Source organism: Dermacentor variabilis, chromosome 8 (assembly GCF_050947875.1).
Source record: "Dermacentor variabilis isolate Ectoservices chromosome 8, ASM5094787v1, whole genome shotgun sequence".
In the NCBI taxonomy this organism is placed as follows: Eukaryota; Metazoa; Arthropoda; class Arachnida; order Ixodida; family Ixodidae; genus Dermacentor; species Dermacentor variabilis.
The window spans coordinates 143986889-144111009 of record NC_134575.1 but is presented as its reverse complement, the minus strand read 5'-3'; the positions used below and the strand labels follow the sequence as shown (position 1 = coordinate 144111009).

Sequence of the window (124121 nt, the reverse complement as noted above, 5' to 3'; positions counted from 1 at the left end):
GGAGTACGTGAAACGTCGTGCGCGTGCCGTAAAGGGTATACGTGCACTATAGGCTAGAGTAATGACAACCAAATACGTAAATCATATTAATTCTACCAATAAAAGCTTACACGCATAACTTGTGTTACAGCTAGTGCGGGTCTTATCGTCTAATTTTGCAATCGTACTCGATCGTTACCCATAGTGAACCCGTTTGTTTGGCAGAAGGTGTTTCGACACCACGTAACAAGCACTGGTTCTGTCGTACTCATTTCTCTGCCTCTCCTGGTTTTAGTCGCGCTGTTTGAGTGTAATTACCTAGATGAACCAACTAGCACTATCAAAGATATTCCTATTGTATATAGCTGGGGCTCCTCGGCTTGCCTAGTTCTCCTGCGCTTGCATTCGCAATGTAGACGGACCCGTCCCGCCATGGTCAGCGAGTTTGCATATCCCTGTCTTTCTGTGCTAGTCTCTTCCCTCCGTTTCTGGGCCCTAAGTGTCGACGTAGGGGTGCCATAGCCGAATAAGCGTGAAATGTCTGCAGCGAATGCCGCATGTGCAAGCCTTATAACACCTGATGAACGCCAATTACACTTCAACGAGTTTCACCTATATACTATGGCATAGGGAGCTCTCTCAAACGCGCCCACTCCTATTCGGATCGACGAACGTACTGCGGAGCTACACATCTCTGAATGTCATGCGTGATACTAAATGTAGTTTCGATTGCGTGTTGCCTGCCGCACCGACGGCGCCATCTGCCCGCGCGACACATGCACGATAAATTAATGGTTTGTTTACTCCGCAGAACCATACCAATATAGGGCACAATTCATTCACGTATTAGAAAGCTTACACACATAGCTTGTGAAAGAACTAGGGGGTGTCGTATACGGTGTAATCTTGCAATCGTGCTCGCTCCTTATTTGTAGTGGACGCGCTGTGGTCAAAAGAGACAGGCGTGAATTGGCATCCCTCTGTCTTGCTGGCCGAGTTTCTTCATATCATTTCTTTACCCTACATGTCGAAGGCAGGGGTCTTAGATCTTTCTTCAGCTCAAGAAATTTAGAGTAACATTTTAGTTTCGGTGTTGGGAAAATTTTTAAAATTTTATTTTTAACAGAGAAACACAATGACCGCACCACGCTGCGCAAAGTATTCCAGTGGTTTCGCAAGTATGGCGTGTGCTTAAATGCAGACACGTGCAAGCTCAGTCAAGCATTGGTAAATTTCCTGGGACATCGGATTAGGGCTCACGGACGTGAACCGAAGTAGGAAAACGTGGATGCCATTCTTCAGGTGCAAATGCCGTGGAATCTGAGGGGCCCTACAACGTAAAACTATTCCAATGTGTTTCTATTTCAATTTCCTGACGTCAAATTTGCGTAACCACCGACGCAAGCACCGGGCGGTCACCCGCAGCGTTGTCTGAACAGACCAATAAAACGCTCTCTTCGTTCATAGGAGGTAACTTTTGTTTGCTTGAAAAACGAATGACATTGCCTACACTGAGCGGCTTGTCGTATCTAATTGGCTGACAAGAGGGGAGGAGAACGCTCAAGTGCAAAGGGATTCACTGGGGCAGAGCCAGTGCACTGAAAATCGATAACCGGATGAAGAGGGTGGTGCCGGCGTCTGCAATTGATCGGCTTTCCCTTACTTAGCTTCTGGTGGCTGGTCGAAAATCGCGGCGACATGCAACGGAAGCTTAAGAATGACTCTAAAACTGACCCCCAGCAAAGAATAGTTGGCAGAATGAGGTAGTAAACGTGCCGAAAGTGCTTGAAAACGTTACACGGTCACGCAAGAAGTTTTATTATATGCAAATACACCCATGCTCTCCGGCAGGTGCGAGTAGCCAGCGTCTCAGCGATCAGCGACAGCCATCTTTTATTCCTTTCGGAACGGGGCAGCCTGCGGCTATTCCGAAAAAAATTCAGTTTTGTCCGTCATATTAATGCATCTTTATCGCGTACACGTCACTTTGACGCGGTGAGTTTGTGCGGTTTTGTGACGTCGCGTGACAGGCAGGTGAAGTGGGTGCAGCCTGAAAACTTTTTACCAGTAGCCAAGCGCTAATGGCGAAAAAGGGTCGAATCAGAACTAACTGTTTTTCTTTTTTCTGTCGAATCATGCATAATCAGTGTGTGCACATCATATCAAGTGGGGAGGTATTGCGGTTTTCGTGACGTCGCGTGACGGACAGGTGAAGTGGGGATGGTCGAAAAATGTTTTCGACCAATTGCGGAGGACTGATAGCAGAATCGGAATACAAAAGTTTGGAATAGTTGTACGTCATAGCGCCCCAGGTCGCATCTGGGCATGGTAACATACTACCGCAAGTTTCTTCCCAACTCATCTACGGCCATGGCGCGTCGGTATCGACTGCTCCGCAAGGAATCTAAGCGAAAGGAAGTTCCCAGTCAACAACGGTCGTTCAGCAAGGCGAACAACCTCCCCAAGTCCGCTGATTTTTTGGCGCAGTGTGACCCACGCAAGGCTCTTCTCCTGGAATGCGATGCCTCCCCGGAGGGGATCGATGCAGTGCTTTCTCACGACGTCGGGGACAGGGTGCGTCGGCCTATTGGGTTTCGTTTGTAGCGTAAAGGTTAGAGCGTCAGGATAACGTGCTTGGTGGCCGAGGTCTGATGCTACCATCGGGCCCAAATATTTAAGCCAAAAAGCCTTCTTTTGCGTTCGGTGTGCATGGTTGGGCGCCGGCGCATGCGTGTTTCGTCGGAGGGACTGAGAAGCGTTCGAACATGTACGAAGGAAAAAGTTAGGAGGGATCATCGCGCAATACGATTGAAGCCAAACCTGTCGGCCCAACACGTGATCGCACGTCAAAGTGCATGGTTGGTTTTAGTGTTTCCGCTGTGCTGGCAGAGCGTGGCAGGGTAGCCGAACAAGCGCGCACCGAATAAAAGCTACTGACATAGCTACTGGGAACCGAACGCCTCAGCGAATCTTAATTCTTCCTCCGTGATCTCGACGCAAACGGTGACGCGCTGGGCCATCATTGAACAAAGGGCTTCACGGAGCGTTCGCTTGTCAAGGTTGTCGCGTGGCGTAATGCTCTTTCCTAACTTTTTCCTTCCTCCATGAGTGCGAATGCGTTAAGTCGGAGGAGGAAAGAGTAGATGCTGATTGGTCCTCGTAAGAACCTCTGTCGTGGTTGAACGCATTCTCTGTAAAGCAGGCGCCGGCATTAAGAGAGGGCAGCTAGGGGGAGAAGGAAGATTCCGTGTTCGTCACCGAAGGCCAATCTCCTCTTTGAGACGCACGTGCACAAGAGCTTCGAGGCGTTCAGTTTCAGACTCCATTGCTCAGTGGTGGTCCCCGTTTCTGTGGCGTAAGATTTACTGCAATATTTTTGGGTAATAAACTCCTATCAGGACCAATAATTTGTTAACATGACCCGTGAATCCTAAAGGCTAATAATAGGCGCGCAAGAAACATAAAAGCCATGGGCATGGTTGGATCCATCACCACACATTTTCAAGGGGGACGTTCATAGTATCCATCCGTCTACTTGAACAAACATCCGCCGCTTGAACTGGTGGTTGCGGAGCGAATTTGTAATCGTATCCGCTGGATGACTTTTGGCGAGACGCGTCCTTACTGCTTGCCGGCTCGCAACAGCTTAGCTTAGACCGACTCCTACACTGTGTTGGATCCGTGATTTTAAAGCGACCTACCGCAGGAGTATGTCGCCTCCGTGGAGCAATGCAATGGAGGGGAATGCGCAGCTGCTGCCATGCTTTGGTCGTCACAGAGCGCCCCTGTTTTCAACAGCGTCCCTTCTGTGGTAAAATACGGTGAAAAAAATTCGCATGGTGTACTGACTATTGCACTGTGTGTGACTAGTGTTCTCTATCTAGTTATTCTCACATGCCTGCATCTTCTGACTAGAAAAGGTCGAAACAAAGTGGCTCATGTGTATGTATTATTGAAAGGCGGCCCAGTGCAATATTCCAGGGGCAGGACCTGCGTGTCACGCAATTGCTGGAAATGCGTTCCTCATTTTGCTTGTACAAGCAAAAGATCACTTTTGCATTAAAAAAGGAAATTAAAAGTCCAATTCCAAATATGTTGAGTTTTATTACGCACTTAAATGGATACACTCTGCTCCTCTGAATCAAGTAGTGTGTTGCTGGAGAATGAAAGCTTGTCTGTCTTATAAAATGCCACAATTTCAGTTCAGTAAAACACGTCTTGTAAAAGGAAACGCTTACTTGGTTCGTGCAACAGCCAGAAAGCTTTTCAATTTTCCTTTGCTCAGTAATTTTGTCATGTCAGGCAGCCGTCATTCGCTTGTAGTCAGGCTAATGTTCCAGGCTATCATCCTCAGGCTATCGTAATTGAATTGCTGTCACTCCATGATCATTACCGTCGTCATCTTCACGCCCTCATGCCATCTACTAAAGAGCTAAATTTTGCAATAGTTTATGACGCCGTCATAAAACACGGTTACCGACATCAAAATACATTTCAGGACTATTGCTAGAGTGCCCATATGATATCTGCAGTCCACAGAAGCTGTTCGCTTACTTTGACATGGTTTCTACACATTATACAAAACGAAGCCTTCTTCGCCAATAGATGATAAGCTGTGAGAAGTTTTCGCAGCTGAAACTAGATGCCGTCATTAGTTTTCTTTGCGTAGAGTTACTGTATATGATACCAAAAGTATATGCTGCTTTTAGGTCACTGGAACTTCTTTAAGTGACTTTAGCACAAAGCTATAGCTACTGTATACGCTGCCAAAGGGCTATGCTACGTTTGGTAGAACATACAGTAACTCCAGCTTTGCGCTTAAGTCATTTACGCAAATTCCAGTGACCGAAGGGCCTCTCCTCGAGTCTGGGCATTCTGAGCTGACAAGCGCGTTGCTTTGGATACGCGCTAGCGATCGTGTCTGCAAAGTATTTCACCACTACGCCCTGCGAAAAGGGATGAAATGTGAAGCCAAACGCCATGCGCCCGCTTACTCGTGGACGCCGCGCTCCCAGATAGAGAGCCGGCATCAGTCGCACTAGAGCGTATATGCAAATGGCAGTGCTATGACGTCAGTCACAGTGACACACCACTTCGATAATTGTTGAAGGCAACATCAGTTATTTGTTTGATCCGCTGCTTCAATAGAGAAATTAAAGTTCAGCGAAATAATAAAAAGTACAAAACAAAGGTCTGCGTATCCTTGTTTTACCTTGCACGTAGCAAGAGAAATGTACTTCCGTTTCCTCTGTTTGTTCCCACATCGTGCACTCGCGCGCACACAGCGAAAGTTGTATAATTTTCTACCGCATCCAAGCGCGCGATCATGCGCTTGTACTCACTCGTGTCCGCCTCAGTGTTTATGTGGCACTCACGTATACCGCTATAGTTAGGGGCATCGTGCCTGACGGCGGTTCCAGTTCTACAACGCCGCGGTGTATCGCGGTAAGGTTCCATAGAAAAGGGCCAGCCCTTACAGACGTGCGCACACTGAGGGATCTATTTGCAGAAGCAGGCAGACAACAACGCAGCTTTTCTCGTGCACAGCTCGCAAGATCGTGCACAGAGCGAAACGAAAAAAACGCAAACGCTCGCGACCTCGCGTGCGAGGCCGTCAACACAATGGCGCCTCACAACAAAAAGCAAAAAAAAAACTCCATAGCCTTCCGCTCTGTGAAGAAGGATGACCAGCGAAGCTGTGTAGGTGGGCCCCTTAATAGAGAACTGCACCCCTGCCACGGGTCGGCCCGGCATTGCACTATCATCGGCAGCGGTCCACCTATGGGGAGTGCTTAAAGGGACACTAAAGCGAAACAATAAATCAGTTTAGACTACTGAAGCATTGTTTAAGAACCCTGCAGGCAGTCATTTCAAAAAAATAGTTTGATTATTAGATGAGAAAATGAAGGTCGAAGTATCAGTATTTGAATTTCGCGCCGAAACCCCAGCGCCGGTACGTCAGCGTGACGTCAGCGATTCCAAGTATGTTTTCGAATTTGGCCCGCGTTGGCTGAGTAAAGGTTCCCGAAACTTGCCATGTTTGATATTTAGTTCCTTTAGAACACAATGTAGTCAATGTGTACCGCTATACATAATTAGTAAGCCCTAGAACATGCCATCAAAATCCAAGACGTCACAGCTTCCAGGTGCGGGAACTTAAGTAGGCGTCGCCACCCGTATTTCGTTCTTGCGCTTTTTCTGGCTTACCAAACGTCTTATCGCTGTAAGATTTGTGTTTTTGGTGTTGTAGAACGGTAATTTACTGATGCAGAAGAAATCATTTTTCACTTTCACCTCCGCCGCGGGACGGCACGGCATTGCACTACTTCGAGATAGGCCCACCTATGGGGGGTTCAGGATTTCGTAAAGGCTACTGAACAATAGACCATATTGTTACGTCCAAGTGCGTAAAAGGGACGCGGGGATCAAGGAGAGAAGGGAAGAGGAGAACGAAGACTGTGCAGCGGCCATTCCTGTTGTTCGTAGCCTGCCGTTCCTGCTCTCGCACGCCTAAATAAACCCCTTTTCCCCGTGCTTGTAACCATATTCACGCTATCAATCCGGTGATAGACAACTGTGCGGGAAATAACCAACCCTTATATATAGCTTTCATTGATTACGAGAAAGCGTTTGATTCAGTCGAAAACTTAGCAGTCATGGAGGCATTACGGAATCAGGGTGTAGACGAGCTGTATGTAAAAATACTGAAATATATCTCTATCGGCTCCACAGCCACCGTAGTCCTCCATAAAGAACGCGACAAAATCCCAATTAAGAAAGGCGTCAGGCAGGGAGGTACGATCTCTGCAATTTTTTCACAGCGTGTTTACAGGAGCTATTCAAAGACCCGGATGGGGAAGAACTGGGGATAAGATTTAACGGAGCATACCTTAGTAGCTTGCGATTCGCTGATGATATTGCCTTGCTTAGTAACTCAGGGGACCAATTGCAATGCATGCTCACTGACCTGGAGAGGGAAAGCAGAAGTTTGGGTCTAAAAATTAATCTGCAGAAAACTAAGGTAACGTTTAACAGTCTCGGACGAGAACAGCAGTATACAATAGATAGCGATGCGCTGGAATTCGTAGGGGAGTACATCTACTTAGGGCAGGTAGTGACCGCGGATCCGGATCGAGACTGAAATAATCAGAATAAGAATGGGCTGGGGTTCGTTTGGCAGGCATTCTCAGATCATGAACAGCAGGTTGCAATTATCCCTCAAGAGAAAAGTGTATAACAGGTGGGTCTTACCAGCACTCACGTACGGGGCAGAAAGCTGGAGGCTTACGAAAAGGGTTCTACTTAAATTGAGGACGCCGCAACGAGCTATGGAAAGAAGAATGATGGGCGTAACGTTGAGGGATAAGAGCAGATTGGATGTGGGAACAAAAGCGAGTTAATTACATTTTAGTTAAAATCGAGAAAAAAGGGAATGGGAAGGACATGTAATGAGGAGGGAAGATAACCGATGGTCATTCAGGGTTACGGACTGGACTCTAAGGGAAGGGTAGCATGGGGCGGCAGGAAGTTAGGAGGGCGAATGAGATTAAGAAGTTTGCAGGGGCAACTTGGCCACAATTAGTACATGACCGGTGTAGAGAATAAAGGGAAAGATCTGACATCCACCTGTTCGTAGGATTTACTACAAAGGAAACCCATACGGGTTCCTAGAAAGAAAACCTCATAGTTGAAGAAAAATTCGTCCTGGTCCAGGATTAGAACCCATCGCCTTTCCGGGGCAGCCGCTCTACCATCTGAGCTAACCAGGCGGCTAGTCGATGGCAGGGCGAAGTCGAATTTGTCGACAACACGAAGCAAAGGCAAGTATTTGACGTAGTAGTTCGGCGGAAAGCCCCAAGGTGGAGAGAAGTAATGAATAAAGGGAAAGATCAGACATCCACCTGTTCGTAGCATTTGGAGAGAAGTAATGAATAAAGGGAAAGATCAGACATCCACCCGTTCGTAGCATTTGCTACAAGCAAATGCTATAATACACAGCTTCGCTGGTGATTCTTTTTCACAGAGCGGAAGGGCACTGAGTTTTTTTTTTTTCAAATCTTGCTGAACGGTTCTCGAACGACTAGATCATTTGATTATGTAGGGGAATGTCTTGTGTATGATGTGGTTCATCTTATATATGAGACAAATCAGCTAAGCTATGAATTCAAATACGACAACTGACCCCCTCCTCCTATCTCTCCGATACACAGAAGTTATCCTTGTAGCGGAAGAGGACTGATGGCCTAACCACGTAAGTGTTGTAATCGTATAGTGCACCACCTTTTTTCACTAGCACATTGACTAGCGTTAGCTGGAACATACTGTACACGGTACGTTGCTTCAGACGTTGCCTCTCGCAAGCGCAAGCACCACATTTGCGTTTAGAATTTTAGTCCAACTACCGGGAGAACGGTAAGAAGTGGAGAAGCAGAAGTGAATGACCTATACAGATTTAGTCAGCAGGCATTGCCTGCGCCCGTGAAGCAGCTCAATCCCGCAGGTGCCACTAATGGAGACGCATAAACACTAATGCTGGCATTCCTGTGATGAATGTATAGGCGGTTTTTTGTTTGTTGTGTCTAAGCAAACACATTTCTTACAACTTACTGCATAGGCGGGAGTGAAATTAGGCTAAAAGTTTTCGGTAGCCAAAGTAAAATCGACAAATTTCATACAATGCACACGTCACTTCGGCAACTTGACAGCACGGCTGTCGAGGTAACTCATTCAAAGAATCTACCAAGTTGACCTTTTCAAATTTTCTGTGTTTTGCAGGTTTTCCCTGAGTGCCTTTATAAAATTCCCTGGGTGACGCAGAACTATGTTGTATGTCAAGATGGGCTGAAACAATTCGTCCGATGCTGTCGCTCTCTAATAAGCATGTGAAAAAAATTAAAAACGACGACTTAAGCCAGTTTGAACACTAAGGAGTAGTGTTTATCTTATTCAAAAAGAGAATAGAAGGGAGGGGTTGGTAAAATGCACAGCAAATAAAATGTATCCGAAAAAAAATGCAAATCGAGTTGGACATTCTCAAATACGAGTAAAAGAATAAAAAGAAGATGCATACACAAAAAAAATATTTTCGAATATGAGCTATTTCTATATGAGCTATATGAGTGTTCCCAGACGCAATGAAGCCAGCCCGTGTGGCCGTAATACATAAAGGTGGTTCCGTTAAAGACAAGAACAATTACAGACCAATATCAGTGCTTCCTCTCTTTGCAAAGATAGCGGAGAACATAATACATAAAAGACTTTGTGGCTTTCTGACGGCAAACAATATAATAGTAAGCGAACAGTTCGGGTTTAGGAAAAACAAGTCTGAAAGCGCACTTCTTGAAATAAAGGAGCACATTGTATAAATATAAACTGGCCCTAGAAATATTGCATCAGCGCCGAACAACACCTGTCCAAACTAAATATCAAGTGAGACCTGGTCCCTACTGCCTACGAAATAATTTAATAGCCAGGCCACGTTCTCGTACAAAATATGGCGATCAAAAACTAAGTTTTATGATACCAGACCTTCTCAACGAATATCCGCAAATAGCTGAAGCACTCGCTACAGCTACCACAGTGCACATTTTCAGAAAAATGCTCAGAAATGTTTTTCTTAACACAGACTAAAAATCGTGCACGACTGATCCCAGTTGGTTTCCGCTTACTCGGTGTCTTGACTTTTGATTCTGAAAGTCCAATATATTTTCTGTACCCGGACGACTGTTGTTTCGGCATACCTGTACAATGTATTCGATTGTATGTGTATTTATGTTATTGATGTAATAATAAAAAGGAAGAACACTTATTGATGTTTAAGTTTTACCGTGTTTCAAATTGCGGCTATGGTATTCTATACTTTTTGTTATTAATTTATATGCTTGTGTGACCGCAGCTGCCAAGGGTGGCGAGGCCAAGTCAGGCACCTTCAGTGCCTTTTCTCGCGTTCCCCAAGACATTTCTGTAAGGAATGTCGTGTATAAATGAATAAAGAAAGAAATCAAGAAAGAAAGAAAGAACTGACAGCAAGATAAGTTGTATGAGGCTCGAACTTTGTCACAATTGAAATTTTCTCTTTACAGCTTGTAAGTCAGCCTCAGCTGTCCTGACATACTCTCAGACCACGCACGGCACCTTACTGTTGTGCTTCACTGCTTTCAAGTTTATTTTCGTTAGCATGATGAACACCTGCACCTCGGCATCAGCCAACACTTTGTGTTTTTTTTTAGCTCAAGCTCCCTCAAAACGGCGGCAGCACGCTATCTTTCTCGTTCATTCCTCAATGCGTAGGTCATTTCTGTTCTCGTCCTCCTTCCGCGGCTCGTTCGCCCCACAGACAATTTGAAGCACCTTCTTGGTCAGTTGTATAGTCAACGTCTGGTCTGATTTTTCGAACTGCCTAGGGGCCGCAAAAACGGCCGAAAAATCAGCCAGTTTGGAAAAAAAATGAATACATGTCTTTTACTGCCCTCAAGTGCTCAACCGCCACAGGCACATTCGAAAAAGTTCTGAAGACCTGTCAGTACACGTATTCGGCATATAGGTGTTCGTGCTGTGACAGGAGATATCGGGTGCACGCGTGTGTAATTAAAGAATCCATACTGTGTCCTGTGGCAACAGCCCCCTCCCACGCTTGTTATGCTTTACCGCAATACAGTTGCGTATGCTCCCCCAAGTAACACTTCTGTACAAAGGCGAAGCTAACTTTCGGGAACCGGCATTATGCAACGCATTGTGCTTTCCGAGCTTCGAAGCCAATCATCATCATCATTTATTGTCCCTTAAAGGCCCCTGTCGGGGTATTACATAAGGGGGGAGCATATACAAGGTAGATAATAAGAACAAAGGTAAAAAAAATATAGAACAGTTCAACACAGGGACATAAAAAGAAGCAAGGAACGCGATAGTTAACACGGTGCTTGCCAATATTGCCTTGAAGCCACAAGCGCCACACATGTCGGCGAAATGTTAGGGCAGCAAGGCGAGTACACAATGGTTACAGGGAAAAAAAACTCAATACAGGAAAAGGGATAAAATTTCATGAACATAAATCGGAGCAAAAAGAAACATGTCAACCCAGATGATTTAACAACATCACCTTAAACCTTGTCGCGTCGTGCTCATTAGTTAGTGAATCGGACAGCAGGTTCCATTCTTCAATTGCGGTCGGAAAGAAGGACTTGTTAGAAGCATTAGCGGAGCCATGAAGTCGTTGGACGCTATTTAAATTGAATAGGCGGCGCGATGTACGAATGGGAGGAGATATAAGGGAACCACGCAGATAGGGGAAATTGAAATATAACTTATGGAATAAACACAAGCGTGCAACTTTTCATCTGAGAGCTAAGGTAGTGAGGCCAAGTGATAGTTTAATGGAGCTTACGCTGGAATGAAAGTCGTATGTCGACGATATGAAGCGTGCTGCACGGTTCTGGACGGATTCAAGTATGTTAATTATGTAGGACTGATGAGGACTCCAGATCGCGGATGCATGTTCAAGCCTACTGCGGACAAAAGTTTCATATGCCAGTTTTCGTATGTTAGCGGGGGAAGTGGGAAGTGATCTTCTGATAAAAACAAGTGTACGTGAAGCGTCGGCCGTGATTTTCGTGATATGATCAACCCAAGTTAATTTGCTAATGATTGTGATGCCAAGGTAACGATAACATTCTACCTGCAATAGGTCCTCAGAAAATAAAAAGTAAGGATATGTTAAATTAGAGCGCTTCCGGGAAATTTGCATAAAACTGCACTTCCTAGTGTTTAATTCCATCGCGAAAACCACAAAGGCGGAATCGGTGCCGTTGCTGAAAGCGGCGAATTCTTCCAATGAAAAACATGGCACCCAACGGCAAGAAGCTTAAGAGCGAACGTCGAAGCAGCTAGGCCTAGTGTTACCGCAGTGGTGGCTACAGCTGCCAGCGGATTGCGTGCGACAGCGCAGGTTCGAGGCGGTGAGGCAATCAAAACGATAGCGGTAGTGGCTTTAATGCCGTTTCGGACATGTAGTCACGGGAAAAAGTCCAGAAAATCGGACGGCGAAGGGTTCTTGCGTCTGAAATTTCAGACGCTCTGCTACCTTCACTTTATAGAGTACATGATGGTGCCGCGAAGCCTTACGAATTATCGGGCATCCGGAAAGTCGGTCGTCCACTGTACACTGGCAACTCCTCCCGCCGACGACAGTGTGTCAAAGACAATTCGTTAAGCTTCCTGTCTGTTACTCAAGCCAGTATCACCGCTACTTTCGTTCGCCTTCAATAAAATTACAGCTAATTTTCCCTGACAGAAGCACAAATTCCCTGAGTATTTTCTTAGTTTTTCCAGAATATTCAAAATCTTTGAGAATTCCCGGTTTTGCCGGTTTTATCGATTGGTAGACACGCTGTTCATTGTTCTTATTTGCCTTTCGTCTAAATTGAACATGTGTTTGAATCATCCTGTACGAGTTACCGAATGCTACACATTCCGAGAGGCTGAAGCTTTGCATAAAGAATATTTTTTTTTATTCGCTGCCTAACACCGGGTACTGGGGAAAATTTTGTTTTTCAGGTGGATTTACATTATGTGAGTCAACCATTGTCAGCATATCGAGGAATTATTTCCGTGAAAACACGATAATGCTGCCTCCACATAGTTCTGGTTACAGCCATTTAGGCAGTAGGGCGTTTCGAATTTGTATTTATGGATAGACTTGTACTAATCTTAAAAAAAAAACAAAAAGAAACGATTTCACCACCAAACACTGCCAAGAAGGCTGCAGATTCTTGATACAAGGCCGCTGGTATGATAAGCTCTCGGGTGTGTGCTCAGCAGAAGCACCGCGAATGCAGGCAGAGCGTGAACTTGGGAATTTCTTAAGCTTGATATCCGGAAAGTTATTCCAAATTTGCCAATAATGTAGATTGTGCTGGTTATTAGTTTGCATTTTGGACACATGTTCAACCCATGTAACGCTATGGGTAAGGTATGTTTGCTCTGCTCGTAGTAACGATATAGATATAGTTTTTTTTCTCTCTCTATAATCTCTTCACATTACTTACGTTGCGCCCTTTCTCAACTGGTACAAAGCTGAAAACACTAAACTGGACATCATCATCAGAGGAGCTTATAAGCAGGCCTACCCAACCACACCGGCACGGAACTTCTACTATAGTTAGATATCTACAACACGCTAGAAGAGTTAATCGAAGCACAACCTCGATCCCAACTGGAGCAGCTTACCCTCACGGAAAGGGGCCGCATCATTCTAACGAATCCTGATATCACCTACCACCGTGAACATGGAGACAAACACCCAATACCACGCGACATTCAGCAATGGACACACGCCGACCCTATTCCCCAAAACATGCATCCAAACCACAACAAAGTACGCAGGAAGGAACGAGCTACCTCCCTCATCAAAGCTTATGCCAACACCGCGGGCGTCACCTTCGTCGATGCAGCTGAATACCAAGATGGACGTCGCTTTGCGGCGGTTACCACAGAAGGCGGCTTGGTCCGACATGCTGCCAGCATTGTTACCCAAAATGCCGAGACGACCGAGGAAGTGGCCATCGCCCTGGCCACTCTTGCCTGCCACACCATACTGAGCGATTCTCGCACCGCAATCAACTACATCAAAGGTCGTATTTCTCAACAATCACTCCATATCTTACAACAAGCCCGGCATTCGTCTGAAAATCAAATCACCCTCGTCTGGATCCCAGCACACACTGACGATGTTCACCCGCACTTCACCAACCTCAACGAGGTTACACACTCCGTAGTACGAGGACTAGTAAACCGTGCCGGAGACGGTGCAGGTGCATTCGCAGGACGCGTCCGCCTTACAAGATACGACTTTGTGAAGTCGTTTTACCTCGAGAGAAGAACTTTCCCAACCACTCACCGCAAGTTAAACAAAGCACAGGCAACCACCCTTCGCCTGTTATAGACCAACACATACCCCTCCCTCACACGCTACCACATCATATACCCCGACATATACCCAAGCCACACGTGCAAGATCTGTAAAACTCAATCAGCAACGCTCCCCCACATGCTATGGAAGTGCAGACATCAATGCCCAGACCTTAATCCCGTGACTCTCTGGTTGAGATGGCAGGCCGCCCTGCGCAGCTCCCATCTCGACGACCAACTCTGGGCGACCCAGCAGGCCTACGAAGCGGCGAAGAGGCAAGACCTCGACGTCCCATCGTGGGAGGCCTAGGCCCAGCCGACTAAACTGCTGGTTCTCATTAAATTTCACTCTCTCTCACACACACGCACAGCATTTGTACTGAACTTTTATTACGATTCGTTTTCTTAAAAAGTCTTCGTTTGTAACCACATTGCATGCACTATTCCTAATGCCACTTTTGTACGTTCCTGTGGTTATGTTCTTCGTAGCTCTTCGTAGAGTTTCGCATGTTTCGTAAAGTGGCACCATATAAACCACCTTCAAATAGAATGCTGTTTTCGGGACCCCATGACTTGCTTCAATGTAAAGTGACACAGGGTAAGCCTAGCCAAGGTACTGATTGCAGAAACGCAGCTGTTAATATCAATAACGCGCGAAATTGTTTAAAAGCAATGGCTCAGTCAACACACATTCTTATAAGTACATGAGTGTCTGTGTACTCTCAGCCATCCTAGGTAATCACATTAGCAGTAATAAACATCGCATCCCACAAGCTCAGAAACACATGCCATCTGGTATGGCATATGGTTCAATTACGAAGGTAGCGTTATAGCAAAAATTGACTTTCAAGCACTGTGTCATAGGTTCGTCCAACGGTAATAACGCGGCCTGTACATTCATTGAGTTTTCACACTTGGCGTGCACACGAGCGCAGATGAGGTATTGCATATGATCAGTCTTCTTTAGGGTCACAAGCGAAGACAGCAATTAGTGCAGTGTATTACCCTGTCACCTAGTCCAGGAACAAGGGCTTGATGTAACAATGTCCTGGCCGTTCATGCTGCGGCTCGAAGCTGATGACGGCCACAATCGCTGCACTGAGTCCTCGACATGGTGATCAGAACCAGGTACACAGCGAGTCGTCCTCGCAGGGCTGGTTTGTGTGAGGCTGGAAGTCTACTCTAAGCAGACAACCTGACCCAGTGAAGTTTTCACATTGGAAAAACACAAGTAAGCCCAGCCATTTCAGCCCGCCACTGCCGCAACCAGACGAATAAGAAAAGTCGTTTACTTTGACGAAAGCTGCTGTACGTGAACAACTCAAAGTTCAGCCAGTTCGTAGGAATTCGCAGTTGACGTTTGGCATTGTGCGTATCGTTCCACGAATCTACATTTTGCACGTACAGATGTCTTTCAGTAACACGAGTCCTGTCTATGCTTTCTTTGTCGACAAGACTAATTCCCGGAAAACTGCAGCGCGATGAAGCGTCGCATTTTCCTTACGAAGCAGCACAGGATGGCGGTCTCACAAAACGAAGACGTAACGGTGTCGGCCTTGCGGTGCAAGCTGCCTTCTTTCCTCCAGCACTAGTCGGAACCCTTTTTTATATTTGGCCGGACAGCATCACATCCGAGACGCACTGCGAGGTTACCACAAGTTGCACAATGGCGTCCCCTGGGCAAACACAGCGTGTCCTGCGTGTCCTGCAGCTAATGCGCCAAACTTATGTGCATATTAGCAATGCTCCTCTGGCTACGTCATGTGGCAGCGGCAGCAACAGACGCAGGTTGGGAGGGACTCCACGTGGGCGCGAAGAATTGGATAGCAGGCTTTTGCGCGGACTGCAGCCATCCAGCCAACGCCCTACGGTCGACCAGGCTTAGGTGGCTGGGATCAGGTTTCAGCGGGTTGTCGTTGTGGCCCACGTCGACACCGTCCACGCACTGAGGCGAGGACGCGTACTCCCAGAAGCGGGAACGCGAAGGCTCGTTACGATGGCGCCTGCGGGAATACAAGGCCATTGCTATGGTCAGTGCTTGTGTTGTAATAAAAAAGAAAATAAAGGAAGCCTTCCAGTTCTTTTTAATCACATAAATAGAGAGATATTCCGGGGTGTTACGGGCCAATACCACGGCCGGATTATGAGGCTCCCCGTAGTGGGGGGACTCCGGAATAATTTTTACCATCTTGGTGTCTTTAACGCACATCCAACGCACGGTACACGAGCGTTATGTATGTGGCTTTAGCGGATTTCGCTTGAACCTGCGGTCTCGTAGCTGATACAACAGAGAAATTGCGTCTGGTGGCACATGCGTTATTTGTTTTTTCATTTGTGCGCTCTCTAGCCTAATAAGCTTTGAGATACCTCTATAAGAACACCTAGACGAGGGGAGTTTCATAGGGAGAAAACAAACCGAGAAAGTCGAATGTTTACAGTGAGACAATACTTTATCTAAAAATTTTTTGTAAGGAAGATGTCTTAAGACTTGTGGAAAACAGCTACACTTCGTCGAGTTAGCACGCTAGCAGTTTATAGAAGATGTAACGGATGTCTAGAGTGACGTACGTGTGTCTGCACACGCGGTTCCGTATTGCAGAAGAAGAAACAGCCACTCACTTGCATATCTTGGGCTCAGGAACTCCGAACATGTTCAAGGACTGGCAACCTATCGTCTCTGTGAGTTTGATGGCGTGCCACAGGGTTGACGGCTCTGCTCCGGAAAGTTGGTACCTGGAAACAGCAAACTCTGTCTCGCTCTCGGTTGCGCAGTGGAAAGACCACACGTTTACAGTCAGTTGACTCATTAACGTTACTTTGGCAGCATATATTTGCGGATGGTTTAGGGAGTGTAACATTTGGCGAATGTTCTGCATGTTTGTCTACTGGGGTAGCCCAGCAACAACGGAAAAAAGCTGACCCTGTACAGGCAGAACACGATATACATTTAAAGGAAATCCGACCAAATACTTGATTCTACGTCACGAAAGCAGCTTGCCTAACTATTCTAAAACAATTCTTTGACTTGATGTGCTTGACGATGTAGCATGCAGAGCTGTTCCTACTTCTATAGTAAATAGTGAGAGTTTAGACATTCATTTAGGGCCATCAGGAGAGGAACCCGTGCATAGATCACGGAAAAATGACGTGTCTCGAAACGTCTATGCCGCAATGGCTAAATGCAAAAAGAATGCAGGTCAATCGTTGGAGTAACAGAAAACTTAATGAAGATGGAAGAATAAACGTTAACGACTTCGTGCAGTCCACGCGATTCACAGATCGAATTTCTTGTTATTTTCTCGTGCCACATAAGATCAAGGGCTGCACAATGACTACAGAGAACAGTCAAGAGTGGCTGGAAGTGACCCGTAGATATGCTTCCAGCTATCAGATGCAACATTTCAACGTGCAGGAAACTATATGATCCCCCAGTGCCCCGCCTGTTGCCTTTACTACATTTACTACAAGAAATATAGATACACTGCCTATTTACATTCATATTCAAAGCCAGTACTTTTTAAATGTGTTCGATTAGAGTAGCACTGCTCGCAATTGGAGCAACCTCTTCTGTGCACAAGCAAAGTGAAGTGCACCTAAATAAGAGAGAGAGAGAGAGAGAGAATGCTTTTAATTAAAATACAGAGAATTCTGCCGGCGTATTTGCGGGCGCCTACATGCTACTCTGCATAGACATGGGATCGGGGGCATAAAGGCCCTAGGAGTAGGAAGGCGGGAAATGGAAGAAAAGCAAGAAACTAGGGGATCACGGTATGTGTCGTTGAGACAGAAGTGACTGCTGATGTAAACAGGCTAGTGCATGGGGAATTAGCAGTGTTCAGTATTAAACCAATGTACTCATGATGATGATGATGTGTGGTGTTTTATGGCGCAAGGGCCAGGTTTGACCAAAGAGCGCCATGACATGTGGTAATGTTGACGATGTATTGTGGATGACATGCTCAATGAACTCATCATGGTAGATGTGATATGGCTGTAAAAGGGCCTAAAAAACTTACGCTGTAAGTGGAGTGGAATATATAGATGGTAAAATAATGACGGTGACTAGGATGTGATGTGGGCTATTGCAATGGGCTTTCGTTAAAAGATGATGTAATAAAACCATAACACTGACTCCAGAGCTTAAAGAGAGCCCTTGAATGCAGGGCTGTTAGTCGTGTGCTTAAAAGTTGCCTGGCCAAATGATTTTCAGGGTGTCCGTTGCGGCTAAAAACTCTAAGACTGTTTGGAGATTAAAAAGAGGTTCATCGCTAAGAAAAAATGCAGGGTGAAGGGGTAAATTCTCGCGATATGCAGCAGGGAAATACTTTTTCCTCTCTGTTTCTATTTCAGGGCACTGAATAAGAGCATGGAGGACAGTGAGATTATTACCGCACTTAACACAGGTTGGAGGATCGCCCCCAGTCAAGAGATGAGAGTGGGTGCCGTATGTGTGGCCTATCCTTAATCGGCAAAGAAGTACCTCCTTGTACCTTGCTATTTTCCCATTTATCCAGTTCCCCAGTTTTGGTTTTATTATGTGAAGCTTATTCATTGCTTGTTTATCCCATTCGCCTTGCCAATGATTCCGCAATTTACTGCGTAGAAAAGGCTTTAGGTCTGTGGCAGGGATGGGGATATTTGAATCTGCATCGCTAAAAGTTACTGACCCAGCGCTTTCGTCAGCAGCTTCGTTGCCTTTTATACCTTTGTGACCAGGTACCCAGCATATCACTGTCACTTGATTGCACATATATAGGGAGCACAACAGACTGTACAGCTCACTAAAAACTGAGTTTATATATTTTCTTGGTCTAAGTAGGGCTCTGACTACACTTAATGAGTCTGTAAATACAATAGCCCTAGCAAGTTTTGTGAGCTTTATGTTTTGAACAGCCGAGAGTATAGCGTAGGCTTCAGCTGTAAATATACTTGCGTGTGGATTTAGTGCTCCAGATACTGAAAATGAAGGTCCCAGAGCTGCATAGGAAACTCCTTTAGAGGACTTGGAAGCGTCTGTATAATATTCTGTACAGGAGTACTTCTCCTGAAGTTCACGAAAATGGAATTGTATATGTGCTTCTGGTGCCCTCTTAGATATTTCTACAAAAGAGACGTCGCATTCAATGATCTGCCATTCCCATGGTGGGAGCAGGCGAGTGGGTGCCATTAGGACATTCTCTGGGACTAAGACGCCTGTTTCTTCTGCCAGTGTTGTCAAACGAAGGCTCAACGGAGGTGTAATAGCTGGGCGGTTACGAAATAATCTGGCTATAGACACTTCATGAATAGATGAGTGAGATGGATGCTGAACGTCTGATTTGACCTTGAGAGCATAGGAAAAAGTTCAATATGTCCTTTGGAGATGTAATGACCATTCATTACACTCCACATACAGGCTTTCTACGGGACTTGTCCTAAAAGCGCCTGTAGCCAGGCGTATACCCATGTGGTGAATGCGATCTAGCATCTTTAAAGCACTAGGTGCAGCAGAGTTATATACTATTGCTCCATAGTCGAGGCGGGACCGTATAAGGCTTTTGTAGAGGCTCAAAAGGCACCTCCGGTCACTTCCCCAAGATGTGCGGGATAAGAGCTTTAGTAAATTCATTGTCTTCAGACATCTCGCTCTCAGATACCTAAGGTGAGGGACAAATGTTAGTTTCGTGTCTAAGATGATTCCTAAAAATTTATGTTCGTGGCTGACAGGTAGCCGTTGTCCATTAAGATAGATAGCAGGATCAGGTAATATACCTCTCTTTTTAGAAAATAGAAGGCATGTGCTTTTTTGGGGGTTTAACTTGAAACCATTCTCGTCAGCCCACTTAGATATCTTGTTTAGACCAAGCTGTATATGTCGCTCACAGATAGAAATATTGCATGATTTAAATCCTATCTGTACGTCATCCACATACACTGAATAAAACATTGTTCGTGGTATGACGCCATAGAGGGAATTCATTTTTACGATGAAGAGCGTGCAGCTCAGTACACCTCCTTGTGGCACACCTGTTTCCTGCTTAAATTGACGAGATAGCACTTTACCAACCCTCACACGGAACGTACGATTAGAGAGGTAGCTTTGGATCAGATTCAAGAGATTGCCTCTGACACCCATACAAGCCAGATCACGAAGAATTCCATAACGCCAGGTTGTGTCGTATGCCTTTTCCATATCTAAAAATACGGCTAATAGAAACTGCTTGTGCACGAAGGCATCTCGGATATTCGCCTCCATACGGACAAGGTGATCTGTCGTACATCTACCCTCCCTAAAACCACACTGCAAGGGGTCTAGTATTTTGTTGCTCTCAAGATAATGAATTAGGCGTCTGTTTACCATTTTCTCAAAGAGTTTGCATAGGCAGCTTGTCAGGGCTATAGGCCTGTAGCTGCAGACCAAAGTTGGATCCTTGCCCTCTTTGAGAATAGGAATGACGACTGCTTGCTTCCAGGCAGATGGAATGTAACTGGCAGAGAATATGGAATTAAAGAGTGCTAGTAGTGTTTTGTGTGTTTCGGCGTGTAGGTGTTCTATCATCTCATAAACTATTCGATCGCCTCCAGGAGCTGATTTATTGCAACAGTCCAATGCTGCGTGCAATTCGACCATGTTAAATGGCCGGTTGTAAGGTTCATTTTTATTTCCTTTCCGGTTCAGAGGCTGGCGTTCCGCTTGTCGCTGATATCTTAGAAATGTATCTGAGTAATGGGATGAGCTCGAGATGTACTGGAAATGTGCCCCTAGCGAATCAGCTTGGTCCTCAATAGTGTCTCCTTGTGTGTTTACTAAAGGTAGAGGGTGAGTTTCACGGCCTTTTATTTTGTTGACCCTATTCCAGGCTTTCCGTTCGTCTGTATATGAACTTATGCTAGTGATGTATTTTTGCCAACTTTCCCGTTTGGCCCGGCGGCGCGTTCTTCTACCTAGTGACTTTATTTTCTTGAAATTGATAAGATTCTCGGCAGTTGGAGATTCGCGAAGGTGACTCCAAGCCTTATTTTGATTTTTACGAGCTTCTTTGCACTCCGCATTCCACCAGGGAACACGTCGCCTAGTGGATGATCCATTTGATTCGGGGATACACAGTGACGCCGCATCAACTATAAATGCTGTCAGATATGCCACGGCGTCATCAATAGAAAGTGCAGAGATGTCTTCCCAGGTCATGCGGGTAAGTTCTTTATAATGTTTCCAGTCGGCTGACTCGACTATCCAGTGGGGGATGCATGGGGAGCATTGATCATGTTTTGTTGATTTTATGATAATTGGAAAATGGTCGCTCCCATATGGGTTTTTAAGCACGTTCCACTCTAGATACGGAACCAGTGTACCAGATGCAAGGCTCAAATCGATCGATGAAAATGTTTTGTTTGCCACGCTATAGAATGTAGGCTCTTTATTATTTAGCAAACATGCACCTGTAGTGAAGAGGAGGCTTTCTACTAGGCGTCCCCTGGCATCACAACGACAACCTCCCCAAAGGGTGTGGTGTGCATTGAAATCTCCGACGACAATATAAGGTTCGACCAGTTCATTAATAAAGCTTTGGAATTCTGTTTTTGAAAGATGGCAATTCGGAGGGATGTATACTGAGGAAATCGTTACTAATTTATTAAACAGTATCGCACGAACTGCTACTGCCTCTAGGGGTGTTTTAAGTTGTAATTGTCGGCAAGCAACACCCTTATCTACAATTATTGCCACACCGCCAGACGAGGCAAACGCGTCGTTGCGGTCTTTTCGGTATATGGCATACTGCCGGAGAAAGTTCGTGTGTGAAGGATTAAGATGTGTTTCTTGCACACACAGCATCTTTGGATTATACTTATTTAAGAGTTCCTTAATGTCGTCCAGGTTGTGGAGTAAACCCCTGACGTTCCATTGTATTATCTGCGTATCCATAATGTATGTGTTTTGTGCTGTGTGTCTAAGAAATATAGATTATATAAGCTCACGAGACCTTTTCAGGCCCCTTGATACGAGCTCGCTCTTTCTTCCCGGCGCGCTCGAGGGAGCTGCGCCGTTCCTTGGGCGTCTAAGACGCCGCATTTGTGCTTGTATCCATCACCTTGTCTGAGGTGGTGGATACTGCCCGCGGAGCAGGCACTTTCGCGAGAGTGGTGGGCCGATCTGTACGAGCAGTGGCCCTGGGTACAACAGGCCCGGAGACCTGCTGGCCCTCATTTGCGGGAGACGGAACAGCGTTGGCTGTTCCAGTCAGGGGGGCGGATGGCGTGACCGCCGTCACTCTCCGAGTGACTTGGGCGGCCGCCGAACGATGTGGCGTTGCCCCCCGGCGTGCCACATCGGTGTAAGAAGGACTGGTCTGATTGTTGGAATGGAAACGCTTGCGTGCCTCTGGGAAAGTCAGATTTAGTTTTACCTTGAGTTCTATTATTTGTTTTTCTTTTTTCCACGAAGGGCAGGATCGCGAGTAAGCTGGGTGGTCTCCTTCACAGTTGGCACAGTGGGTTGCTGAACTGCAAACGTCAGAAGAGTGTTCGATGGAGCTACACTTGGCGCAAGTAGCACGCCCTCTGCAGGTTTGGGACCCGTGGCCAAAACGTTGACACTTAAAACATCGACGTGGGTTTGGAATGTATGGCCTGACACGTAGCTTGCAGTAACCGGTCTCGATTGATTCAGGAAGAATGCTGGTTCCAAAAGTTATGATAATATGCCTAGTTGGTATTTCTTTGTCATCTCGTCTTATTTTAATCCTTTGCACCTTGACAACGTTCTGTTCTTGCCATCCTTCTAGTAATTCACTTTCACTAAGTTCCAGAAGGTCATCTTCCGAGATGACCCCGCGCACTGTATTCATTGTCCTGTGTGGGCCTACTGAGACGGGAATGTCCCCAAACGCTACAAGTTTTGAGAGTCTGTCGTACTGTGGCTTGTCGCGAACTTCGAGAAGAAGGTCACCGCTTCCCATCTTTGTTACTTTATACCCTGGGCCTATTGCTTCAGTGAGGGATTTCGCTACCAGAAAAGGTGATATCATTCGGACTGTCTTAGTTTCGTGTTGGCTGTGAACGACGTGGTATTTCGGGAAGGACTCTTTTGGATGCATAAAAAAGCTGAAAGGTTCATCGGTGCGCCCCCTCTTCAGGGAGCGATCAGGTAATAGGGGAAAAGCTTCAGCCATAAAAATTGGAAAATTCGGCGGCGATGGTGGCCACCCACCACCGAGCCCAACAAGGGGACGCTACAAGGTCGGGAAAATACCTGCAGACGCCAGCCATGCATCGCCGCTATAACCTAATATACGATACCCAAGGTTGGATAACTACACCAGGTTAACCCTCGCCACCTGGAAGTCTGGAAGTAATAAGAAGCGAAGAGAAGACAGGAAAGATTTAAAGTAAGAGAGAAAGACGAAGATTGAAGAGAAGGACAGGAAAAGGTGACTGCCGATTTCCTCCAGGTGGGTCAGCCTGCAGGTGCCGTCTATGTGAAGCCGAGGCCGAAGAGGTGTGTTGCCTCCACCGGGGGGCCTTAAAGGTCCAAACACCCAGCATCGGCTCAACCTCCAGGATCCCCTTTTCCCCAGACACGGCTAAGCCGCGCACGGCTACGCGCGGGAGGGTCCAACCCTCGTGTGCTCGGGTACATGGTGTCGCAACACACCAAACGCTTGCTCACGCAGACGCCCCTGCGGGGAAACCAATGTACTCAAGGAATACGAAGAGAAATTTTAAAAGTCGACATTGCTTCGAAGGAAAATGCGTAACACCTAGTATTATTCCTAGATGTAGTGGTTCTTGGGGTGAACAGGCAATTTTACCGAAACAACAGGACATTTTGCTGGAATGTCAAGGAGACGAGCGGAGAGAGTTAAAAGCTCACCCTAGTGTGCTTGCGTGCTCGGCGAGGCTCTTCGCGGCAGCATGCTCTGCGCTTCGGCGAAGGCTGAGCAAGCGTGGTCCACCGGTGCTCTCCAGTCGTGCTCGTAGTGAGGCAGGAGTGGCCTTCTTTGGCGTGCCGAACACCACTAGCTGATCGGATGTCAGCGGGCCGCTGGACAGGCGCTTCTCTCGCTGGGGTCCCTTCAGTAGTTCGAGGAGTCTGCAGCAGTGCGCAAAGCTTTGTAGAAATCCCCCCGCAACATCCACAGCCTTGGGTACGTATGTAATGTACATTGATCGAATACTACATAAGAAAGAGGCCTCTCGAGTTTATAGCATTAGACAAATCTCATAAGCACAGTAGGTTTATCAGAGTAATTGTCGTAAAAAAGGTTTGTTTGGTATTATACGCTGTTTTAACAGAAATACCGCGCCGGCTTCTGACTACCAGTACCGACCGTAGAGAGTGACAGGGCGAAAAGCGTGCACAATCAAGGCTTCCTCTGCAGGCCGATACGCTGCATCGCTTGCAACAAAATGACACTGCATGTCACCCTATAAGCTGTGAAAAAGTCTATAGAACACAACCTTACAAGGATGATCGTCGATAAGGTGGCGAATCATTTAAACAACGACGCAAACTGTAGGGAGAGTAAATGGTAAAATGGCATTGAACGCTGCCCCAATAACGCTTTACTAATTAATCTTAGTAATCAGCACTTTGGCACTGCGCATTGAGAAGATTCTCTGAAGTAGTAGTATTGATATAAGTAGTAGTCGTAATATTATAATTATTATCACTATTGTTATATTTATTGCTTCACGTCCTATATTACACTGACGACAACCACTGCAAGTTTTCAGAAGGATAGCTTGACAGTGCTACGAGCTCCCATTCACTGTATGCAACGCGACAGGAGCAAATTAACATTTTTTTGTACAATGTAATCCCGAAAAGAACGCAGTAATTAAATGCAGTTAGAAAAGCAAGAGACAGCAGTTGCGGGATACAGTTGCGGGATACATCATTTCAGTATACGACAAAACATAGTAAAACGATTATGTACAGATTTACGCCTTGCAAGTAAGGCAAAGCATTTGGCTCCGCGACCAAGTGAGCAATATTTTTGGAGCAAGGCACTGTGCGGTGACAGAATCGCGTGTGTTGGGCAGAAGCACGAACTCACGTGTCAGCGTGCATCAGGCGGAACGTAGCCCTGCTGCCCACGTCCTGGTCGTAGCCTCGACTGGGTGATCGGCCCAGGCGGATAACGCACTCCGAGGCGTCGACCGAGTCTCCGAGACCAGAGCCAAGGAGGTGACCTGTATTCACCCACCCAGAAAAGATTTACCGTGTGAAATATCCATCAGAAGATACGCGAATATGCAGTACGTGAACGTGCATTTGATGTAAAAGCGACAGTCGTAATAGTCTTAGTATAATGAAAATTCGAACAATATTTGAGGCGGCAATCCGCGTGTCTAGTTTTTGTTTACGCTTATTGTTGTGTAGAATTATTTTATAATGTTGAAAAGCTCCTAATGCATTTTTAAATTGCGTTTTGTACACGCTATAAAAATCGCGTTAACTAGCTGCACTAAAAATGGATAGCTAGAGTATCCCTTCAATACGTAAGATAATATAGCTTTGTTAAATAACGGACCTGTCAATGAAGAATATTTTACCTTTTTGCTGTGGATACTTCCTTAGTATGAGAACATGTATCAGCGAAGAAAAGTGCAAACATACGTGCGAACAGAAACCGTGACGTTGAAAGCTCGAATCAATGAAGCAGACACAATTTTGAGGTTACGGAAGCCACGAAAATAGTGTTTTACAATGTACTGCTATTGCAAAGAAAACTGCTGTCAGTTTAATAATCACTATAAGGAACGCGAGGATGCTGTGTGAAAGCTGACCACAAAAACAAACAAAGAACCTCTACTCTTGTGGGCTTCTCCATATTCTGTGATTGCAAATCGCAATTCCTAATTCGGAACGAATTCAATTCAAACTTTTATGACGAAAAGTGCTAAGATCTAAAATATGAAGACATGCGTCGAGACTACGGCGTCGTGTGTGCAGGCTTCATGACACCTAGAGAGAGAGAAAGAAAGAGAGAGAGTAATGTAGGAAGGCAGGGATGTTAACCAGTCAATAGTCTGGTTGACTACCCTACACTGAGGGAAGGGACAAGGGGAAGCGAGATAACGGAGAGAGAAAGTGTAGATACGATGACACCTAAAAGAGTACTTTCTTGTTATCGGTGACTATTCGTTAGCACGGAATCAGATATCATGTAGTTGCGGTGGTTCCAGTACAATACTTTGTTTCACTGGGATTCGTGTTGCCCTGATGCGGAAAATGTTGAAATAAAAGAAAGCTCCTATTATGCTGCTTATATGCAGCACGAGGCTGTATACATAAGCTGAGGGCCTGTGTATTTACGCCTATTTATGATGTGGCATAAATGACAGCCGGTGATAGACTGAACATCACATTTGTATATCTCTGAAAATTGACCGAACATTGTCAAGTGCGCTCACATAAGATTACTACCTTTAGGATAACTTCTGAATGACTAACGAATGTAAAAATGAATGGCACATTCTTAAAGAAAGACCACAATTGCCTTAATAGCTTTAGAAACCATGGGCTTTGTTCAGTCGTAAGCTTTGTCAAACAACACGTGGAAACGTCATAAAAATCAAAAGTGCTTCGATCAAGGCATGTGATCGCAGGAAAAACATAAAATATGCACATAAGAATAGAAACAGAAGTATAAACGCGAAGAAGACGTGTAAAGAAACTTGTTTTCTGATTTGAGATGCCTAAAATGCAGGATCAATTATAGTTTAGGTGTGCAAGTTCGTGACTGGAGAATCGCAGAGAACTGCGCTCATGATTCGTACTTGTGATTACTAAGAAAATGTGTGAAAAGACAGAATAAGTATACGCACCGGAGTAACCGACAAGAGCGCAGCTGCCGCAGCTAAAGTTGAGCTGAGCGTCCTCGTTTGCATACCCCAGGAAGTGCGAGGCCCCGCCTTGGGAGGAAGTAGCGCCTGCAGTTGGGAGAAGGCATGACGAATTCCGCGCGTTTAGAGATTGCGTTCCTCATGTGTCTGAATCAGTCTTGTGGATTCGAGCGGCGCCCGTCGTTTATTAAAACCAGCCTCTACACTGTTATACTGACACACAAGTGATATAAGGAACGACAGTGTAGCCTCTGGCACTCAGCTGTAGCATACAAACTATCCCCTCGCAGACCTGACGTACATTGCAGGAAATTTGTAAAAGAGCTAACTCACATAAAGAACACGCGGTACAATGCGTGTGCTAATGTATTTTTATCCAGCATTAGTTGCAGGTACTTATATTTATTATTAAATATGTGGGTTAATTATTTTTAATAAGAAAAACTCACTGCCTAGCTCGAAATATATTTGTGCATGATGTGGTGCAAAAAGAAAAATTCTTGTTTTAGTTATCGAGATCATCTCATTTGTATCGCAAGAAATCAATAGAACAAGAGAAAGACAGCTGTATGTTTTGAGCAAAATGGGCAGTGTGCAGGAAAAGTAGCGTTCATGGTATTCATTATCAAAATATGCCGACTTGGGCCTCTTTAAGAGAAAAAGAAAATGCGTGAATAAAACCGAACTAATGAATTTCAGAAACGGTCACCTTTTGACAGATGCCGGCAAACTCATCGGACGACTGACTCGGAATGGGAGCCACGGATGAGTCTGGGTTTGCCCCGGTAAGTTTGAATGTGGGCGAGTCATAATGAGATGAAGCGCGTCAGTGTGAGTTGAGCTTACGTATGAGTGAGCCGAGTTGAGTTGAAATAGGCACGTATCGAAGTATTAGTGAACAGTCAACCATAGCTTCTGTGAGCATGAGTGAGTTCAACTAATTCTCTTTCAACATTATTCTAACTGCCTTTGAGTCCACGAGACTTGAATGCAAGAGTTAGTCCACGTGGTCCGGAGTGAATCTATGTGTGTTGACAAGTGAAGTTTGTCTGAAATAAATGAAGTTTACAAATCTAAGGTCCAATGGCATACATGCACGAAATGGTACATTATGCAAAATTGTTCATCGTACTAGATAAGAAATATCAGGTAAAGTTTATGTTTTTTAACACTATTTAACGTTTTGACGTGAGTACTTGTCACAAAGGGCGTGCCCGCGTCCATCTCAACATGGCCACCGTTGCCGCCGCAGCACCGCTTACACGGTGGTAGGGGGGCAAGCTTCCTATTGTTCCTCAGCTCGCCGGACCGGTTGGTCACGTGCGTCGCGGACCGTGACAAGGAGGCTCGGCGAGCGAGGAGAGTGGTTTGCAAGACGGAGCAGCGTGGTCGTGCTCCGAGTGACAGCTGAAGATGTGGTCGGCAAACTGAGACCTCCAGGCCGAAGCCTCCGCCGGTAGATCGACCGACAGTGCAACATCTTCGGCAGCGAGGTACCAGCAGACCGACGCTCTTCAGATCGGCATCTCGGCGAGCACGCTACAGAGAAGCCTCGTGTGCCAACCTGCTTTCGGAACTTTCCACCAGACTCTTTCTTTAATCGCGTTCCATCGCTAATTTAAATATTCATTGTGTGTTGATTTTGTATGTTGTCTTAGTGTTTGCCGCGTTTATTTTCGTGTGTATTTTTCATTTGCGTCACGTATTTTTTGTTTATTTCGCGAGTGTTAGAAATTCCAACGTGCTGGGCTTTTTTTCAGGCGTCGCGTCAGAGTTGGTGTTCTGCGTGACCCGCACGCCTTCCGCGAGGCTTTGCGACATCTGCTTTCAGTTTGCGTATTATTTTTTTTTTCATCATGTCTCTGGCCTGATTCATTTTATTAAACTGTGTGTTTGTTTGTACGTCCTGTCTCATGCCTCTGGTTCACGGTCGATCAGGCATGGACCTTATCGACGGTCAGCAGTCGGGGATTTAGGGATGGCCCCAAATGCACGCGGTTTGGATTTGTTGTCGCCCCATCCCCTCCGGTTCGGAGAGTGCGACCGCTTAACCACCAGTCTTTGACATTTGTATGGTTACTCAATCGGGGTACTGTTACTCTACACTTGTGCTTCTGTGTTGACGTGATTAATTAGTTATAGTCAGTGTCAGTTGAACCCGAGCCTGATAATCTTGGCGAGTCTGGGCCCCCGATTCTATAAAAGGGCAATAGGCCCCTTTTAAGATAAACCCGGTTAAGCCAAGTTGTCGGATATGAGGAGCAGTGTGAGAACATTTGGTTGGTTGCGCATAAAACCAAACAAAAAACGGCTTAACGCGAATGACAAATTTCGTTAAGGGTAACTGGCTCAGCCCCGATTTCCGCCTACTTCTCGGTTTTGCGAGGAACCCGGATCAACAACACCTGAGGAGGTGGCTCTGCTAGCTACATAAGAAGGAAGTGGTGTTCTTCTGGGCATAAACAGCTGCTTCAGCGTCGACGATTTTAGCGAATAAAATAGTGCATAAAACAAGTTCTGTCATGCGAATCCTATAAAAGTCCATTTTTACATGTGCCTCTTTATGATTATTGCTGCGTAATTTAACATGTTGTGTTGCGGATTTGTGGTTGCACCATGAATAGATGATTTTAAATTCGGCTGATAACTTCTGTTACGACTAATTTCTGATAAGAACTCATTTTCACCGTAGTTGATGCTCGCTTCGACGTCTGTGAGGTGTTGAAGGTGTTGTGGATGTCGCAAATTCACATTTAAGTAGGCAAGGCCGTGACACTGATTGCAATGGGCTAGCGGTTTATGAAGACGGAATATCCAAGCAATCGAATAAAAATATTTGCACATACCTCCAAAGGCTACGTGTTACAATGATGCTGCAATTTCGGTCGCCTCTCAATGTTAGCCGAATCTCCGCCAAATCCCCTTGAAAAGCATCCCCGACATCACCGTCGCCCCATCGTTCGTCCAACCACATCGCAGTGCGGGCAGTTGTGCGCACAACGGGGCTCCAGGGTGGCACTATTCGGAGTTCCAATGTCTCCAGGCCGTTCCCATAACTCCTTTGCGGTGCAATGAATATGTTCTCTAACAACCTCGCACTACACAGTCCAACCAAAGAAAACACTCGCACACACATTGGAGCATCTGGCCCTTTCGCGGAATGTCTCGGCATGGGTGCGGTCCGGCGGCGTTGGGTTGACTTCAAAGCCACGCCACCTCTTCCTTGGACGAATGAGGGAAGCCCCGACTCAGAGTCAACCCGCTTGCGCGCTTTCCATAAACCGCCCCCCCACCTCCCCTCGAGCCGCGCGTCTTGTTTATGCTCGGTCCTTACATGCAGCCGCCCGCGCAAACAACGCTAAGGTTCCGTTTCCGTCCTTTCGAATTGATCTTAAATGAAGTCTACTGTACTGAGTCTGCCATAACGTGATACATTATAACGTCGGATCTCTCGATTATTCACATTTAATTTAACGAGAGTGAGCTTCCCTGAATCTCATCTCGATAACTCTGAGTAAGCATGATCGGGTGCCATTTGTCCCAGTCGGTGTGCGAGTATAAGGCTGAGTAGATTTGATTTTAGTAATTTTGCGTATAAGTGAGCCCCATACATAGGCAGTTTGCAAGTGACTTCTGTTATTGTTTTTATTTCCGACCTATATTTTTGGCGGTGCTTGAACGGCCTTCAATTTGTGTGGTCACATTTCTCCTACACACAATCCAAACTCCTAATAGTGATCTTACACTCGCTCAGCGAAATCCGCAGAAACAAAACAAAATGTTGGCTCTCCCGTAATCGAAAGTGGACTTAAACATGATATGGCAACCAGTAAAGCAGATTGGCTGGAGATGCTATAAACCACAATCTTGAAATGAATGTAGTACGTGTTTGCAACGGCACAACGCACCACACACCAGCACACCATGCCATACTGTGCACTGGTCCATATGGACCTTGCCCAGCTAGAAGAAAACCGGCTGAACGTCGCACGACAGGCAGCGAAAGCCGCCAAGGAGACAGAGCGCACTGTCTAGCCAGAAGAATGATTTGAATTCTGGGGTTTTACCAACCAGAACCACGATTTGATTATGAGGCACGCCGTAGTGGGGGACGATTAAATTTGGCCACCAGGGGATCTTTAACGTGCTCCCAATGCACGGTGTACCGGCGTTTTTGCATTTCGCCTCCATCGAAATGACGTCCCCTTGGCCGGAATTCGATCCCGTGACCTCGTGCTTAGCAGCGGAACACCATAACCGCTAAGACACCTACCGCGGCGTGTAGAAGCGCCTGAAGGAGGAGCCATAAAACCCCTCAATTTTTTAAACGTAGCGCCATTCTTAGATCTTTCCGCCACCCCGCTCACCCTGGATCTTCCTCCTCCACGCCCTCCTGTCTCCCCAGCCTCCTCCGCTCCCCCATTGGCCAATCTGTGTCACGTGGAAGCAGTCGCAGCGCTTTTGTATATTTTTTTTCTTTCCAGAGCGGAGCAGGCGCCGCGCTTTTGTATAATTGTTTTTCTTTCCAGCGCGCTCCGACCTCCATTGTTGGGTCTGCGCGACGGAAGTACGGCAAGCGGACTGACGGAATGCGCTAGCGTAATAGAATGTGTTCGGGCCGAGAACTTAATTGCGATTCCGTGCTGCTGCGCCTTCGGTTGCTAAAACAGACACAGCGAGGGCAAGAAGCTTTAAGCTTTAACATCCGGCGGGCGCAACGCGAAAAGTGTGGATTCACAGGATCGGGCGGTTGACTTCGAGGAAGTGGCAAAGAACGCACGGCTTCGTGAAGTAAGTGCCACGGCCCCTCACAACCTCTTCTTTTGAGCCTAGTTGACACCTTCCGCTTCGGGAAAGCATGTGTTCATGCTCTGCGTGGTTTTTAGCGCGTTGAAGTTGACTTTTTTTTTTTTTTTTCGAATGTGTTCTCTTTGTTTCATGTAGTTTCGTCTTGCGGTGAAAGTGCACGCATCTGCAGCTGGCCTGTGACATAGAAGCGACTTTATTCTGGGTGTACTTTGAGCTCCAGCAGAAGTGAGCACATTCTCGACGCTTATGCAAAGCTGACTATGACTTATGGATGCAGTGTTTTAGCTTCGAATGTACCCCCGCATGTATTGATTGGGTTTGTGGTGATTAACGTTTTTAACGTCCCGAAGCGACTAAAGCTATGGTGGAGGTCGTAGTAGATGGCTCCGGATAACTTTATCTAGGTCACCAGGGGATGTTTAACGTGCACTTTGATCATAGAGTCGTAAGTGGGCCGTTAAATTCCTCGTTGGCGTTTCATAATTCTCGCGCGGGAGCGCTGGCGCTGCTTTAGAAGTTGGCGCCTCGGCGCGATTGTATTTCTTCAGTACATTTTATTTACTAGTTGTAGCAACGGTGTCATTATTTCGTACAATTGACGGCGCCCCCAGGGCACGAAAGCTGCAGCGGGAGCACCAAAGCTAGAACCAGGGCTGGATGGGGCTCGCCGAAGCGTGTGCATGCCAAGGGAGTATAGATAGGCTGTTCGCTATAGCGGACAGCCAATTTTTTTATGCGGGGACTCACTGCGCCGCCTGCTCTATTGTAAGGTCGCGTGCTCTTCAGATGCCTCCGTCAGCCGTTACATGTGCACTCCTGGAGCAGTACTAACGATAGCAGTACGACATTATATATATATATATATATATATATATATATATATATATATATATATATATATATATATATATATATATGTATATATATATATATATCGTCACGATTACCAAAGCACCCCGCAATGAACAAAAGCGGCCCTGTTGCCAGGTGTTGCTGACCGCAGACAGTCGGAATCTCTCACGCGCCGGCCGAACAAAAGTATCCTGCAAGTACGTAAGTGAACTTACGAAACCCCGTACACATACTTTCACGCTGTCAAAACCTGAAACTTTAGTAATTACGCGCGTGTTTTAGCACACCGCGTGCTTGCGTCGTGTTTCAGCAACACGAACTCTCAACGTGCGCGCACTTTACGCCTTAAATACGCCTTGAATGATAGTCCTTTTCTCTCTTTCACAATTCCAACACGACATTTTTAAGGCCAGTTAACAACTGACGAAGCATGATCTCTATTGAAAAGACTGCTCCGCAAGCTTTTCCGCGGATTTCCTCCCGTAGCGTGTTAGCCGTCGTCTGCTACGGTAGGCCCAGCACCGGCGGCGCCACCATCAAGGCCGCGCCGAGCGGAGGAGGAGGGAAGTGAATGGCGCTACTTTGGGAGATTGAGGGGTTTTAAGGAGCCACGCAGTGTGGCGCCATCTCTCGAGGTGATGCAAAACCCGCGCCGCGGAGCTCGCGGGCCGCTGATGTTCAGCACTCAGTGCCAAAAGATAAAGTGTAGAGTGCGCTGTATGTGTGCCTTTTGAATGTTGCTTTTGGAAAAGACAATTAAAAGTTCCGCGTACTACAAAATACAGCTTCACTGATATTCTGAACAAACGTTAGGAAAAACTCGGAAGCAATATTTTTTGTGACTTGTTTCGGCGCTTACTAGCGTTTGTAATGCAGTCCTATATGAAGGGTTGGGGGCCAGAGACCGAATTTATACGTTTTGATCGGTTGCGGCGATGATCTCGTATTGTTCTCGTTGGAGTCAGCTTCCCGACCTGGGCATCGTGGCTACTGCATTACACGTCAGATGGACCCATGTCGCTCCTAACTCGGATATGCTCCTGACTCGAAGCTTTACCTCGTTTTTCCTTAGCACCCGACTCGCTTGTTTTCGCAGAGCATATTTTCACACTGTGTTCCTCGTTCAGGTACCCCGTCCACCATTTATGCGGCGGCTGCCAACTCTTTGATAAGCCTCCGCACGGTTCGCCACGACATCGACGTAGTTTCAACTCCACTCCAAGAATTAGTAGACATCCTTACCCCAGGCCTCCCTCCGCATTGCCAAATGTATGACCTGTCCATTCACAGGCCAAACTGGAAGCTCATCACGGCCAGTTTCCTCGACGCTAGGCGAGCCAATTTCATGTATCGTCTGGCGCGAGGGTGCCTGCCGTTGGGCTACAGGCCCTTCACAGCCGTCCCGGCTAGTGGAGTGTGTCCGTTCTGTGGCGCTCGTGAGGACTCGGTTCATGTATTTACGCAGTGTTTGCTTCCTGCAGCTCTTCTCTGTAGGATTGCTAGTCTTTTTAATCTCCCAGGCATTCCTTATCAGACAGTTCGATTTTTGCACCCTTTGCCTAATCAGGCGGTCAACCAGTTCGTGCTTCTCCTCGCTGAGTGCTCCTGCCAAGTGTGGTTGGCACGCCACGACGCAGTTTTCGGGGGGAGGGCACCGGGCCTTCACGAAGTGCTTGCGAAAGCACGGAAGGAAGTCTGGTTCCATCTCACCCGGGAGCGGCACCGCTTGGGCGAGAAAAGTTTCTCGAAGTGTGGGCCCGTCCTGCGGTGATTTTTGATGAGTTAGGTGGAAAGCTATCCATTAAGTTATGATGCATGCTCCTAAGGTCGCTCAACTCGGCCGTGTGCGCCAGTCGATCTACGGGGTTTTGTCTGGTTCAGAGGAACCCAGAGCTGGAACCGGTGGTGGTGCACCCTTGGTTGGTCGCGCTGCTCCGCGGACGGCTTTGGTGCCCTCCATGGTTGTATGCCTTGGATTCTTTTGCGCCGAGGCAGTCCGAGGGTAAGTCAGGCTTGAGTCCTGTAAGACCGATATGGCTGTTTGTGTGTTGAGTGCGGTAACTCTGTGTTGCTGCACCACAACAGCCCCCTTGTCCGGGAAGGACCGTTGGCCCGAACCCAGTCAGCCCGGGTTGAGGGAGAGAACCGGGGTCAATGTATCGGATGATGCTGGGTTGATGAGTACATGAACGCTCATGGACGCGGTGCCTTCATAGGTGCCAAGTCCTCTTCCCATCTGACAACGGTTCAATGTGTGGATTTATTGACCGGCTTGCTTTCAACTAAAGCGATCACGTTCTCGTGACGCCTGTGGCATAAAGGATGTTGCACGTCCGCCGTCAATGTCTGTGAGTGGTGGTGCTAACTGACACACCTAGGGCTCTACTAGGAAACATAAATACCCAAGAATTGGATGGGGAAACGGTGCCGTGGTAGCTCAATTGGTAGAGCATCGCACGCGAAATGCGAAGGTTGTGGGACCGTTCCTCACCCGCGGCAAGTTGTTCTTTCCTCCACTTATTTCCAGTAATTTGTCGTTTGTTTATTTCATTTACTAGGCACAAGTAATTTCCCCCATGTTGTCCTTGGTGTCAGTGTTTGTTGGCTTCCTATGATAGAGCCTCAATAATTATTTTATTAAAGAACGAAAATTGGGTAATAAACCGCCCCACGACTTGCAGAGACGCTTCCATCTATAAACACATGCTGACAAGAGCACTTGTCAAAGCCGTTTCTTCATCCAATAGGTTCCGAACTCTGGTACTACATGTCGCTGCGGAAGAATGTGCGTTCGCAGGTTGCAAAGTCTCGGCTGTGTTTCACGGAACTACTCAGACTATTCTACATTTAGCGCTTCCATACTCACTGAATATCTGCCTGCGGGCCACCAGGTGTGGTCGGACAAGCCTGTTGAGTCGAAGCCTTTCCGAGTGCAGCTCGCGGTGTCGGGCGTCCAGCGGTTCGGCCCTGTGCCGTTGGTAGGTGCGGCCGCGCACCTCGGGCTCGCCCCCCACGTGCCGGGGTCGCAGCCTGCGGTGCGTCTGGGACGGCTCGCCCTTCAAGGAAGCCTCCTCCGCGTGGCCGACGAAGGCGGCCAGCATCTGAAGCGTGCACAGCAGGCACGCCAGCCAGAGCGTGGCCGGAACCAAGAAGCGGCGGTACAGGCGAACCATTTCTCAGCACTGCGAGAAGCATACGGTTGGACGTGCAGTTTGCTGTCAGGGTTCGGTTGATTGGGGTTCAAGGTACTGAACCAAATCTGAACCGCATACGAGGGACGCCGTAGTGGTGGGCTCTGCACTAATTGTGACCACATGGTGTTCGGTAACGTGCACGTAAATCTAAAAGCACGAGCGTTCTTGCATTTCTCTCCTATAATAATGCGGCCGCCGGAGCGGGCAGTCGAACTCATAACCTCGGGCTTAGCGCCAGAACACCACAGACGTTGTGGCAACGTGGCGGCTTTCAGGGCATAGTGACGGAAAGGCGCGTGCTGGCGCCATGCTACATTTTGGGACCCTGTGACGAAGGCTCAGGCATAATGCAGCTTCACAGCATGTAAAAAAAAGCACGAAAAAATGCGCACTCCCAACAAAATTTTGTTCGAAGAAGAGACTTTTATATACCACACATGCTCTCCTTGCTGTGAGGCGTGGCACTGGGTGAATAGCAGTGGAAGGTCGGAGCCAACGGCGTCGCGAACCTAAGTCTGAGAATCTTAGAGATAAGAAAACAAGCTCAGTGAATATTCAGGTGACCTCTTTGTACGTATGTTATTTCCGCTACTGTGTGTCACTCAACTTGTTAAAAAGCAATAAAGGATAATTGAAGGTGTTTGGGCGTAGGCGACAGACAAGCGCGGTGCCTAGGTCCCGCGAGGGCAATCGTGTATGAAAAGCATCAGAACGCTCCAAGACGCGAAAATTCTTTACAGATGGAGCAAAAGCCCGAGCCTCCTTCGCCTCAAAGAAGACCGGCTTTTTTCCGGAGAACCAAGGTCACACGCATAAATGCCTCAACGTCAGACTCGCTACATGCAGTAAGCGACTATGGCAGGGTACTTCGGTATCTAATACAATCAGACTTGTGCACGTTAGAAAAAAATTAACCGATTACAATTACTTCATTGAAAAATGTAATTGATTACAGTTACCACATCAAAGTAATTGAAGAATTACTCAATAGTAATCGATTACGACACAACGAGCTATGGAAAGAAGAATGATAGGTGTAACGTTAAGGGATAAGAAAAGAGCAGATTGGGTGAGGGAACAAACGCGAGTTAATGACATCTTAGTTGAAATCAAGAAAAAGAAATGGGCATGGGCAGGACATGTAATGAGGAGGGAAGATAACCGATGGTCAATTAGGGTTACGGACTGGATCCCAAGGGAAGGGAAGCGTAGCAGGGGGCGGCAGAAAGTTAGGTGGGCGGATGAGATTAAGAAGTTTGCAGGCACGGCATGGCCACAATTAGTACATGACCGGGGTTGTTGGAGAAGTATGGGAGAGGCCTTTGCCCTGCAGTGGGCGTAGCCAGGCTGATGATGATGACGATGAATCGATTACATTAACGTTATTTCAGCCAGAAGTTTTATTTGCGTTACACACATACAGTGAATAGAATTAGCTGCCCAGGCCTTTCAGTGCATCTTCTGTAGGCCTTCATTCATTGCTTAGCTGCATTAACAATTGCTCTTTCAAAATTTCGTCGGTCATCGTCTCTAGTCTTTTTCCTGTAATGACGTCAGCTGCGTCACTCAAAACAAATAGCTCGAGGAGGAATAAGAGAGGGAAAGCGAAGAAGGTTGGCAAATTTTGTCGGCGTGCGCGCTGAGGAGGCAGGGTGCATTTGTAACGTATGCGGGTCTTGTGCACAATATTGTGGTTGCTCAGCCTCTGGATCCTGTATGAAACGCCACGCTTCATATTTGCTGGGACTTGGAGAAGACGCTCCCAGTTGGGCCAATAAAATGCTGAAAGAAATGGCCCGAATGGGATTTTCTGTCGCGAACGCTCTATAAGTGCCATTCACCATCGAAACATACAACCACTTGTTGAATTCATCGGTCAGCCTCTGGTAGACGGGGAACAAATACAAAACACGCGCATTCACTACGCTGCTGGCTGCTATATACGTGGCACGATCTCTGGGGCTTCTACTGTAGTTTCCGCGAGATTCAGTTTCTCAAATTTGCGTCACTTGTTACAGCTTGCGTCATTCTTTAAGGTAACTGGTTGCACGTGATTAGTTACGGAAACAAGTAATCGAACTACACTGAGCGTCACCGCGTAAACACGGTAGTCGTTATGTTAGGGAATGACTAAGGAATGTAACTGGTTACAAATTAATTAATTACATGTAATTCCTTACGTACAAGTCTCCATCCAATCGAGAACGCATAAAACCGCTGCTATAGATGCACTGCACCGCAAACAAAGAAGAAACAGAAAAGATCGCGGGGGCTCCCACGACGTAAGCTTCCCATGGTCGCACGGCTACGCTATGGGAAACGCAGGGCAGGAGCGTCGCTTGTGGAGGCGACTCCTCCCCACCGCTCCTTGACCAACTCCCTATAGATCCTCTGGAGACGCCTCCAGACCCACTCTCTCCCATCGCCTCAGCTGCTATCCCACTACTGTGGCATCTCCCCTACATGCTCCCTATGCGGGGACCCCCACGCCACACTCTCCCACATCCCCCGCAGAGACAGCCCGCCATCTCAAGCTGGGAGGACTGGGAGGTCTTGCTCTCGTCTACGGACCCAACATCGCAGCTTACTGCGGTGGCTCGGGCTGCCGACGTCATGAACAAAAGGAACATGAAATCTCGACGTAGTGTGGGACCAGGGACCCAGAGGAGCCCAAACTCACTTGCTACGAATAGTTTTTCTCTCTGTCTGTCAGTGGAAGCGACTCGAAGCAAAGGGAGGGAGTAAGAGGTTATCGGTGTTGGCCGTGAAACTCGCCTCCTTGCAGCATGGCGACGCGACGTTTCAATATCTCCCTTCTCCACGAATGATGGACAAATTCAATAAATATAGCGTTGAAGCGCTTATTATACACGATGCCTTACACCTTTCAGTTGGTGAGGGAATCAAAGCGGGTGGGGGGGATGAGATTGATAGGGTTTGAATCGCTACAAGATTATAGGTAACTCTACAAGGTCGATTTAGAGCCTTTAAGGAAGATACAAACATCGAGAAAGACACGCGCAAAAAGGCTAGAACTGATAAGCGTGTATAGATTACCATATTAGCTAAAACAAGCTATATGTCTATTTGTTACCGCCTCATTTAGTAGAGGATGCTGATAAATCACCATCAAGCACAATCATATTTGCAGGATTTCTTTTTTAGCTGCACCAAGTATTTAAAATATTGTCAGAGGTAGATAGCAAAATTTAAGAGCATTCAGAGGCCATTCAGAGCATTCACAGAAAACAGAAGAGGACTGGATATTGAGATAACATGGAAAAGACTTTATGGCATTATATGGCAATTGTACAGTAATTGTGGCCATGACTTCCAAATGTGACGACCTGTTAAAGCCAGCGACAGGCCCGAAGCATCTACAATCGACACGTGACCACTTTAATTCGAAGAGTGCATATTACGACCCCATTCCCTCTTCCCACACTCAGGATCTGCCAGTGCCATGGCAGTGTGGAACTTTTGCGGATGGAGCAAAGATTATAAGCGAAAACCCTTCGTGCACGACCACATTATACAAATGCTATAGTTAGGGTATATATGCAACAAAGAATTTGGCTGTGGCTCCAGTATACTCAACTGCAAAGCTGTATTCGACGTAATATTGTTGCTTGCGCGTTTATCGGACCCAGGCTCGATCGACCCCGGGCTCAATTACGTCTCGTTCGGCTGTGTACGCGACGCCCACTCATGATTTGCCAGAAAGAAAGAACGTGGCTGGTTGTGCTGCACGAACGTTTGGCGCGGAAGTCTTGGCAGAGAGCCGCTGACGTAAGTGCCGATCGGAAGCAGAGGTGTTGACATATGTGCGATCGCAAGGGCCTTCATCTGGCTGCTCTTTTATAGGGTGATACGCCGCCCCCGCTTTATGGCGAAGTGATAGAAGCGTTTGGCAGGCATTCTCAGATCATGAACAAGATTGCCATTATCCCTCAAAAGAAAAGTGCAGAACAGCTGTGTCTTACCATTACTCACCGACCTCCAAAAACTAGGGAGGGTATCGCAGGAGTGAAGCGGCCGAATTACTCTCCAAAGCGTTGTTTTACTCTCACAAAATGTCGAGAGAAGTCAAATGCATTGTTCACTACGTCGTCACCTAGGAGAGAGTGAAATGTGCTTTTCACTCTTCCCATCTGTGAGAGAGTAAAACGCCCGTTCTACTCTTGCGGCAACAGAGAACAAAACGTAGCGTAATCTTCTGCTTCAACTGTAGCAGGCTCGCCCCGAACATGGCGATGTATCACTCAAGCACGCTGAGCAAAGAACGCACCGTTTTGCTTCTAAGAGAATAGGCAGCCACAGTTCAAAGGAACGCGGAGCGAGCGCTCTACGTTTTCACTCGGAGTTGCTCCACCACGCGCGCGCTCAACATCACGAAACAGCACAGCACCGGAGAAAGGTAATCCGTTCAGCGAGCAGCGAGGGCGATCCAAGGGAGATCGTGTGTCAGCCATCTCGCGTCGCCAAGAAAACACGACAGTCGTTTGTCATTCGTTGGATATGACAACAAATCCTCCACGGTAAGTGAATTCTAACTTAGGTGCACATTCTGCGTATACGACATGCCATCCCCAGGAAGTCGGCGCGGCGCTTAGCCGACGCGATTTACAACGGAATAGGCAAGCGCGCTGTGTCTCTCGATGTCAATCGAAAAAGCCAGTCGTCGGTATAACTGCATGTGATTTTATCACTTGCTGCTATCCCTAAGAGCTTTGAAAATCTCAAATGCTGCCAGAACTATGGCATGTTCAATAATACGTGAGGAGACACGACGCTTAAAATGGTTTGTTCACCAGCCCATGATTCCGAGCCTATGCGTAGCGTGCGTTTTGTGTGTTTGAATTTATTCACTTTGGTAGTCTACTGTGTACGGGACGCTGTTGAAATAAGGATTCAAATAACTGAAGGCGTCATTTCGGTGGCGGCATGCTTTCGTTATAGATAAGCAGCGCGCTTGACGCTTTCTTTCGCCAATGGGTAATCGCGACCACTGATGTTACGTGCAGCGCCAGTGCTGGTTAGAAGCCTTGCCGCAGGCATTTAGCTGCAGGCTGCAAGAGGTCAGTTGAGGGCGTTATTTTGAACTTACTGAAAGCGCATGAGGAAATCATGTTTTATACTGAATAAAGTATAAACCCCATATAAGCGATCTTGCGCGCAAAAGCGACAAGCGATGCGATGGAAGTGGCTGTGGCGTTCGCTCGTCGCCTACAAGTCGTACTCCGTGTGAGCGACGATTTTGAGCGACGCCTCCCCGGTGTTGCAGGTGCGAGGGGTGAAAATACGCGTTCAAACTAGCGCGATGCGTGCTTTAGTAATTTAAGTTGACATATTTTACCGTAAAAAGTAGCATAAAATATTTCCGAAGATCTTGCAGTACGTTCTTATCCTTGCATGTATAAAAATTGAATCATTTGCTCGTTCCGCGCGACAATCGATAGTATTTGAGCGATGTACATCCAGTTCCGGCTTCGCGCTATTGGCTAGTCGCTCATAGCACTTCCGGGCGACGAGCGACGATTTCTAGATTTCCAGAACCGAGCCATCTGTTCAAGCGACGGCCCGTTTTGTCGCTCGAAGCCGTCGCTCGTCGCCATCACGTACTGAATCGCTCTCACAGTGTTTATCCCTAAGACTGAACTGTTTTTGCTCATGTATTGAAATGGTGTGATTACAGGTCTGGTCTTGTCTCCTCTTACGGTTTTCGAGCACGGTGCGAGACTGAAAGCATGCTTATGTCTAAGATCTCGGTGAATTGTCGAGCAGCTAGTTATGCATCGGCATCGAATATGCCAGCTGCTGTGTGGAATTATAATTGCAGGGGCGCCTTGCATACGCTTATAGTTTTGGACATGCCTGCGCATTTGCTAATATGAGTTGGCGTTTCAGAGTTATATCATATGAACAGCTAAATCACCCTTCCTCTGAAGGTTACAGGCGTAATGTGTGCATCTTGCTACTGCATGGCAAATCAATATGTGTTTATTGCTTTAATATTTTTAGTGTAGAAATAAAGTATCAAAATAAAACCTGGCTTTAATTGCGTGTTACCAGTTGTCTGTCGTACACAAAACAAAGAGTTGGTCTAATAAACTAATGACTGCGGTCTAACTGCAACTTTTACGTGCCTTCAAGAATGTAAAATACTAGATTTCTAACTGCAGCAGTAGTCGAGCCTGTAAAAAATGAACTCCATTGCGCACCTCATAAATGAAAATAAGCTCATGCCTTTTAGTAAGCTTAGATGCAGGGGCAGTGAACTTTCTTGTTATTATTGAAATGTGGGTAAGGTTGCCATAACAAGCCTTGTTGCCCTTTCTTACAGGCACATCCAGTCATATCCATTGAACTGGAAGACCATATTTTCATTCCTACTCAGCATCATGTTCGCAGATATGATCCTCAATTTATGGCTTGAGCAGTGGCACAACCAGAAATGGTGCGGGGGGGCACACTGGGCACGTGCTTAGGATGTGTCACAAGTGATGTTTGCGACACACCAGACTAATGACAGACTTATGACATCTGACAATGTCCAACATTCTATTTATTAGCAGGAGTATTTTAACATTGGTGCTGAACGAGGATGAACTGTCGGTTGTTTGCTTTTTGTTGAAATCTAAACATTCAAGTTGGTTTAACAGTTGACGGTTGAAGTCATTTGGATGTTTCACATGCATTTCTGTAGGAAGACTAAGAGCTAAGAATTTACTTTAATGCCATGACCTTGACTGTCTTGATGTTTTACACTATGTCCTCGTGTTGACTATTGCATACGATATTTTTCAGGCACCCTCTTTTATAACGCAAGATGGCAGCTGCAAGAACACAAGCATGTTAAAGAGCTCCCCAGCCCCGCGTGACTTCACGTACTACAGAGGACCGCACGCCAAGGAAGCAAAATACATTGCCATGTAATTTGGACAAAAAAACTAGAATGTGGGTATGTTGGGTGCACCATTTGACTAAATGTCAACAAAATCAAAATGCAGTATGTCCCACCAAGATAAGAATTCTCACGTGCTCAGGGCAGTCATCTTAACATGGTATATTTATGTAATTTCTCTGATGGAAAAGTCGAAATGAAGTATGCTCTCTGAAGACAAACACATAGGAGCAAGTGTCATTGAAAAGTTAGAAATGTGTTTTAAAAATAAAGCTGATTAGTTTTATGAGAGTGACTGCTTTTTGTCTTGCCTCTCAACAGATATATCCATGTGGTAAAAGAATAGTGGTACCATGAAATTGCATATTTGCTTAGTGACATGATACATATTTGCAATGAGCGCGGTGCCTATGTTCACTACGAAAAGCAACAGCTCATCCTTGGTTAGGTGCTTACATACATTTAACCGCTTTAATAGCTTACATTTAACAGCACGTGAATGCAAAGGTGCAAACACAAACCACACCCGCGGTGGTTGCTCAGTGGCTATGGTGTTAGGCTGCTGAGCACAAGGTCGCGGGATCGAATCCCGGCCACGGCGGCCGCATTTCGATGGGGGCGAAATGCGTAAACACCCGTGTACTTAGATTTAGGTGCACGTTAAAGAACCCCAGGTGGTCGAAATTTCCGGAGTCCTCCACTACGGCGTGCCTCATAATCAGAAAGTGTTTTTGGCACGTAAAACCCAATAATTTAAACACAAACCACTGTGATTGTGTATTTTAAATACTGACATGAAGCAGATTTTCATGGCTACCCTTTTGTCTACTTTTTACACCTAATTTTAGAAGTAAGGCTTCCTTTTAGGTTACAGAAAGCGGAAGCATTGGGGGAAGAGAATCCCATTTTTAAGACGTCACTATCGTTTACGTGCATGCTCGCTACACCAGAACCGCTCGTGCCTCCTGAAGCGAAAGCAAGGAGCAATTAGGTTCTTTAACTGTGTAAACCGTGGTGCACACCAGACGTCTTTGAAGCCGGAGAGTCACTTGGAATTGAAAATTATTTTTGAAATGTAAAATTGTGGTTTCTCCTTCTGTGAAATCGTCATATAATAGCTTCTGGCAGGTATTTGATATTTTGATTAGGGTGACTCAATCTACTTACTAAGTATGCTAGTGTAGGTAGAGATGCGTTCAACGCAAAGAACTGAGAGCATCTGAGTAGAACACTTGTTCATCAATTGGCGGATGTGAACATATAGTGTTAAGCAAAAGCCCCTTAGTGGCTTTTGTAGACATAATTTTTATAAGGCAAATAAAATGAAATCATTTTTGCACATGGTAAATTTCTGGACTTAAGACAGAGTGCACAGTGAGGCAATCAATGTATTATTCTTCCCAGACACATGTGCTTGTTTTGAGGCGAAGATTCTGCGAAGAGCGATCATTTTTCTTACTTTAGCGCATCTTAACCACTTCAGTAAGAAAAAAGAAAGCCTTGGTTTCAGGTAGTTGGTCCATTGTGCGAGTTTATGCATAGTCGCATGCAAAATCTACGTGCACGGGACGCACATGTGAAACAGGGTGGTGCCATTCTTAATTTATGTTTTGCTTCTTTGTTTGTCTTTTCCTTGAACTTCCTTGCCTGTACTTATGCTTATGTCGCCTTTGATGCGTCATATTCATCACATCTGATTTTTGGTTCACATATGAAGCCATTCTCTATACTTCAGTTAGATTGCATATTCAACGAGCCACAATAATTGATCATGTAATTATGCAAGCTGCTCCTCAGAAGTACAACATTCTTACCTTAATGAGAATGAAAAGCTATCATATATAACAAGAAATTTGATGCGCGAGATTTTAATGCCAATGCTCCTTGCAGCTTTAAACTCATTTGCTACACACTAGATAATATTGTAAATTTAATTGTAATTATTTGCGAGAAAGTGTAACGGATCAATGCCAACACATCAGGAAGCTACTTTCGTGAAAGGCCAACCGAATAGGACATATGATACACCTCTGTACCGCTTTGAGACCGGGCAGGATATTGCTGCAGAAGCACAAGACACACTTAGAAATAATGGGGTGCAGTCCATACATGAATAACTTTATGTGAGATATAAGCAAAGCTAGCTTGATCTGTGGCCTCACGTGAGAATATGCAACACATTTCTAAATGCACTGTACTCTCAGTCAGGAACATCCATACGCTGTACAGGACGTTATCAAATGAGCTGCTGTCTTAGAATATGGCACACACACAAAAAAGTTTCTTGCACAATTTATCTACATTACCAGCCCCATGCTTAGCGGCTCATCTGGTAACATATGCCATATAAGTGCGGACATTTTGTGTCAGAAATGCGTTTCCTTGCCAGTAATGTGGAGCATAATTCTCTTCGATCATAACGTCAATACTTCGTGAGTTTGCGCACATGTGTCCTATGTTTAATACTCCAATGTATAATTCCTTTTTGAAAAGAAGGAACCAGTTGAAATTAAAGGATATTTCTGCACTGTAATACTGACGAAACTTGAGAGAATATACTTATGTTTTATTACAAGATGTAATAAAACATAACGTTCATGGGTATAATTGTAATCTGATTATATGTGTTTCTCAGTATGTTTCTCAAATTATTATAGACTTTGTCTTATGACTGATCAATAAAGATTTTGACCTTGTAGGAGAGCAAATGTTTCATTTGAGTAACTCGGCGGCTACAGATTACATCTCATTCAAAAGGCATAGGTGCAGAAGCTGCTTATGAAGGAATAAAATATTCCCCACATGTAAGTATTGCGAATCCCTTCTAACGTTACCATGGATCTACATTGTGCTTTCACACTATTGGGAAGACTACTAGCACTCTGTTTTGAAGGAGTACAAGCACTCTCTTTGGGGGAGTAGAAACACTTGGCTTGGAGTACTATTACCCCTGTGGGGAGAGTATTGGCACTTTACGGAAGAGTACTAGCACTCCCTTGCGGTGGAGTAACAAAACTCTGTCAGGAGGAGTTGACCTCTCTCAATGAGGGTCGATCTATAGTACTCTCGAAAAGATAGTGAAACATGGGACAAGCAGCTACTCTCTCAAAGAGAGTGCCCGGAGCTCTCTTTGTTTTTAGAATGTACGGGGCAGAAACCTGGATGCTTACAAAAAAGTTCTACTGAAATTGAGGACGATGCAACTAGCTATGGAAAGGAGATTGATGGGATAAGGGATAACAAGAGAGCAGATTGCGTGAGGGAACAAACGCAGTTAATGACGTATTAGTTGTAATGAAAACTAAATGGACATGGTAGGGCATGTAATGAGGAGGGAAGATAACCGATGGTCATTAAGGGTTACGCACTGGATTCCAAGAGAAGGGAAGCGTAGCAGGGGGCGGCAGAAAGTTAGGCGGGCGCATTAGATGAAGAAGATGCAGGGACTACATGGCCACAATTGGTACATCACCGGGGTATTTGGAGAAGTATGGGAGAGGCCTTTGCCCTGCACTGGGCAAAGGCTGATGATGGTGACGATAGAAGCAAGGAACGCGCTCTACGAGAAGACGGCACAAGGAGGCAAGCTGCCCCACCCGTAGGCCCACAGCAGAGCGTCTCTCCCATCGCCTTGCAAGAACCGCACGTGGCAATACTATAGAGAAAGACGGAAATCAAAGAGAGCAGTTAAGTCATGCCTTTTTACGTGCCAAAAGCACGATCTCATTATCAGGCACGCCATAGCAGAGTGCTCCGAATCACGTTTGACCAGGCGAGGTATATCGTGTATATCAGTACAGGAGCGTTTCCACAAAGCCCCATCGAGACGCGGCCACCGTTGCCATGTGCGAATGCCCAACCTTGAGCGCAACCGCGGAACGCTATAGCCACTGGCGCGCGTGGCCCACCGCATGCTCTGCTGCGTCTAAAGCCAGCTGCGACTGGTTGGCCTATTCGGCAAGGGAACAGCCAGGCGGCAGCTCCCACGGTCACGAAACAAGACGAGGTTCGCAAAATAGAGTGGTTATGCTATGCCGGGGCCGTATTGAATGGGAAGGTGTTACACTCAAACTGCCCGTAAGAGCAGGTGCCTGCCAAGCTATCATAGACAAATAGGATAGGCGAAAGCGGCCAACCAATGGCAAATAGCACTTGCAAATGGAAAGCTCTGGGAATGGCCTATTTGCAAAAGCATTCTGCGCTTGCGCGATAATGATTTTTTCCAACCAAAATTACAATTCTGGACGTTCTGCTATTATGCAAGAAACGGTAGGAGTTGTTGCAGATTCGCAGCAACGCACATGCCTGTTTTGTTTTTTCTTATAATAGCATAAGCGACTGACCAATGACGAAGAACGCGCCTACCAGGCTTCGTTATCGCAATCTCGTGAAACTTAACTGACTCAACCTAACTCAGCCCGCCCAGAGGCGATCAGATATCGCCGATAGTAAGATTGGGGTGATGCATTGTTTTCCAACCAGATTCTGTCGTTCGGTAGGTGGCCGAAGGAGTGCGCGTACTATTTTGCAAGTCATCCATTCAGTACCAGTTGAGCCGTCGTTGAGTTATCTGTTTAAAGTGGTACAAAAAGACTAAATCCCAAAAGCGGCTCATATGCCGTAATGTAATGTAAACCCATGCGAATCAAAAACTGGGATTCTATCCTATGAATTAAGCGATCACCTCCCTGTATTTTTTGCTTTATTTGCTCCAGAAAAAAAAACAGCCAACCAATTAAACAGGTGACAACTGAGCAACTAAACAATGACAAAACGAGGGAAACGTTTTTTCATATAGTTAAATAAGTTGATTGGCACGATGTCTATTGCAAAGAAAATGTATACGATGCGTATGATACATTCATAAAGTTGCTTCGCGCTTGCTATGGTGCTGCGCTCCCAGTAAAAATATTTTATAGAAATAAAAAAAAAAGAAAAAGAAGGCATGGGTAACCTCAGATTTATATTATCGTATCAAAGTAAAGAATAAGTTATACTTTCACTTTGTGAGCACGCGGGCGCCGGACAAATTTGAACTATACAAAAAATACCGAAACGCCCTCAGGTCTGATCTGTAAAAAGCAAAGCACCAATACTACACTCTGAAAACTAGGAAGGGTATCGCAGGAGTGAAGCAGCCGATTTACTCTTCAGAGCGTTGTTTCACTCTCGCAAAATGTCGTGGAGAGTGAAATGCATTGTTCACTCTGCCACCAAGGAGAAAGTGAAATGTGCCTTTCACTCTCCCCTTCAGAGGGAGAGTAGAATGCCCGTTCTACTCTTGCGGCAAAAGAGAACAAAACGTAGCGTAATCTTCTGCTTCAACTGTAGGTGGCTGGCCCCGAACATGACAATGTAGCATTCATGCACGCCGAGCAAAGAACACATCGTTTTGCTTCTAAGAGAACAGGCCGCCGCAGTTCACATAACGCGTAGCGAGCGCTCTACTTTTTCACTCGGAGTTGCGCCACCACGCGCGCGCTCAACATCACGGAACAGCACAACACCGGAGAAAGGTAATCCGTTCAGCGAGCAGCGAGGGCGATCCAAGAGAGATCGTGTGTCAGCCATCTCGCGTCGCCATGAAAACACGACAGTCGTTTGTCATTCGTTGGATATAACAACAAATCCTCCACGGTAAGTGATTTCTAACTGAGGTGCACATTATCCGTATATGTCATGCTATCGCCAGGAAGTCGTCGCTGCGCTTAGCCGACGCGATTGACAACGGACTAGGCTTACGCGCTGTATCTCTCGATGCCAATCGCAAAAGCCAGTCGTCGCGATAACTGCATGTGATTTTATCACTTTGCCGTTGTCCGTAAGAGCTTTGAAAATCGCAAACGCTACCAGAACTATAGTATGTTCAATAAGACGCCAGGCAAGAGGACGCTTAATATGGTTTGTTCACCAGCCCGTGATTCCGAGCCTATATATATTGTCACGCGGTGGTGACGTTGAAGAACACAGTAGCAATACTGTGAAAGACAAAACTAACTTTTATTGGGCGAACCTGTGCCCACAAAAACAGGCTACACTTATAGCACAAGGATAGCGGCGAACACGGTCGGCGATCGTCGAAAATCTGATCAGCGGGTCAAGCGCGTCGGCTTTTATACAGCAGTCGTCGAATGTTCCAGACTAATCGTTGGAACCCGCATGCCTTCCACAAAGTTCTACACCATTCGAGTCACGCGATGAAATCAGATAACACAAGCTTCGGCGACAACAGACAGTGGATAGAAGCATCGATAACTTTCCAGAAACTTCGGATACATGCAGGCGCGTCCCGCACTGCGCGATAACATTTGTTAGGCGGCCAAACGTGGTCGCCCGATAAAGATAAGTACACGTGTCATTACCCCCCTCTTAAAAAGCATCGACCCGATGCTGCAAACAAACGAAAGTAATAAAAAAAAGAAGCACTCGTAGCAAAAAAAAAAACAAGAGTTCGTCAGCGTCCATAAAAGGGTTTAAGGCGCATCACGTGGACCACTTCAGATCGTGCGCGGCGCCGCTGTGAATGCGAAATGCCGTCTGGCACGACCTCATAGTCCAGTACGCCAATACGTCGGATGACCTTGTAGGGTCCGAAATAGCGTCGCAGTAGTGTCTCACTCAGTCCTCGTCGGTGTATTGGGGTCCATACCCAAACACGGTCGCCGGGCTGGTACTCGACGAAGCGTCGTCGGAGGTTGTAGTGCCGGCTGTCGGTACTCTGCTGGTTCTTGATACGTAGGCGGGCGAGCTGTCGGGCTTCTTCGGCGCGCTGGAGATAGGTAGCGAAGTGCGGCAGCATGGCGTCGAGCGTCGTCGCCGGGTTCCTGCCGTAAACCAACTTGAACGGCGTGTTCTGTGTTGTTTCTTGCACCGCCGTGTTGTAGGCGAATGTTACGTACGGCAGGACAGCATCCCAGGTCTTGTGTTCGACGTCGACGTACATTGCTAGCGTGTCGGCGAGGGTCTTGTTCAGGCGCTGCGTGAGACCATTTGTCTGCGGGTGGTAGGCAGTTGTCCTCCTGTGGCTTGTCTGACTGTATTGCAGAATGGCTTGGGTGAGCTCTGCTGTAAAAGCCGTTCCTCTGTCGGTGATGAGGACTTCTGGAGCACCATGTCGCAGCAGGATGTTCTCGACGAAAAATTTCGCCACTTCGGCTGCGCTTTCTTTCGGTAGAGCTTTAGTTTCAGCGAAGCGGGTAAGATAGTCCGTCGCCACGACGATCCACTTATTTCCGGAAATTGATGTCGGAAACGGTCCTAGCAAGTCCATCCCGATCTGCTGAAAAGGTCGGTGAGGAGGCTTGATCGGCTGTAGTAATCCAGCTGGCCTTGTCGGTGGTGTCTTGCGTCGTTGACAGTCTCGACATGTCTTGACGTAACGGGCGACATCATCGGTTAGGCGCGGCGAGTAATACGTTCTTGTATCCTCGATAGCGTCCGGGAGAAACCGAGGTGCCCAGCTGTCGGATCGTCATGTAGGGCGTGCAGTACTTCTGGACGCAGCGCCGACGGAACAACAAGAAGGTAGTCGGCGCGGACTGGTGAGAAGTTCTTCTTCACGAGTAGGTTGTTTTCAAGCGTGAACGAAGACAGTCCACGCTTAAATGCCCTAGGGACAGCGTCGGTGTGCCCATCCAAATAATCGACGAGGCCTTTAAGCTCCGGGTCCACTCGTTGTTGTTCGGCGAAGTCTTCTGCGCTTATTATTCCAAGGAAGGCGTCGTCATCCTCGTCATCTTGCGGCGGCGGGTTAATGGGGGCGCGTGATAGGCAATCGGCATCTGAGTGTTTTCGTCCGGACTTGTATGTTACATTGATGTCGTATTCTTGTAGTCTGAGGCTCCACCCTGCCAGCCGTCCTGAGGGATCCTTTAAATTCGCTAGGCAACACAAGGCGTGATGGTCGCTGACGACTTTGAATGGCCTGCCATATAGGTAAGGGCGAAATTTCGCTGTAGCCCAAACGATGGCGAGGCATTCCTTTTCGGTTGTAGAATAATTGCCTTTCGCTTTTGACAACGACCGGCTAGCGTAAGCTATCACGTGTTCATGCCGATCTTTTCTCTGGACTAGGACGGCACCGAGGCCTAGGCTACTGGCGTCAGTGTGGATTTCGGTATCGGCGTGCTCGTCGAAGTGCGCAAGTACGGGCGGCGACTGCATGCGTCGTTTGAGTTCTTGAAATGCATCGGCCTGCGGCGTTTCCCACTTGAACTCGACGTCACATTTAGTTAGCTGTGTCAGCGGCTCAGCGATGCGTGAAAAGTCCTTGACAAATCGCCTGTAGTAGGCACACATGCCAAGAAATCTACGCACTGCCTTGGGCTGCGGGAACTTTGCTATGGCAGCTGTCTTCTGCGGGCCGGGGCGGACTCCAGATTTGCTGATGACGTGGCCTAAAAATATAAGCTCCTCGTAAGCGAAGCGGCACTTTTCCGGCTTCAGAGTAAGTCCTGGTGACCTGATGGCCTCTAGTACTGTTGCAAGCCGCCTAAGGTGATCGTCGAAATTTCCGGCGAAGACGAAGACGTCATCCAAGTATACGAGACAGGTCTGCCACTTCAATCCTGCTAAAACCGTGTCCATCACGCGCTGGAACGTTGCAGGCGCCGAGCACAGTCCGAATGGCATAACGAACTCGTAGAGGCCGTCTGGGGTGATGAAGGCGGTCTTTTCGCGATCTCATTCGTCGACTTCTATTTGCCAATAGCCAGACTTGAGGTCCATCGACGAGAAGTATTTAGCGTTGCAGAGCCGATCCAATGCGTCGTCTATCCGTGGGAGGGGGTATACGTCCATCTTCGTAATCTTGTTCAGACGAGGATAATCGACGCAGAAACGTAGGGTTCCGTCCTTTTTCTTTACCAGGACAACAGGGGATGCCCACGGGCTTTTCGACGGCTGGATGATGTCGTTGCGCAGCATTTCGTCGACTTGTTCTCTTATAGCTTCACGTTCTCGCTGCGAAACTCGGTAAGGGCTCTGGCGGAGTGGTCGAGCGCACTCCTCGGTGATTATGCGATGCTTGGCGACTGGTGTTTGTCGAATCCTCGATGACGTCGAAAAGCAGCCTTTGTATCGTCGGAGCAGACTTCTGAGCTGCTGTTGCTTAATCATAGGGAGATTTGGATTAATGTCGTAGTCTGGTTCGGGAACCATGGTCGTCGGGGTAGATTCGGCGGAATCCGAGAGGACAAACGCATTACTTGTTTCCAGAATTTCCTCGATGTACGCGATCGTCATGCCCTTGTTGATGTGCTTGAACTCCTGGCTGAAGTTTGTCAGCAACACTTCAGTTTTCCCTCCAGGCAGTCGAGCGATCCCTCTTGCGACGCAAATTTCACGGTCCAGCAGTAGACGTTAGTCGCCTTCGATGACGCCTTCTACGTCAGCGGGTGTTTCGGTGCCGACCAAAATAACAATGCTGCAGCGAGGCGGTATGCTCACTTGATCTTCGAGCACACTCAAGGCGTGGTGACTACGAGGGCTCTCCGGCGGTATCGCTTTATCTTCCGACAACGTTATTGACTTCGACTTGAGGTCGATGATTGCGCCGTGTTGGTTCAGGAAGTCCATACCGAGAATGACGTCTCGTGAACACTGTTGGAGGATAACGAAGGTGGCAGGGTAAGTCCGGTCATGAATGGTTATTCTTGCCGTGCAGATTCCAGTCGGCGTTATGAGGTGTCCTCCAGCGCTTCGAATTTGAGGGCCTTCCTATGCGGTCTTAACTTTCTTCAACTGGGTGGCGATGTGTCCACTCATGACGGAGTAATCAGCCCCTGTGTCCACTAAGGCGGTAACTGCGTGGCCGTCTAGAAGCACGCCGAGGTCGGTGGTTCTTTGTCTGGCGTTGCAGTTAGGTCTTGGCTTCGGATCACGGCTGCGTCGTGCTGAACTGAAGCTAGAACGCCGCGTGGTCAAGTCGTCTTTCGTCGGCGCAGTCTTGGCTTCCTGACTTCGTCGGGACGGCGGCGTGTCCTTATGTCATCGAGTTGTTCTCTTCGTCGTCTTCGTCGGCGGCGGAGGATCTTCGTCAGTTCGACGAACAGCAAGCGCACCTCCATCGGTTGCTGCTTTTAGTTTTCCGGATAGGGGCTCGCAGAGCGGCGTCGGGCTGGGCCGGTGTATGGTCGGCGCTGCGGCGACAGGTAGCGGCCTGGTGACGGCGAACGGGACGGTCGACGAGGGCTCCGCTGAGTGGGGGCCAGGTAGTCGGCGATATCGCGAGGTCGTTCGCCAATCTGTGGTCGTGGCGCGTTAACGGCGAACCCTCGGAGTCCCATCTCCCGCTATGGGCATCGGCGGTAGATGTGCCCGGCTTCTCCGCAGTGATAGCAAAGCGGGCGGTGGTCGGGGGCGCGCCAAACGTCAGTCTTCCTTGGAACGCCGCGTGAGGTGACGGCTTGGCGAGCTGGCGGCGGGGGTGGTGGTGGACGACGGAACTGTGTCGTCACTGGACCCTGCCGTGGGCGCGGAGGGGGAACGTGACGGCGGGCTACAGCGGCGTAAGTCATTGCTTGCGGCTGAGGCTGTGGCGATTCAGGGAGTAATACGAGTTGTTGCTGGAGCTCCTCACGTACGGCGTCGGCAATCGAAGCCACTTGAGGCTGCGATGAAGGCAACAGCTTCTGTAGTTCCTCCCGCACGACCACTCGGATAGTCTCGCGCAGGTCGTCGGTGGCCAGTGACGCAACTCCGGCGAAGTTTGTCGAGTTCGTGCGGCGGTTGAATTGCCGGTTCCGCATTTCCAGTGTCTTCTCGATACTAGTGGCCTCATGAAGAAACTCGTCTACGGTCTTCGGTGGGCTTCTTACCATTCCGGCGAAATGTTCCTCCTTTACACCACGCATCAGTAGACGGACTTTCTTCTCCTCGGACATTTCCGGGTTGGCGTGGCGGAATAGGCGGCTCATTTCTTCTGTAAAGATCGCCGTTGTTTGATTAGGTAGCTGCACCCGGGTTTTTAACAGCGCTTGGGCTCATTCTGGGCGTACGACGCTTGCGAATGTCTGCAAGAAGCCGCTTCGGAACAGCTCCCAGGTCGTTAAGGTGGCTTCTCCGTTCTCGAACCATGTCCTGGCAGCGTCTTCCAATGCGAAGAAGACATGTCGCAGTTTGTCGTCGCTGTTCCAGTTGTTAAAAGCAGCGACCGTCTCGTATGTCTCAAGCCAGCTTTCCGGGTCCTCGAACGTTGAACCGCGGAACATCGGAGGCTCCCTGGGCTGCTGCAGCACGATGGGGGACGCCGGGGCTGCCATTGGGGTCGACTTGCTGGCGATCTTCTTGGTCGTCTCAGGCAAAAGTCCGTGCTCCGGGGCAGTCCTTGCAGCCTGCGGCTACCTCGCTTGTTCTTGGCGGCGTTGGTGTTGTCTTTGCGGTCCGGGCTTGGATCACGGCTTGTCGGGGGCGTCCGGTACATGAACGAAAAGCACCTCCACCAGATGTCACGTAATAGTGACGGTGAAGAAGGCAGCCGTACTGTGATTATAGAAACTGGCGTTAATGACACGTGTACTTATCTTTATCGGGCGACCACGTTTGGCCGCCTAACAAATGTTATCGCGCAGCGCGGGACGCGCCTGCATGTATCCGAAGTTTCTGGAAAGTTATCGATGCTTCTATCCACTCTCTGTTATGCTAGGAGAATGCCAGCAAACTTGAGAGTAGGAAAAAATCGAGAGGCAGACATAGACAAAGAGACAGGAAGGTGGCTGGACTAACAACTGAACTTTATTCATGAAAACGACGTCCCCCAAGTCCGTACTGAACATGCGCAGGCACAACCAAACAAAAACACGGTCAACACCATATCTATACACGTCTACAGTTATCAAGAAATAATAGCTCTTTCTTGGTTAGGAACACAGATGGCGCGCTTACACACTTCTCGGGGCCAAGTTTATAAATGCGATAGGCTTCAATCAGTTCTCTTTCCTGCTGAGTCTTAGCCTTCGCCAAGATTGAAACGTCATTGAAGATAGGATTACAACCGCACTCCTTACAATTCAGCGGAAGATTCCCTCCTGTGCCTGTGGGTATTAGATTTGCATGCTCACGCATGCGATCATTGACACAGCGGCCGGTTTGTCCTATATAATCTCTACCACATGTCAAAGGAATACTGTACACTACACATGTGTCGCACGTGCGGTGCTTCACAACATGCTTGGTATTGCACGTACTCTTTCGCGAACTGTGCTGCGAGACCCTACTGCAAAGTTTTGCAAGCTTACAAGGCGCAGAACAAACCAAACTTTGCAGTAGGGTCTCGCAGCACAGTTCGCGAAAGAGTACGTGCAATACCAAGCATGTTGTGAAGCACCGCACGTGCGACACATGTGTAGTGTACAGTATTCCTTTGACATGTGGTAGAGATTATATAGGACAAACCGGCCGCTGTGTCAATGATCGCATGCGTGAGCATGCAAATCTAATACCCACAGGCACAGGAGGGAATCTTCCGCTGCATTGTAAGGAGTGCGGTTGTAATCCTATCTTCAATGACGTTTCAATCTTGGCGAAGGCTAAGACTCAGCAGGAAAGAGAACTGATTGAAGCCTATCGCATTTATAAACTTGGCCCCGAGAAGTGTGTAAGCGCGCCATCTGTGTTCCTAACCAAGAAAGAGCTATTATTTCTTGATAACTGTAGACGTGTGTAGATATGGTGTTGACCGTGTTTTTGTTTGGTTGTGCCTGCGCATGTTCAGTACGGACTTGGGGGACGTCGTTTTCATGAATAAAGTTCAGTTGTTAGTCCAGCCACCTTCCTGTCTCTTTGTCTATGTCTGCCTCTCGATTTTTTCCTACTCTCAAGTTTGCTGGCATTCTCCTAGCATAACCATGTACCAACTAGCCCAACAGGCCACTCTCATGCACTCTCTGTTGTCGCCGAAGCTTGTGTTATCTGATTTCATCGCATGACTCGAATGGTGTAGAACTTTGTGGAAGGCATGCGGGTCCCAACGATTAGTCTGGAACATTCGACGACTGCTGTATAAAAGCCGACGCGCTTGACCCGCTGATCAGATTTTCGACGATCGCCGACCGTGTTCACCCGATAAAGATAAGTACACGTGTCAATATGCTGAGCGTGATTAGCGTGCGTTTTGTGTGTTCGAATTTATTCAGTTTGGCAGTCTACTGTGAACGGAACGCTGTTGAACTAAGGAATCACATAACAGAAGGCGTCATTTTGCTGGCAGCATGCTTTTGTTATAAATAAGCCGCGCGCTTGACGGTGTGTTGCCCAGGTGGAATCTGCGACTACTGGAGTTACGTGCAGCACCAGTGCTACTTAGAAACTTTGCCGCAGGCGTTCAGCTGCATGCTGCAAGAGGTCAATTGGGCGCGTTATCTTGGACTTACTGAAAACGTATGAGGAATCCTTGTTTTATGCTGAAAAAAGTATAAACCCCATATAAGCGATATTGCGCGCGGCAGCTACAAGCGACGCGATGGAGATGGCTGTCGCGTTCGCTCGTCGCCTACAAGTCGTACTCCGTGCGAGCGACGATTTTGAGCGACGCCTCCTCGGTATTGCCGGTATGAGGGCTGTATCACGCGTAGCGCGTGCTTTAGTAATTCACGTTGATGTATATTACTACAAAAAATAGCATAAAATGTTTCCGGAGGTCTTGCAGTAGGTTCTTGTCTTTGCACGTATAAAAATTGAATCATTTTCTCGTTCCGCGCGACAATCGGTAGTATTTGAGCGATGTACATCCAGTTCCGGCTTCGCGCTATTGGCTTGTCGCTCATAGCACTTCCGGGCGACGAGCGACGATTTCTAGATTTCCAGAACCGAGCGATCTGTTCAAGCGACGGCCCGTTTTGTCGCTCGTCGCCGTCGCGCACTAAATCTCTCTCACTGTGTTTATCCCTAAGACTGAACTGTTTTTGCTCATGTATTGAAATGGTGTGATAACAAGTCTGGTCTTGTCTCCTCTTACGGTTTTCGAGCGCGGTGGGAGACTGAAAGGATGCTTATGTCTATGATCTCGGTGAATTGTCGAGCAGCTAGTTATGCATCGGCATCGAATATGCCGGCTGCTGTGTGGAATTACAATTGCAGGGGCGCCTTGCATACGCTTATTGTTTTGGACATGCCTGTGCATTTGCTAATATGAGTTGGCGTGTCAGAGCTATGTCATATGAACAGCTAAACCAGCCTTCCTCTGGGGGTTACAAGCGTAATGTGTGCATTTTGCTATTGCATGGCAGATCAAAATGTGTTTATCGCTTGAATATTTTTAGTAGAGAAATAAAATATCAAAATAAAATGTTGCTTTAATTCCGTGTTACCAGTCGTCTGTCGTACACAGAACAATAAGTTGGTCTAATAAACTAACAACTGCAGTTGAACTGCAACTTTTACATGCCTTCAAGAATCTAAAATGCTAGATTTCAAACTGCAGGAGTAGTCGAGTCTGTCAAAAATGAACTCCATTGCGCACCTCATACATGAAAATAAGTTCATGCCTTTTAGTAAGCTTAGATGCAGGCCGCAGTGAACTTTCTTGTTAATATTGAAATGTGGGTAAGCTTGCCATAACAAGCCTTGTTGCCCTTTTTTATAGGCACATCCATATATGCATTGAACTGAAGGACAGTATTTTCATCCCTACTGAGCACATTGTTTGCAGCTATAATCCTCAAATTATGGCTTCAGCAGCGGCACAACCAGGGATGGTGCGGGGGGCACACTGGGCACGTGCTTAGGATGTGTCACAAGTGGTGTTTGCGATAAACCAGACTTATGACAGACCTGTGACGTCTGAAAATGACCAATATTCTATTTATTAGCAGGAGTATTCTAACATTGGTGACAAACAAGGATGAACTGTTCGTTATTTGTTTTTTGTTTAAATCTAAAAATTGAAGTTAGGTTAGCAGTTGACTGTTGCAGTCATTTGGATGTTTTGCATGCATTTCACTAGGAAGACTAAGAGCTAAGACTTTCTTTTATTGCCATGGCCTTGACTGTCTTGCTGTTTTGCACCATGCCCTTGTGTTGAAATTTGCATACGATATTTTTCAGGCACCCGCTTTATATAACGCAAGAAGGCAGCTGCAAGGACACGAGGATGTCAAAGAGCCAGTGCAGCGTGACTTCACGTAGTTCAGAGGAGCGAATACCAAAAAATCAAAATACATTGGCATGCAATTTGAACACAAAAACTAGTATGTGGGTATGTTGGGTGTGCCATTTGACCAAATGTCAACAAAATCAAGATACAGTATGTTACACCAAGATGAAAATTCTCACGTGCTCTAGGCAGTCATCTTAACATGGTATATTTATGTAATGTCTCTGATTGGAAAGTCAAATCAAGTATGCTCTCTGGATACAAACACATAGCAGCAAGTGTCATTGAAAAGTTAGAAATGTGTTTAAAAAAAGCTGAGAAGTGACTGCTTTTTGTCTTGCCTCTCAACAGATACATGCATGTGATAAAAAAATAGTGGTACAATGAAATTGCATATTTGATTAGCGGCATGATACATACTTGCAATGAGCACGGTGCCTGTGTTTACTATAGAAAGCAACAGCCCATGCTTGGTTAGGTTAGGCCCACTATAACATGCAGGCATGGGTGATTGGCGCTTTTTTAGAGCGCAGCTCTTTGGCGTCCGTTCCTGGGTTTCGCGTCGTCGTCGTCGTCGGCGTCGTCGTCGGCCTCGTAACCAGCTCCGCCCCCCTTTCATCCCCCCAGCGCTAGCAGCGACCGACTGATACCGCTGGATGCCGCTGACGCCGCTAGAGAGTCAAGATAACGTGACTGCATAGAACACCGTCGCCGCCATGCAGAAAGAGGAGGAAAGGGTCCCCCCCCCCTGTTCTTGTGTGGCGGATAGCTGGGGTTGACTCACTATCGCCGTCAGCGGCATCAGTCAGTCGCTGCTATCTCTTCCCTCCTCCCTTTATCGTGTTGTCCGCTTGCTGCGCGCGCTTCTGCCCCCATCGTTTGCCGCTGGGTGTACACGCCGCCCCCCTCCGCTTCCGCTTACTGCTGGTTGCTCTCGACGGCGGCGATGAGCCTCCGCTTCGGCGGCGCGAACTGCAGGGTCTTCTCGGCGGCGGCGATGAGCTTCTGCTTCAGCCTCGCTTACTGCTGGTTGCTCTCGACGGCGGCGATGAGCCTCCGCTTCGGCGGCGCGAACGGCAGGATCTTCTCGGCGGCGGCGCTTAGCCTCTGCTTCCCCCACGGCTGTGACAACCTCGCGAGGCACTTGTATAGATCTCGTCTTTGAGAATCAAGCATTGGTGTACCAAGTCGAACATATATCAGTCTATTTCTCCGACCACAAAGCTTCCTTCATGACTGTCAAGAACTGTTAGTGGAGTCTTTGTTAAAGGAATACGTGTGAAAAATAAAAAAAAATTATGTGATAGCGCATACATGTGTTACTCGATTTCTTTGCCTCAATCTATCCAAAAGGTGAAACAGCTTATTTGCTGCGCTCAAATTTCGCATTAGGAAGTAACGTAATCGTCGGTAATTCTTTATTTCTGTGTCGTGAGGTTCATTGTCGTGCGTATAGGTGCAGTAGCACGCAGTATGACTAGTACGAAAAGGGCGGGGGCAGATATATGTAGCTCACTGTACACGACACAGGGCAAAGGAAATCCATGTTCAGCAACTATGTTAAATGCCATGTACGTAAATTTTACAGCACTACTCATTTGAAGCGCGCACAAGTGCATCTTGAAGAAAACTTTTCCAGGGTACATAATTTAGTGCGTAATTTACACTAATTTCGCCCTAACCACGAGACATAATAATTTGAATATATTATATTGCGCCCTACACGACCTCAACGGTAGGTCAGCACCCGGCCCGGATCACATTAACAACAAGGCTCTCAGAAACCTGGAGGACGCATCGATCGAGTTTCTTACAGATGAGAGAAATCGGATTTGGGAGCAGGGAATTGTACCGGAAGAATGGAAGTTGGCGAAGGTCATACTAATCCCAAAGCCCGGTAAACCGCCGAGCCTGGACAACCTCCGGCCAATCTCACTGACGTCATGTGTAGGGAAGGTGGCCGAGCACGCAATCCATAACAGAATTGCCGAGTATATCGAGACCAACGACCTTTTCCCTCACAACATGATAGGTTTCAGGCCAGGCCTCTCCACCCAGGACGCCATGAAGCTTATCAAGATCCAAATCTTGGAACGCTGCACTCGGGACACGAGAGCCATCCTTGGTTTGGACCTGGAGAAGGCCTTTGATAACATCCGTCACGAGTTCGTTCTCGACGCCATCTCCAAACTCAACCTGGGCTCGTCCTTCCATGCCTTCGTCAGGTCTTTCTTGAACAAACGATGCGCCATCCTCAAGGCTGGAGATTTGGAATCGGAGACAATGGAGCTGAGCAGAAGAGGCACCCCCCAGGGGTCAGTCATCTCACCACTCCTCTTCAACATCGCAATGGTCGACCTCTCAAGGTATCTAGGCAAGGTCCAGGGCATCGGTCACACGATCTACGCGGACGACATCACTGTCTGGTGCGCGGGTGGCAGTGACGGTCAAGTCGAAGCCGCTCTCCAAGAAGCTGTCGACACTACAGAGCGTTTTCTAACCGACACGGGACTCCGGTGCTCCCCGAAGAAATCGGAGCTCCTACTCTACAGCCCAAGTAGAAAGGGCCGCAAGCCACAGAACTGGAAACCCCCCTCTGAAATTGACATTAATCTCTACACCAATTGCGGAGATCCCATTCCCAAAGTCGCGTCCATTCGAATCTTGGGAATGACACTCGAAGGGGCGGGCTCGAATAACATCACCATTCAAAAACTAGCAAAAAAGACGGACAGCGTCATCGGTCTAATCAGGCGGGTAGCTAACAGAAGGAGAGGCCTGAGCGAAGAGAATCTGTTAAGGCTAGTCCACGCTTTCTTGTTGTGCCATTTTACGTACGTAGCGGCCATGCACGTCTGGAAGAGGGCCGAGCGAGACAAGCTAAATGCCATGATAAGGAGGGGGATCAAGAGCGCGCTCGGACTACCCAACTACACACGCACCGACCGACTCCTGCAGTTGGGTATTCATAATACCCTGGAAGAGATTGCAGAAGCACAAGAAAGGGCACAGATTCTCAGGCTCTCGGGCACCAGGGCGGGCAGACGACTCCTAACTGAGATGGGCGTCCCCCCGGCCACTGTCGAAGATGCCTACCAGGGCCTTCCGAAAGAGCAGAGAGATAACATCATCATATCGCCCGCCCCGCGCAATATGCATCCCCAGCGCAACGTGGAAAGAAGGAAGGCCAGAGCGGTAGCGCTCCTACGCCGCGCAACCGAACTCCCTGGCGGCAGCTGCTTCGTTGACGCGGCCCAGTATGCAAACAGCAACAATTTCACGGTAGTTTCAATCAACCACAGAGGTTCGACCGTTAACGCCGCTTCGGTACGAAGCACGTCGTCGCATGCGGCCGAGCAAGTGGCCATTGCCTTGGCCCTCCTGGACGACGGACATGCCAATATCTTTAGCGACTCCAGGGCAGCCATCCGCGCCTTCAGCGTTGGCGCCGTGTGTAAGGAAGCCTGTCGCATCCTCGAAGGCAAAAGCTTCGCCACCCACACTCTCACGTGGTTCCCCGCTCACATGGGATCCATCATGGGAGGCCCCACAAACCTCAACGAGCTGGCCCACTCCAAGGCGCGAGGTCTCGCTTTCCGCGACCATGGAGAACTCCAACGCCGGCCCGCAGTGGTGGAGAATAGAGATCAACCGACCACATACAACGAAATTGCGCAGCACTTTTATCTCGGCAGGAGAGACTTTCCCCTTCCCCACAAGAAGTTAAATAGAGCGCAGGCATTGACCCTCAGATTATTGCAAACAGGTTCATATCCCAACCCGGCTTTATTCCACAAAATTTATCCCGACACCTATGCCACTAGTTCTTGCAGGCACTGCAATGACATCGCTAGCCTAGACCTTATGCTCTGGCGTTGCCCCTCGTTACGAGGCACGGAACAAATCAATGTGGACAAGTGGCTCTCCGCTATCAAGAGCCCCGATGCCGGGGCGCAACTATGGGCTGTCCAGAGGGCCCACGATGCGGCGGTCGGGCAAGGCCTGACTGTCCCAACGTGGGAGCGGCCCGCAGCGCGCTGAGTCGCGTACCTCAGGACCTTATTAAAGTTTTGCATCCATCCATCCATCCATATTGCACGGAAAAACCTAGAGCGAATTAAATTGTTTGTCGGCTTCGTGTGTATACATGTAGTCTTTCCTATGCATTAGGTTTTTCGAGTAATGCATTACCAGTTGACAGCCTATCTTATCATGTGTACTCTGTTTACATTACACTTGTTTATAAGTTTACTCATTTGTTTTGCGACTTATGAAATGCCGGAGTATATATATTTTCAACATTTGACATAACCCTGTATGTTTTGTAGGAACAACCCAGGACGTGCATTTCTCAGCACCCATTCAGCTGCCAGAAGTGACTCAAACACAGGCCACCAGTAAGTGGACATCAGTTGCAATTTCACATTATGCAGTTTGCTGCTGCCTTGTACTGAGGCTTTTTTTTAATGAGATGGTGGTGTCGTTCTAATGCACATTTTGACCACAAAGGTGCGATCATGTCTCACAGAGGCATATATGGTTGCTGTTCTCTGCGAGGGACGTGTTCTCGTGTTCGTGAAGCATTTGTGTTTGGCAGTATCGTCGCCCAATGAGTCAGAGATAAACACTGTAACTTGCCACCGCCGGCAAGTAATTGCGAGAAACGCAATATATTATGACGCTGTAAAGTTATTTCATTAATTCGAAGGAAAGTTTTGCAGCAGGAAAAAAGGTTGCTATTCCAGGTAAACATGTCTTTTTCTCACAATTTATTTAGCCAAAATGTGGATGCGTGAAATTCGTGACTTATGAATAGATTTTAATTCATCCTTTAGTAATGCTTCTAAAAGAGGCTAGATATAGCATGTGACTACCTCTCTAATCAGCAGATCATACACTTACAGTCATAAGTGGTACTTCTATGCAGTCTCGCACTCTATATAACCTTTCCTTTCGGCAGCATTGGAATTGGTGGCTGCGTTTTCAGAAGGACAAGTGCACTTGGCATTGTATATGTATGTGTGAATTCGGTTTTCTTTGTATGTGTCGGCTGACTGACAGAAACAGTGCAAAAATCTGTTCTACCATGAGGCTGACGACGCCTTCTGCTGCTAGAAATGCGGCACTTCATATTTTATAGTACAGCATGGCATTTAAATCAAAGCTAGCACATAAAATGATCAAGAAACGTAACCGCTGTTATAGCTGTTTTCCTCAAAGAAAGCTTGTCCTTTATGGGCTGTGTTAATCTTAGCTTTCCACCGATGTTTCAGTAGTAGTAGATTGGGGGCAATTAATCGTGTTAGTGTTTAAATGGTGTCCTAATTATGTGCATTTGTTCCAACAAAGTTGTCTAGATTACTTTATTGTGTAGTGTAAAGCTTATGAAACCATCAGCAACTACTGAGTTGCTAACATGCATATGCATTTGTCACTATACAGGTGGCACTCGGCTGTACCACTGCAGTGCTGCGGAAATTGCCAACACCAGCAGCTTTGCAACAGCTGTTTCACAACATGTCGGTATGTGCTAATTTATAGTTATGTTGGGATGGGCTAGTATTATGGACCACTGCTACTCTGTATAGTGTCAGATCCATATGATAACTGATGTAATGGGCACAGCGAAAACCTTTGAATATTTTACTATGGTACATAAAAAGCCTCTCCTTTTCGTCAGTGGAGCAGGGGAGAAGAGCATGCAGGCACTCCTGAATGTACATATATTTCAAAACATGAGAGAGACATATATATATATATATATATATATATATATATATATATATATATATATATATATATATATATATATATATATATATATATATATATATATATTGTAGTGGGTAACATGCATGTGGCGCTGTGCGAACTGCCACCGCTGCGGCGCGAGACCCGAGCTCGGGCTGCTGATGCGAACGGCTAGGACTCGCGATCAAGAGCTACTTGCGATCCCTCGTACGAGCTGCAATAAACCCCCTTTCGTTTGGTGGAGCTGCGGGGTAGACCTCGGAAACTGGAACTCCGAAGCCGGACGCTACCGACTGCTGCGACCATGCCTGACGAAACCACCCAGGAAGATGCACCACAGCCTCTGGCGGTCATCGTTTCCGGTGTGTTGCGCCAGCGTGATCCTGCCATCTTTAGCGGCACCGATGATCATGACGTGGAGGATTGGTTGTCATCTTACGAACGGGTGAGCCAGCATAACAAGTGGGACGACGTCACCAAGTTGCACAACGTGTTGTTTTACTTAACCGGCGTCGCGAACCTCTGGTTCCAAAACCACGAACACGATTTCGCAACATGGAGCACATTCAAAACAAGTTTCGCTGAAGTGTTCGGGCGCCCCGCTGTGCGCAAGCTTCGCGCAGAGCAACGCTTACGGGGGCGTGCGCAACATCACGGTGAAACTTTCACAAGTTACATCGAAGTTGTCATTGACCTGTGTAAGCGCGTGAATCCGTCAATGTCAGAACAGGACAAGATAAAACACATTATGAAAGGCATTGATGAGGACGCCTTTCAGATGTTGTTAGCGAAGGATCCGCGTACCGTGGCCGAAGTTATCAATTTGTGCCAAAGTTTTGACGAGCTACGGAAACAACGCATCTTAGCTCGGGGCCCACCGCCTACGGAAGATTCGTTAGCAGCACTAATTATTGGCGACAACCACACAACTTTGCTGACGCAAATAAAGGAATTTGTGCGCGAGGAGGTCGCACGACAGCTCTCGATTTTGCCGACCACGGAGAAGCCTTCTCAATGTTTGGCTCCAGCGCTCCGACAGATAATTCAAGAGCAAGTGACCGAAGCTCTTCCACCTCCGTGTCAGCCGGCTCCCGTGGCCGCGCCTCTGACGTATGCTGAAGCCGTTGCACGGGCGCCTCGTCTACAGGGGTTCTCTCCTCCGCCTTCAGCGTCTCGCCCGCCGGTGTTCTCTCCTCCGCCTTGGCCTCGCCAGCCGGCGGATCCCTTTTTCAGTGCACAGCAGCAGGGTCCAAATCCTTGGCGCACTGCTGACAACCGCCCAATATGCTATGCCTGCGGTACCCCGGGTCATGTAGTGCGCTTCTGCCGCCGGCGCTTGCCGGCCCTCGTGGGCACCCCGCGACGACCCAGCTCCGACTTCCGACCTTTCCGTATGCCTTCACGACCACCACCGGAAGTCTACGCTGCTGATGACATACCGGCACCGCAGTCACAGCTCTACGGCACTCGTCGCTCGCCTTCCCCTCGTCGGCGCTCACTCTCACCCATGCGTCGTAGACCCAGTGCCAGTACTACTGAGGCGGAAAACTGATTTCCGCAGTTCCTGAGGCACGAACTGCGTCATCGTCGGAACATCAAAGTCCTCGTTTTTCCCCCGCTAACGTCATTGAAGTGTGCGTTGATGGCATCAAATCCCTTGCGCTCGTCGATACAGGTGCTGCTGTATCCGTGATTAGTGAGAAGCTTTGTCGTGCATTGCGGAAAGTGACCATGAAGCCTTCGGTTCCATTGCTTAGAACAGCCAGTGCGCAACAAGTACAGCCAGTCGCTACGTGCACTGCCAGAGTGCTGATTCGAGACATTTTGTATTCCATTGATTTCTTTGTGTTAACTTGTTGCTCCCACGATGTCATTCTCGGTTGGGATTTTCTGTCGCGCCATCATGCCGTCATCGACTGTGCACGTGCTGAGGTTCAGTTCTCCGTTCTGTGCGATTTGCCATCTCGCGACTTTCAAGTTCACGATCTTAGCAGGATCTGTGTAGCTTCAGATACTGACCTTCCTCCTCACAGTGCTGTATTTGTCCCTCTTTCATGCGCATCGCTTGCGGAAGCGACGGTCATGTTTACACCCGCTGCCGTCTTCATTCGCCGCCAGCCTATATTGTTGCCTTTCGCCCTCCTCACGGTTCACCATAGTGCTGCAGAAATACTGATTTCAAACCCAAATTCGTGCACTTTGGCTTTGCACTGTGGCGAGACTATTGGCACCATCGAGTCTGTGGACGCTGACGCTATTGTGCACTTCCCCATGGCCGACGACGTCGATACTGCCAACGTAACAGCACTGGCACCCCATGTGCCATCTAACCGAGTCCCACCGGATGTTTTTTTGTCGCTGCATTGCCGATGACCTCGAGCCGACACAACGTGAGCGGCTAATTACTCTTTTAAATGAGTTTCACGCATCTTTTGACTGGAACCAAGCATCGTTAGGCCGCACAAGTGCCGTCTCTCACCACATTGTTACGGGACACCGCGCACCATTACGCCAGCGTCCGCACCGCGTGTCATCCACCGAGCGTCGTGTCATCACCAAGCAAGTTGAAGACATGCTTGACCGTGGTGTTATCAAGCCATCCTGCAGCCGTTGGTCATCGCCCGTAGTACTCGTTAAGAAAAAAGATGGCTCGATTCGTTTCTGTGTGGACTATCGTCGCCTCAACAAGATTACACGAAAAGATGTCTATCCTCTACCGCGCATAGATGACGCCCTGCATTGCCTACATGGTGCTGAATTCTTTTCTTGTTTGGACTTGCGATCGGGCTATTGGCAAGTGCCAGTGGCTGAATCCGAACGCTCGAAAACAGCTTTCATTACGCCTGATGACCTGTATGAGTTTACAGTAATGCCATTCGGCCTCTGCAATGCGCCCGCGACATTCGAAAGAATGATGGACAATATTCTGCGAGGCCTCAAATGGAAGACGTGCCTGTGTTATTTAGACGACGTGGTAGTTTTCTCCCCTGATTTCACCACTCATCTCTCTCGTCTACGCGAAGTCCTTACTTGTCTTGCCACCGCCGGCCTTCAACTTAACTTGAAAAAGTGCCGCTTCGGCGCCCGCCAGCTGACCATACTTGGCCATGTCGTTTCCAAAGACGGCGTCCTTCCCGACCCTGACAAACTTCGTGCTGTCGCAGAATTTCCGCGGCCGACTACACTGAAAGAGCTCCGAAGTTTTATCGGCCTTTGCTCGTATTTTCGACGCTTTGTACGCAATTTTGCCTGCATCATCGCTCCTCTGACGAAGCTCCTGGCTGGCCCAGGTGACCTTCGCGATTGGACTCCGGCATGTGACCAAGCCTTCACCACTTTGCGTCGTCTGCTTACCTCACCACCTGTTCTACGCCACTATGACCCGACTGCACCGACCGAAGTTCATACGGACGCCAGTGGCGTTGGTCTTGGAGCCGTCCTTGCGCAACGCAAGCGTGGCTTTCCGGAATATGTGGTTGCATATGCGAGTCGGGCCCTCACGAAGGCAGAAACCAATTATTCTGTCACAGAACAAGAATGTTTGGCTATAGTTTGGGCGTTACACAAATTTCGCCCTTACTTGTATGGCCATCCGTTCGATGTTGTGACAGACCACCACGCGCTCTGCTGGCTTGCGTCACTGAAGGACCCGTCAGGCCGTCTTGGACGTTGGGCTCTTCGGCTCCAAGAATTTGAAATTCGCGTCATCTGTCGATCCGGGCGCCAACATTCTGATGCCGATGCACTCTCCCGATCGCCCATGAGATCCGACGAAACGCCTCCCTCACCCGTAGAGTGCCCGGTTGCTACACTTGCTGTTACTGACATGCCGTCTGAACAGAGGCAAGATCCGTGGATTGTGTCTCTCATTGACATTCTTCCCAGTTCTTCGACGGCTACATGCCCTCGAGCCCTTCGTCGCGAAGCCACCCATTTTGTGCTACAGGACGCCATCTTGTACCGCCGAAACTATCAGCCGGATGGTCGCAAATGGCTGCTAGTCATCCCTCGCCATTTGCGCTGCGACATATGCACGTATTTCCACGCCGACCCCCAACAAGCTCATGCTGGCGTCCTGAAAACCTACGAGCGGCTCCGTCAGCGCTACTACTGGCAAATACATTCGGTCATGTGTAGCCTGTCAGCGACGCAAGACATCTCCTCATACGACTGGCCATCTCCAACCTTTGCCGTGTCCTGCATGTCCTTTTGATCGGATTGGGATTGACCTCTATGGGCCTCTTCCATCCACTGCTAAAGGAAATCGTTGGATAATTGTTGCAGTAGACCAGCTCACAAGATATGCCGAAACTGCTGGACTTGCTTCGACTGCTGCTCGCGACGTCGCCGCATTCATGTTACGGCATTTCATCTTACGGCATGGCGCACCGCGAGAACTGCTCAGCGACCGAGGCCGTGTCTTCTTATCCGAAGTTATTAATGAGCTACTCGCTGCTTGCCGCACTATTCACCGCACCACTACGGCGTATCACCCACAGACTAACGGTCTCACGGAACGGTTCAACCGCACTCTGGGTGACATGCTCACCATGTATGTTGCGTCTGATCATTCCAATTGGGACGATGTCCTCCCTTTTGTGACGTACGCGTATAACACCGCCGTTCAGACTACCACAGGCTTCTCCCCATTTTTCCTTCTTTATGGACGTGAACCATCCACTACCCTCGACACCGTGCTACCAAATAATCCGAATGCCTCTGAATTCACCCCTCTTTCCGAAGTTGCTCGCCATGCTGAAGAGTGCCGCCAACTGGCTCGCTCGCTTACGTCGGATACCCAAGGAATTCACAAAGATCGACGCGACAACGGGCAGCCCACACAGTCCTTCGCCGTGGACTCTCACGTCTGGCTTCGGCTGCCCTTCCAAGCTCCAGGCCTTAGCCCAAAGCTTGCTCCGAAATATCAGGGTCCGTACCGGATCGTCGCGTGTACATCGCCGGTGAATTATGTGGTCGAACCGGTGACGCCATCTTCGGACAAACGCCGCCGTGGCCGCGAGACGGTTCACGTCAGTCGCCTGAAGCCGTACCACGACCCCCTTATCGTGTCATCACCTTAGGTCGCCAGGATGGCTCCTCTTCGCCGTGGGGGCAATTGTAGTGGGTAACATGCATGTGGCGCAGTGCGAACTGCCACCGCTGCGGCGCGAGACCCGAGCTCGGGCTGCTGATGCGAACGGCTAGGACTCGCGAGCAAGAGCTACTTGCGATCCCTCGTACGAGCTGCAATAAACCCCCTTTCAATATATATATATATATATATATATATATATATATATATATATATATATATATATACGTACAATTAAACTAAGCGCAGGGATGTTCCGTCTTTCGTCTTGAATTGACTTGTACAGTGCAAAAATACAACACAGACCACAGAGAAGCACACATGTTAACAGGTTTGATACACACAATAATTCAACAGATTTGATACTTCAGGTGTGCTATTTTACGCAAGGGGGAAGGGAAAGGGGAGAAAACCAGAAAAAAGAGTGGAGTGGAAAAGAAAGGAATCGTGCCAAAAAGCACGAGAAACATCGTGCAGCCAGGATTGCCAGCAGGACATCTAAAAAGCACTCTGATAAAATTACATACAGGACAACCTTACGTATTGTTTGTTTCAATCAACTCAGATCACATGAAGCCATTACTGCAATCAAGTTGATTCCTTATGTCATGAGGGAATGATGTGGGCCCAAAAAACTGTTTAGAGGTGAAGGATTAGGTTCCATGCTAGCCTCTTTGCCTGCTTTTTATCATATTGTTATCAGCTGCTTATGTTAGGGACAAAAGTAAGAGTACGAGCTTTTTCCTGATTCGCCATTCCACACAACATGTCTTTGTGACTATATGTACATGCAGATGATCCATAGATGAAAAATATTCAGTACAGTAGAATCTCATTACAAGATACACTTGGTTGTAAGAGACATCTGAAAATGGTTTGGTTGGTTGTCCGATGTTTGCCACGTTAACAACACTGTACACAAGAGACACCTTTGTTACTAAGCATGACTTTTTAAGTATTCATTACTTCGAAGGAACACAACCCAGACACATTCACTTCGTGCACCTTGTGTGCTCCGAAGGGCGTAAAGATCACGCAATCCTCACACAAGTCAATTGCGCATGTCTCTTTAAGCATGCACTAGAAAAGGAGGGCAACGAGGACAGTGCAGGGCAGAAAGTGTTGGCAGTTGAAGCTGACGAGCGTCTAAGAGCACCTCAAAGGTACTGCGAGCAACAAGGCTTGCAAAGTGAAGTGTTTAACTTCCAGAAGTTGGGAAGGAAGCTAACACAATCTACAGCCACTAAAAAGCTGTGTATGTCTTCTTTAAAGGGCCCCTAAACCACCGAGGTTGAAATTTAGTTGCGGTGTTGCAGTTGTACATGATAAGGCAACAAACACTTAGCCACGAGAATTTTTCGAAACGGTGCAGTAATAGTAGAGCTACGTGTGATTGATTATCGAAAAGTAGTCTCCGCTCATTTTACTCTTTCATCTGGTACACGCCATCTGGACAGTATCGTCTTTTCCTCTCCTAGCACACCTCCAAATGTTACGGGACAGGCCATCACCAACGAGCTATGTTGCTGCCGCGCTGGCCCGTCGTCCTGCGAGGGGTGGCGCTAATGACCTCGCCAATACAATGGAACTCTATGATGACTCTAGTTGAAGAGCCTCATAGGGAGACCCTTCTGTTGGTGTTTCTGTTCTTTGCCCCCATTGGTTGCCCACAATTGCATCGCGAGCAACGCGACGAGGAAGAAGGAGTGTGTGTATTTGCTTGCAGGCCTTGCCGGCAGTCGTACACTTTCGTTCGACCAATCGACAGCACCGGAAACTGGTGACATCATCAGAGACAGCCTGGCGACGTCAGGACAAACTGGGGGATGCAGGATAGGTCCAGGGAGGCACACGGGGTCGTTTTCTTCATATTGTGGTGCTCCCACAGTGCTACGCACTGTGGTGTTTGGCATCGTCAATTGTGACGGCATTCTGATTTCGATACGCGTCTTTACTTGAAATGTTCAAAAAATGTCGAGAAGTGGTTTAGGGGCCCTTTAAGCCACCCTGAGCAATTATTCCTTCAGATATATCTAAACATGCTTTAGTGATGATGCATAATAAAGTGATCTAGTCTGGCTCCTCAGTGTTTTCTAATTTTTGATTTCGAGAGACATGTTTCCCGTGCCTCTTGAGTATCTCTTTAATGAGGCTTTACTGTAATGTACACACACAATTGTGTAACTCCTCCTGCAAGTATTATTCGTTAAGCGTGGTCACTGATGTGCAAAGCTTGTGGTTAAGTCTTGATGTCCGTACTTTTTAGAGCTATGTTTATTAATTCAGGCTGTTCTTATTGGTTCTTCGATGCAGGATACAATGCCTGCGAAATTATTGACCCTGATGACGAGAGCCCTCAAGGGGCAAACGACATCTCTGTTGCAGAAGTGAGCCCGATACCACCTGAAGTTGCCATGACAGATGACACGGCAGCAATAGATACAGACTGCCATGTCTACTGCAGCTGCAACAGTGTACGAGGCAAGCAGCAGCGCGTCAGCATGAGCAGCAGTGTCAGAAGGAACCGCACCAGGCCTGGTATAGCAACATGTGTGCTATCACTGTGACTTTTTTTGTAGTGCATACAACTCATTTGCTCAACATACAAAAGCTTTTTACCACGACTGTGAGCCAGTGTTCTTGTGCAGCAAGTGCAAGACTAAGTTAGGTGTTATAACACAGTACAAGCATCACTTTAAGATATGCAAATGAAAACATATTACAGTTGTTGCCTCCCCAGCCAGCCAAAATAGCGACAACAATGTGGAACACACTTCTCCCCCATTAGAAGATAGTAGAGATTGTCAGTGTTGTTGCTAAATTGACTGGTCTTTGTAGGCAACTAGAAGGACAACACAGGTGTCATAAGATTGTGGTTGATGTTGTTGTTGAAGAGATAAAAAAGAAGTTTGATGCAGCTGAAGTGCCAACTGATATTGAGCAAATCAAAAACAACCACCTGAGAAAGCAACACTATCGAAATTTGGGTATCTATGTGCCGCCAACTCTGGTAAGGATGACATAGGACAGAAGTGTGATGAAAATCACACAGACACTGTTGTTGCATCACTGGCCACAGTGAGCAGCGACTTGCAGGGCAAGAGAGTCAACTGAAACGAACATAATGACATATTGTCATGCTCCCATATGACCACTTTCCATGTTATTTTGCATGATACAGCTCAACCTCCGGAAACGAGACGGCAACTTTTCTGTAAAAAAGCTTTCACAAAAAATTATTCATAACACTATTAACATAGCAGTATCTTTTTTTTGTGTGTGGGTTCGAGGTTTCCGGGTGTCCATTAATGCAAAAATTGAGGAAAGAAAGAACGTGTAGTACTTACACCTTTTTAACAAGTACGACGGGGACAACTTTTCTAGTCATGCATCTTCATCATACTATCAAATTTTTTAATTCCTTGTCTAATTAGTATTACCAGTTATATCTGAGTGCATTCTATGCATGTAGCAGCTGTAAAATCAGGTCAGTTGGATCAGATGCCTTATCTGCAAGAGAGCCCTATATTCAAGAAATTTGAATTAAAACAGGTACGTTAGAGACGCAGTCTTTCAGCACTTTATTGGTTTAAGCATTGCTCAATACTTTTGTGGATGGCAGTTTCAACCAGCACAGCACTGCGCTTTGCCACAGTCACATGTGTCTTCAAAGCGGTGTTTACCATTTGTGTTGATCTGTTTGTGTATGCATAGCGCAAGTTCTTAATTTATTTTTTCCCGCATTCTTGTGCTTGCAAGCTTGTATATGGCAGTTACAAAGTGTGCGTCACTATAAAGAACTGTTCTGTTGAGCTTACACTTGCAAATAATAGTGTTCAGATGGCCGCATTTCTATGTAGGTGCACCGTAGCTTTGTGTATGTTCTCATGTTTGTATAAAGCTTATATAAGCTAGTTGCAAAATGTATGCCACTAAGCATGGTGATATTCTTTAAAGAATAGCTTGGTTGGTTTTACACTTGTGAATTAGTATTGAGGCGCTGGTATTCCCATGTAGACCCACTGCTAGCTTTCTGTGTCCTCACGTATTTGTATTAAGTTTTTACAAGGGAGTTACAGCATGTACGTCACTAAGCGCTGTGATATTTTTTAAAGAACTGCTTTGTTGGTTTTACACCTCTGAGTAATAGTACTCGGGTGGCACTACTCGTGTAGGTACACAGAGACCATTTGTATACATTATGCTCATGTAAAGCAGTTACAAAGTGTATGTCCCTAATCACTGTGATATTTGTTGAAGAATTGCTGTGATGGTTTTACACATGGTGAATAATAGTGGTCAGGACACAGTACTTGTGATGTGTAGTTGAATTTATAGAGTGCCAAGATATGGACTGTATACATATCAAAAGAAATGTATGTCATTATATGTTGTTGTGATTATCACTGTTTGGATTTTATTAAACTGTAATAAAATTGTTTCTTGTATCTATTGAGGTATGGCAAATTGTCATGCAACCAAACTGAGGACCTGAACTTGTGCATACAAATAAACAGCTAATTTAAAAGTATACTGCTCATATTCTGCTAAACCAGTTTAACAAATCTTGTACTACAATGCTGGAAAAATGACAGAACTGACTGGGATGTACAGAAAGAGTTCTGCAGTGGCTGAAGGACTGCCCCACACTGGATTTGGTAATGTTGCGTTTATTGGAGTAGAACAGAAAGTGCACTTCTATTAAAAATGCGACAGTCGGTGCAGAAACATAAGGCAGACGAGCAGATGTGGCGCATTTTTTTCAGGGCCCTCCATGCCTACTACTGCATTTCTAGTCTTCCTGTGCTCTGCGCATAAGCCCCTGTTCAGCCAATGTTTTTACTCCATGACAGTTGTTTACTGGGTTCGTAGCAATATTGAAGAAAAAAAATTCAATGGTTTTCAAGGACTCGAGGCCCCGGCACAGTAACTTCAAGGACCTGGTGCGATGTGTTTAGTAGTTTGGACAGGCAATAACTTGTTCAACATCGTTAACTTTGATGCAAACAAAAGAAAACAAAAATCGCATTTCGCTGATTTCAAACATTGGAAAGACTGCTAATTTGCCTTTCACCGCCCATCACTAAATCCACACAAGGAAGCATTTCAAGAAAGCGCTCAAAGTTTTTCTGCAATAGCACAATTAACTACTTGGAGCTGCAACATTTGCAGTTTTTGAATACTGTTTGGTTTGACAGTGTATGTGATGTCATCTGTTGCCTCAGCTTTTCACCATCAAATAAGCAATAGTCATTTCTAGTTTCTTTTTATTGTGTCTGTAGCTCTCGATTTACTCTTCACGGCTTCTCTTCGAATGCCTCAACTGTTGAGCTTCCTGCTTCTGCTCCTCCGAGTACATTTGCCGCCGGTTTCATGTGCATAAAACTGGTATCTGCAGCTCCTTTGTAATTTCAACTTTATGGATGTCGCTTTCCTTCTATTACCTCCACAGACAATACTCTGTGACATGCGAGAGTGTCACAGAAGGGAAAAAAACGCTTGGCAATGTCTGCTAAGTCTAATCAAGTGTACAAGTTTAAGGACTTTCCAGTACTTCTAAAAATTCAAGGGTTTTCAATGCCTTGAAAATGGCATTTTAGAAATAAAGGATTTTCAAGGATAGCTACAAACCCTGGATTCTATCACCTAAATAATTTTACAAGCTTATTTTGGCATGCAGTTCGGAAATTCATGCTTTTTAGCTAACGCTGCACTATCTCTGTACATTGAAGCCACGAGAGCGCAACCATTTTGGAGTAAAGAAAAATACTGAAATCTTTTAATACCACTCTTTTTCTATGGAGCTTCGTATTGCCTAGTTAAGTTTACGAATGTGCTTGGTTTTGGTGGACGTTTCTTCGACATTTTCTGTGAGAAGCAGATGACTAACCCCCGTATTCGGAAATGTATCTTAATACAAAGCTCATGCTTGATATAAACGACGCCTGGTGCGAACATCCCCCAAGACGCTCACTGCCTTTCTTTTAGTGCGTTCACGACTTGCGTCATTTAGATCAAGTCAAGCATGGACTTCAAGTTATGATGCATTTCTGCATATGGGGGTAAGCGTGCACATTTCCGGGCAACGCACTGTGCCATCGACACTGAGAGGAAACGGGGAAAACAAAGTTAACGCCCTATGCTCCTAAACTTTCGCGTACCTGTGGTGTGCATGTATCGTGGAAGAAGAAACAGCGCAAACACAAGGACGAAAAAAAGCATCAACCACACCAGCGCTTTGTGGTGTGGTCCATGTTTTTGCGTCGTCCTTGTGTTGCGCTGTTTTTTCTAAAATGCTCGACCACCTAGTCGGCAAGTCCATCCTGTGCATATATATTGAACACACACATGAGTGTAGATGGTCTTCGGAGCTTTTAGAACGAGCACTGCCACAGGATACGAGCAGTGAACGCGTAACAAGTGGACACATTAGTCATTTAAACATGCGTGTCAATGCATGTGACGCGACTATCGGCATAAGCAGTCTCCGAATGCTGGAATGCATGCGCTTCAAAACGCTAACGATCCGCTGCTAATGCAGGACAACAGCTGACAGCGGACTGAACCAAACTCTAAACTAATGCACTTGAAAAGAACGCCTACACGGCAGCGTGGGGCACGTCGAAATGCCTGGTACTGGCGTCGAAGTTGACCATATACGAATAGAACTGGCGGAAAAAATAAGCAGATATGCTCACCAGTATACGCGCGAATTAAATTCACATACGTGGATGGTTGGCGCGATACTTTGTATCCGCGTATTTTCGGAGAACATATAATGCATGGACTGGACGGCGCATTTGTCATTTTCCTGCGGTGACGACAAGCCGTGAATAGTTCTCACGTTGTAGTCTACGTTGTCTTCCTTCGTTAGTCGTAGCAAGGAATGGAAATGATGCAGACGCAAACGCATTCCAGTGCACAACAGCACAGTACACTGCAGAGAAACCCCACCCACCGCAGCCGATTCCTCAAATACATTTGGTATATATATAACATCTAAAACAACACGACTGGACGTGGTGGCGCTGTGGTGTAATGGTTAGGATGTGTGCTTTGAATTCTATAGATGCGAGTGTACGCGGGTTCGAATCCACGTGATGTATAGAGCATTGTGATTCTTCGTAAGTACGTGGTTACCTTGTCAATTGTGTTCTAATTAGATTATGTGACTCCTGATCGTGAAATTTGCCAAGATAATTGCTGGTTAATTAGCTTTTTCTTCTCCGCAGTGGCGTTCGGGAAGCATACGCCGCTTCAGAGCAGTCACGCCTTATGGTAGGCAGCCAGGAAAACTGACTTTAAAATCCTGCGTAACTTTGCTCACGCCTATTCTGATGGCCGCTTGGAATTGGGCCACTGTCTCTGAGGAGCCGCCTAGGGAACAGTATATCAGCGGCCCTAATTTGATCTGATTTCCTGTCATGCATGCGTGGCCAGGACTTAGCTATGAAGGTATTGGGAAGAGTACTAGCACTCTGTTCTGAAGGAATACAGGCATTCTGTTTGGGGGAGTAGAAGTACTCGGTCTGGCGGGGAGAGTATTTGCACTCTGCGGAAGAGTACTAGCAATCCCTTGCGGTGGAGTAACAAAACTCTGTCAGGAGGAGTTGACCTACTCTCCCTCAAAGAGGGTCGATCTACTCTCGAAAAGAGAGTGAAATATGGGACAAGCAGCTACTCCCTCAAAGAGAGTGCCCGGAACTCTCTTTTTTTAGAGTGTACGAGAAAACGTTTGAAAGAATTTACAACGACCAAAGAAAGATATGGGCCGTGGTCAACTCGCTCACTTCCAGGAAAAAAGTTACTAATGTCTGTGAGCAGCTTACCATAGATGGAGAAACGCTGCAGGGGGAAAGATTGGCTGATGCTATGAATACTCACGTTATTAACGCCCGTTCCTATGTGTCTTCTTGTGAAACAGAATGCGATCATGGAGCTCTCAATGCAACTACAATCTTTCAATCTATCTACATGCAGCATACGGACCCGCTAGAAATATCAAATATAATAAAACAATTTAAGAATAACGTAGCGCCAGGGATCGATGAAATATGTCCAGCTGAAATAAAATTGGTTGCGCCGTTAATTTGTGGGGTACTTAGTCACATCGTTAATTTTTGTCTGGAAAAAGGCATTTTTCCGAGGCAGTTAAAGACGGCGAAAGTTACTGCAATCTATAAAGGCGGTGGTGCAAACAACTTATCGAACTATCGTCCCATAGCTGTACTTCCCACAATACAGAAAATTTTTGAAGCTGTTATTTATGAAAGACTCCTGGTATTCTTTGAAAAACATCAACTAATAACAGAAAATCAATATGGTTTCCGCAAGCACAAATCAACTGAGCAGGCTCTAGTAAATATCAAAGACAAAATAATCGAAAATATGGAAAATAGGAAATATAGGCTTGGTCTGTTTCTAGACCTCAGGAAAGCCTTTGACTCTATACAATTCGATTTATTACTAAACAAATTATCCCGGTATGGAGTCCGAGGCGTTGCTCTTGATCTTCTCAGAAGCTACTTATCAGATCGTTTTCAACTTGTAAAGAATAACGCAGCCTTTTCAACGGAAATGAGAATAAAACAAGGCGTCCCTCAGGGCTCCATACTCGGGCCACAATTATTCATCATCTTTATAAATGAGATTGTATCTATCCCTGGTACCTCTGACGTCATCATGTACGCAGATGACACAAATATATTTTTTTCTTCCCATAACCTTGAAACAGTTGAACGTGATGCCAATGCATATCTTTTTCATCTATCCAGATGGCTAAAACAGAACAAGCTGACATTAAACGCCTCCAAAACTACATACATGATATTTCGTCCTACCAACAAACCATTGTACAGAAACACAGCGCTAAAATTTGAAGAAAGCGTAATTAAACATGTTGAAAAACAAAAATTTCTCGGGGTATGGTTTCAAGACAAATTAAGTTGGACTACACATATAAATTATCTCCTTTCAGATTTAGCACGTGCAGTTGGATGTTTGTACAGAATAACCCACCTTATACCACTCTGGCTAAAGCGAACTCTTTATTATTCTCTTTTCTATTCCAAACTTACATATTGTTTACTTGTCTGGGGTACCACCACAAAAACAAATCCCAACAAGCTTGTTATACTCCAAAAAAGGATTTTACGGTTTTTCGAAAATTATTATAGTGAAATGCAAGATTTAAGAACGGCTCCCTTATTTATAAAACATGGTATACTGCGGGCAGACCAGTTATACTATTTCTAGCGATTGCAATTAATACACAAAAACAAACTCTACACAAAAGATGAAAAAATCCCTAGCTATTGTCTAAGATTCCAAAAACGACGCACTCCTAAAATACGAACTGAACACGGACGACAGAAAACGGAATATATAGTAGCTGATGTATTATATAAGGTCAAAGAAAAAATTGGATTTCAGTACCACTATAAGTATTTTCAAAAATAACAAAAATGTAATAATCATTTCAGAATTAAACTACTCGCAGAAATAATGTTCGCTGTGGTTGTTTATCCACTTACTATTTGATATATTTTGGTGTGGTGTAAATATGCAAAGGCGTGCGATATGTATGTGTGTATACAAACATCTTCGTATGTTGTATGAATATAGCTGCATAACTAAAAAGAAGACGCACGTGACATGTATGTTCAATGTATATATGTACTTCATACATTATGTATGTAATACAGACATGCATAGACATAGATACTGTTCTTATAAAAATGTAAAATGGTTATATTCTGCGTGTTTTTCCGTGTTTTTTGTTTGTTTGTGATGAAAGCATGACTGTTATCTTTGCCTAAAACCGCTTGCCAAACTTTAAAAGGTCAGAGGCCTTTGTAAGGCATTTTAAGCCTTTAGCCTCTGCCCCTCTAGCAGGCTCTGTATTAGGTCTGTTGAAAAATAAAGCATTCATTCATTCATTCATTCATTCATTCATTCATTCATTCATTCATTCATTCATTCTTCGCCTGCACCACTGTTACTGCAGCAGACTAATTTGACCGGTTGAACATCGGCTACAAGTAGAGAGATGTTTTGAGCGCAGAAATGTCAAGCACAACGATAACAGACTGCCCGCACAATATGCGACGAAGTGCCACTTCCATAGAAACCTCATGTTCCGAGAAACACTTGAGGGGCGAAAATTCACAATAAAAAAACACGTTTGTTTCTCGGTAAAAACAACAACACCAACAAAATAGATTACTGAGTTGTCGATATTTTGAAAGAATTTAGATGAGCGTTGCAGACATGAGCAAACATCAGACAAAAATTTTAGTGCTCTGATTCCACGCACTGGCACTCCTTGCATAATGCGTGTACATTCTATCAAATCCAACCCGAAACTTCAGAGTATCGTTATCGAGATACGTGAAAAAAGTGTACGCGTCACTGACTTGGCAGTAAATCACGGCGCTACCAAAAGCTAAAAACCACATAGCGGTGTTTCTCCGTTAAAGAGAGCAAAATATTGTGGTGTGATAAGCAATCGATGTCACATATTTATTTATTTATTTACAGTACTCTCAAGGCCCTGAAGGACGCTACAGAGGGGGTGGGTACAATAATCAATAAAAATACAACACGTTCAAATAATTATTAGTCTTTAGAGTGATAAACTCAATATATAATCAGGTATTCCAATTTTGAAAGATAATGCCTCCTCGATGCAGGCGATAGAGGGGAGAAGGAGGTTCCAGTTGGCACTGGTTCTTGGCAGAAATGAATCGGAGAAAACATTGGTGCGACAGAAAGGAATGAACACGTCTAATAGACGATGAAGACGCGACGGCATGTACGAAGGTTCTGAAATGAATTTTCTTGAACTCATCTGAACTCATCTAAACGCACATGAACTCATCTCCACCGACCCCTAAGCGTTTGTCGTCAGGTGCAAGAGGCATAGTACACGTACCGAGACTAAAGCCCTATCACACACCTTCAACCACGGATGTGTAGCTCAGCACCGGGACGGTGCTTCTACTGCTGGCCGGGGTTGATGATACCAAACCACCGCCACAGTGTGGCTGCACTGGAGAGGAGGAAGACGTGTTCCTAATTGCTACATGGTCGCCATGTTGGCTACCGTTGGCCTAAGTGTAAATATATGGTAAATAGCCTAGTGCATAAGGTACGCGTAACAATATAACAACGTCGTGCAGTTATTATCACAAAATGCAGAATAACAACAGCTGCGCTCTTCAACATAGGCGCAGCGTGTGTTTGCGTAGTCGACATCATACAGCAGCCACCCTGTGTTTATAAGGACAGCGCACCTTTTACAGATGGATACTTGCTTGAGCGAGAGGACGTTCGACACGCATAGCTTGCAAGCATCGGATAGAAGCCAGACTGCAATAAACCGGCCGCTTACCTGTGTAGCTGAAAACATCTTAATAACACCTTGTAACAGCACAGCGCAACTCCCCACCGAGAGTTCGGCGAGGACTGCGGAGCCGTCCGGGCAGACGCGAGACGCACGCGGAAGACGCATGCGTGCACGTGACTTCGCTCGCCGGAGCTGCCAGGGGCGATGCTATCATCACGCGCCTCGACAGGGCGTCCCCGGCCTTGAGGAGAAGCGTCGTCCGTCCACGCGCACTGCTCGTTGGCACGGGGCCAAGACGTCTGCGCATTGGCGCTGCTTGTTTTTACTGTGAGCGCGAGACGTCCACGGGTGTTGCGCATGCGCTGTTAGCGCCTGCGCACAGGTACCGAGTTTTCTTTTTTTTTTGTGTGTGAGATGGCACCTGGAATCACTATTGTGGCCATTGTCGCATTCCGCCATGTTGTTCAATGTGGTAATGGCGGCATCTTGAGCCAATCAGAGGCTATTGTGGGCCTCTTTCATTGACCCAAAACGTCGCCATTGCCATGCTCCACAATATGGCGGCATTCCACGATGTCCAGAATGGTAGCCCGGGCTTAGTTAACATGCTCGGTGAATACAGCAGCTCATCTCTGAGACTCCGTTAGACAATTTTTATTTCGCGTCCTTGTGAAGCGACCGAGTTCGTCACACCCGTCAGCCTTCGTGTGCTGTTTTGCTCCTGGTGAAGGGAAGCTTTCTTGCGCGAATGCATGGAAGCATGCGAGCGCGCAAGCTTCCACGAGGCATGGACGCAGGAATGAAACGGGAAGAATAATGGCACACCTGTATCTCGCTTCGTACTAAGTGCACACCTGTCCTCGCTCTTCCCTCGACAAAAGTCATCTTCGTCCTCGTGACATCACTGCGCCCACGTCCCGAAATATGCATTCGCGTGAACTGCTGTTTGCACCTCTCGTTAGAATGTGAACGGTGTAGCAGAAAACATAAACACTGCGTGACATTAAATTCGCGACCCGTACGGTGAATTATAAATGTCACGTGATATTACGCATTAGCCGTGTCCTAAAACATACGACATACATATTAACTTGACAGAACATGGATGAATTATGGTATTGAAAAGCTCACATCTAATGTTAAACTGTAAGTCAAAATTCTTGAACTCGCACGCGAAAACTACAGCGCACATTTTTACGAATTGTGCGCACGACACTGAATTCAATAGCCTTATTTTCTAACATATCTTGTCCACGTCTTTTTTTTTTTACTTAACTGCTACATTCAAGTTTTATTTCAGGTATTACCTGTGCGTTACTATATATTGGATTGCTTTTTGGCGCCGGTTTTCTATGCTACATTGTAGTCAGGTGTAATATTGCAGTTGCAGCAGCTGTCATTGCTGCGAAATGTCGATTTGCCGTTTTTTTTTAATTCTGAATTTTTCCTATAGCAAGGGCACGTCTCAGATGGTCTATCACCTTTTGTATGAATTCGTTGGTTTGAACTCAATAAAGTAAAATGTACTTATTACTATTACTATACGTAACACTTCGCGTAAGCTTCGTGTCACAGAGATTCCAACATACGCATTGGATCTGTATAAGGTTCAGAATGTATCGCGAATCAGCCCGTTGACGCAACTTTTTTCCTTAATGCAGTTCCTGCGTGTGCTACGTTGAATGATCGAAATAGAAACAAGCTATGCGCTAAGGCTGCGCTGCTTTCAGCAATACTGGCCGCAACTGCACAAGCCAATAATACTTCAGTGACCTGTGCGTGCTTGTGGTTGATAAAGGTGAGAACACTATTAAATCTGATTGCATTAGTACTGAGGATATGCGTGAAGCTGAATTCGTTGAACTTCCACATGTGTGAACTTGCAGAAAACATAACCTGGGAAATAAAGGAACGACTTCAGACGCTTGACTTCTACCGACCAAGGCTGGCCTCAGAAGAGGCCAGGAACAAAGCAACATTTCACTTTCCTTCTTCAGATTAGTGGCAATAATTCCAGTGTAATCGACCTTCGTCCGTGCACTACTATGCGAAATTCGGTTCTGAAGAAATACGATCACTTAGGAGAGTTGGCGTAGAGAATGCAGAGGGAAAGCGCATGCGAGTATTTTACAAAATGTGCGTAAGATGTTCTCCACGCTGGTTATGATTTTGCGCAAAGTGGTTGAATTTTGCCTGGTGCCGGAGAATACACCATCTCTGGAATTTCAGAGGACACCTACAACTAGTCAGGACGCCAGACGGGGAAAGATTAGAATTGATGGTTAAAGGCGAATTGCTCAGAAGGCGCTAACATTTTGCGCCTAAACAGCATTACGGATAACTTCAGTATGCGATTTAGGACAGCAACCCGTAGGGTGCTGTGTTTTCGGATTGTGTGCGGCGAAATAAAGTGCCATATGGTGGGGTCGAAAGTAAACATGATGTTGTGATTGGTTGTACACTTCGCGAAGCGCTGAGAGATTGTTTATGTAGCCAACCACTAACTGAATAGATTAGCGTTAAAATGTCAGTTATGTGCGAACTGGGTCTTGTTCAAAGGACTTGGTGCAGAATTTCTGTAGGTAATTTTTTTTCTAGGTTTTAATGTCAAACACAACATTATTATGCGTTGCCAAAGCAGATGGCCCCTTAAACAGGAGGTTATCTGCAATGACCAGTGTTATATCGGCGGTTTCGGGTTCAAACAGTAACTGGCTCGCCCTCAGGGAGCGCTGACGTATCGACGCGGAGGCGCCGCAATGACCATAAACGGACTCTGCCTCGGTCCCCGTCTGCGCCTCCGTGTCGTCAGGCCACCGTCCCGGTGTGCCCAACGTGCCCGGCATGGCGTTCATGGCGGTCATGCGGACGTAGCTTTTTGGAGACGAGGCTAAACCCTTTGTGCGTACTACGATGCCTTCAAGATTCCTTAGAAACCGTTTTGCTGCCATGGACGCCGGATTCTGCCAGGACGCTACTAGCCTTGGCACCTGGGCTATGTCCTGCTGAGCAGCGCGTTCCGTCGCCTTTCCGACGTAACACTTTGGCGACGAGGATGATCCAAGTACATCGCGCCTGCCAGCAAGTTGCGCTTGCCGACTGCATTCTTACGGCATCTTTCCCGTCGTCTGCTCCTATTTCAAGCAGTATTTCTGCGCTTTCTGCAACTTCTTGATCCCTACTTACTACTTCTGCAACCCCAGTATATAGTTTTGCTGCACTCCTTACAAGCAGGATTTTTGCACTGTGCATTCGAAGGCGGTGCCTTCGGCGTCATCTGTCCCACCCCGACGCTACTACGGCGTCGTCTCTGCATCTGTCCTTGCTCTTCGGCCATGTCTGTTACTGCTCGCCATGAATGCGGCAATGCCGCCTCCCTCCCCTTCTTGTACAGCCCCGGCGTACCAGCCATCCCTTGGTTAAAATAGCGACATGTGTTGCAGGCTTATGCCCCAACCACTGGCACGCGCCGAAAGCTTTGGCGCGCGCTGGCAAGCGAACGCGTCGCTTCGCTTCGGCTGGAGGGAAAGGGCGCGCAACCACTGGAGACAAGCTCCGACGCGCGCCGAAGCTCGCTCCTCGGCTGCGGCGCATTGTTGCTGGTCTATTCCGTCTTCATCCGTCAAAGTCCGGCCTAAAACAGCCTGCTGTAAACTAAGCTTGAAACAATAAGTTAGTGATCTGTATGTGCTTTTAGATATAAAAAACACGTTTGAATAATGAATATACACCTGCCGCAACAGTTTTTTTTATTTTTGAAGTAACAATAGTGTACAAAATATCGACATCAGCGCTCGCGCGTCGTCTGTCTGCAAGATCGCTTTGCAAACACCTGCACGACGATGCCATATATCCAAAACTGTTGCACCATTTCATTTTTGGTAGCTTATTGCACAGCCAACTATGTAAGAATTAGGCGTGCAATGTATAACTGAAAAAATCTGTGTTGGAAATATTGCCACGTAGTAGTGACGGTAAATGAATAGTGCCGGCTCAATCGCAACGATAGCGGCGAGCAATGTCGGCAATCGTAGAAAATGTCATCTGCGGGTCAAGCGCGTCGGTTTGCATACGGCAGTCGTCGAAAGTTACAGCCTATTCGCTGGTGCCCGCGCGCCTTCCAGAAACTGCAACACAATTCTTGTCGCGTATACAATCAGATTAGCAAGGTTCGTCGACAACAGACAGAACCATCGATAACATTCGCGAAACTTCCGATACGTTCAGGCGCATCCTGCACCGAGCGATAACGTTTTAACATTTTTTAGCCGGTGAAATACGGTAACCGGATACAGATAAAGCATCCGTGTCAATATAATTATGCTTGTTGATGCATGAAATAAACGTGAAAAAGTGGGTTCTGAGAAAATCAGCAAAACAGAATTGAAACACCTGTAGCACTCACAAAAAAAAGAAACTAGAATAGCTAATATGTATGTAATTCGTATCTTGTCTCCCCCCAATTGTTGATTCTGCCAAATCTAGCCCATGGAGCACCTCTATTATTCTAGGTTGTTTTGATGCATCAACACCGCATCTGGAGGCCTTCACATTGAGTGTATTGCTACAAAACATTTTCACAGTGTAAGGACCATGTTCTATTGTAACTGGTTTCCACATATCAAGTTTGCCTTTCTTTACATTAATGAAATGACATACCGTCAGATAATACAAGCTTGAGGATTAGAGGGTTTTAATAGGAGTCTTTCGTTGCCCTTTGCCAAGTCGTACTATTGAAGCACTTATTCGAATGTATGGGAGCAGCTCATTTGCATAGTATAGGAAATATATAAACAGGTTATTTTCACAATTTATACACTTCGTCACCACAAAAAGAAAAATTGCAGTTTATTGTTTTCAGCCTGCTATTATGTTTTGACTGAGAAAGATATATTCAATTTGTTCTGCGAGGCACGCAATAATTGCTGTGGCATATTATTTTATTGCACAACACTGCATACAGTAGCCAGCCATTATTAAAACTCAGAACAAATTAACAGCACAATGCATATGATCAGGCACATGGCATATTATTGCACTTTCTTAATTCATGCCAGAACGACGACCACAGGCGTCCTTCTCCAACAAGGTCAGCATCCATCGTGCCTCCTTACCATCGGGCTTCACACCCTCAGCACGTTCAACCTCAGCTTTGTGGTGTTTAAAACAACCTCAAGTGCGTCTTACGGTTCCAGGGATAAGAAAGAAGACCGTCCTGCCTACCTTGGCCTTGAAGCAAGCAGCTCTGGATTGTTTGCACACTTTCTACTTTGATCGAGTCCACATATATACGGATGGTTCTTCCACTCAGACCAGCTCCACCAGCGCAGTGGTTATACCATCACGATCACTAAGCACCCAATACAAGATTTCTCACTTGACAACATCGACCGGTTCGGAGCTTGTTGCCCTCCGAGGTGCCGTTGATTATATTAATAACCAACCGGCTAATCGGTGCGCAATATTCTGCGATTCAAAGGTGGCCTTACAATGTCTTCTGTCATCTCTTCGTCGCGGGTCATGTGAACAACTCGGGTCGGAGATACGAGAAATGCACCATCACATGATCATGAAAGGACACGACGTCGTGTTTCAGTGGCTGCCTGGTCATTGCGGTATCTCCGGCAACGTCCTCGCTGACGAAGCTGCAAGGAAAGCCCACGAAGAAGCAACCCTTGTTTCTATACCTTTATCGCGGTCCGACGCAGCCCAACACTTAGGCAAGCTAGCGCACTCTTTTGACATTGGAAAAGTGGCACACACCTGAATTCACTCAACATCGATTGCATTCCCTCGATCCCTCTACGCAACTGCGGCTGTTACGAAGTCTTCCGCAAAATGAGGAAACAGTGCTGTGCCGCTTACGTTTGGGCGTCACATTCACCAGTGCATATTCATTTTTGATTGGAATGGCTGATAGCGCCGAGTGCAATGCCTGCGGTGTCGAGGAAACCATATAACACCTAATGTGCTACTGCCCATCTTTTGAAGATGAAAGACAAGACCTCTGCAGAGCTCTCAACAGCTAGATGGAAAGCCGTTCACCTTGAACAAGATCTTGGGACCATGGCCTCGCAGATCGCAGCTACAAAAGGCCACAAAAGCGCTGCTGCAATATTTGAAAGATACCGGATTGAGTCAGCGTCTGTGATCCGGACTGAGTGACCGACTGATATCCCCAGTGGACTTTCCCTTCTTTTAATCTTTCTGTCACCCTTTCCCCAGTGTAGGGTAGCCAACCGGGCTCAGTCCTGGTTAACCTCCCTACCTTTCATTTATCATTTTCTCTCTCTCTTCTTAATTCATGCCTTTTTTTATTGCACAAAAGCTACTGCACTAAAATAGTATACTAGTACATACTTAAAAAGCACAATTTTATACTACGATAATAATCAATCATTCAAATTTTCATTGTAGTGCCCAGGAACAGCTAAAGAGCTTTTGTACTGGTGCACTTAACGAGCTTTAAGGAATGTATAATGTCATGGACCACCTTATACAGGAACAAAAGGTGCGATTAATTAAGACTTGAATCTAGAGGTGCGAGTTGAAGTATATTTGAGAAGGCTCAACTGGTTGCCAGAATGGCAAAAGTGGTGCTTGAAGATAGACATCAATTTATTCTGGATGCGTTCAATGAGGTCAGAATTAGATTTGCTCATTGCACCCCCCTCCTACAGAGGCATACTCTAGTAGTTGGAGGCACACAGCAGAATTTCAGAAATACAACAGGTGAGTGGAAATCATGCAATATACGGCATGCAATTCCAAGAGCGTGAAGGGCATCTTGTGTAATTATCTATGTGAAGAGAACCTTAGCATTTTGTCGAAGTACACACCAAGATCTTTCATTTCATCGACCCGAAGGAGTGGAGCATCACGTAGGGTGTATCAAAATTCCACATGGTGCGTTTTGTGCATATAACTTAATGCCATAGTGTTGGAAGCATTTAAGAGTACTTATTGTTTCTGCACCAGTTTGAGAGTGAAAAAATGTCTTTTTGGAAGTCGATGCAGTGGTGAACACTGTTGACAGTCTGAAATAGTTTTAAGTTGTCGGCACACAAAGTCATGCTGTTCATTTATTAAAATGCTCTTAGCACTAACAGAAAGCGAGGAATCCCATATCGATTCAAACACCTGACGTACTGAAGAGGATAGATATAGGTCGGCAGTTAGTAACTGCACATCCAGCACCTGATTTGTGCATAGGCAATGCTCATGCTACCTTCCGAGTGCTAGAAGAGGTACTAGACTTTAGGGAATTATTGAAGATGCTTGTGAGAACGAGGAACAAGTATGCTTCCATACGTCTTAACCCTTTCAGACACCACTTTATCCCGCTGATTGAAAAGTTGCTTTCACCACATTTCTTGCATACTCAGAATCGTAGAAAGTGTACAGCTACAGCAAACATTAAAAATTTTCAATTGTTTAGCGAGTTTTGTCAAGTTTACAAAATTTCGACTCCATGCGAAAACTCACTACAGGAACACAAAATATGAGAACATGTACTATTTCGTGTTTTGAAAAGCTTGAAAAGCACTTATCCAGCCACTTGACAATTATGCCTGGTGCACGACATTGTAAAAAACAATGAAAGAAGTGAACCCGCTACATACAACGTACTGACACAGAGTAACAACACCCAGCCGTCTACCTTCCCACTCATTTTGTTAAAACATTCTGCACGTTATTCAAAATTGCAGCACAGTTCCAATAATAAGTGTTTCAAGATGTATGAAACACATTTTAAATACCATTACTTTCATCAGTGCTTTTGCTATTGATGCACGCTCCTGCTGTGCCCAATTGTGTAGATAGCGTCTCAAAGGGTTAAGCTCTGTGGAGGAAATACCATCAACACCACAAGAAAGGGAAAGTTTAAGGCAAAGTTTAAGGCACTTCATATACTTGGAAACGAGGTTTTCATTGACTGTTAGCATACACAGTGCCAGACTGAGAAGGAAGGTTACTTGAAGCATATTTCACACTGTATAGCAAACAGAAATGTTCTGCAAAGGCATCAGCAGTGTTCGAGAGAACACCACTATTTTCATGAAGACGTACGTCTTTGGCACTCTCTCTAGAAGGGAGAGCCCACAAAGCTCCAGAAATATTTTGAATTATGTGTCACGCTGGCTTCAACACAATCAACGTGGTCAAAGTGATGATTCTAATAATAACAATAATAATAATAATAATCATTTTAGTGGTAACTTGGCACACTAGACTAAAAGAAGGCTGACGCCTGTATGTTAGAGCATCTGATAACCAGCCATCTAGACCAGGAATTGGCAGGATGCAGAAGACACTTCCTTCCCCTCCACGTGCACAGACACTTGCTCAATAACACAGCACGGCACACACGCACACATTCGACAGGTGCACAACACACAGGAGTGCTAATTCAGTCTGGTTCCAAGGAAGAAGAATCCAAATCGCCAGGGGGGTGGAGAGAAAGCTTTGCATGCGAGATATAATCATGGAGTTGTGGTGTCGGGCCATAGAGGCGTGATGAGGGCTCAGGCTGTGCTGACCACTCGTTCAGACGAACTGAAGAAAGATTAGTGCTGTCCAGAGAGTCGTAAAACACCCTGCAGTATAGATTAGTGCAATGTTGCGTTGGTATTGCAGGGTGTGCTACTTGAGGGGTTTGAGGCAATCCTCGAAGGCTGGCATGAGCTTGTGACAACCGAAAAGACGGGAGTAAAGGGTGCGCATTGTCCGGCACTGAGCAAGCTTAAGTTTGTTAGCGTCGAGAGTTTGGTACGGGAACTATACTGATGAGCAGTACTCAACTCGTGACAGAATGATAGAAGTGTAGAATGCTCGGAAAACCTTAGGTCATCAGGGAAGGGAGACACGGGACACAAACCCAAGAAAGGGCCAGTGCTTACATACAGTGCTAGTGACATATGCGGAAAAGTTGAGAGAACAGCTAAATGCTACCCCCAGAATGGGAAGGGCCCGAACAGTCTTTATAGAAGTGCCTCCAAGGAAGAAGGTTGGACGTGCAGCAGTTTCGTTGTGGCTGATACGTATGGCAGCACTTTTTACGGTGCTACTACAAAGTTTGATCCCAGTCGTTCACCTTTACGGAATGTATTTATTGTAAGCACATATGCTGTGCATCGGCATATTGTTGTTGTGGAAGCGTTAACTTGTTAAACACATTCTGCGCAGATGCATTAGTAACTTGGTTTTGAGTAGATCTTTGTCCTGACTACAATTTATAGTATCGCAGCAAGAAACATTTTAGTAGAAGCTGAAGGGATTCCAGCAGTTTAAGCATACTGACTACACAAAACACTGATGACACCTTTTCACCTTCCCCACAATGCACTCACACCATCTACACTTTCCATAAGCAAAAAGTGAGATAACAAATCAATTACAGTTTCATTGACTCAGTACTTGCTGCTTCTGAAGCGGGCATCGAAGCAATCGTGGTATACGCTGCTACACGCATAGGTCTTGCATGATGCAGGTCCTGCTATGCACTGCACACAGGGCACACGTTGCAAACAGATAATTTCTTTTGGCAGTGCTCATATATAAGGACACACTGACACAAACATGACTGCGTTGTCACGTATGCTTCAGTGCGTCAGTGTTCTGATTGCTACACGAGCGAATTATCCCCAACTAGCCCAAAAGACGGACGCACTTGAAAGAAGTGAGTGAATGAGTACAGTGAACTTGTACTGAACTGGATTCACATGCCGAATAGAAGAGCGCAGTGTCAGCTGAAACAGGCGGCACGGCTGATTATGTAAGTACTTCTAATAGTTCGGCTACTAGTGTATTTCGCTTTCGGAAGTTATCTTTACCACAGGAAACAGCGCAGAGCTTGCCCGTTAAACTTGAGTCAACCGACACCACACGAAACACGCCGCAGTTGACCAACCCAACTTCCACACGGTTCATTCACCACATCACAGGTCACACGAAATCAAGAGTGCCATATTTTAAATCACTGCAGCACCAAACGGACCTGAAAATTCATTTCCTTCGACAGAGTTTCTCCGGTGAGTTCGTTCACTCGCCAGTTACGAACTCGATGGACGCGCTAGGCCTACGCGTAACGTAAACAACATCGGCGATAGGCGAGTGTTGATTATCCAGACTTCGAAGCTCGTAAACGTGTTTCCATTCGTTTTGAGCCCAACAAAATGCACATACAACAAGCACAGACGTTGCGGCAATCGTCATTCGGTTGGCTGTTTTAGCAGACGATCGTACCGAGCCCGGGGGAACCCAGTGGGCAGGCTGGATTAGTCGGCGTCGTTCGAAGTCGCTTCGGATCCACGTCGCACTGCCACAACCCACGGTCGTCGGTCGGTCGGTCGGTCGTGTCGTTGTCGGCCTACTATTACAACACTGTCTTTCAGGAACACTGTCGCGCGCGTCCTGCGTCCAAAAAACTCGGACGATCGTTGGTGCCGGCGCACTTCGCATCGTCGGCCATTACAGGCCTAGCAGCCGGAGGCTCCGCAGCCTCCGATTGTTTGACGCCTGCGACTCGTCGCAGCCTCTCATTGGTGTACGCCGGCGCAGCTTCGCCGCGCGTCGGCAAACTTCTAGCATCGGCAGTACACATAATCGCTGCGCGACGTTCCGCTTCGCCGAGTTCCCGACCGACGCTTTGACGCATTTGGCTCTTCGGCGCGCGCCGAAGCTTTCCGGCGCGTGCCAGTGGTTGGGGCATTACGTCGACGCGGCCGCCAGGACCACTACGCTGGAACAGAAAAATGCGCTCCTCCTCAACGCGCTGGGGGTAGAAGGCGTCAGCGTCTACATCACCTAGACAAAGAGGGAGGCCGACGAAGGGACAGGGGACGCGCGGGTAGTTCATGTTTATGAAGTGGCACTTCAAGTGCTCGACAAGCACTTTTCTACAGAAGAATTCTGCAGCCGCGTGCAGTTCAAGCGCAGATTTCAAAGTCCGGCGAAGCCGACTACAGAATTCACCCAGGACGCGCAACGGCTCGCCATATTCTGCAAGTCTGGCACCGCTACCGATCTCATGGTCCAAGATCAGATCCCTTGCGGCTTGCAGTAGCAACAACTTCGCCGCCGGTTCATTCAACTCGGCAAGTACTTCACCGTCAAAAAAGCATTGGAAATTGAGCAAGAGAAATGCACCAACAAAATAATGGAGAAGCTCGGCGTTCTACAAGTAAGCGCCGTTTCACAGCGGCGTCAGCCACAAGATGGCGGCCGCGAACAGCCTCGTCTTCCTAGGGACCTTCAACATGGCGGTTACTTTCCCCGCCCGACTTCTTTTCAAGATGGCGGTCTTCTTCGCCCCGTTCCAGTCCAAGATGGCGGTTACCCTCCCCGCCCGGATACCCGGATTCCAGTCAGGATGGTGGCCAACAGACCGACGCTCCCCGGACCGCGCCGAGACGGTGGACGCCGAGAGCGAGGAGGTGGGCTTCACCGTCTGGGATGGAGGTAACCAGGCGCCTCCTCTGCCTCCGCGCCGTCGGCTCGGCCAGGCGGCTGTTTCCGCTGCGGCTCGCCGGAGCACTGGGCGAATTTTCCGGGTTGTCCGGCCCGCCACATGTTTTGCCAGACACGCAGAAAGAAAGGACATTTTTTCCAAATGTGCTGGTCATCGGAAAGGACATCTGAACCTGTCAACGAGCTGGAAACGCGAGACAATGCTGTTATCAGGATGGCGACCATTCTACATATAGAAGACGCTGTCGACGCCCTATCGCTTATGGGCGTTGTGCGGTTAGAGTTAACAAAGTAACTCTACCCTTGAGGATCTACACAGGGTCAGTCGTCTCACTCATTAATGTCCAGGACTACAAGGTGTACTTTACACATATCAGACTCCTTCAATCGCATCTAGGCATCCAGAACTACTCGGAGCAAGTGGTCAATAATTTGGGCTGTTTCGCCACAACCGTCAAGTTCCAAGATAAGTCTGCTGCGGTGAACTTCTATGTCACTGAACACGGTTCATCACTTCTGGGACTCGACGCTATTTAGGCAGTCAAGCTACTGATCGATGGAGCGATACTTGTACGGTACAGCGAACTTCCACAGTGCACCGCAGGCCAACACCTGTTCGACTTCACCCCCAGCGAGAGTGAACCAGTGTAGTGTGCTGGAACAGTCTACCCCAGTTAAAGCGTGAAGACGGCAAGCTCCACGGAAAACCCAGGTGGACAGTACATCAGCGATCAATATGCGTGTTGAGCGCCTTCCTACCAGGTTATTCTATAGTCGCACGCGTGATAAGGCGTATACCCATCTTGCAAATTATTTTGTAAAACATTCAGATGCAACAGTTACTTCAAGTATGCCTTCAGTGAATTCCGAATTTCAATGCAGTTCTTCTCATTTGCGAGTGCATTCTTATAGAACTCGTAAAGTACCTCATTTTAATGTTTCATGTTCAGCCGCAAGGCAAGAGAGTCAGGCACGATTACTTATGCTCACTGACCTACCCAGTCAAAATGCTCCGCTAGCAGCGTTGAGTGCTGAGCGTTTCAAAGGATCTGAGGATTATATTCACGCACCTGTTTCTGATCCGGCTGTGGTGCCCAGCCAACATGCTCTTTCGCCTGATAGGCGTGTAACTGAAGCTAGTGGTTCCATGCAGGCACCTTCCCAAAGAATGACTGCTGTGCCCAGTCCCCATGTTTTCCTTGAAACACGTAACGCTCATGTGTTCAAGCCTTCGTGCTTACATACAGTCCTTCATAAGTTCCCTCCCAGCTGTGCCTGAGGAGCGCGTCAATGGATCTTCGGATTCTTTTGAGTCTTGTTGTTGGCCTTCAGTCTTCTGACGGGCGCTTCAGAGAGCTAGAAAGCTCATATGTCAAGTCTTCATCTCCGCCACCCGTTTCGTCCGGATGGGTGCTTAGCCGAGCAGCATAGCTCAAAACCAATCTCAGAGCCATTACTGACTCCTATGGACAATACGCAGCTTCTTGTACCGCAATTGCCGCGGCGGTAAAAAAGGCGGCGCTACAAACGGCGCCACCTTACCGACTTTGTTTGATGATGTTTATTTCCACGAATTCCTTAGTTCCTTGATGTTCGTATTCATGTCAACTGTTGTATTTTTATGCACCAACTTGGACTGGTGTCCAAGTCTGCTGTGCAGTTCCTTAGTTTCATGTCCATCTTTTAACATGCGCTAAAAGATGTCGTAACTTATATTTCTATTGAAAAAAAAACCAAGTGCTTTGTTTGCCTGCTTTTTGTTGGTCAGAGAGGAGAGAGTCCGAGAGTCAGAGTAATGTATAGCATTCACAAATGTATAATGATGCTTCCTTGCCTTTGCTTGCTTCATTCTTTTGCTATTGTATAATGACACGGCTTCTCAGAATAATTTCAACCAGAGGGGGGATGATGTTATATCGGCGGTTTCAGTTTCAAACTGTAACTGCCTCGCCCTCAGGGGGCGCTGACGTGTCAACGCGGAACCTATTTAAGGCACCGCAAAGACAATAAACGGACTCCCTGTTTCGATACCCATCTGCGTCTCCGTGTCTTTCTTCAGGCCGCCGTCCCTGCGGGCCCAGAGTGGCGTTCATGGCTGCCACGCCGACGTAACAGCTTCGCCAAAAAAACTACTGTGGTGTTTATGGCAGCCGGTGGATGACTTGAACGCCTGCATCAGTGACAGAAAAGTGACCTTTTGGTTGTTGTTGCCGCCAATGCAAGCTTATTTCAAGAGTGATCGTTACCTTCAGGTTCAGAGTTAACATGTTTGCGTACACAACGTGCAATTCCATTATTTTGTTTTAACAAGGAGCACGGACTGGAACCATCTTGCCACCTGCAATTTTTGCATTGGCGAATTGAAGAAAGCCTTCATTGACAACTTAATGCAACCCTACGACGCTGATAAAATGTGTTTCCTTTCGCTCCAGCCGGTCCATTCCTCTATGTAATGTCGTGGTCCTGAGAGGAGACAAATAAAATGAAGTTAAAGTCTGGCGATCACAAAATTTCTGGCAAGCCGCGTTCGTGACTCGCGCAGAGGCGTCCGCGGTGCGACTGGAGTGCAGTGCGAACACGTTGGTTATATCGCCAACGGCACTGAGCGAGCCTCGCGTGCAGAGCGTGTCACGCCCGGTTCACACACTTCACGAAGCCTCCCTTTGTATGCAACAGAACTGCAAACATCAGCAGCGAACGAAGCCTCACATGGTGCAGGACGATAAGGTTTCGGGTGCAAAGCGGGACGCAATCAATCCGGGTCGGTCTTTCCGTTGTCGTCAGAGACGCAACAACCCGGAAGAGCCAAGTGTTCCGCCTGTACTGACCGCCCTATGCCCCAAGCTGCGCTCCAAACCAAACCTGTTTAGACGCGCTGCCACTTACACAAATGTGCTGCCTCCCAGCGGAAACCATGCGCTCACGCGCGCCTTCACATTCATATCTGGGTCGTGCCGTCTGCGCAAGACAGCTGAGGGCCACGAATCGAAATCGACCATGCGTTGTGACGAACGCGGTTGCAGCCGGCACGTGGCGGGCCATGGAAGAGCTCGATCCAGTTTCCTCCGGTTCCCTTCGACGAGGAGCGGCCGTTCGGGGAGCCAGCCCGCGCTCGCCACCGATTACGACTACTACACTGCCGAGCAGAGCCGACACAGCGGTATCCGCGTGCTGCAGCCACCGGATTTAGGCGTGAGCGGAGATGCCAAAATTGGCCACGACGAATTACTCCGTAGGAAAACGGCGTGCGTCCGTTTCGACACCTCGCCTCATCAACGTTGTTTGCTAACATTTGTCGAAACTACACACATTGTTCGACAACCAACAAAGTGAATTCCAGCAGAACTTATCTCACGATGAATGTCGACGTGAGCAACACACCATATTGCCAAATCTTGCACTTCTGTGTCACATATCTAGTAGAAGATGCTCAGTGACCCAAGTTAGCCTGAAAGATGTCAAATACAGACAAAAAAATGTGTGAATTTCCCAATGGATGCTAATCCTATTAATAACCGAAGCCGGTTTGCGCGCATCCAAAAGTGTGCCACCCGCCACTACAGCTCAGGCAGTGGCATTGCACAGCTCGACGATGCAGGTCCCGGCCACACGGAGAGCTTATTCCGATGGGGCCAAAATGCATAAACGGTCAGGCGCAGAAACTTGGTGGCGCTTTGAGGAAAGACAGGTGGCCAGAATGATATACAAGCTTTATTGATAGGGTGGATTGTTAGCTTGGCTGTTCGCCAGACACGCTACTTCAGATGCTGGGTGATGATTGTGCTATATACAGTCAATCCGAAGCTCTCCCACACGGCGTTCCTCATGACCCACCGCAAAGTTTCGGAAGGTTAAACCTGAAAAATGTCTATCGAAATTCCACGGTCAAGACGACGCTTTATTCCAAGACGGAGAAATGGCGCCGACGCGAAAACAAACACGAGTCGATGATCCATGATGGTTTCGTACAGATGATGCAGTCTGCATAAGTGCCTACTATATATATATATATATATATATATATATTTGCTTCCACACAGTATACCATTAACGCATGAACAAAGAAACGTAAGCGCTTAAAAGTTCACCTATAGACAGTAACCAATCGATAGCGCCCAAAATATTAGTTATTCCGGGGCTCTTAAGGGACTTACAACTGGCCAGTTAAGACGTTGATAGAAATGAAATGACCACGATTTATATAGCGACAGAATCCAGCACGATGTTCGGGATTTCAGTAGGAAATATAATTTTAGGTTAGGGGGGGGGGGCAAAGAAAATGAGAAAAACCAGCAAGTGGTGATGCCTGGTGTTGATATCTTCATACTTCGAAATGAAGTCAGGAGATGATTGAACGTGAGTCCAATGTCATTAAGTACAGTATATTTTTGTTTAAAATTGCAATTAGTATGTTATTAGACACTTGCGCTTTATTCTATGCCTATTACGAAGTAAAGAAAGTCCACGCTAACGAGCGGCCCTCGCGTCGTCCCACATGCATGGCGGCGCACATGCTGTTGTACGCGCGCGAGCATAGCGCGAGTTTGCAAGTACCCATAGTTTTATGATCTCCCTGTGATACGAGATGTCATCGACGAGTTGTGCCGTAAATGCGTGCGTTTTTTTACCTTCGTGTCGGCGCCTCTGTCACACTGTACCGACGCCGAGCTCTCCGCCGACGATCGGCAGATTGTCGGCGTCGGCACAGTGTGACAGAGGCGCCGACACGAATGGGAAAACGCTGTCACCAACAGTCGGCAGACCGAAATCAGTGTCGGGTCGGCCTATTGTGAGTGAGAATTTACCAATCGGCATTCTCCAGGCACGATGCTTGTGGCAGGGACGGTGGCTTATCGGGCAAGTCGGATTCGTCGCTTCCGCTACCGCTTTAATTTTGTCCATCGAAGCATGACGTTCGGGTGCCACTTCCTAAGGATCCAAATTCTGAGCGCGCATGCGAGCTAAAATCCTTTGTTCCAGCTCGCTATGATCTTTGAAAGACGACATCAGGAATCAGAAGCGCACGCTTGGCTATAGCAACACGAACCGCGTATCACGTGTAAAAGCGTCGTTTCGTTTTCGATGCGCTTGGTTTCGTTTTTAGTCAAATACCATAGCAGTTGGACAGGAAACCTCAAAAAAAAAGGACACGTAGTTATTATTGCAGAAGTACTTTAACACTTTTGAAAACATGAATCGAAGGAACATCGACTCGAAAAACGAAATAATACCTTATCACGCCTACGGCAGCACTTGTCTGCCTCCCACTAGCGCCGGCCTATAATCGCTATCGGGCTCACCTATCACAGTTTTCAGCATTCTTCCAGTGAACGACTTTATCCTTACCGCAGATCGAAAAATTCTGATAAGAAATGTTCGACGGCGTATTCCGCGTTACTACTTAATGATTAGGCGATGTGGCCGCAAGCTTTCCATTGCACGAAAAAAAGTGGGCACCATGAAAATTCGATGTCAGTCCCTTTAAGTGGCAAAAACGCGATATGATTACTATGCATGGCGTACTGGGGGACTCGGGATTAAATTGGACCACTCGAAAATATTTCCCGTGCACGTAAACTGAAGTGCAGGATAGTTGTTGTTTTGCAGCGCCGTCGAATTGCGGCCGCAGCAGTCGGGAATCGAACCCTCGACCTCGTGCTTAAAAACTCAACGCCATAGCCACTGACTGAGTCGCCGTGGCGGGTGGAGTGTGCCACATAAGTAGCACAGGTAATAATTAGACGCGCGACGGAAATTTCGCCTGACTGAGAGGCGATAGCCAGTTTAGCCAGAAAAATGGAGTTCCAATCTGCAGTGGAATACTGCGGGGAGCCCAAGGGCCTGCGAGGTTCCAAATGCCTCGTCAAACTAAAGTTTTTTTTTCCACCTCCCCTGTTAGGGCGGCTTACAACGCTGCAAACACCGATGAATGGAAGGAAGCGGAAGCGCCGTTCGTGGTGTCGAGACTATGCACGTCTGATTGCATCTCCCCGACGGAGTCAAAAGGCGAGAACCATCCAAGAGGAGAAGCGGAGAAGCGAGAAGAAGCGAGCCAATTTGAGAAAGTGATATCGAAGACCTGAACAGAGTTATAGTGTGCCGGTCGTTCGCGTAGTTACCCAGCATTTACTGTATTAAAGGCCTTCAATAAAAAGCTTAAAGTGTTGTGGATAAACGTTGCAGAAATGAATAACATAGAGAGGATTATTATCTGCACGCATAAATAAAAACAAATAGGTATTTTTAATATATTTTTTTTTCCAGAGAACTTACTCAAGGCTACTTGAAGCTCACTATACATTCCTACAGAGTTTTGGAGTGTCTGCTAGAAATCAACAGAAATTACAATTGATACCACTAAAACATATCCATTTTCCAATTACGAAATTCGGCGTTACGGTTGAAAAAGTCTCAAATACGGTTGTTCTAGGGAAAAATTTGGTAGCTGTATTGAAGATCTGAAAGCTGCCTACGAAGTGAGAAAAATTAAGAGCACATCTATACCTGCTCATTTTAGCTAAAGCTAAACTCTAGCACAAAGCCACAATTGCGAGCGATCACCGAGGCAAACACGTCACGTCTCATGATATCATCCTTGCAGCACAAAAGGGGGCGATGCAAATGATGCACGTGCAAGTATATAGTTTTATTAAATGAAGTCGAACAGCGAACTGTACGTGTAGCGTGGAACATAGGTCCACCGATTTTAGCTCGTCGGACGACTCGGATGTCGCCGCAGTTTCGACAAACTGTGACGCCTTGATGCATGCAGTTCCTGACAACAGCACAAACAATGCGGGACATCTGCGAGAGCCCCTGCAGGGCTGGGGGCCTTAGGGACGCGCCGCTGGTCGGCTGACCGTCCACAGTCTAGGTGCGCACTTTGCAGCTGCCGCTGACGCAGCTCGCACGACGGTCGTGCTTAGTTGATCTCTTTCCCCGAAGGAAAGGTAACGTGGGATGTCAACACGTAGTTATTAATACGTTTGTAGAGCAGTAAATGCTTTTTTTTTATGTAGCGCGGAACAAACACCTTTAACACAGATTTACCAACATGCCAGTGGAGTAATGAAGGCATTGTGTTTTTCTTTTTTCTTTCTTTTTTTTTGAGAGTGGCATGGGCGTTGGTTTGGAGGTCTTACCAACACGGAGTTATCAATGTGCCTGCGGAGGAGTGCCCTGGGCGCCCAGTTGCGCGACAATGTTGAATGCATTTGCGGGCTTATTTCACGCTCGGAGAAACACTTTTACATAGCACGTATTGAGCAGCAGGAAGCTCTATCCGGTGTTTTTCATGTCGCCCTACAATTTTCTCATTGACACTTTTCATCGAATTATAATATTTGAGAAGTTGGTTATTAAGTTAGGACTAATTATCTAATTAGGCGAAATGAAAAATAAAGATTGTTTCAGCACCTCCAAGCGACGGCAAACAACATTACCTTGGCCCTGTCCAGCTACTTTGCATTCGCATATTTTAGAACTATGGCTACAGTTAGGTAGGACACCCTGTATATTCACGCGTACTAGACGCATGCAGTGTATACTCGCAGGGAAGGGCGAGTAAGCAGCCCGGCTGCATGGAGGCCTCACGCAGAACGTGTTTCGTTGGTTTCAATGCAGTGGGTCGGTGCACTGCTTCAGTGCTGATCGCACTATCATCGACATTCATCGTAAGATCGGTTCTACCGTATTCTTTTATTATAAGGTGATGTAATAACTGATGAAAACAAGGACGAAGGCGATTCAACCTATAGTTTCTATCAATCAAACGTTGTTCTAGCGTTAATCTCAATAATTTATGTGGTTTATAAAGCCCATTATTATCCTCAACTCGCCCACGAAAACATAGCCTTTCATAGACTTGAACTAGACGTTGAATGACATTCCAAACTTTTTTCAGGACTGTACATAGCGCATAAACGTTCATCCAGCATATCACATGGCGTTGCTTGCTACAAACGAGTGTGCCATGCACATAATAACAATCTTTACTAGCCTGAACTTACCGTACAAGTTAACCTTAGAATGGGCAAATTTACCGTAGTGTATGGTACCAATATTTTATGATAACTACACCTATAACCGAGCAACGCTTCATTGCTGAAATGCTGTTGATGTTTTTTTGTTCTCGCCGATTAATAAACAATAACAATAAGAACTAAGCACCAAAGCCGGACTTTTTCATTTTGCATTGGAAACGGTGAGCACGAAAAAAAGTTTATTCGACTACATTTTTTTGTTAGCCAAAAACGAAAATGCCGAACGCAAGAGTAGCTGCACGGCCACCAAACATGGATGGATGGATGGATGTTATGAGCGTCTCCTTTGGAACGGGGCGGTGGGTTGGGCCACCAAGCTCTTGCTATTATACTGCCTAATGTCCTACCTAGGTTAAACAATAAAAAAAGAAAAAGGAAGGCTATGAACTACCACACCCAAATTTTCTGATCCCTTATTGCGAACTGTGCTTTTGTACGTCTCCGTCTTTTGTCGTTTCCCTACATTTCTTCCACCAATCCTCCAATCGCCTCTTACTAATGCCTATTGCGGACATGTCTACATTACCACTGCTCTCGCTGAACCCAAGACCTTCAAGGAGGCCAGTGGTGCCCTAAATCGATCGCTGGGTAGACGTCTTCAAACTCTAATAAAACATGCTCCATAATTTCCTTAGCTTTACCGCAGCAAGCACGTGCTTCTTCTTCCTTCTTATATCTCGCTTTATAGGTGCGTGCTCTAAGGCATCCCGATCTCGCTTCGAGATCGGGATGCTTTGGGAAACTTTGGCTAACAGCTCCACCTCGTGGCAGCCGGGTAGCCGCCACACATTACACATTTTGGCTGGGGAGCGTGCCGAATGGCATGCCCGGAGCAACAGCAGACAGCGCGCACAATTTCGGAGGCCATGGTCCGGCTAACGCGGACACGACATCTGCGGCTGTGCCAAAATTTCTAGCACGCTGAAGGCTTCAAAAACCCGTGAATGACCTGCAATAGCGTGGCACAGGCGCCGCTACGTTGCACGCCAGAAACCGCTCCAGTAAAATAAAACGAATCTCACGTTTCTGCAGTGATATTGCTTGTAGGATTCAATTCTCAAAATTCTGAGGAATTGTTTAGTCATGAAGGTTAGACCTGGTACGAGTAACTTTGGTAATTGAATGTGTAGTAATATGACCCGCAATATAGAATAGTGTAGCAATGTAAGAATATAGCACATATATACTTAAGTATATGCGAAGCCCTACGGCGACGGCGAAAATTCACGCATGATCAATTTTATGCAGTCATGATGTTTAAAAATGTTTTCTGTGAGATGAAAATTACACATGGGGCGTACACGAGCAACGCGTAAGAAGTGGTAATCCATTTAGCGCACTTTAATACAGTACTGATCGTGAGGCGGATTACACTGCACACAATTACACAGTCCCCCATTACAGTTGAAACAAGATCGACCTGCAGCAGAATAATTGGCAACTTCGGAGGTGGTCCTAAGTTTAAAATGCGGAGGAGCCAGCGATCAGGGTCACGGGAGTCCTGATGGATCCTCATGCGAAGCTTGATGCTAAAATTAGTAAAGGCAAGGCGCAGAAGACCAGGACTCAAGATGCGAGACCGTCTATTGCGGCCCCTCAGGCTCGAAGCGGAGAACGAGTAAAGAAAGCACGCAGCGGTCTCGCAATGCAAAGGACCCTCGCAAGGGTTGCACCCGGTTTTCTCGGAACGAACGCGCGTACCGCCGCAGCCAGCAATTTGGCGCGATTAAACGGTTGTCGTACACGGCCACCTTGGCCCAGTGTGTCCAGAGCAGCGCCCAATTACCGTTGCACCGCCGTGCCAGGAGCCTCTCCGCGCACCAACTCTAACTGCTGCCGGGACGCACCGCTGTGGGACCTTGCCCCACCACCAAGGCCAGCCGGAGCACCGGGTTAGTCGGGCTAGGTTGGGTATCTGCCGACGCTCGCAGCCCGCCGGCTACGGCTGCCAACGGCATGCCAGATTTATCACCTGAAAATTGAGCCGCATGGATCGGGCCCCCGGTGCTTCGTCAAGACTAGGTGGAAACAGAAAGAAATAAAGATGCGTATGAAGCGTAATTGTCGGCGACAGGCATTGCGTCATGGTGAATGCGAGTCGTGAGGAAGGATCAAGTAGCGCGTTATTCCGAGGGGGTGAAAGGTAGCGAAGTACTCTAGTTCTGGACGAAGAATGACCACTGCCAAGGTTCCAGTTAGGTACACTAATTCCTCGGGTTTATTCTCATGAATCCGGTTTTTTTTTATTACATTTTCAGTTCGGGCTCTGCTGATGGGCACGAGGACACGGATTCGGGCCCTGGTGGGCGCATTTTGATGATAGCGAAATGCAAGAACGGTACCATGCCAACATTTCGGTGGATGTTAAGTAACTTCAAGTGGTTGCAATTAATCTGAGGCCGTCCACTACGGCTTAGTTCATAACCAACTATGCATTTTCGGCAAATCAAGCCCCACAAATGAAAGAAAGAAAGAAAGAAAGAAAGAGAGAAAGAAAGAAAGAAAGAAAGAAAGAAAGAGAGAAAGAAAGAAAGAAAGAAAGAAAGAAAGAAAGCGTTAGCGATCTTAGGGTAGTTGACGCAGTTTCAAGGGGCTATCGATCTATCTATGTTCCTATGTTTGTATCTAGCCGTATGCCAGCTTACCGGGGTAACTGGGTAGTTCGTGGTGGAATCGGTGGCCCATCGGGCTACTGTGCCCAGGTAAATGAGTTCGGAACCAATCATCGGACCAACTTGAGTCGCTGTCACGGTTAACGGCGCATGAGACATGAATCCAGACAGACCCACAAAACACATTTATAATGTATCATACCAATAAGTCCCTGTAAAATCTACATACAGCCGTAAAAATGGTTAGACTGAGTTTTGATCTCTCCCTTTCCCACTAATATATTTTCCGAGTTCTCAAATAGTTTCGCAAGTTCTTAAAACGTCCTAACGTGCGATGTGGCGCTTACATGTATGAGTCGGTGTAGTTATTTTCCATTGCTCGGTGGACTACTGGCATCTCTGCTGAGGGTTGTCCCCGTAGAATAGGCCTGGCTTCTCCAGCGTTGTCTTTGGTGAGGGCGAGGTTGTCCCCGTAGCATAGGACGGTGCGGTTGTCCTCGGACCAAGCCTTTGCTGGCGAACACGGTGCACAGCCGCAGGGCGTGGAGGATCAAGCCCGCCTGGTGCAGAGCGACTGGTGTCCTCCTTCAGTCTTGATGTCCATGGCTCACCGCCTTTTTTGTCCAGTGTTCCAGCAGACTTCTTCCTTCTCCTATAGCGGTGTTTTCCCATTTCCTCCCTCGCTCCTTCTAGCCACGTCAGCCTTCTTCCTTATCTTTGTTCTCCCTCTTATTCTTCTACTTCAGCTCGTGACAGTCACTCAGTATGTGACCATCTGCACATAGGCGGCGCTCTTCACGAACCTTTTTACGCCCACATCGGTCACCTTACGGCGACCGGATTTTGAAGAAACACTTCCGCGCCGACTAGGAGCGCTGGTTATGTGCCACTCGATCTGTGCTGGTCCTCAAGGAAACTGTTTGATGCCCACTTGGCTCACGAAAAAGATCCGTTCCATTTATCCGACGCTGAGCGGAATCCAGCCCACGTCACAAAAGTTTCTCAAGGACAGTAATCCGACACATTAGCAGGCTGCGCCACAAATGCACTGCGTATGTGCCGCTCTTCAGTGATCCTCTCCCCAACTTGGCTCACTGAACATGTGTAACTGAGCGTACGGCTATTTAGGGGATAATTCTCAGCGTTCGCATGCATCGAGGCGCAACGCTTCTCGTCTCGAAGGCCACGCAAAGACTTCTCGGCTTTGCCACTAGATGGCGCAGCGTGTCCAGACAAAAACGCGACCGAGGAGCCCTGTTGCCGCATGACGCGGTTGTTAGCGTTAGCACGCAGCGGCGCGACATGCATTTCGGAGGCCACGCAGAAGCTTCGTGGCGGCGGCGCTAGATGAAACGGAGCATTCTTAGCAAGCGCGAAAGAGGGGTCCCGCTGCAGTACACACTAAAAACTAGGGAGAGTATCGCCGGAGTAAAGGGCTCCTTTTACTCTTCAAAGCATTATTTTACTCTCTCAATATGTCGAGTGGAGTGAAATGTTTTTTTCACTCCGCCCTTAGAGAGAGTCGAATGCCCGTTATAATCTTCCGGCAAAAGAGAAGAAAACGTAGGGAAAGCTCCTGCTTCAACTGTAGGAGGCTGGCCCCGAACATGGCGACGTATAACTCAAGCACGCTGAGCAAAGAGCACACAGTTTTGCTTCAAAGAGAATAGGCGCCATAGTGAAATTGGAAGCGGAGCCAGCGCTCTGCTTTTTCACTCGGAGTTGCCCCACTGAGCACGCGCACAACATCGCGCCACAGCGCAGTCCTGAAGGAAGGTGATCCGGCCAGCGGACAGCAACGAAGGCTATCCGAGGAAGGCCGTGTGTTAGCCATCTGACGTCGCCGCGAAAACAGGACAGTCGTTCGTCATTCGTTGGATATAACAAATCCTCCACGGTAAGTGAATTCTAACTTACGTGCACATTCTGCGCATACATGACAGGCTATCGCCAGGAAGTCGTCGTGCATTTTAGCCGACGCGATTGACAACGGACTAGGCAAGCGCGCTTCGTCTCTCGATCCCAATCGAAAAAGCCAGTCATCGCAATAACTGCATCTGATTTTATGACTTGCTGCTATCCGCAAGAGCTTTGAAAATCGCAAACACTGCCAGAACCATGTTCAATAAGACTTGAGGCGAGGGAACGCATACAATGGTATGTTTACCAGCCCATGATTTCGAGCCTATGCTGAGCGTGGTTAGCGTAGGTTTTGTGTGTTTGAATTTATTCAGTTCATACTGCGTACGGAACGCTGTTGAAGTAAGGAGTCACATAACAGAAGGCGTCATTTTGCTGGCGGCATGCTTTCCTTATAAGACGCGCGCTTGACGGTGTCTTTCGCCGATGGGTAATCTGGGACCATTGAAGTTACGTACAGCGCCAGTGCTAGTTAGAAATTTTGCCGCAGGCTGAAGAAGTCTGTTGCGCGCGTTATGTTCAACTTACTGAAAACGCACGAGTAATTCATATTTTAGGCTGAGTAAGACATCTGTTCTTGCTCATGAATTGAAATGGTGTGATTATATGTATGATTTTATGTCTCGTGTTGTGGTTCTCGACCACGGTGCGCATTTGAAAGGGTGCTTATGCGTACGAACTCGTTCAATTGTCAAGCGCATTTGCCGTCCATTTGCTAATATGAGCTGGCGCTTAGGAATTATGTCATATGAACAGTTAAATCACGCTTCTCTGGGGGCCTCAAGAGTAATCTGTGCATTTTGCTACTTCGCGGCACATCAAAATGTATTTCTCGCTTTAATATTTTCAGTGAGGAAACAGTATTAAAATAAAACGTTGCCTGAATTCTGTGTTACCAGTCGTCTGTCAAACACAAAACAAAGAGTTGGTCTAATTAACAAATAATTCCGGTCTAACTGCAGCTTTTACACACCTTGAAGAATGTAAAATGCTAGATTTCAAACTGCAGCAGCAATAGTCGAGTCTGTCAAAAATGAACTCCATTGCGTTCCTCATCAATGAAAATGAGTTCCTACCTTTTAGTAAGCTTAGATACAGGCCGCAGTGAACTTTTTCTTGTTAATCTTGAAATGTGGGTAAGCATGGCATAACAAGCCTTGTTGCCCATGCTTATAGGCATGGATGTGCCTATAAGCATGGGCAACAAGGCTTGTTATGCCATGCTTATATCCATGCCGTAATATCCATTGCGTCATTGCTACTGAGCATCAATTTAAGCCTGTCGCCAGTTATAGTGACTGGGGCTCCCAGCAAAAGCTGGCTAATATCTATTTTGCGCTTCAAGACAGTGCGCGGACGTGGTTTGTGAACCGGGAGGGAAGTTTGACTACATGGGATGCCTTCCGCACCCAGCTGCTAGACACATTCACTAGTAGCGACAGAAGAGAAAACGCGCAGCGCCTTCTCGAATCCCGTATTCGAAACGGAAACGAGAGCGCTGCCATGTTTGCAGAAGATTTGACCCGCCTTATCTGCAGAGAAGAACCTGAGATGACCGAAAAACAGAAGTTGCGCTACCTCTTGCACGGAGTGAAGGAGGAACTGTTTGCCGGACTCGTGAGGAATCCACCGACGACAGTGGCCAAATTTACCGAGGAGGCTTGCGCCATCGAACGGGCACTACAGCAAAGGTACCACTAATGTGATCGTAAGAACTCCCCGGTGAACGCTTCGATTCTACCTAGGAGCTGCGGCACGTCTCTGCGTGAAGTCATCCGGGACTTTGCGCCAAAGGAGATCCGTCCGGCAGCTCGGCATTTCTACCATGGCATCAGCGGTGGTTTCTGTCGCTGATATCGTTCGGGAGGAAGTTCCACAGGCCTTTTCGTCGCCAGACTGGCAGGCGGTGCAGCGAAGAACGATTAACTTACGCGGAAGCTGTCTGTCGTCCACCTCCCGCCACTGCGATGCTGCTGGCACCGTCAGCCGCTACGACGCAGCCATCACCGCCACCCCCGATGCCCTATTTTTGACAGTCACAGCCGCAGACAGCCATGCCGTATCGCCGCCAGCCGATCGCTGCGCCTCGGTCTTACGACGACTACCCTGCCGGCTACCCGCTTCGAAAGACCAATTTGTGGCGCACCGCTGACAGCCGGCGGCCGCTATGCTTTCATTGTGGCGATGCAGGACATGTTTACCGCGCGTGCCACTACCGCGCAGTTGGGTATCCAAGATTTTCCAACTGTAATCACCATCTGTTTGATGCTTTGATGGCAATTCCACAAACTATCGGCGGGAAGGTTCAACGACGCCTCGATCGCGCTCCCCTTCTCAGGCTCGTTACACCCCACCGACCCGTTGCGATTTTTCTGACGCCCCTAGAAGCAGGTCCCCTAGCCCGGGGAAACTAGAGGCAGCGACCTCCGGGGGTGAGGTTACAAACCGTCTAGCTTTCCAAGTGCCCTCATCGCCGACGATCGACGACTCTAAATCTCCGACGACTCCAACCACGTCCCCTGTAACCGACGCCGTCAGCGCCGATCTTGTCGTTTGCATTGACGGCCACCAAGTGGCCGCTCTCGTCGATACTGGATCGCATTTTTCGATAATAAGTCTTAAGCTGGCCGACAGGCTGAGAAAAGTGAAGACGCCGTGGACCGGGTCCAACATCAGAACTGCCAGCGGCCAGTTGATGACGCCTATTGGAAAATGCACAGCCAGAATAGTAATCGCCGGTGCAGCCATCGTCGCCACCCTCGTCATTCTCTTTGAGTGTTGCAAGGGCTTTATATTGGGGATGGATTTCTTGAGAGAACGCGGTGCAGATATTATTGTCCGTGACCTCGTCGTTACGTTTTCTACGAGCTCAGACGACGTCGACACCGTGGAGCACCAGCGACCCCGCTTACGTATCGCCGACGACGACGTCACGCTTCCGCCGCGAAGCTGTTCCCTCGTACCTGTAATCTGCGACAACTTGCGTCGGCCGTGAAACGTTACACACAGACATGCCTGAATTGCCAGCGCCGCAAAGCCCTACCCTGCAAGCCAGCTGGACTGCTACATCCTGCGCAGATGCCGCAAGCTCCGTTTGAACAAATTAGCATGGACCTTTTGGTTTGTTTCCACTGTCTACTGTCGGAAATATATGGATAATCGTTGTCACAGATTACCTTACTCGATACGCCGAAACAGGTGCCATCCAACGTGGAACAGCAGCCGAAGAAGCGCGATTTTTCATCGAATCCGTTCTCCTAAGGCAGAACGCTCCCGCTGTGGTCATAGCAGACAGAGGCTCTGCGTTCACGGCTGCGCTTCTGGATACTGTTTTGCGCCTAAGTGGTACCACTCACCGAAAGACCACGGCTTATCATCCCCAAATCAATGGGCTGACAGAACATTTGAATAAGACTCTGGCAGACATGATGAGTATGTACATCGACGTCGACCGCAAGAACTGGGAGGAGATTTTACCATATGTTACATTGGCGTATAACACGGTTCGCGAAGAGACAGCACGCGTGAAACCTTTCAACCTCGTCTACGGCCGGGAAGTGACAACAATGTTGGAAGCAATGCTGCCACACGAGTGCGGTCACGACGACACTGGTGCTGAGGAGTTTACGCAACGCGCACAGGAAGCCAGGCAGCTTGCGCGTTTTAGAGTCCAAGAACAACAGGAATACGATGCCAGAAACTACAATCTTCGGCACAGACCCGTCAGGTACAACGTCGGTGACCAAGTGTGGGCCTCGACTCCTAATCGTCGGCGGGGGCTATCTGAGAAGCTCCTGCGAAGATACTTTGAGCCGTACACAGTTCTGCACTGCAATGCGATGTGAATTATGAAGTTGTCCCCGACAGTCATAACTGCTCGAAACACCGGCGGCATCTGCCAGAGGTTGTGCACGTGCTTCGTGTGAAGTCATACTTTTCCTAATGACCTCAGCTTAGCACCGTCTGCGCACTGCCTTCGGAGGTTGATGCATCGGAACGACGCCTTTTTTCTTTCCAAAGGAGGGGCAAATGCCATATCCTATATGGTCGCCGCGGGTATGTGCCAGGCGATGAAAACGACGCTCAAGTAGCGCGTGGGTAGAAAAACAAAGACGATAACGACGTCGCGTTCACTGCTCTAATAAAGTGCTTTTGTACGTTCTCTAGACCGGCTTTCCCGTCTCCTACAAGGCTGTGACAATATATCCATGTGAGAAACAATGGTGTTATTATAACATTGCCGGATTTGGTTGGTGACATAATACATATTTCCAGTCAGCACAGCGCCTGTGTTCACTATAGAAAGCAACAGCGAATGCTTGGTTAGTTGCTCACATAAGTTAACAGCATGTAGTTGCAAGGGTGCAAATACAAACCACTGTCATTCTGTATTTTAAGCGCTGATATAAGGGAGACAGATTTTCATGTCTTCCCTTTTATCTATTTCTACACCTAAATTTATATGTATGGCTTCCACTTAGGTTCCAGAAAGGGGATGCATTGGGGGCAGAGCAAATCAGGATTAAGAAGTCATTATTGTTTACGTGCCTGCTCACGAAACAAGTTAATTAGAACTGCTCTCGGCTCCCGAAGCGGGAGTAATGACCAAGGCCTTTAATTCTGTGCACCGTGGTGTGCGCCTTACGTCCTAATTAGAAGCCACAGAGTCGCTTTCGATTGAAAAATTAATTAGTCACATGTAAAATTATGGTTTCTCCTGTAAAATAGTCATACGAGTGCTTCTTGCAGGTATTCGAGATTTTCATTAAGGTGACTTAATCTACTTGCCAACCAAGTATGCTAGTGGAGGCAGGGATGTGGTAAATGCAAGGAACTGAGAGCCTCTGCGAGGAACACTTGTTCATCAATTGGCGGATGTAAGCATATAATGTCAATCAAGCAAGAGCCCTTCAATTTAAAAGCTTCTGCAGACATAATTTTTATACGGCAAAATAAAATAAAGCATTTTTGCACATAGTAAATTTCTGGACTTAAGATAGAGTGCACAGTGAGGCGCTGTATTAGTCTTCCCAGACACTTATATACTTGTCTTCAGATGAAGATAATATTCTGTGAAGCCCAATAATTCTTCTTACTTTAGCGTACTTCAACCGCTTCAGTAAGAAAAAACCTCTGGTTTCACGTAGTTGGTTCATTGTTAAAGTATATACATAGCCGCATGCAAAATCCACGTTCATGGAAGGGATATGTAAATCAGAATGGTGCCTTTCCCAATTTATGCTTTGCTAATGTCTTTTCCGTGCACTGCCCCGCCTGTACTTATGCTTATGTCGCCTTTGATGCATAACATTCATCGCATCTGATTTTTGGTTCACAGCTGAAGCCAAGCTATAGTTTAGTTAGATTGCATTTTCAACTAGCCACAATAATTGATAATGTAATCATGTAAGCTGCTCCTCAAAGCGTTCTTATCGTAATGCGGAATAAAAAGCTACATTATATGATAATAAATATGATTCGCAATATTTTAATGTCAATGCTCCTTGCAGTTTAATACTCATTTGCTACGCATTAGATAACATTGTGAATTTAATTGTATTTATTTGTGAGAAAGTGCAACAGATCAATCCCAACAGTACCAGGAAACTACTTTCGCGAGAACGCCAACCGGATAGGAAATCTGGTACACCTCTGCACTACATTGAGACTGGGCCGGGATATTGCTGCAGAACTACGACAAGACACGCTTAGACACAATGGGGTGCAACCCACACACGAATTACTTTATGTGAAATATTTATAACGAAGGCTAGACCTGTGACCTCGCATGAGAATATACGACACATTTCTAAATGCACTGCACTGTACCCTCAGTCAAGAACATTCATACGTTGTACAGGGCGTTATCAAATGAGCTGCTGTCTTAGAATATGGCACTAAAAAAGTTTCTTGAACATTTTGTCTACGTTACCGGCTCCATGTTTATGTCTTGTTTATGCGCTTGCCCTTGTACGCCGTTCTCGTTTCCGTGTTTTTATCGCGCTAAGTTACTACTTCAAACATAATTATCAGCTCCTTTGGTAACCTCTGCCATATAAGTGCATGCGTTCTGTGCTAGAAATGCGCTTGCTGGCCAGTAATTTGGCACATATTTCTCTTCGACCGTAGTGCCAATACATTGTGAGTTTGCGCACGTTTGTTCTATGTTTAACTTTCCATTGTATACTTTATTATTTCAAAGATGCAGCCAAATGTAAATTAAGGATATTTCTACACTAATACTGATGAAACTTCAGAGAATATACTTATGATTACAAGATACGTTGTGAAGTTCATGTACATCATTGTAATCTGATTTTATGTGCGTGTCATTAGGTTTCTCAAATTATTATTCAATTTATCTTGTGACTGACGAATAAAGATTATGACCTTTTACGAGAAAAAAATTTTTCATTAGGGTAACTCGGCGACTACAGATTATGTCTAATTCACGAAGCATAAGTGCAAGAGCTACTTATGAAGGAATCAAATATTCCCCAAATGTAAGTATTGCGAATCTCTTCTAACCTGACCATGGCTCTACATCATCAGCACTTTCATATTATTGGGAAGAGTACAAGCACTCTTTTCTGAAGGAGTACAATCTCTGTTAGGAGGAGCACAGGCATTCTGTTTAAGGATATAGAAACACTCAGTTTGGAGGAGTAGACGTACTTCCTGTGGAGGAGTATAATCACTCTGGGGGAGTGCTATTACTCCTGTGGGGAGAGTATTATCATTCTGCTGAAGAGTACTAGCACTCCCTTGCGGTGGAGTGATAAAACCGTCAGGGGGAGTTATTCTACTCTATCTAAAAGGGGATCGATCTACTTTCGAAAAGGGAGTGAAATATGGGACAAGCAGATAATCCCTCCAAGAGAGTTCCCGGAACTCGCTGTGTTTTAAAGTGCACACGCCTCATACATAACTTGTTCGGACGTTGGCAATGCGTTGTGACGCTATATTGATTAAATGATAACATATTACTGTCGACAGGCGTCGTTAGATCGTTTCTCCCGCAATATTTTTTGCATTTTTGCATAATAGGCACATCCAAAAAATTAGCGTTTGCTTTTGATTTTGTCTTCTCTACCATTCGTAATCCGCAGTAAACGGGTTACTGAAATGAATGGTTTTATAAGAATCTTTAGGGGTGCAAACGTAGAATTAAAGAACTACGCAGAATGTTTACTAGTGTATCTACCCACTCCTGCTATGTCTCCCCTACGAGACAGCAGTATTCACAAATAAAAATAAAATAAATAAATTCAGGACACACACAGGCATACATTATACGCGAATTCTTTAAGTGTTACCTTAGCAGCAACGAAATATTTCTTGAACTATATTCAGGCCAGCCAGCATACAATGTCTCGTTCAAGGCTCATTTAGATATTTTCTATATTCAACCAGAATTTGCAGTGTCATCATCGCTGCAAAGAGGAGCATTAGGAAAAGTGAAATGTTTTCAAGGAAGTTAACTACGTCTAAGCAGAGTTTCAAGTACAAAATTTTAGGAGGTCAGCTTGCGTTGGCAAAGTACAAGTTATTTTCATTCTTTCTGCAAGGAAATTCTGGTAGCCAGAGCAAAACTTCGTCAATCTGTCTATTCCTGCTAATTACTGCACCTCAGTATCGCATATGCTTTGGCATATTGCCACGGTTGTGTAGTGCGTTCGTGATATATTGTTAAAAGTCCATTGGTTTAGCTTCTTCCTGATTTCTACCTCTGATGCTACCATGCGGTATGTTCTACAATAAAACTTCGAGCACATTGCAGAAGTAACAGAAATATGAGCACAGGGATAATGTGGCATTCAGGAGAAATGTTTGCTACGCATTTAGTCGTTCATTGCGGCAGGTTCGCAGAATACAAAGTACACTGGTAGCGTTTGCTATTTTTGAATTGAGTGGTCATCCCTGATTACGTTTAGGAGAAGCGAAGCCATGAGCTACTCGGAAAAAGCATTCTTTTGCACAAAAGGGAAAGTGACAACAGTGAGCGTAGGCGCAAACTATAGCGAGGTTGACACTCGTAATGCGCTCTTGGTATAACGAGCATTCTTCTCAAAATCTGCGTACATTTTTGTAGTGACACCACATAGAACATAGTTGTCACGCTGTTGAGATCACACAATGGCGACTGGACTTGGAAAACTCGTGATTATATAGTTTAATGGGAAATGGCTTCTTTAAAACATACATATTTTTATTGTGGTAGACATTGCAATTTTGTTACATCTGCTGTGTTACCTAATAAGACCGGCACTATACTTGCAAGACAGAGTACATAGCGGTGTTGGCTAATAAACAACTTTTCACTGCTTAACGTTCTTACTAATTGGTTTAGGACACAAGTCCCATTGTGTCATTGAATTCGAGTGCGTTGAGGATTATGCACTTAGCACCGGTTTCCAAAATTGCTCCCAGAAATTATGTGGCAATGCGCATTGATGTTAGAGTTACAATTATCAGAACTCATTTCTTTTGTTAAATGTTTCAGTCCGCAGTAGTTTTTGCGACTAACATGGTGATACAATAAATGAGAACCACCTTGCCTTTACACCTATCTGCCCACAGGAAAATCCGCAATGCTAAAGTAGTGAGTAAATACTTTTCTTTTGCTGTAACACGGCACACCTTATACCAAAACGTATTCTATGAAATTGTAGAGGCAGAAATTTTCTCATCGTGGCACTAGTTAAAACAACGTGTTTATAAACAAATGTTGACAAAAATACTTGTAGAAAGGTTTCGTGCAAAAACCAAAAGTTTTGAAGAAACGTCAACGTTGCTTCGCACGAAGACAACATCAAACCTTTTCGCAATTTAAGATATAAGCGCAAGGAGTCCCTAGAATGTTTATGCAAATATCAGCGTTCTATATACAGGATTATATACAGATTTATATAAGAAAGCGTCAGCTCTAGTAACTAGCCCTAGCGCAAACCTCGACTCCGCGAGGGCGCCGGCAAGTGAACCCGCACGAAGAATGTTGACGTTCTTCAGGTGAGAAATGGGATGCTTAGATCACTAAGGATGTATTTAGATCAGCCCGCAGCAGCAACGGAATGGTTCGGAGAAGAAAGCGAAACTGCGTGCTGGATTCTAAGAACTGAAGTTCCCTTCCTTGCCACGGCTGCTGCCATGTCCTCCAAAACTTCGCGCACAGATGCACCAAAATCGGGAGAAACGTGATGTTACCGTGGATGTGTGGCGCAAGACATCATTTCATCACGATTTATTATTTTCTAAAGAGTGAATTTAGCAACTTTCAATTTAAACGTTTTACTAAGCACAAAATTACGAATGCAGAAGGAAAAAAAATCGAAATACCGAAGTTGGGTGTTTGGTGCGAAAAAAAAAAGGAACTATGCATGTATAATAACGTTGGGTCTTCATTTTGTGTAGTAGCAATACATATTAGCGCGAAATTAACCAAAGTACTGAAAGAATACTTCATCAGTTAAAGTGATCGAGTTTTTCTTCTTTGTTATCCTTTTACAGGAGCAGAAATTCACATTTGTTCTCGAATCCGCCTTGCTCAAACATTTGTAGCGCACTTTATGGTAACACCCATTGCCTAACCGCTGCCAAGACGCCGAATTGGGGCGACGCATTCTCGTCAGTGACGGGGAAATAATGGAGCTCGGTGCTGGGAACATTAGGTCTAACCGAGGAAGCGGAAGGCACCGGGGGCACGCCTCGGCATTACAAGAATCGTTTGCGCAGGAGACGTCCGCAGCGATGATGGTCTTCCAGGAAGGCAGTCATTACGGAGCGTCGTTTGCCTGTGACCCCTCAGCGCGCCAGGTGAATGCATGCATCGTGCGAGGGACCCGACGACGAAAGGAACCCGCTCGGTTGCGTCAGACCGAAAGGGGCGCCGCCCTCGAGGGAAGCGCCCAGTGCGGCCGGTGTTCTGGTAGGCGAGACGCGATTGAAAGCCGCAGAGTCGCCCCGCGCGATTTTCTTGTTGAGTCGCCTTTCTTTTTATTGACATACTGACTCAGGTTGTGCAGGCTTTTCTCGTGCTTATTGGAAGGCTATCGCGCGTATATTTTATTTTCGACCACAATGTCACCATGCTGTAACTTATTTAACTATTGAACTATTGGTGCCAAATTGTGGAATACAGATTACGAACTAATTTAGATACTTCAAAACGCATTAGAATCGTTCACTGGGACCGATGTGACACAATAATCTTTTTGATTACAGTAACTGCACAGCAAAAGCATGGTTCGATGTGGGAAATTCAGCTAACCTGTAATTTTTAAGCCATAAGCATTGTAGCATTTTCTCGAGTGCTGTGTTCTCGTTACGCCGAATTTCTTTTTAATTTTCTTATTTTGTTTAGAGGTACAGCTCATTAATTGAGAAACCTTATTCTGGTTAATGTTGGGAAGTGTGATATATCATTCCTCTTTTATTACATTTCACGTCGCGAAAAAGCTTCAAAGTTACGCAGACAGGCTGAAGGCATTGCTCTGCTGAGCACGAGGTCGTGGGATTGAATCTCTTCCCCGGCGGCCACATCTTGAAAGGCGCGAAGTACGAAACACGCTCGTACACTTAGGTTTATACTCCGTTGCATACATCGGGTGCAACGCTGCGCAAGCTACGCAAGTAGCGGTTTCCAAATTCTATAACTCCGCGCGTTCCGTCTATGCATCGCTGGGCGCCAGCGGCGTTTGCTCGCGCGAGCACGCACGTTAGGGATGCAGACAAAAACACAACGAAAAGCAATTTAATATAAAACAACTTGCTAGCTAGCCGCCGAATGTTCACATGGTTTGTCTGTTTCTAAGGGTAAATTATTATTTTCATTCAGAACTGACTTAATGGAAAGAACATCTTCACAAAACTGCTCAAAAGACACCAAACTGTTTCTAAGTGCGAACGCAGCCACTGCAAAAAGTATCTTTAGCCTTCACAGCGTTGCACCTGATGTATGAAACGAAGTATAGGCGTGTGTTAAAGAACCCGAGGTGGTAAAAAATTATTCCGGAGTCCCCAGTACGGTGTACTTCATAATCAGAATGTAGTTTCGGAAAGTAATAATACAAAATTTAATGCGATATCTCGATGGCGCATTAATAGAACTTGTATAAATTACGGTGCATTCAATCTTTCTACCATTCGGTGCCGCCATTCCGTGCCCACGTGCCAACTAAACGTTCTACAAGGTGGGCCCAGCGGGGCCATGTGTAGAACACGTGTCAATGGCTTCCGCTGCCATGGATACGAGGCAGAAGAAGCGGTAACACAAACACGTTTGTGTTTCCTTTCCCGCTCACCTCCACTTCCGCGCTGGTCCCATTAGTTGCTTTAACAAACTGAGTTGCCTAAAAGTTTCCACGTTTCATGTAGTGTGACAGAAAACGCTTGGACAATCACAGAAGGTGCGAATCACTGATAGTGTTAAGGAGGGGTTGGTGTGAGTCTAGGGAAGGGATGAGTACAATAAGTAAATAAATAAATAAGTCACGCACAACATAAAGTGTGAGTGCAGCCCCCCCCCCCCCCCTGCATACACGAAATAAAGAAAAGAAGAAAATGTACACGGGAATAGAAGCAGAAAAGAAAGAAACCGATGAATGGAAAGAACAATTACAAAAGAAGGGAGCGTACATACCATATAATGCAAAGTACAGAAAAAAAAGAAGGCAGCCAGGTGAACAATCTGTGAAACTGTGAAACAACAACGCGAAATTCCGATAACAACACCGACAGCGCGGTATGAAAATATCGAGATCATAAAGGTAACTGTTACAAAGACTCAGTACGCCGTGCACGGTTGAGTGGTGGTGATGACAGACAACAGCATGGAAATGTCTATGTTCTCCGTTGACTTTGCGCGGACGACGAAACATGATTCAACTGAGGAGTTCGGGGGAAGTGAGGACACCGTGAAGGAGTTTGAAAAGAAACAAAGTCAGTGCGAATACGTTAGCAGTGAAGTAACGGCAGTAACAACGAACAGGAATAATAATAATAATAATAATAATAATAATAATAATAATAATAATAATAATAATAATCGAGCTGTCAGAACATTAGGCTGGTTGAAGTTCCGCTGACACGCACCTTCCTACATCAGACACGCATGTAGGCAGCCACACCTTGTGCTCCTGAGGCGGCTCGCACGAACATTTAATAATGGAAACAATAACCAATTTAAGAACGCGTTCCTTAATGTTCCATAGACGACGCCTGTAGTCCGCACAAGAACGCGTTCCTAAATTCGTTATTATTATCGTTATAAAATGTTCGTGCAAGCCGCCCCTGGACGCCCGAGCCCAACTTTTCAACAGAGGCGTTAATCACAAACGACAGTGTATTCATTATCTCCATTGCCTGTCTTGTGCCAACCGTGTTCTGCAAACGCAGTCCTAGGAATCGGCACAGCTGACACATAACAGCAACGAAAATTTCCAGGAAGACGTAGCCCGTCGGCCCCCACAAGGGGACAAGTGTGCAGTAGAAGCGCTCAATGTTCGCGAAAGCTGAAACAGCTGAAGCCACGAACAGCTTTGTGCAGCTATCATGGTTGCAGCCGACTCCGGAAAGTGCTACGCACGCGAAGACTCACACAAAACGGCAATTGCTACATTTACTAGGCGCAGCTGAGAAATAAGTACAACTCCAGCAGGTTGTAAATTCCTTGAACGAGTGAAAGTTGAGCAAGTTCGTCCAGATTGTTCGTGTTGTTCGGTTGGTTCCTTTTTGTGTCCGTCTGCTTGCACGCCTGCCTTTCAGTAGCACGCAAGTTTTTTTTTTTTTTTTCGCCCTGTCGGCTTAGAAAGGCTCATGCACTTGCATTTAGGCTCACGTTAGATAACCCTAAGTGTGGAAAATCAATGCGGCGTCCCCCGCAATAGACTGAGCAATTTCGGGAAGTTATAGCCCACAAATTAAACGTAAAATCCGACTATTCATTTCGAAAAGATTATCAATAAAGTTGCATTCACTTGAAAATAAACCAGCGCCGGGAGCTCTACATGGGACCTACCGCTAGGCTGCTCTGCACGTATTATCAACCGACAAGTTCCTTCAAAGTGGCCGATCATGGACTCGACCGAGTTCTCGCGAGATTAACAGAGCGCACAATCGCCATTCATTGCGCAGAAGTGCGCACGGACAGACCCATTTCGCTGAGCTACGTAGATAGGGAAAAACTTCTAGGTGTCGTTATCCTACGCACTCGAAAGCGAGAGCGATACATACCCAGTCCTTGGGGATCGGCGCAGCGAAACCCTTGGCAGTGATATCTCAGGCGAAACACCACGCGCGCACGCGGCTCGCAAGCGGCGCGAATACGTTTTGCAACTCTTCCCCGGGAACTGGCAGCGGCGGCAGTTTTCGTTTCGGGCGCGAGTAGTACGCCCGCCGATTCGGCGAGACGCCTCGTGACGTCACAGCATCCTCCTCCTCTCGCGTGTCATCCTCGCGAGGCGCCGTTCTCGGTGGCGGTGATGCAAGGACGCGGCCGTTTTGCGTTGTCTGCTGCAGCGCTGTCTGCTGTTGGAGCCGCTTCCTGGTCTGGCGTTCTCTGTTTGCAAGCATATGACGGTGATGTATTGACCGTGCATGAATTACAATCAGCGCCTTCGTGCGAATTCTGAGCGGGAGGAACGAAAGTCAAACCAGTTTCGGGATGTCAAATTTGTATTGGTTGAAATTTGTAATTGCGGAGGTTATGAAGTGCGTCGAACTGCCTTCATGTGGCCGATGAAGTCAGACGGTAAAACTAATGGTTATAAAGTTGCATTGTATAATGGCATTACATTGTTGTCATGATGAATATCGTGAGTTGAAACGGTAGAGCAGTAAACTTGAAAACGTTGTGTTGCGAATAGGTATGTTATTCATCGACGCATTACGTAATACGAATAAATAAGGAGTCTGGAAATTACTATCTGAATGGATTGTTGTAATGTGCCTTGGCAACTGGGCTCTTCAATCTGATATGCTGTCGTATCATTATTTTTTAGTCATGACATTTATTAATTGCACGAAGCAAAGCACGCAATTCGGCCTGTTCAGGTGGATTACCTGACGAGGCGAACGTTGTTCGGCCGGCAAATAATATTGGCCTGGTGGCATATAAAATTTATCACTGAATACCATTTTAATCTTTCGCTTAAGGGCATTTGTCCATATAACAAAATTCAAGCCGGGCAGTAGTAAAGGCATGCTTTCCTGACAGAAATTCTAAGGCTATCGGCGCTTTCGAGGTATCCACCCTTGAAATCAGCTAAAAATGCAGTTTCGTTAAGCGTAAAATTACTATTAACCGCTTGACACACGATTTCGTAAAACTGTTAACTGAAACGCCATTGTGTAAGGTCGACATATGATAAATAGTGCGAGTCTTACCATTTCTGCTAGGCAGACAAGATATATCACTACAGGTAGTCTTGAGAACGAACTGCAACACATCTCAGAATGTGAATAATTTAACAGTGGGGTCTAGTTATACGCCTGAATATTGCGATTTCTTGTGCAAGTAACGCCTTCCTAGTAAAGTAAGCCACCTGAACAGGCTGAATTGCGTAATCCAGGACAGGCAATAAGAAATGCAAAAGTAAAAGCAAATAGTGGGTATTTTAATTGAAGAGTTTCCTCTTGGGAGTAATATTCAGGAAATTTGCAGTTTTGAGATTACGTTAAGCTCTATCAGGACACACGTTGCGGTAATTCCATCTCAAGTGTACCGGCGGCTTTCTCCGGCTACTGCCTATTTCTCGAGAAACGTAATGGGCGTTTGATTGATGCGGGGACATACAAATATGCAGAGATCTAGGTTAAAAAATCTTTCATTATCTTGAGTCCTCTTAAGATTCATGCGCTGCAGGTAAATGGAAAGTTAACGGAAAAAGGAAAAGGAGGAAAGTAACTAAGTTGCTCTGCAGCTAGATTTGGTGTATTCGCCATACATACCATCATATAATTATTTTGACAAAGAACATATATGACATTATTTCCCTTTAATAATGCGGCTCTGATTTCACACCGTCTTATTTTCATGCATGAGAGCACTTTTTGTGCAAAAGAAACAAATTTTGTATGAGCATTATGATCCATATGCTACATTAGGGACAACTGATTCACTGTCGTTATATATACATATACATATACATACATATATATATATATATACATATACATACATATATATATATATATACATATACATACATATATATATATATATACATATACATACATATATATATATATATATATATATATATATATATGTTACGTAAAGATGAGCAATTTTTATTGTATTTTGGCTCTCATTTGGGCACAAATTATACGATGTCGCGCTGAAGCTAACTAAATTAAGAATGGCGTGTTTAAAGCTATGGTTTTTTTACATAAGATAATTCAAATTTTCATGCAATTCTGTTTGTTTTAGGCGAACAAACATTTCTCTAAGGATCAATTACGCTACTTGGATCAGGTGGAAATATTTTTCTTCACTACGTACATGAACATTTCTGGAATACGCCAACATGAAGGTGACAATTGTGCTTAATTTACTCTGTATCCACGGCAAAATAGACTTGATGAAATTGCTATTTAATTGTACCTTTCTTTCTTTTGAAGAGATATTGAATACTACTACAATGACGTCTCATCTTTCAATGCATTGCTCCGATGGTGACAGATCGTAGACTTGCTTGATACACAGGTATTCTTTTTTGCTTCACCAAATCTTTATAAATTTCTTGCGGCAGAGAGCACAATTCTAGCCCTTCATATAGGAACTGTATGAGGCGCCCATTACCTCTTTCAGAAATTAAAATACTTCAGTAAATAAGTCACATTGCTACACTAATTAACTTTCCAAGGCACAAATTTTGATCTAGGAATTGTACCTGGTGAGTTCGTAAGGCACTTCAAATGAATAGTCTGGACTGCACCAGCTTTGAGATATTGATTTTCAAAGTGTGCGGCAAAATGCGTTTGTGTTCAATGACATTTGTGCTTCAATGCATAAAATAGCGTTTTCTTAAAAATTTAACTTTAACGCCCAAGCAATTGGTCAATTAATTCGTTCCAAGCAGATACGCCCTGCGAACGAACGTATCGTTCGAAGATTGAAACATGTCTCGTAACGTAATTTAATCAAACAGTGAATGGTGTAATCCTGTTAATTCTTTAATTAAGATTTCGATTTCCCGTAGCAAGGATGACCGCCTCATCGACTAATTTAGATCAAGGGTTAGAACTGTATTATCTGCCACAGGCATTTTTTTTTTTAAATTCAGGAGCAGCCAAGCCCACTTCTCAAATATTCTAATTCGATGGAAAGTGTCGATCAGAACATTGTAGAGTGACATGAAAGACTTCCGATGCAGCTTTCAATTGCTTAATTCGTCCTACGTAAGTGTTTTTCCTAGCGTGAAAGCAGACCGCGAATACGTGCAAAGTGCCTCGAGCGGCCAGTCGCGCGGCAATCGTCGTCACGCTGTCATTGTATCATCATCACTTGGGAAACATCATTCCATTGTTGTTAGGCCATCGTCATTGTCATACGGCCTTCGCGGTCCATCGATGTCAGTTTATCGTGATCTCGCTGTCGTCGTTCAATCGTGACTGTTCTGCCATTGTCATGTTATCACCGTGAGACAGTCACTGTTCCGAATCCACACTCATATCGTCGTCACTATGCTGTCGTGGTGGGGACATCGCCATCATTCGGTTGTCCTCATAGCGTCATCATGATGCCATCGTCGCCTTGCGCTCGTCATCTCATTGTCCTCAGGCCGTCATCGTCAATCTGCCTTTGCAGCTACATCGAGATCCACCCTTCTTCGCAATTCCATCTTCGTCACTCCGTCGTCGTCAAACATTCATCGTCATGCTCATGGGTGACCTTGGCAACTGAGTCTGACAGCAAAGTGGGCTGACAGTGAAGACAGTGTATGTCGCTGAAAGACGAAGCAACTTGAGGCTCACAATGGCCACTAGCGATATTATAGAAACGTGGCTTCAGCAACACCGTGTGTCGTTACATTGCTTAAATGCTGATTTAATTACCGTTGGCAGTCATCGTGAGATGAGTTCTGCCATCACTGTTTTATGGCAGCAAATTACAGTATATTTGGCACGAAAGTTACCAAATGGTGAAAAATGACATTTATAGAGCTTGTTCGCTTGTCCTTTTTTTTCTTACTCTGGGCGGCGTGTTGCCTGCTTACTGGCCAAACACGCTGTTTGCTCGGATTTCTGCGTCCGCAGAGTACGCGGCGCTTGTCATGCCCACACTCCAGACCAGAATCGGCACGATGCAGCTAGAAAATCGTGCATAATATTAGATATTGAGCACCTTTTTTTTATGAAAATCCAGCGCAATACATTGTTAGAAGTTCATCGGTACCTGCAACCACGGAAGTCACGTCTGAGTTGTTTGAAGAGGAAGTTTTAACTTAGGGAGGAAGTTTTGGCTTAGCCCTGTTCATATCAAATTTGTAGCACATATTTGTTGAATTTGTTAGCTCAACAGTACTGTCAATCACAACTAAATGATTTTATCAACACTATCTTTATCATTGTTTTAGTTACCAAATGTGTTTGGAAATGTGTGATGTGAAATGATGGACGATGCTATCAATTGTATAACCATATGCTTATCCTTCTTTTCTTCCTTTTTGTCTCTTTGCAAAACATATGTAATTGAAATAAGCTCTTTGTGCGTTATCTTTTTGCCATACTTATTGCTGTTAACATAGGTCCATGAAACTCTACACTTACTAAGTACCCTTTTGTATTTTTATGTTAATGCCTGTACTACAATGTCTACAGACCCTTCTAAGCCACTCCTGTAAAAATCCCTGATGGGATCGACGGTATCACAAAATAAATAAATAATAATATACACATAATATGCAAGAAGTTCTTATATGAGAGAACCGCTGGATGAATCAGAATGAAATTTGTTCCAATTGAGATAAAAAGGCAAGTCATACTTTCCGTAGGAAGAAATTTAGTTCTGAATGATGGCACAAATTCTCTACAAAAATTCCCGAAAACTGGTAAGGTAGAAACAAAAATCAAAGCACCAAGTTTACAAGTTCTAACCTTGCACCAAAACAGATAACCAATTCTATAAATTAAATCTGTTAGTGCATCTAAAACGAACAATAGATTTGTTACAATGTTTACAAGGATTTTAGAAAATTACAACTCACAAATTGTGCTATATAACAAAACGGTGCCTATACATATATTTCCATCTCTATTTGGAATATTTGGTGCAGTTTACAATATTATGTGGTCGTTATCCATTCCTGGGTCCCAGATACGATACCAGTTTTCTTCCAATTTTGCAATTTTTAATAACTTTTTATATTTTTGTAAAAGAATTGACGACGTAAATTGAAAATCGGCTTCCTACAGTCACTGGTTTATAATATTTTGTTTTAAATACGCGATGTCTCCTCAAATTCGGGGCAGCGATTGCTGAAAAAAAAAATTTCCGTTTCCATGCATTTACATACGAGCGCTCAAGCTAAAGCCGTCGGAACACATCTTTTTCAGCGGCTCAAGAAAGAGGTCAGCGATCAGAACAAGAACTCGTCAAGTTTCGCCTATTTCTCTGGCTCCGACCTGAATTCAACGACTGTAGCAGGCTCTCAACGTAAGAACTACGCCTCACACTTTGGAGACTACTGGTGGCCCACATCAAGCACGTCAGTGAGTCAAGACAAATTCACTTAAGAAGTTTTAGCTGAATTCCCAAGGCGACGACTCGCCCTAAGAGTTGCCAAGAAATAAAGTTTCTTTGTCCTGCACAGCGTATATCTCCATCTTGTTGTTGTTGATCCTTCCTCTGTACAAGTGGCACCTACCCACGCTGAGGGATCGGCCAAAAATTAGGGGGTATATAGAAAAATGCGTTACAGATGTTCTGAAAACAAATACTCCCTTACTGGAGAAACGTGTTCTTGAACAGTGAGACTATTTTCACAAATCAAAGCGGACTGAGGTGACCTATATTAGAAATTTAATATATATATATATATATATATATATATATATATATATATATATATATATATATATATATATATATATATATATATATATATATATACGAGAAGAAAGAGTAACCGAGGGGGGGCCCGATGTTTTATTATATCATACGAATCCAACGAACACTGACACCAAGGGCAACATAGGGGATATTACTTGTGCCTAATAAATGAAATCATATCCAGCTTTTCTGGACACGTACCAACTTGCGCACCAAGTGGGCCCGGCACGAAGCTAGCGCGTTTTTAATGGAACGAGTGGGTTTTTAGCGAATAACAAAAGCTGCAGGTCAATTATGGAAAAGGCAGGTGACAGACGTGTTCTGGAAGAAAATCCACACGAGCCAAATGCAGTGATCACGCTATGGCACGTAAGAATTTTGTTCCCGCAGCGGTTAAAGATTTAGCAATGGAAGCCTATGGAAACGACGAAAATTTGTACTCGATTTTCGAGGCAAGAACGATGCCTGCGATAAAACTACGGCATCTATCGTAATACCCAGTGCAGCGTATGTAGTCCGGAGACTCAGCTTTCGATTGGTGCCTATCTCGACTCTCCGCACATGGCGTAACACTGTTCCCAAAAGCAATTTTTGTAACACTGTCGTGATAATTCACCTAGTATCTATAAATATATGAGCGTACCGCTTGGCGAAGCCTCGGAAGCCATGGCCGAGTGGTAGAATCGCGCGCACCTAAAGTCCCTCGTCACGGTGGTCGCAGTATGATTCCCGCTTCGCACTTTTCTAAGCCGCATAGGACCTAGTTTTGTAGTCTCCAACCAGATGGAAGAAACACAAAACTCAAGATTTGCTTTCGGTTATGGTTTTCCAGTGGTGCTTTTGAAATATTATGTTTTCTATTTTTCCTTCCTAAAACGTAGCAGTGTCATGTTCATTTCTTAAGTCATCGCTTTCATGAAGATTTTATTCATTGGACATCATAACTAGAAGCTTGCGCATGGCTTTGTGTTATGCAAAAGAAAAACTTTCGTGTTTATAGCGTGGAACCTGGGAGAACAAAATGGCTATTCTTATTTTGTTGGTGCGTTAGGCCAAGCTGAATCGTGGGTGATATGGGGGTGGGCTAACCTAAATTTTGGAGTGATTTGCGGTGGGCCATCCTAATTTCGAGGTAATAGAAGGGTGGGCCAGGCTAAGTTTAGGGCTGATATTTATTTATTTATTTATTTATTTACAGCATACTGCAGGCCGTGTGGCCAAAGCAGGAGGGGCATGGTAAAAAAGTACATGTATAAAAGGCAGAATTGCAAAAAT

The 124121-nt window shown here is 46.4% G+C and overlaps 1 protein-coding gene and 1 long non-coding RNA gene across 6 annotated transcripts; one reads left to right on the top strand and one right to left on the bottom strand.

The window, feature by feature from the left end:
• Nucleotides 1-10732: 10732 nt before the first annotated feature.
• Nucleotides 10733-117130, bottom strand: LOC142590647 (alpha-N-acetylgalactosaminide alpha-2,6-sialyltransferase 5-like). Of its 5 annotated transcripts, XM_075703021.1 has the most exons (8): nt 79798-79890; nt 46068-46126; nt 35240-35555; nt 26695-26799; nt 24921-25056; nt 23735-23953; nt 16504-16617; nt 10733-15887 (listed from the first exon to the last, which is right to left on the bottom strand). In XM_075703021.1, exons 3-8 carry the CDS (start codon nt 35544-35546, stop codon nt 15644-15646), a joined length of 1125 nt encoding a protein of 374 aa, XP_075559136.1. In that variant the 5' UTR covers nt 35547-35555; nt 46068-46126; nt 79798-79890; the 3' UTR covers nt 10733-15643. The 5 variants fall into 5 exon arrangements, with proteins under 5 accessions (XP_075559136.1, XP_075559134.1, XP_075559133.1 ...); XM_075703019.1 differs by lacking the exons at nt 46068-46126; nt 79798-79890 and adding an exon at nt 117026-117130; XM_075703018.1 differs by lacking the exon at nt 46068-46126 and having other exon boundaries at nt 79798-79905.
• Nucleotides 117131-117136: 6 nt separating this feature from the next.
• Nucleotides 117137-122607, top strand: LOC142590648 (uncharacterized). Its single transcript, XR_012830209.1, has 3 exons — nt 117137-117370; nt 119223-119325; nt 122351-122607. It is a non-coding gene; the product is annotated as an uncharacterized LOC142590648 (long non-coding RNA).
• The last annotated feature ends 1514 nt before the right edge of the window (nt 122608-124121 follow it).

What these genes read in the sequence shown, in the direction of transcription:
- LOC142590647 (XM_075703019.1), bottom strand. Translation starts at nt 35,546, where the DNA reads ATGGTTCGCCTGTACCGCCGCTTCTTGGTTCCGGCCACGCTCTGGCTG. An exon ending in GGCCCGCAGGCAGATATTCA is followed by an intron (nt 26,800 to 35,239) that starts GTGAGTATGGAA and finishes TCCCAACTGCAG; the next exon opens with GCGCTACTTCCTCCCAAGGC. An exon ending in GAGCACGCAAGCACACTAGG is followed by an intron (nt 16,618 to 23,734) that starts GTGAGCTTTTAA and finishes TGCTGTTTCCAG; the next exon opens with GTACCAACTTTCCGGAGCAG.